The sequence below is a fragment of the Coptis chinensis genome, chromosome 5 (assembly GCF_015680905.1).
Source record: "Coptis chinensis isolate HL-2020 chromosome 5, ASM1568090v1, whole genome shotgun sequence".
Lineage (NCBI taxonomy): Eukaryota > Viridiplantae > Streptophyta > Magnoliopsida > Ranunculales > Ranunculaceae > Coptis > Coptis chinensis.
The window spans coordinates 51867859-52012037 of record NC_141460.1 but is presented as its reverse complement, the minus strand read 5'-3'; the positions used below and the strand labels follow the sequence as shown (position 1 = coordinate 52012037).

General features: G+C 35.6%; 5 protein-coding genes, 3 long non-coding RNA genes and 2 pseudogenes across 12 annotated transcripts; 2 read left to right on the top strand and 8 right to left on the bottom strand.

Annotated features, from left to right (window-relative positions):
* Nucleotides 1-1585: 1585 nt before the first annotated feature.
* LOC147497883 (ubiquitin-like modifier-activating enzyme atg7 pseudogene) lies at nt 1586-3167 on the bottom strand (annotated as a pseudogene). Its single transcript, XR_015196893.1, has 4 exons — nt 3066-3167; nt 2461-2653; nt 1937-2079; nt 1586-1816 (listed from the first exon to the last, which is right to left on the bottom strand). The product of XR_015196893.1 is annotated as a ubiquitin-like modifier-activating enzyme atg7 pseudogene (transcript).
* Nucleotides 3168-5753: 2586 nt separating this feature from the next.
* LOC147497882 (sister chromatid cohesion protein PDS5 homolog B-like) lies at nt 5754-11146 on the top strand. 2 transcript variants are annotated; one of them, XM_086559001.1, is made up of 7 exons: nt 5754-5977; nt 6110-6238; nt 7075-7214; nt 8179-8302; nt 8660-8806; nt 8949-9017; nt 10162-10241. In XM_086559001.1, exons 1-5 carry the CDS (start codon nt 5975-5977, stop codon nt 8708-8710), a joined length of 447 nt encoding a protein of 148 aa, XP_086415127.1. In that variant the 5' UTR covers nt 5754-5974; the 3' UTR covers nt 8711-8806; nt 8949-9017; nt 10162-10241. The 2 variants fall into 2 exon arrangements, with proteins under 2 accessions (XP_086415127.1, XP_086415126.1); XM_086559000.1 differs by lacking the exons at nt 8660-8806; nt 8949-9017; nt 10162-10241 and adding an exon at nt 10400-11146.
* Nucleotides 11147-15349: 4203 nt separating this feature from the next.
* On the bottom strand, nt 15350-16844 carry LOC147497881 (metalloendoproteinase 2-MMP-like). Its single transcript, XM_086560180.1, has one exon. It carries the CDS (start codon nt 16562-16564, stop codon nt 15458-15460), a length of 1107 nt encoding a protein of 368 aa, XP_086416306.1. The 5' UTR covers nt 16565-16844; the 3' UTR covers nt 15350-15457.
* Nucleotides 16845-22534: 5690 nt separating this feature from the next.
* Nucleotides 22535-23114, bottom strand: LOC147497880 (uncharacterized). The gene is made up of 3 exons (XR_015194947.1): nt 22989-23114; nt 22749-22816; nt 22535-22594 (listed from the first exon to the last, which is right to left on the bottom strand). It is a non-coding gene; the product is annotated as an uncharacterized LOC147497880 (long non-coding RNA).
* Nucleotides 23115-43587: 20473 nt separating this feature from the next.
* On the bottom strand, nt 43588-44631 carry LOC147497879 (manganese-dependent ADP-ribose/CDP-alcohol diphosphatase-like; annotated as a pseudogene).
* A 3047-nt stretch (nt 44632-47678) lies between these two features.
* On the top strand, nt 47679-52313 carry LOC147497878 (uncharacterized). The gene is made up of 4 exons (XR_015195300.1): nt 47679-47974; nt 48077-48201; nt 50596-50651; nt 51927-52313. It is a non-coding gene; the product is annotated as an uncharacterized LOC147497878 (long non-coding RNA).
* Nucleotides 52314-54237: 1924 nt separating this feature from the next.
* LOC147497877 (uncharacterized) lies at nt 54238-55173 on the bottom strand. The gene is made up of 2 exons (XR_015194159.1): nt 54913-55173; nt 54238-54711 (listed from the first exon to the last, which is right to left on the bottom strand). It is a non-coding gene; the product is annotated as an uncharacterized LOC147497877 (long non-coding RNA).
* A 2631-nt stretch (nt 55174-57804) lies between these two features.
* LOC147497876 (sulfatase and phosphatidylinositolglycan class N domain-containing protein) lies at nt 57805-92755 on the bottom strand. 3 transcript variants are annotated; one of them, XM_086560178.1, is made up of 18 exons: nt 92351-92751; nt 92041-92235; nt 91803-91958; nt 90240-90533; nt 84268-84485; nt 84072-84146; nt 82945-83011; nt 79397-79695; nt 78127-78360; nt 77822-78009; nt 77433-77574; nt 77223-77331; nt 68087-68189; nt 67791-67974; nt 64497-64595; nt 64331-64389; nt 58972-59077; nt 57805-58335 (listed from the first exon to the last, which is right to left on the bottom strand). In XM_086560178.1, exons 1-18 carry the CDS (start codon nt 92568-92570, stop codon nt 58171-58173), a joined length of 2913 nt encoding a protein of 970 aa, XP_086416304.1. In that variant the 5' UTR covers nt 92571-92751; the 3' UTR covers nt 57805-58170. The 3 variants fall into 3 exon arrangements, 2 of the variants coding, with proteins under 2 accessions (XP_086416304.1, XP_086416305.1); XM_086560179.1 differs by having other exon boundaries at nt 91803-91915; nt 92042-92235; nt 92351-92491; XR_015195299.1 differs by lacking the exons at nt 57805-58335; nt 58972-59077; nt 64331-64389; nt 64497-64595; nt 67791-67974 and having other exon boundaries at nt 77099-77331; nt 92351-92755.
* A 12256-nt stretch (nt 92756-105011) lies between these two features.
* Nucleotides 105012-109337, bottom strand: LOC147497875 (uncharacterized protein ycf23-like). The gene is made up of 5 exons (XM_086563038.1): nt 109152-109337; nt 107213-107301; nt 107057-107165; nt 106241-106363; nt 105012-106155 (listed from the first exon to the last, which is right to left on the bottom strand). The coding sequence occupies exons 1-5, from the start codon at nt 109335-109337 to the stop codon at nt 106063-106065; spliced, it is 600 nt and encodes a 199-aa protein (XP_086419164.1). The 3' UTR covers nt 105012-106062.
* A 12342-nt stretch (nt 109338-121679) lies between these two features.
* Nucleotides 121680-128473, bottom strand: LOC147497874 (notchless protein homolog). Its single transcript, XM_086560177.1, is given in 13 exon segments — nt 121680-121980; nt 122034-122090; nt 122293-122347; nt 122426-122568; nt 123006-123143; nt 123889-123999; nt 124394-124457; nt 125796-125995; nt 126158-126285; nt 127692-127817; nt 127898-127987; nt 128077-128158; nt 128240-128473. Coding segments are annotated over 13 exon segments (1446 nt in total). The 5' UTR covers nt 128408-128473; the 3' UTR covers nt 121680-121896.
* Between the last annotated feature and the right edge of the window lie 15706 nt (nt 128474-144179).

Here is a 144179-nt window from a genome sequence, read left to right as displayed (position 1 = left end):
TGGCGGAGCCAGGGGGGTCTAGGATACGCCCTAGCTCACCCTGAACTTTGGGGATAAAAAAAAGTACTATATAGAAGAAAAAAAATGATTTTGTTACCCACCACTCTGTTACTGATCATTAACAAAAACTAAAAAGGAAACCTTCTCCCTATATGAAAAGAACTATAAAATAATTTAGGAAAAGAAATGGATGAGAAATAAGAAAGATTGAAAGAGGAGAGAATAGGGGAAGAAAGAAAGAAGGCGAGAGGATTAATGGAGAAGAATATGAACAAAGAGTTCACAGGCTTTTCTGTAATTTTCCATTGTTTTTTTTCTCTCTACTTTATTAGTTTTGTCTGTTTCTGAAAAATTCTTAGCTGGTTTCCAATTTCACCTTATTTTGGCAACACATAAAGGCAACACATAAAGGGACCCCCGCGTGGGTTATTGTCTTATTTTGGCAACTCCTCATTAACATCTCCATATTTATTACTAGGGTATGCCCGTGCCTACGGCCCGCGAGGCGTGGATGTGCCTACAGCGCTACCTCAACGCTCCACGTGCCTTACGGTTAGTCTACAATCTGGGTTCCTGACGGTCAATCTACAATCTGGGTTCTTTCGTAGCATGCTCTTGATCATACGTTTCCTGCAAAGTGAACGTGATTCCCTCTTAATTGTAAATTTTCTAAAAAATACATTTAAGATACAAAGTCTGAAGACATGTTTCTGACAATGACTGTCAATTACCCTCATTTTATTCTGACGTTCATTTTCCGAAGCATCCACAGCAAACATTCCCCATCTATATATGGCAACATATCCCTATAATCTGTAGAAACTCTGGGGAAAGATTCAATTGCATCTATGAGTCGGTGGTGGTGGTAAGAGAATAAGTTGCATTCGCTGCTCTATCACCATTCAATTGCATCTATGAGCCGGTGGTGGTATTTGGTGAGAGAATAAGTTGCATTACGCTATACATGGCCGGTAAAACATGAGCAATAAAAGGAAAAAAGTTGCTCCATGAGAAAAGCACATACTTTAGCGACACGAGAAATAAAATACCAAATGAGTATACACTCAATATTAAAGCTAAAGACTTAGGTTTTAAACTCAAGTTGAGCCCATAAAGAAAGATTTTTCGGATCTAGCCCCTCTAAAGACCATAAATTCATTGTCTTCTTTTCGTTAAATCCTTGTAAAACCCGAAACAAGTCTAATGACTCAACTACGATCATAGTAGTGGGACATAGATCTAATGAAGCAAAAGACAAAGTAATTATTCCACATAGTTACTCCACCGAGGTAGGCACATAGAACAGCTTCTTTGAATAGAAATTAGTTTGTAGGGCCAATGTCTTTGAGAGTTGAGATCTGCTCTTACGCCATCGAAGACATGGCGGTCACCACCAGATCTTTTCCTTCAAAGATGCGTTTAAAACAACTCAAAAGTTGCACCCTCTCCACTGACCTTTGTTAAGCTAGAGTTCGTCATTAGTTACAAGCGGTGACGGGGACTCGGCCTAGTACTCGAGAATAAACCATTTCTCATCGAGGAACCAATACCAATTAACAAAAAGAACAGATCTAAACATTTATATTTACCAGTACTCAGATATATAAAATTTAATTCTCGGTACCTCTTCTAGATTGAAGTAGATTGAAGCTGGCCTCAAATCAATCAAGGTTGCTAGAGGATCAACCTTCAGAGCAGGTAACGCAAACCGGTAGTTGAAGCTCGACTTTTTCAAATCAGCAAGAGAAATTAGAAGGAACCTTGAAAGTAAAGAACTATCCTCCACAGCTCTACCAGAACGGATGTCCTCCCAAATCTGAAAATCAGTGAATGTTGGTAAGACTTAAGAAGACGTACTATAGACGTAAGAATTTCTAAACATGTGGCTCGCCAAACAATCACTGTTATTTTGATTACAAGGAAACTTGAAAAATACCTTATTTGCTTCTGAATTCAACAAACTCTGTTTATCAAGGGCACGGAAGCTCTCCAATGTATTTGGATTGTAAAGGACACCTGGGACATGACATCGATTTCTGTTGCCGTGGACTATTGGTGCTTCTAATGATGATTGTTCACCTAACTCAGGCAATAAATTTAAGTTTAAACTTCAAATCGATCAACATCAGCAAATGTATCAACTTCAAAGTATCTCAAAAACTCTGAATGCGTCCATTTTAATTAGATTGATTGATAGTATGAGATCTTACTTAATTCCAGAAAGAAATGAACATTGAAGAACCTTTAGCAACACTGGTTTGAAAGGCAGTAAAGCTAGATCAGTATCGACTTCTTGTTGCAAGTTGCATATAAAAATTTAACAGTGTTGACAATTGAAGTCATAGGATTTTATAATGTATAAAGAAAATAACTACATCTAAAAGAAAAACGGAAAAGCTTCTACAGAACTTCATTAGACCAGGGCCACGACATTGAGAATTTGGGAAAGACAACACATACCATCTTGAAACGATAGCACACATGCGATGACGATATTATATATTAAACTCAAGACTGTTGAAACTCCAAGATAGATTCTCATAGCTGACAAATGGGGAATCCCAAATGCAAACAGAGCGCAAACAAATCCAGCCATCACAATGAAATACGGGAGCTTTAAGGCATGATCATCTGAGTACAGTACATACACAGCCTGCATTTCACAAGAATAAGGAAACCCTACTGTCATCCACAAACAACCATATGCGTATTCATTGATTTGCTTAGATAGGTTTTATGTGGAAATTAAAATATGACAGAGATAGAAACTATGAAAACACAAATTTACTGAGACAAACACTTCAGGAGCAACTGAAAGTAATGGCTGTATTAGAATGAAAAGCATCTTCTGAATTGGGAAATCGATCATCCCTTTTTGGGACTTCTTGTTCGTTTCCATTGCTTATACCCTTTATGTTACCTTTGCTTGGTTCTCCAGTATCCTTTGACTTTAGTAACAGCATGCATCCAAAGGCCGAAACAGTTTAAGAATGTCTACTTAAATATATTGCATCTAAATATTGATAGCTATGAATATCAACCTTGAATAATATAAGGTAAAGTACCTTTGGGAGAAAAACACAACGTTTTAGCTGGAAATTGAGGAAACCGGTGGTGTTTGCAGCTTAATGCAACGGGTAGCATCAACTCGTGAACCACGGGATTAAGAAATCTTGATTGTCTCCACATAGTTCTTCCACAATTGAGGTAATCATCTAAACTCTCATGTAAGTTTTCAAACCTTTGATGTTTAACTCAAGTTCATAAAAGTCTTCCAACTTTGAGGAGGCTTCGACTCTTGTCCACACTTTGAACACCTATGGAAGGGTAAGAAAGGCAACTAATCATTATTTGATTTACAACAACATCCCAGGGAGAGAGAGCTACAAATGATAGTCAAGCGAGATATCATTACCTGTGAGTGCAAGCATATATAAAAAAAAAAAAAAATCTTACAAAATGTTAAAAAGTATAAGGATGCAAAAGCGAGTGTGTTTACAATACACCATAACTAAAATAAAACCACCATAATCAAAAAGACCATCACTCCGGAAAAAAAAAAGCAAGCCAAGATGCGGCAATAATTCATAAGAAGTTGTATCTAGGTTTGGTGTCTAACTGAAACTTTTTTGACCAACATATAATTGCTGAACCCTTTACTTCAAATTTGCATGTAAATAGCAAAAGCAAAGACTAATGCTTAAATTTTCAACTGCTGAAAAATTATAAAACATTTGCACTTTTCAACAGATGACCATCATAGATCATTAATTCTAGTTGGACAGAGAAAATGTTTCCAGGGAGCCTATACCACACAACGTCAATTCTAGCAGAAAATACAAAATAGTTTATCTATTCTTATCTATCTCGTTCGTGATGATGAAGGACCGAGAGTATACCCGCAATGCGGCTTTGAAAGACATCGTTTTCTGGTCGGTAAAGCGATGATGAAGGACCGAGAAAAGATGTGCGGGGCACTTGAGCCATCAGATTGTACATTGGGAAGAAGCTTTCCATGTGCCAAAGATGAAGGTAGGAGCCTACCTCCAGTGTGGTCGTACCTACTACTTACATCGTTAAGCTTTCCCGCCTAAATTATCTTTTGGATAAACTTTGGGATCAATATTATTTGAAGCAAATGGCAGGTAAGATTTGCTGAGCGCCCCATTTTCCATTGAAGATTTAGCTTTGGAAGTTGATGCAGGTGATTGAAGAGATTGTGGAAGACATCTCTTCAGATATTGCTGAGATGAAAATTTTCCAAAAATATTGCCAGATATGTCTTTGTGGTGAGAGCTGACACTCCCATCAACATCCTCAACATGATTTGAGTGCCATTCCACTGAAGAAGATGCTCTTTGAGGCAATTGGTGATTTCGCGATGATCCAATGTAACCTGCGCATTCACGCAACAACATAATACTTGAGTAAGCCATTACAATGAAATATGAAGCAGTTTTGTGAATCCAAAATGTTGATACTCTACCATTTGACTGGGTGCTCGCAGTAGATGCCCACGATGGAAGCTTCACGGGAATTCTAGTAACAAAGAGATTCCATTGCTAAGGATGTTCCATTTTCCACACAAACTTCTATTTCACTTTCACTATCTGAGGATAATATATCTATAGGACCAGGATGTGCCATTAAACTTGAACAAACTTAGAATGTTGTCTCAATCTGCATCAAACAAAAATGACATAAATCATTAACAGGTTCTTGCAAGCAAATACGAACGTGTCCCTATGAAGTCTCTTGAAACAATCCTCGCAAGAATTTGCAACATTTTCTTGAGTCAAACCAGAGTAGCATATACGACATGGGTCCTAGAGTGGCGGGCCGCAGATCTGAGAAGAGAAGAAAGAGAATCAAACCTAAAAGTTTTTACCCTATATTATAGAAGAAAATGATATTGTGGAACTGTACCTAAAGTTAGAGAATAGCACACCACTTAGGATAGCTTGAAACAGCCATGTCACAACTTAGAAAAGACAATGGTAACCACTGGATGGAGGCCCTGCGGGCCCCACACCATTGTGTTTTATTATATATATTTTCATCCTAATTGAGAAATATGGCTAACTTTTGGATCTTTGGAAATTGATAAATTTAACTAATTTTTGGATCTTTCTGTACCCATACCTTTCGGGGTTAATTGAGTATATCAAATAAAAATAAGAAGAGATTTAAATACAAAATTAGAAAGATGGATTTAATACACAATACTTTTTTTGAAAAACAAAAAACAAGGATATGATGCAGAGACCGCCAGAATAACAAGCTCTCTAATTTCTCAACCTTTATTTTTTTTCATATTATTTTTGTATTCATGTTCATATCTTAGATGTGGTATACATAGATCCAACTAGTTAATCATGATGCATGTCATCCGGCGACTCTAAACTGATATATATAGTAGTTGTGTGTCTAGGAATTGTAGCATTCATTGGCTCACACTACACCATACTAGGATATTTGCAACACTCACCTTTTTGGCTTTGCAATGGTTATTTAGCGTTAGTAAGTTACCAACGCTATATAAGTGTTAGTAATGTTGTAAAGCGTTACTTTATTTTGGTGAATTTCTTGAATTAATTGCTAACGCTTTAAAATCATTTGAGAAGTGTTACAAATCCAAAAAACCAAAACAACATCGAAATTTCAAAAAGAGAAAACCTCGGTATGTCAAAATAGAAAACCTCTCTTTCTCTCTCACAGCCGCTAGGTTAGGGTTTTCTTATCTTTGTTGGTGACCCTTGTTCCTCTTTCTCTCCTTCAACCCCTCGTCCTCTTCCCCATATGATATCTTGTTATAGGATACCTTGAGTCTTCAGTGAGGAGTTATACCTAAAGGCTTGTATTACCAAAAACAAAGGCCGGGGTGGTTGCTATGAATTTTCTGTGGAGTTTTGGAAGTATATTTTTTCCCTTAACGGTTTATGAACTCGTTAGCTATGAATTTCTCTGATTCTAAATGGTATTTCTCTGTGATTTTAGGATCTCATTATAGATGTTATATGATCTCAAAATGTAATTGTACCATGTTGTGCGTTCTTCTTTCCATTTGGATTTGCTTTAATAATCAATTCCACTTCTTGTACTTCTCCAGGAGGCACTTTTAAATGGGGTACACAATAAACATCCACTTTTCGAGTTCCTGAGAATACTTTCCATAAAATGCTCGTTCAACATATTTGGGTCAGAGCACTTGGAGGCATCATCAGTCAATCTACTTATGGTAAACAACCTTCTCAATTCAAACATATCCCTCTACCTGTTGCTACCCCTCTCTCCTGGTGGCTTGTGCTGGTCTTCTTCCCGCTTCTCATCTTGGGCTCCCGATGTGTGTGGTGAATTAATTTGTTGTTATGTGTAGAATGAGTTGAATTTCCACCTTATTCATTCCCCTCAACAAAATATAGTCCAATTTGAATGTTCAAATCCATTAGATGGTTAGTTAATTGTGAAAATGTGCAGGACGAACTCCTTAACTTGTTTTACTACTTTTCGTCAGTCTAAAAGTATTGGAATGACTCCTTTATTGTCAGGGTGATCAGTCATTCTGAATAATTGTCTTAGAAGCATCAAGAATAGTGAACGTTTGTGACCATCGACATTGAAGTTGGCCTTTAAGTCGTTGGTTTGTGGTATGAAACATTGTAAGTCTCTTTCCTCGTGGATGTGTGCATATATATTGGCCTGGGATTTGTAGGATAATAAAAGCTTGGCTAATGAAGTCTATTATATTAATCGGGCCTAGATGTGAATAGTTGAGATTGATTCTTGTTTAAAAAAAAAAGAAAAAATAATAATTCTTGTTTGGGTGTAGTTACTTCATGTAATTCTTGATCTTATCATCCATCATAACCTTGAGGGTCTGTATGCTTCTGTTAACATCTTCATGCGTTTATCTTGCCTTCTATACTAATGTTAAACCATTTGTCATTATTTAATTTTTTCTTTTAGTATGATACTTTGATTTATGTTATTTTGATTTACTTTTTATATTCAAATATGCATTGGTAGAAGATAGTCGTTACTAACTATGAATCTTCCATTAATTACTTGAGCTAGAATGTTGTAAGCGTTTGTCCTTCCTTACTGAGAGGATCTGAAGATCAATTAGGGATGCTGTTGTCTGAGGAGGAACACCCATTTTTTGATAAGCTGCTTCAGATATTAGTGAAGGCAAGCCGAAAAGCAATTGAACTCAGGCAAGTTTGTTTCCAAGAATGAAATATTTGTTATGCTTGATGTCTTCTTTTCTTCCAATTTAAATCCTTTTAGATGCGCTAGCAAGAAAGTTTACTCTAATGCAGTTTGAGGTACAATTTGACAAGTGGAAAAGTAACAAAGAAAAATAGATTAAGAAATGAGCCATTTCCTTTTATAAGGGCAAAGGCGGGGTTTGAGTCCCCTTTTAATTAACTTTGTATAGTCATTGCATGCGTGAAACTGGGACCTGACTTTGTTAGAGCATTGTGAGTGACCGTTAATAGTATCAATTAGAATATTTCTGACCATTAAGGACACAGAACAGCTGATTAAACTATTATAAATAAAATAGGTACACGAGTTGAATGTATACGGGTAACCAGCTTGCTAACTGGTGTATAGGAAGTGGCTCTGTAGCAATCTCTGAGGCTCACGTACTTCATACATGATTTTCAAAAGCAACAATCTTGTGATAGCATATTCTTTTCATTGACTTACCTGTATGCAGATAAAACAATGACATTGCCAAACCTATTTATTATAAAACGAAATGTCTTTTCATCTAATGGTAATATACTAATATGTCTCTTCATCTAAAAGTTATCCTCATTTAACTGACTTAATTACTTATCCTAAATTTATTGTTTATATGTGGTTTACTTTAAAATGATCCAGGAATTTAGGTTGTCTAATGCTTGACTGAAGATATTAGCTAAGTTTAGTGAAAATGGTGAGATGCAATTAATGTGCCAACACCAATTTAGGCGTGGCTAAAGATTTGAGTTGTTTTATAGATATACTTAAATCAAAGCTTATTTTACAATTAAAATTGGTTGAAGTGTTTCTTGAGTCACTTATGATTCTACTCGAGATAGTGATTGACTTCTTTTTACCTACAATTTCCTTCATGTTTAAGTTTTACAATATCAGTACCAGCTTTAACTCTTTGATATTTGTCTTTAGTGCTATTTATCCTTTCCTGGAGAGGGCATGCTTGGAGGGAACTCGTTTGCAGTCAAAGTATGCCATTTCTGCTATTTCTGCATTTGGTGGTGCTTCTGGTCAAGCTTTCTCGAGTTTATATAAGGTATTCTTTAGCTTTGGGTTATAAAGAAAGTTGATATTGAGAATGAGATGTTTGATAGTTTATTATGTTAAAACTTCATTCTAGCAAAGCTGAATTTATTGTGAAGGTACAAAATACTTCGTTTATGTTAATATTGTTCTTTGTTGGATACTTCGTTAAATTGTTAATACTTCGTTTAGATGTTATAGTGTTCCTTGAGTTTTGAAAAGCTAGTTACTCGGAAAGTTTCTTAGTTTTTGGCATGTAATACTGTTCTTGATGGTAAGTTGGGATGAAAAGGGGTAAATGACCTCTCTAAAACCCTTGCTTACCTACCCAAAAAAAAATGTTATTTACAGTTGATTTTCCTCATTTCAGAAACTGGTTGATTCTCTTCGTGCTAGGAGAAATATCTCTACAGTGTTGTAGTCTCTGGGCTGTATTGCACAGTGTTCTGTGTTAATATTTGAATCCCGGGAAAAAAAGATTAAACGTATCATTCAAACAATTTTTCATGAAACAGATGTAAGTTATTCTTTTCATTTTTCTTAATTTCTCAGTAATTTGTCAGTCGTGATGGATATTTTTCTGAAAGTATATTTTTTCTTTTCATTTTATAGGCTTTCATAAACTTAATGGGTCCATATATGAACTTTTCCTTGTTTAGGTGCAATTGTCAAATGATCACCCTGTATTAGATTTGGATCCTGGTTGCAGCAATTCTTGCAGACTCAAGGTTAGTATGGGAAGAGGAATTATGCAATTAAGTTATTACTTATTAGCTTCTAATTTAGGACTTCTACTTTTATTGGGAACATTGGTACCTAATATGTACCTCTTGAGTACTTTCATGTAGTAACTGTTCATGTTATTTGATTCATTTGCTTCCATTTTTCTCTGTTATATTATGTAACTTATAGTATGTATGAAATTACACATGAAGCATATTTAGTTATTTACCTGAAGGACTAACATTATTGAATTTGGGCATTTAACTCGAAACTAATTGGCATTTGACTCAAAAAACACTGTGGCATGGACATCTCCTAAGCGACTATTTTATTGGAAAGGATAGCTATCAAGGAAAGTATTCATTTTGTAAGGTCATATAGTCTTTTAAGATTTCTCCCCTTGAGGCAAGCAGTAGGGGCACAAGCCTCCAGTCTTATATAGGGTTTGGTAGTTCGCAGACTTAACTGCACTTTACACGTATGGTGTGCCTCCTTTTGGCTTTATTGCCTGTGGAAATATTTCTCTGCACTTGTGATGTGGGATTTCGTGCACCATCATCCCTTAAATGAAGCTCCTATCTAAAATGGTAAAATGAGATAACGACTTTATAAACAAGACATGCATATTCTATGTTGACATGTTGTGTAGGGTGTTCTGCATAGTGAAACGGGTTGTGTCTTCACATAACAAAGTATCTTTTGGCATGCTTTCAGAAAAAAGATATTACTTAGGCATACCTAATTGCCTAAGTATCTTTTGGCACGGTTCGTGGGTACCCTCATTGTTTATATATATTACGGAGCAATGGATCACATGACCCTCATTGTTCTTTATGACCCGCTATACTAACTCTACAAGGACGCGTGGCTCGACCACGTGTCAATGTCTTCACAATTTATCATTATTTATTGACTTTTTAGGTTTGGTTTTCCCTATTGGTGGACTACTCGGTATTTGAGTTTGCATTGTGCTTAAGAAATATAAAACCGGTTAGACAAATCTTTCGTACAACTCTTTCTTACCTTTTTTTATCACACTTACCAAAAAACTCGGGTACTCGATTTAAATGCAATTTCTTCTCTGATTTGGAAAATACAAAAATATTGGTCATCCAATTGTTCCCAGGTCAGCTAATGGTGTTGTTCTAGGTGGCTCTTGCTCATGGGATTGTGATTGGGGGAGGTGCATCTCTAATGGTTCCAATGAAATTCTCGGTTGTCACAGAAAACCGTGAGTTTTTCGAGTTTCGCTTTACAATCATATAGATCCAATTCGAGTTCTTTTACATTGCTTGCATCAGTGATGCTTGTGCGCTGATTGTTTGTTTTTTATTTTGTTGTTTTGGAGGCTATTCACAAAGTTAGAGATTACATTTTCCATGTGTAGGTTTTTTCAATGCCAGAAGCCAGTATTGGGTTCCACACTAACTGCAGTTTTTCCTACATACTTTCTCACCTTCCGGGGCATATGGGTAAGAATGAAATTATTTACCCATGGCATATTTGCAACGCTTAAAAAGCGTTGCGAAAATTATTAGCATTGGTTTTTTGCCGTTGCAAATAGCCTGTTATGGTGTAGTGTCATCACCCTGGAACAAAATCCTAGCTCCGCCACTGTTTGCTTCCTCTGCATTCCCTGCTTCAAATTTCCTAATGGCTGCCCCTCTCAGAGCACCTTCCCCATCCCATGCTAGATCCCCAGTTGTAGCACATCTAGATTCCCTGAACTAAGCATCATCAAAATGTATTACAATGGTATCATGCTCAATCAATGGAAATATGTTATTATATGACACATAATTATTCAAAAGTGGAGTTTGTATGTTATTAGAATCTCCAACTCCCTGGTTGTCACTGAACGCTTTAAGGCATCTATTCCAAATGGCATAAGCTCTCCTTATCAAGTTTTCTCTATTAATGACTTTGCCTTCAAGTTTAGCCTTGTTCATCATATCCCATATCTTCTACAAGATGAAGAAAGCAAGAACTCCCTTTTCTGCAATGACGGGGTTCTCATCCCTGCTCCACTCTAATAGGAGATCCAGCCAATCTCTAATGGTGTTCTCAGCCATGTATTCTATTTGATCCAAACTAGATGGTTTTTGTCCATTCACACTAGCTTAAAGAAAATATGGATAGGATTCTCTTGATCAGTCTACCAGAAGGGACATGTGTATTCCCTTTTTAAATTACTTCTCTTAAGAACATCCCATGTAGGGAGAATATGCATACACATCTTCCAGAGAAGAAGTACCTTGATTGCAGGATGGTATAAGAGTTTTCCATATGTTCTTTATAGACCCTGGATTAAAGGAGGAATTGAATGGCACTCCTGCCATAAATCTCTTTTCAGCAATTGATAAGCAGACTTTATAGATAGGATCCCATTTCTGGTTCCTACTCATCTAACTTTATCATCTCTAGCATGTTGTGTTAGTAGGCCGGTCTGATAACAACTTGCTTTATCATAGAACCTATAGCATATGGGAATAGATGATCAATTATATTAGAATCCCACCCACTGTTGTCAGCTAACACCAGACCCACCACCCTTAAGTTCTCAAGATCATGTATGTCAGGTACAATAGGAGCATTATTCAGAAGGATCCAAGGTTGGCTCATCACACTTACCTTTTCCCCCTTCCCAATACTCTAAATTATACCAGATTTGATGTAGTTGGCTATTCTATGAGCACCCTTTCCATAACCAAGAAGCATAAAGTGGTGGATCTTCTTTGATATCAAACAAGTTTTTTCCATAGGTTGCCAAAAAACGTTTTGGCCCAAATAGAAGAAGTATCAGTGAGAGCTTTCCAAGACAGCTTGGCTAACATGACCTTGTTATTCATGTCACCAACTTTTTTAAAGCCTAAACCACCCAAGGCTTCCATATGTTATCCCACACAATGGTGTATATGGATGTTTTTGCTATCATCTGTGTCATGCCACCAAAAATTCCTACATGCCTTATCAATCTTCTCACATGTAGAATTTGGAAGAATATAGGTAGACATTGCAAAGAGACGTGTGCCTTAAACCACAACTTGAATGAGAATAGTCCTACCAGCTTGTGATAATTAAGACTTTGGTTCTCCAACCTTTGATTTTTGCATGGACTTTATCCACTAGATAATCAAAATCCTCACTTTTTTTTTAGATAATACAATGGGTACACCTAGATACTTATCTTTCTTTTAAAATAATTTCATTTTCCAAAATCTTTTTATGCCTATTATATACATTCTTACTACAAAAAATACTAGACTTATCATAGTATGTTAATATTTGGGTTAGTTGGACTTACCCCCCCGGTTGCAAGATCCAACGGCTACGAGATGAAGTTTTTTTTTTTTTCCAGATGAAGACACATGACCATTGTATCTTACAAATGGGGTGGGGGGTGTAACTAACCCATCATCTTTTGTCTAGAGGCATCACAATAATTTGCTAAAATATTCTTGAGCTTTCCAATTTATTTATCAAGATTAGCTTTAGTGAACAAAATAAGATCATCAGCATATAAGAGATGAGTAATAGATGGTGCATTTCTTCTAATCTTTATACCATAACTATCACCATTGTATTCGATCAGCATTGTCAATCATTATAGAGAGAGTTTCATAAACAAGAATAAATAAATATGGGGGTATGGGGAGAGAGGATCTCTCTGTCTAAGGCCCCTTTCAGGAGTGATCTTATCAAGAGGGGAGCCATTAAGAAGAGCTTTGAAAGAAACAATGGATAAACATTGGGAGATGAGGATCAGAGTCTCTATTTTTCACTAAAACCAAGTTTGTTAAAAATATTATCTATAGAGGACAATTCTACTCTATCGTCATAAGATTTAGCCATATCCATCTTAAGAGCTACAAAACCATTATTTGTTCTCATATGTTTCATATTATGGGAAATCTCACAAGCCATACCAATATTATCCCCTATACTACTACATTTTTATGAAAGCTCCTTAGAAAGGAGACACAATCTTCTTTATGTTAATTTTTAGTCTATTAGCTAAAAGCTTAGATATAATCTATAACATACGTTACACAAGCCAATGGGCCTATACTTAGACATGTGATCAGGATTAGATATTTTAGGGATTAAAGCTATAAAAGTTTCATTTATACTAGAATTCATATAACCATGAATAAAACAATTCCTGACACAATCAATAATACTAGGACCTATAACATCCCAATTAACATTGTTGATAATAAAAAAAAAAAAAAAAATACCTTGGAACCATCAGGTCTAAGGGGAGAGCTTTTTAACTACATGCCAAACATCTTCCCCAGAGCGACAAGTAGTGAGAATATCATTTTATCTATCAGTAATACAATGATTAAAAATATTAAGGATATTATCATTTTTAATAGGATTATCATATTTAGAGATATTATCAAAATAATCATTAATAGTTTGTCCAACCACTTTTCTCCCCTCATTCCATGTACCCTCATTATCTTTTATTTTTTAAATATTATTTCTCCGTCTTCTATACACAGTTGATAATGGAAAAAAAAAAATTAATTCCCCTGTCTAATCCAATGTTGACTGGATTTTTGTTTCCAGAAAATTCCTTCTTTTTCATACCAGTCAAAAAACCGTATTTTTAAAACCTTTGCTTTTTCATGCTTTTTGGGATTAAAATGTTGTTGTAAGTGTAGGGGTGCAAACGGATAGGTTCGGATGTGGATATGCCTGTATCCGAATCCGAATCCGAAAATTTATACCGATATCCGAATCCGAATCCGACGGATAGTGAAAAATTTATCCAAATCCAATTTCGGATATCTGAAATGGATATCGGATAATAACCGATCCGAAAATTAAAATTAATTAAAATTTTATTTGCTTTAAATAATTCATTTTACCACTATAAAAACTAATATAAATATATATATTTGTTATTTATTATTATTATTTTGTTATTATAGTTTTATATTATTAGTTTATGATTTTATATAATATTTTATACAATAAAAAATGAATAAATTAATTATATATAATAACTATTAATTTTTTAAATCGGATCGGATATTATCGGATGCGGATATATAAAGATATCGAATCCGTATCCAAAACCATTAGGACATAAAACAATATCCGAATCGAATCGAATCGAATCGAAATTTTCAGATAATATCCAATTTTTCGAATACGAATTCGAATCGGATTCGAATATTTGGATATCCACTTGCACCCCTATGTAAGTGTAAGGAATTTATATTTTCTTTCCTTCCCCTAAATATGGTCATTATAGGAAATCCAATATTTTAGGATATATGCTAAATATTGGTTTCTATCTTGCACAAGATTGTGCAATATCCTCTGCCTTGATGTACGGCTGAAATTAAGGAAATCCTAATTGGTAGAATCGGTCCTCTCTCCACCTATAAGTAAAAGCTTTTGTTCATCACAAAAAATTAACTTCACAAAATTCAACACATTAAGATTTGTAGGCAAGGAGAGAGAAACAGATCTATTTTCTGGCGATTAAAGCATTCAATCAATAACAACATCGGACAGCAGGATCAACAAGCTCTCTACATCAGGATGTCTGGAGGTAACATTTAAATTGTTTTTGATCAATCCTACATGTGATTATTATGTAGTTCACGATCTTAGGATTCATGTTAAGAAATATCTAATAGTAAGACTCTGTCAAGATCCTTTTGTATTTTTTTAATATTATAAAAAATGTTTCCAAATAAACACTTTTTTGTTCCATTTTTTCAAACTTTTCTCTATATTTTTAAGTTTGTGAGTAACATTCCAGTCAGGAAAATCATAAGTCACAACATTCCAAGCACTATCACATATCATAAAACCTAAAGGGTCTATAATTATGTAACACTATTATTACAAGTTTAATATATGTAGGGTTATCATTGGAAGAAAAAAAATGGTTGTTATCTCACTTTCCATATTGTTTGTTGGTCACGTACATGCGGCACTCACACTGTAAGGCTAGAACAACAATGAAGAGTTGGTGCGTGGCTGTGAAATCATAATCAATCCAACAATACAATGACAGCGATGGCTACTAACCTTCTCAATGAGTTATAGGATTCTGGTTCAAATTTATGATCGTATCAATGTGTTTTGGTAATTAATTTTATGTTCATATCAATTGAGGGTAGTTGTGCATCCCAAAAAAATTAAAATTAGGATGTATTAAAATATTAATTAATAACTAAAAAAGGAGATACCAAAAGGAGTAAAAAAAAGAAAAACAAATTGAGGTTAGTTGAAATACTTTGTCAACCATTTGACAAATTCGATCCGTTAAGACCGAATTTGCACCAAATTCAAAGCTAATAAAGTTGTGTACTTGGCAAAAAAATGTGTATACATTTTCTAAATCATAATATACAAACTCTATAAATCATCTGAAAATTAAAAAAACAATAAACAATAAAAGAACAGTTTCAGTATTTATCTACAACACCAATAATAGACCTCCAATAAAAAAACCCAAAACCCAACAAACTCCCAGAACAGAAGAACGGACCCCACCATCATTTGTATCTCTCTCCTGATTCGATGGAGAAGCGTTAGAACCGTTAAAATTGGGATTGCTGCCATACAGAGTCTGTATACCCACCACGTCATCATTCGCTAGCTCAATTTTCTTAATACCAGTTGAAATAGTGGGAAACATGATTGCCTCTTGAACTGACGAGTGCCCTAAACCAAGCAAATGCCCGATCTCATGCACCGCAACTGATTCTAAATCAATAGCACCATTCGATCCAGAAGTCGACACGTCACCATCCGCGACCCAACTTTCCGCTCCGTCTAAATGTAACCGTCCATCAGGCGGCGAAAATGCATGTGCCAATGTACCTAATACCCCATCGAACGGCTCTCCATCACCATGATTACCGGCAAAAAATCCAATCGTGATATCAGCTCTATTGTAATTTTGTGTCTCGTTAAAAGTCAATGGTGTTACTTTTGACCATTTAGCAAAAGCACGAGCAAAAATAGCTTTGACTGAATCCGTTAGCTGATTTTCAGGCTCGAAAGCGTATGTCAAGTCTTGATTCCAACTCGGCCATCTCGGCCGATTTGGAAAAAATGAAAAATGCGCGACTGAGTGAAGATTCACCGAATTCGCATTTTTCATTTCAGTACCAGACTTCATGGTACTGGTACCATTTATAATATCCGCAACACCACATCTAGGCTGTACAATTTGTTGAAGAGTAGAGCTATCGAGGATGCCTGTTCCGTTGAGATTGAAATTCAGTTGGTATGTTTTGAGTGCCAATTCGAGTGAGTCGTCAAAGTCATCAGTGAAGTTATTGATGGAGTCTGGTATGTAACCAAATTGGTGAAAATATTTCTTGATTTTAGCTAGACCATCAACTTTATCACCTATTTGACAACCTGATAAGTTTTTGAAAGAATCCCAAGAAGTAGGAAAAGTGATGTTTGGGAGATTAGTGATATTTGGGAAGAAAGAAGGGAAAGAAGATGTTGGGGTTGGGATAGAGAAGAGAAGGAGAAGAAGCAGTGGAGAAATGAAGAAGTGGGTGTTCATGGTTCTGATTGTTTATTGTGGAGAAATGAAGAAGTTGGGTGGGATGTCAAGGATTTAAGAGATTGGTATTTGATTGATTTTTCTTGGTTTGACCGAAATGAGTTAATAAGGAATTTCTTGGAAGCCGGCAGGTGTAGTTTAATACTCGAAGAAGTGTTAAAAGGATCAATCAACCACATGTGTTGACCTTTTGTACTTGTCTTCACAACTTCTGGAAACAAAACCACAAGTATTGTGAAAAATTCGTAGAATTCATCTGGTTCAAGTATTTTAGTTGTTAACCAACTTTTCTTTATGTTTGTTAGCTAACCACGTACATGCGTAGTCAGTTGACACATAGTGTAGATGATCTTTCGTGTATGACCAATTCATTTGTGAAAACAGTATATGAATTATGAACTAAATTTGGCCAAATCAGAGGAATCTAAAGAACTTGTTTTTCATTTCGGTCACTTTCATAAGAGTCTCGGGGCAAGAAATAATTTTTTTCAGAAATTTGGAATCGCTGGGATGAACAACTAATCAAAGGAATACTCCTTACCAAACAAAAAAAACTAATCAAAAGAATACCCAAGATCAATAAAAATATCACATCTGATAAGTATTTGGGTGACCCTTTGTTGCTTTCAACAAGATTGCCAAGAAATCACAACATGGGTTCTCCAAAGAACGGAAGGTTGGCGAGCAAAATTTCTCTAGCACGCAGCCAAGAAAGAGTGAACACGTTCTTATTTTGAAATATCTATGTTCCAGATGACAAAAATAATTATTAAAAAAATAAGGGTTAACTAGTATTACCTCCCACTAGATGACCCAATTAGGATTTCCCCCCCACTAGATGAGAAATTAGGGTCTCCCCCCTAAATACACACAAAAAAAAAGTCAAAGTGGGTTGACCGAAATTTTTTTGTGTGTATTTGTATTTCCCATCTAGTGGGAAAAAATCCTAATTAGTTCATCCCAAAAATACTAGTTCACCCAAAAAATAAAATCAACACTTTCTTATTTAAACAAAGAAATCAGTTTTTAGAGTATCTTTAGGAGAGACAATATCTTAGCATCAAACACCAAATTTTCAATAATTTAGTGTTTTTCCATCTTCAAGAGAGATACATGTTGATGAAAACAACAAAAAAACACAAAATCGGCGAAAATTTAGTATTTGCTTTGGTGCTGTATCAAATCTCTCTCGCGGCTTTAGATAAACCACGCGGTTTTGCGAACACTTTGTGGGCTTCGGTGTTAGTTTGGGCCCCTGTATCGTAGTGTTTCGAACACCAAATTTTGATGTGTCACGGTTTACCGAAAACCGTACGGTTTACGGCTTGGGCTTGGTCTCTTAGCGGTTTTGCGAAAGCCGTGTGTGGTGTTTCGACCCCTACCTACGTGGCAAACATCCATTAGTAGGGGTCTCTATTTTATTCATTTAATCGACAGGGCTAAAGCCCAATTTGCAATACCTGTGGATCATATGCGGGCGAATTAACTCTCATGTGTCTAAAACCTGAACCTTAGCCACATGGCTTGCCACTAATGTACCTTGATTTATGTCCAGATTCATTTCTTATCAAAGAGATAATTATCAGTTGAGAGTTATAGTCTATCACAATTACTTGAGCTACAAGGACTCTCTACTCTACCTATATAAATACCAAACTTTTTTTCATAAGGAACTACGTGGAAACTTGATCCCTAAAGAATAGATCTTGGAGTGCGTGGCGACCATTATCTTGGTTGGGTTTCATCTCCCCCAACATCAAATTCCTCTATTTCTTAGTGCGTTCTTTACCATTGCTCTCGTTGTGTTGAAGCAGTTTATTGCCGAAACATAATTGGCGCCGTCTGTGGGTTTTTTGAATCCATTATCACGTAAAACAATCAAGATGGTAAGCACAAGAAGCAGACCGAATAGACAACATATTCCTCCTGCCAATAGGAATCGCAACCCCTCGAAATTCAAGTCGGGCAATGCAAGAACCGTTGAACAATCGAGTTGCTCCTAGTGGTAGGATCAATTCTCAACATCCAACTGCAGCAGCACCGCTGCCGCCACTACCACAAACGGCGATACAAACGCCTCCGAAAGAAGGCATCACGGAAGAAAGTATAAGGAAAACCTTCATCGGTGGACCGAGGCGATAGGGGAAGGTCGACCCTCAGATTTGAGGAAAATCACCATCCTAGAGCGGGTTCAACCGGATAGGGAAAGAAATCCGCGGAAGAAAGTATAAGGAAAACCTTCATCCTATTTGGACCGACTCGACAGGGAAGGCCGACCTCGCAGATTTGAGAAAACTGTCATCCCGCATGTGTCCGACCGGTGAGGGGAAAGAAGGCGTCCACGTAAGAAAATATAAGGAATACCAATATCCCAAATGAGACCGACGACGGGGAAGGCCGACCTCGTTGACACGAGGAAAATCGTCATCCTAGGCGAGTCCGATCCAATAAGGAAGGAAGGTGTCGCGAGAATCAACTAGAGGGAAGACCACAATCCCGGACAAACTACCGACCTAGATAGGGTTGGTTACACGCGAAAGAAAAAAGACAATCTCTAGTCGGACTGAGCGTGTGTATCGCCTAAAATCTCTAACTCTTGTAAGAGGTAATGGCATTGTCATCTTCCACATAGGCTCGGTAGGGGGCATGTCAATGCGTTTTAAATCTTCGAATAAAATGGATTTCACCCCACTTAACACGAAGTCCCTTTGATGTAACTTCCCACTCATCGTAAAGTTCATCTGAACCTTAACGAACCTTAACGAAGCTTGTCCGATTCATCCGTATCTGTTGCCACGAATTTTCGAACTGGTGGATGCCACTTCGGGCTTCCAACGCCTATCTTTCATGGATGCTTCTTCAGGGTACTACCAGATCTCTTTGAATGTGGATGAGCAAGAGTTTATCGCCTTCATTACCGACCAAGGCATTTTCTGCTACACTGTTATGCCTTTTGGTCTGAAAAATACCGGTGCAACCTACCAAAAGCTTGTCAATACAATTTTTTCCGATCTGCTGGGGATAATAATGGAGGCTTATATCGATGATATAGTCATTAAATCGAAGCTTACTGGTGATCATCTTTCCGATCTTCAACTTGTTTTTGATAGGCTTAACAAGTATAACATGAGACTCAATCCCGCCAAATGTTCTTTTTGGCCTCTCTTCCGAAAATTTCTGGGATACCTCATGACTCGTAGAGGTATTGAGGCTAATCGATTAGATATCTTGCCGTTATTGATATGTCATCACCAAAAATAAGAAGGAAATTTAACGACTGGTGGTCGGCTTACCCATTTCTTCATAGATTTATTTCTAAATATTCCGATCGTTGTCATCCCTTCTTCCGGACTTTTAAAGGGGCGCAACTTAGAGCGTTGATTGTGAGATGGCATTGCAACAACTGGAGAAATACTTGGTCGGGCCCTCCTCTATATTGACAAGTCCTTCAACGGGTCAACCTAGTGACATATACCGGCAGCTACAACTCAAATTTGTTAGTCTTTGTTCTTTTCATTGATGATGGTAGACCCGTCTTTTTATCATGAAGACTTTAACCGCCGAAGTCTCGTTATTCAAAGATGGAAAAATTGCACTTGCATTGGTTCATGTCGCTCGCCGATTGAAACCATACTTCCAGGGGAGGTTGGTCAGAATTATACTGAAAATCCCTTACGCAAGATCTTTCGTAATGCACAGGAATCAAGTAGATTAGTCGAATGGGAAAGTTATCTTAGTGCATATAGCATTGTCTTTGAAAGTCGTACTACTGAAAAAGGACATGCTCTGGCTTCTTTGATAGCTGATTTTCCGATTGATGATTCTCCTATTGACGATTCCTTGCGCTAGGAAGAATCTATGGAAGACATTCTGCCGCCAATAACTGGGGGCGATGAAGACCAACATGAAAACGCAATTCTTAATCCCATTGACCTATGGATTGTTTACTCAGATGGCTCTCATAGTAAATCTGGGTCTAGAATTGGATGCATTTTTTGTTAAACCCAGTAGAGAAAAGATTGGGAAATCTATGCGACTTGGCTTCGCCGCTTCAAATAACGAAGCCGAGTATGAGGCTGCCATTTGTGCCTTGAGAACAGCTTTGACACTGGGGGCGTGAAAGCTCCAGTTATACACGGATTCTCGCCTTGTTGCCAATAAGTTTTACTGCCGAAACATTCCGCTTACTCTTTTCTTATTCCAAGTTTTCCTTGATTTTTCTTCTCTTCTTTGCCATGTAAACTTTGTTCGCATGACAAAGATGGGGCGGTGTTTCGACCCCCACCTACGTGGCAAACATCCATTAGTAGGGGTCTCTATTTTATTCATTTAATCAACAGGGCTAAAGTCCAATTTGCAATACCATGGATCAATGTACAGGCCCATTAACTCATGTGTCTAAGGTTGAACCTTAGCCACATGGCTTGCCACTAATGTACATTGATTTATGTCCAGATTCATTTCTTATCAAAAAGATAATTATTAGTTGAGAGTTATAGTCTATCACAATTACTTGAGCTACAAGGACTCTCTACTCTACCTATATAAATACCAAATTGTTTTTCATAAGGAACTACGTGGAGACTTGATCTCTAAAGAATAGATCTTGGGTACCTAGGCAGCCATTATCTTGGTTCAGTTTCATCTCCCCCAACATCAAATTCCTCTGTTTCTTAGTGCGTTCTTTACCATTGCTCTCGTTGTGTTAAAGCAGTTTATTGCCGATACATGTGGTTTGGTATCGAATATTTGATGTTTCTCCTCAAATTATTTGGTGTTGATTTGGTTTGGTTCAAATATTTTGTATTTTTCTGTTATCTCTCCTAAAGATGCTTATACCAAATTTTTACTTATTTCCCCAATGATACAGAATTTAGGATCAGCACTGCCATTCGCATGAACAATACTATACAAAACCACGATCAACAACGACGGTGCAATTTGATTTAGCGTCTGGTCCATGCTTTTCCTTATTTCTTTCCACAACGACGACTACAACCGCGCCAAGACTCATCACAAGTGTCCCTCATCACTGCAGCTATTTGACAATTAACACAATTACTAAATTCAGTAACATTTAATTTAATTTACTTATAAGAGAGCTAAGGAGCTGAGTAAGGTACTCAAGCTCCTTTTTATAAGAGATTATGGTCCATGAAGGTATCGTATAAGCTTCGTTTCTTCATTTGGCAAGGTACTCAAGCTGTTATTCCAACTGCTGATTTTTTGGCCTCAAAAAATTTCCTGGTTGACCCTATCTGCTATCTTTGTGCTCAACATGATGAGTCACTTTTCCATTTATTTGCTGACTGTCCGTTTACTCGAGCAGTGTGGTATGGCGCCAATTTATCTCAAGTCATTAATTCAGCTCAAAGACTCCACTTTAAGTCCTGGCTGTTACATATCTACCTGTATGTAAACCATAACAATGAGGCGGAGTATCTGCAAACACTTTTCACCTCGATTATGTGGTTCATCTAGGGCTACAGACGGATAGTTTCGGATTCAGATATGCCTACATCCGAATCCGAATCCAAAATTTATTACTCACATCCGAATCTGAATCCAAATCCGACCGGATGTGTAAAATAATGTCCGAATCCGATATCCGATATCCGATTCGGATATCGGATAATATCCGATCCGATCACTAAACATGGGCTTTCATGATTTCGTGATGGGCTTTCGTGATTTCATGGACCTTATCACCTGGTACAGTCCAAATCTTGTTCTAAATTAACCTGTTAAAAGCTATGGCAGTACCTTATTCATCAAAATCAACCTGTTAAACACTAAATTAACATTAACATAGCAGTTCATCAGTTCATGCTTCATTAACCTGTTAAACAAACTTCAAGTCTTCAACAGTTCAACCTCTTAATTAAGAAAATACCCTCATAACCTATTACAAACATAAAAATCTATTACAAACTAGAGATCATCTCTATTACATAAACATATAAATCTGGCCCATGCCCATACAACACTTTTCGCATCCAAAACGGTTCCAATCAATTAACACATTAACACCTGCATAGAGGTAAAATCACAACCAACTCATTTAGAGATTATATTTGAAAATAAATAATTAAATACTTCACGAAAACATAAAGAAACATATGTATCACTAATTACTTAAAAAAGTAGACAAGATATAAATTAACCTTACTAGTCTTATTCTTACCTTGTTTCATAGTGTCGAGACTAAAAGTTGTTCTATCACAAGTCAAGCATCCAAGCCAACAATCGGTACTAATGCATAAATGAATCAAGATATAAAGAAAGTTAGACATGATGTAATTCTTGAATATATATATATATATATATATATATATATATATATATATATATATATATATATATATATATATATATATATATATATATATATATTCTTAAATAAAGTTCAAGAGAAGGAAGTTACCATTAAGTTTAGGCAACCAATCCTTCAAACATACCAACGCCTCCACAGAATCAACACCCAATGATGAACGAGAGTCGGTAATTATTCTACCACCGGAACTAAATGCATATTCTGAAGCAACACTTTCGACCACGGTGAACTGCTAGAAGGTCACATGCCATCCTTGCTAATATAGGAAACTTCGGACCATTGTTTTTCCACCAAACCAATATGTCACAACCTTTCCCATTAGCATCAAATGGGAATAAATCTTCTTCTATATACTTCTCCAACTCTATTTTCGGAACTTTTGAACTTTCTGAACGTTGTTTCGTGAAATTTTGGAAACCTTCATCCATCTTAGAACTCCCTTGATCGCCAAAAAATGAATTCAGCAAACTAGAAGATGATCTGACATCAACCATAGAAGAATCGGACATTGCATACATGGTGTACAACTCATTCAAAGAATTTTTCACATCTTCTTCTTGTGTAGACTCCTTACCATAAATCATAGTAAAGGCATACTCAATAAACTCCATCTTATAACAAGGCTCAAGTATAACACAAAAACTCATCAATAAATTACATTCACTCCAATATTTATCAAATTTTTCTTTCATAGCCTTTGCCATATCACGGATATAATAAAAGTCAGAGTCTAACCACTCAAGAATATCATGATGAGTATCACAAACATATTTAAAATGCAAATTTGCAGTTGGGTATTGGACGCCGGAGAAATGAAGTGTAGCATCATTGAAAACTTTCAAACACTCACAAATTTTAGTTCCCATTTCCCACTCTTCAAGAGAAGGTAAATGCTTATAGTCGGAAGCTAACTCTGCCAAACGCTCAAAGGCTCTACGCACTCGGATGGCACTACAGAGCATGTCATAAGTAGAGTTCTATCTTGTAGGAACATCCTTAGAAACCTCTTTCCTAGTTAACCTTGTCTGAGCTAATGCATTCAAAAACTTTTCATGCCTACTCTGAGAATTCTTGCCATACCTAGCACTCTCTCGAATCTTAACAATAAAAGTAGCAATCACATTCAATCCATCTTGCACAATAAGATTTAAAATATGGGCACTACATCTTATATGAAACAAACTACCATCAAGACATAAAACCCCTTTCCTCTTAAGCCAATCCTTGAGCTCCACTACCATAGTATTATTGTTAGAAGCATTATCAACGGTTATAGCAAATAACTTTCTATCAACATTCCATGCCAACGCTTGAGCCTTAATAACCTCACTAAGAACAACATCACTATGTGGCGTAGGAACAGTAAGATAAGCAATGATTTTTTTCGCAACACCCACTCATCATCAATATAATGACAAGTAACACAACAATAACCAATATTTTGATAGTCGAGGGGGTCCACATATCAGTTGTAAAACTAACTTTTGATGGCAACTTATCAAAAAATCTTGTAACTTCAGTTCTTGACTCATTGTAAAGTTGCATGACATCCTCTCGAGCAGTGGTTCTTGAGACCCATTTGAACATAGGACAAATACCATTTATGAAAACTCTAAAGTATTCATGCCCAGCCATAAGAAAAAGGGTAATCATGCTTAGCAACCATGCGTGCAAAGTCAAGTCTACTTATGCGTGGGTCATATTTCCAACTTGCTAATTTTGGAGCTTCATTTGCGCTAAATGAATTACACAAAAGCTTTTGACTGAAGTAGAGCGTTTCTTTATCTTGCAAGCTTTCAAATGATTTCTCAAATCGTAGTACCCAACTTACTACTAGGATCAAAACTCTTTTTGCAATGTTTACAATAAGCTTTAGAGGTTCCATCTCCTAATTTTTAATTTCAAACTCTAGCCACACTTTTGAGCGTTTACCTTTCAATGGATCAAAGACTTTCAGCAGGAGTTGTTTCTTCATCCGACAATATACTAGCGGCAGATGATCGGCATCAATAGGTGTAGGCTCGTTGATAGGTATGACTCACACTATCACTAGGTGAAGGGAGTGATGCAAAGATCGCTTGGGGTTGGGGTAGCCATTTCCACCTAGATAATACAATAAATAGAGTCAATATTAAAGGCGGTGATCGATGCATGACAACACTTCTAGATTCTTCAAAATTCAAAAATTCAAAAAATTCAAAAAATTCTTCAAATGGTTTAACTGTTATACGTTTGTTATTACACATTTGCAGAGAGAAAAGAAAATTTTGCAAGATTTGAATGGCGTGTATGTGTTTAATGTTGCAGAAAGAGAGGATCTTGACAAGCCGACAAAAACGAAAGGAAGAGACTTCATGTTCAAAGAAGGCTTCTCCTATAGTTCGTTGAAATTTCAATTCCACATCCTCTAAACAATTAACTCAGAGTTGAGTTTATGGTTTCGATAGTAGACCATGTTTGAAAATACAAATACACATAGGAAGTAGTCGTAGTCAGTAAAAATCAAGATTTCATAACTAATTACATAAGAGATAGTCAGACAACACAACAACTGAATGGTGACAAACTGACAAAGGGACGAAAACTATATTAAAGAGTTTATTAAAGAGTTTGATTCGATAGAGGGTTAGAGTAGGGTCAGTAGATAACAAACTGGTGGTTCTCTGATTTAAGGGAGCAGTTTTACTGATGTTTTTATCTATAGATCTAGAAGATGTGTTTGGGACGACAAGTAGCAAATGCATCTATAGTTCTATACACGAGTGTAGTAAAGACACAGACGATTTGAGAATTTGACATACCTTTGCGTGTTGAAGAGTGGTGGTGCTTTGAGGAAGAAGAAGAGGAGCGGTGGTGCGTTGAGAATTTGAGGGGATTTTGAGATTTGAGAATTTGAGTGGTGGTTGCGGGTTGCGGCGCTGAGAATTGAGAATTGAGAGAAAGAAAAAAAAACCCTAAACTAAATTAAATTTGTATTTATATTTTATAGTTTTAATATAATAATATATTTATATTAATTAAATCGGATTCGGATATTATCCGACGGATAGTACCAGTATCCGTATCCGTATCCGAAATCTGTTCGGATGTGAAAATTTATCCGAATCCGAATCCGATATCCGAAAATTTCAGATAATATCCTATTTTTCAAATACGAATCGGATTCAGATATTCGGCTATCCATCTGCACCCCTAAGTTCATCTGGCTAGAGAGAAACAAATATCGTTTCCAGCCAACGGCAACACCACCCAACCCTTCTGATCTAATCCAAAAAGCAATAAAGTTTACAACTGAGCTTATCAGAATGCATTCAACTGCCACCACAGATGCGCCGGCGGTATCAACTATTGCTATTTCTTGGCAATCACCACCTCCGCCGTACCTAAAATTCAATGTGGATGGATCGTCTTATGGTAATCCAGGCCCCTCTGGAGCAGGAGGTGTATTACGGAATACTGATGGTGCTTTCCTACTAGGGTTCGCCACACCAATATCTAGATGATCAACTTTACTAGCTGAAATGACCGCCTTGAGAACCGGTTTATATTTAGCTCATAAGCTAAACATGACAAATGTGATATTTGAGACTGACTCGCAATATCTGTATAACTGCATTGTGAGGATTTCTCACCAACAAATCTCTTGGGAGATTCAATCAGTTATCACAGACATCAAGAAGATACTAGCAGCAAACACAAGTTTTCAACTTAGCTGGAGCTATAGAGAGAGCAATTTTGTGGCTGACAAGTTTGCAAAATTTGGGTCAGATCAGGCGGCTAATCATAATTGGTGGTTAAACCCCACTCCCATTCGGCAGCAACTACCTGTAGAGCTGTCTCAGCTTTCACTTGGAGATACCTCGTTATGGTGCAATATAGCACCTATTTTTGTGTCTGCTTTACTATTTAATGACAAAACTGCTGTATGTACATATAGAGACATAAGATAAATAAACTGCAGTTACCAAAAAAGCTGAGTAAGGAGCTCGAAAAGGCAGAATATTATTTTGCTCCTGATTAGTGGAATAAAACCTTTTAAAACATTGATTCAAATGGAAAGAAAGTCGGAAAAAGAAATCTAAATAGGTTGGATATTGAGATTCAGATAAAGCCAAATTTAAACATATAGGTGGCACAATGCTAACATTGTGATTAAGGCCTCCTATTCTGCAATGACCATTAATACCTGCCATTGTGATCAAGCCTAAAAGTGCAATCACCACAAATATATAGGACACAAACCTAGGACTGGAATACGGGACAATGTGTGTGGCATACAGAAGTTGTCCGTCTCCTCTCCGTGGATAAAATAAATTGGGTGCCCTTGAAAAAATGTTCACTCTAGAATCAAATAACTTGGTGATGTTTTCTGGATTAATTTTTTCTATCCATTAGCATTGCTTTTGTAAGTCGACAGTACCTAGTGTTAGTTCTAGAGTTCTAGCAATACGTAAGAAAGTTTAATTTTATCTTGTTTAAAGAAATTACCTGACAATATTTCAACGTCTTATTGTTTTAATTTTCGACAGGGTATAGTAAATTTAGCTCTTTTGTGTGATTTTTTGCTCCCAGCGGGATTTGCTCCAAGAGTTCCAAGGGAAACAGGAACCAACCAAATGTCCACTGAAAAGGGGTCAACAGTTATCAAATTTCCACCTTAATATATGTTTCCTGATTTATCCCCAACCTTAAAAAAATAAAAAATAAATAAAAAAACTTAACCAGTTACAAAATCTAGTTTTTGGTCTTAATTGTTGGAAAAAAAAAAAAAAAAAGAAGTCTTGAACTAGTGACACTTCTTTCAAACTAAAAAGATAAAAAAAAATCTTTAGCTAATAATGGGAAGAACTCCTATATATTTTGAGCATGTCTTCATTGCAATGTGTCGTATGGTCTTGCTTGAGTAATATGGGCCTTTGGATCAAGATTTTTTGTCATTAAATACACACGCACCCCTTGGTATGAGTGGCGAGATGTAATGGTACCATACCATACATCTCGCGCACCATAGATTTAGCCATATATTTTACAATGAGATTTTTTTAATTCTTTTTTTTTTTTTATTTCTATTTTTAGTGGGGGCAAATCAGGAAGTTTGTTCTAAAGAAGGAGTTTGATAACTGTCAGTCTCTTTTTAGTGGACACGGGGCTGGTTCCTGTTTCGCTTGGAGCTCTTGGAGCAAATCCCGCTGGGAAGAAAAAAATCACTCTTTACTGAAGAGCTTATTGGTAATATAGTTTAAACCACACGGTGGAGGAAATAAGTAAATCAGGCTTTTCCAAATGAGGTATTTATTCATAATGCCAAATCAAGCCCATATTTCATATTTTGGCTCGAAGTAAAGGCATACATTTTTTAAATCTCAGCAAATCATCTTTATTTGATTCCATGAATGATAAAAAGGAATTTCTTAAAATTAACCAAAAGAGGAATGAATCTTTTATTTCAATCCAAAAATGAATATTGCATTCATCAAGATCTAACAGATAGTATACACCAATATATAACATGCCTCACTCCCTATTTAAATTCCACAAGAACTACAAAGATAATACCGATCTGTTTAGAATGGCCAAGTTCACTACCATCTTTTCCTTCTTTCTAGTGTTCCTTGTGGTCTTCTCAGGTCAGTTTTAATTTCTAATCACTATTTTCAAATTTGTAAATTTTTTCATAAGCCATCTCTTAGAGAAATGCAAGCAAACAACCTCACTAAACAGTTGCAAGCGCTCGAGTCTGCGTCTCATGTTAATTACGAATGACGTGCATATTATTATTTCACGTTTTGAGATTTTTTTTCTTCTTCTCCAAATTGGCCATCGAGGCGTATAGGTGGATTTGCCATCGGCTATGCCATACTGGCGCAAAATGTAGCTAATCTAGTTTACAGTACACTGACACTCGCAGGAGGCCCTAAGATCGAGTCTCTTAGGAACCTTTAATTAGAGATCGTGGTTTGACCAGACGGGAAAGTGTTCCTGGACCTACTGTTATGAGCTAAGAAATCTTGTTTTGCCTAAACAAAATTTCATATATACAAAAGTATAATATTATATATCTTTCAAAGAGCTTAGGAAATTTGTCCTATGTTTATAAACCATGAATTGACCATATTTCCCTTTTGCTTATGTTAAACAACAGCTTCGAAGATAGTGAATGCGAAAACGTGCTTAGATGCCTCGGATGGCTGTCCAGATGACCAGGTTTGTTTGGTCAGATGCGCTTCACGTCATGGAGATTATAAGATTAAAGCATATTGCTACAGGCCCCCTGGAGCTCAATACCTATCGACTTGTAGATGCGAATACCCATGTTAATCTTCTACTCAGTAAATTAATTGAGTAAATCAATAAGATTTTTCGGTTAGTATTTTAAGATATACCTATCTACCCAAGTAAGATTTCACCAAAGAACTTTTAGTTTGCGTGCCTGATTTTAAGAACTGGTCAAATCGGGATGGTCATTGTAGTTGTAAAAGATTCAATGTTAATCCATTTAGCAAGCTAAATCTGAAGCCCGTGACAATTGATTTCAATTTTTCTACCATGTCACTTTTGCTAATAGTTTGTTTTTTTAAATAAAAATTCAATCTGAAAGGTAAGACGAGCTAGGTGATTTCTCCATCTGAGTCAAAATAAATATGTTTTCGAACCTTCTCCTTAAAATTCAAGGTGGATGCTTCGGCGCGAATCTCAGCAATCACTTGTTCTGATTCTACATATTGATCATTTTTAACTAAAATAAAACTTTTTGCTAGAATATTCACATTATGTATAACTAGTAAACGGGTACGTGCGTTGCACGTTCTAAGAAAGGAAATTGGGGTGGAGAAAATCAAAGGAATGAACGCATGTAAATTAGAATAATAACATATTACATTTGTTTGAATGGATATATTATGTAATATGTTTTAAATTAATACAGGTCGAGGTCTGACAAAAAACTTCAATAAGAAAAGAACACTTCAATACGCTAGTTGTGTTCTTTGTCTGATTCGATTTTTGCTGCTCTGCCATGGTGCGAATAAATATATTCGAAGAGGTATTTAACCGCCTGTAATTTAGTCAATAATAGTGCATATGCCACAAACTAATTTACCAAAAAATAGGTATTATATTGATGAAGTTAATCTTTGTGCTGCTGGTTGTGTAATTATCTTGTCGATCAGCATTTATATGTGATTGAGGAACATTGTTGGATTCATATGAGTATACTATCTGTAAGATATAAGAATATTATATCATGGTGTGCAACATAATTGTTATTCTACACTGAAGAATAAAATATCTCAAAAAAAAAATGGAAGAAGAATAACCTTTATTTTTATCATTGTCTTCAGAATGATCTAGCGAATTCATCAGCTCTTTTTTTTTTCGTTTTAAATATTTTGGTCGGTTTAAATAAGTAGGTAGCTTGGACAGAGAAAGAAATTGTAGCTAGCTAACAAAAGCAATTTATTTATTTAGAAATGATCACATTGAGAAACAATTAGAAAAAATACATTGGACACTGTAAATATTTGTTCTATACATAAATTTATTAAGGCGGATATAATGTGGAGTGAATTGAATATGTAAATAAGCAGGTAGCTTGGACAGAGAAAGAAGTTGTAGCTAGCTAACAAATGCCTTTTTTTTAAAAAAAAAATATTTATTTATTTATTTATTTTTGTATATTTAGAAATGATCACATTGAGAAACAATTAAAAAAAATACATTGGACACTATTGATAGTTGTTCTATATAGCTATTAAGTCGGATATAATATGTGGAGTGAATTGAATGTGTAAGTAAAAGCTTTCTGGAAGATTTCTATGTGGGAAGATTACCATTTAAAACTTTCAATATATTGTGGATCTCATTTCATGTTTATGGAGATTGAATAATTCAAATGACGGAGTGGTGATTTTTTCAAATCATCTGTATGGAGGCGAAAAAAAAAATTATGGATGCTAGTCACATCGTTGAATTATATCTGTTTCACCCTGTCGTTAGCTAGTCTCATAATCCTTTGATCAATTCTTGCATTGGTTCCCTATTCTGAAAATGCTATTATCACCCAACTCCACATGTGGTACTTTGACAGAGTGCATAATGAAGGAGTTAAGACTCACAAAGTAATAATAAAAATATCAAAGACGACATAGAAAAGTCGTGAGATACAATGAAGAATCTCCACTTGACCAAGAAAAAAGAAAAGGGAGAAGACAAAAAAAAGGACAAAAAAGTAAACAAATAAAGGAAGAGTTATTATGACAATAATAGGGTCACCCGAATTGTGTCAAACCTTGGAAAAAGATGTTTATATAACGGTAACCATTATTCAAAATTGATTGGTGCCAAAACTGTTGATAAATGACTGTCTACGATAATGACAACATGATTTAGGAAGAAATCATTGAACACCTTCTGTAAAAAAAAATCGATATCCAAACAACACCTACCCAAACTCTGGAAAACAATAAAAGTGCAGTATATGCTCAGTCGTAATTCCACGTAACGGAAAATTAGGAAGAGAGTGCAATTATACCATCAAAATGCACTGAAAAATGAGTAAATCATCAACACCCCAAATCATTGAACACCTTCTGTAAAAAAAAAATCGATATCGAGACAACACCCAAACTCTGGAAAACAATAAAAGTGCAGTATGCGCTCATTTTTTCCCTTTTTAATTTGGAAAATAGGTCGAAACGGTGTGTCTGTTTGGCAAGGCAGTTTTCATTTTAGAAAGTAAAACCCAGTAGAATAGTCGTTTAGACATATGATTCTATCTACCACATTGCATTTTACAACCAAATGTGTCTTCAACCTCTGCTGTGCAAGTGCACTATTTGATTACTCCAATGGATAGATAACATGACTAAAAAATTATCCAAGTAATATTGTTACGCACGACACCTGGCTTTTTTTTTTCCACATAAACATCCAAATATAGTTCAATCTCAACTTTGAAATGACAGCGAATTGGTATCATAGATCCATGTTCGAAAGCATATCTAGTTTTCTAAAAACTAAGTATTGGTTTGTTTCAAAATCCATCTGTTTCCACTTCTCATTGCACATAAATTACACCAAGGCAAAATAGACGGACTTCACAAAATCACCACTGCAAGAATAATATAATTGACTTAGGAATATTCTAATCATATAGAAAATCAGAAGGATGTCAATGGAATATCATATAGAAAATTAAATCGGTCCAACAATTTTCATTTTAGAAAGTCTTCCTAATCCACATTATGCCTGCAACATTTTAGAGTGATAAAATATGACATTTCATTAAGATAATAAAGTCATCTGATTCAGTGAAGCCTTACATTCAAACAATCTTTAGGAATAAAAATCACACGCAATACCCCTTAAGACAGCAGCAACAGGAAAACTCATCACTTGCATCAAAGTCATGCGGAATAAACTGCTCAAACAATGCAACTTTGCTCACATGTTTCTTCCCACGAGTCTTGTTACCTTTCATCCCTTCATTTAATTGAGGTTGAAAATCAAGTGTGTGATCTTGACCAAGGAAGTATGTAGAACATTAGCAAAGCGATCATGATCCAGGAGGGACATTGCGGCTTCTCTGAACCCTCTCTCACCAACCCTTACAGACCACTTCAACCCGACTGACCAAGAGTTTTTCCAACTGATTTGAGAACCTGATTTTAGAGTGAGAGAGGAATCAAGAACCTTTTTAATCAAGAATAAAGTAGTTAATGAACAAAAATTAGTAAATGAAGAAAGAGACTACTATCGAGAGTTACAAAAAAGGCAATAAAGAAAGCAAGATGTAGCCAAACTTAAAATCCAAAAAAATATATATATCCTTGCATCAACAAAATGAATAGCTTTTTAGCAATATCCACTACACCAGAATCAGCGAAAAAGGACGCACTCTTAGGACTATTTTCCCCGTCTCTAATAAAGAACAAGCAATACCGTCTTAAATCTTTTTTTCCTGTCGTATTGGTTTCTTGAGTTGGCAAAATGACTTCGCTTATTGTCCCAGATTAAGGACGAGACAAGGCGTCTGTTAACTTTTCACAAACCGTCGTAGTTGGTTTCCCCCTTGTTTTTTCACAAGACCGCCCAATATTTGCACTAAACCCAAGCCTAAAATGCAATAATAAGAGCTTTATCTCTCTAGCTCTCTCTGTCTCAAGGGCAATAACTAGAGCCATCTCTTTGGAGCTTTGGTAACCCCCTCTCCCTTTCTCTTTCAACAAGTTTCAATTTTGTTTAATGTCGTAATTTTTGAACCCCCAATTTCCGATATGGGGTTTAACAATTGTTTTTCTTTTTAATAATTTGCTCAATTTCTTATGTTTCTTCATTATTTAAAATGCAGAAACCAATCTCTTTGTTATAATATTTAGTTGATTATTATTTATTTTCTGGGTGGATTGAATTGTGTGTGGTTTTGTAAGTATATGTACTACCTACTTCTTTACGCAAATGAACCCTATTTTTTCCATAAAATTAATAATGGATGAAACAAGCTTACAAGTAGATTTTTTTTTTCCTGGTTGCAAAGTTTGAAACTTTTTTTTTTTTTTTTTCCAAATAAGCTAGGGTTAGGCTGACCCCCACCTGTATTAATCTAACTTTTCCTTACATATATAGTACCACTCTCATCCTCGTTTACAATGTTCTGTACAACAAAATCCAGAGGATAAGCAAAATGTCTGATGAAAATTCAGCATTTTCATCACTTCTATGTAAACTAGCAAAATAATCAGCTACCCTATTCACTTCTCGAAAAGCATGTGAGAAAGATATGAAACTGAATCTTTCCTTCTTCCTTTCAATAGCCGCTATAACATCTCGACAATACCAGGGAGGTTCCTCAATTTTGTTGATTGCATTGACGGCTCTTAATAGAATCCGCTTCTACTTCTACCTCTAAGAATCCTTCTATCAGACATCGATCCAGACATACCTCTATAGCTTTTAGTTCTTGGAATATAACTGATGCCATACCACCACTTCCACTAAATGCAGCCATAACCCTGCCTTCATTATTTCTAATCACTCCTCCATGTCCCGGTCCATGGCTATTCAAGGCTCCATCAGTGTTTGCTTTCAATCTCATACCGATCGGAGGAACCCATGTGCAGTGCGTTTGCATCTGTTGCTTGAATTCACTGGTAATACCAATTCTAAGCAACAACCCTCTTCCCCTTGCACTCTCTCTGAGCTCCGGTCGAAGCACCTGAAGATAATTTCTCAAATCTCTAACCATCTTGTTAAAAACTAACTCCGGAGGTTTTCCATCATGTCGAAAGAGTCTTGAATTCCGTTCCTTCCATATATAATCCACCGATGCACATATGAACACCTTATATATCTCTCCCACCTCAACATTTTTACATTGTCGGATAATCGAAACCCATTCCCTATTCGCATTGGAGGCATCAGTGTGAATACCTAGTAGCTGTTTCACCCTTTCAAAGAAATTTCTTGAGTATTGACACTCAAAAAATAAATGCGCTGAGTATTCCCTGCTATCGTTACATAAGCAGCACATCGACCTGTTAAGGATCCTCTTATGCACTAACCTGTCCTGTGTTGGTATACTATTAGAAAACAGCTGCCAAGTGGAAAAGGAATGGCGTGACAGAACCCATTTTCCCCATACCATACTGCACCAAGGTTTCCTCTCTCTTGCTCTGGACAAAGCTTCATAAGCACTCTTGGAATTAAATTTGCCACTATGATGAGGAGTCCAGACAATGTAGTCTTTTTCCAGGTGCGAGCTGATTTGCACTTCAGTGATTTCCTTCCTCAAACTTGCCGCCTGCAGATTTTGGACTTTTGAATTCCATGTACCATCGGATATAAGGATACTTACTGTAGCATTCAGTGGATAATCCCATGCCTCTCTTGCTTCTGCGTCTTCGATCAAAGGAGATCTCGAACACCAAATATCATGCCATAAAAGAGTGTCTTCCCCATTCGCAATCTCATACCTGATAAACTTTTTGGCTTCAGTCCTCGTCTCCAAGATGTTTCTCCACGTCCATGAGCAGTCTTTTGGGATACTCATGGACCAGAAAAATTTCTCTTTAATGTGCTGCTGCCATGTTTGAAACTTTGTTGAAGCTAAAAAACCAATTTCATTGGGTCATGGTGACCCTTCTGTGTTTGCATGGTTTAGAACTAGTGAAGTTGCTGAAGATGCCATTGTTGAGGCTCTGAAATCTGCGAAGTTTAATTCTTATTCTCCTACTGTTGATCTACTTCCTGCTAGAAGGTAAAGATATGATTTTTATGTTAGTTTTGTTACTATTTAATATGTTTTTGAGTATTTGAAGTGATGTATGGATTTGAGACTGTTATATTGGGCGTAAAAGTAATGAATGGTTGAATTTTCCATGAATTGAGAATATGCATAATGTGAAACTCTTTGATGTACTGATACTGAAATAAGGGGTGGAATGTTGATTGTGATATATTGGATGAAGATTAAATTAGTGTAATCTCACCTCATGGGGTAAATCATGTGATATGAGAAGAATGTTATTAGTAGAACATAAATGCAATATCACTACACCAAAATTTAAGAATTAGGACACACTTGGGACTATATAACCCGTCTCAAATTAGGAACATTAGCTACCATCTTAAATTGTTTGACCCCGTCGTAGTTGAGTTTTAGGTTGATTTGGGTTGACTAAAGGACACAAGCTTTCGTCCCAAATTAGAGACGAGACATTTTGTGCTCTTCCAGTTTTGGTGACCGTCGTAGATGATTTTCAGAGAGAAGGTGATTGCCCTTGTCTTTTGCCCGCCCAATATTTCACTAATAATTGATTACCCCGCCCAATATTTCTTCCTTTCTTTCACTAACCCTAACCCTAGTATAAGAAGAAAGTGAGGCTTTTGTGGGAGGGCTTTGACGGTAAATCTTTGGTGGTACTGGTTTGACAGTACGTATGCTTCAAATCTCTCTCAAAATCGACAAGAGTCGGTACATCTCTCTCTCCCCCTCAAGTTTTGGTAACCCACTCTCTCCCTCTCTCCCTCTCTCTCTTTCATCAATTTTCGTTTTTTTTAAGTGCCTCAATTGTTGAACCTCAGTTTTCAATCTAGGGTTGTGCTTTTTTTTTAATTGGCTCAATTTCTTAAATTTTTGGATTTATTGTGTTTTTAACATTGTCTAGGGTTTCTTCATTCCACTCCTTAAAATGTAAAAGCTTATGTTTTTTGTTGTAGTATTTTGATGTGATTGTACTGTTGGCATGATTTTATTATCCGACCTAATTAAAATTGTCATGAGTTTTGTAAGAATAATAATTGAATGTTAAAGATACTTTTCTTAGATATCGAAACCGATAATACAAGCTTGCGAGCTGATTTGCTTTTTAGTGGTCTTTATATAATATAGAAATTTGCATTGCACTTTTAGTTCTCAGTTTCACTTTGAAGGAATAAGTGGTCGTGTTGTTAGACTGCCCAGATTTAATGCATGAAGTCCGAAGCTTTCTTTGTTCAAATTTAAAATGTGTGTTTTGGTATCTAAAACATGGTGGGGCTTTTAAAAATTCCAAAATTCCAAAATCTCAATTGTGAAAATTTATGGTTTCTGTGCATTTTTTTTTTTTTTTTATAAGTAAACTTTATTAGAATGGGGTGCAAAAGCACATCAAGTACAACTAGTGAGCGAGTACCTCAATTGTATAAGTATGACTACGTAGAAAGAAAACAAAAGAACAAAGAAATAACTCCCTATTACAAGAGTCTCCCACCCTCGTGGTCCCCTAATGACCTTAGTCCGATCTAAAAGCAAATCTCTTAAGTGGAAGTTTTTTTGGCTATATTTGGAATATTTTGATAAAATAGAGATGACATTATTTGTACAAATGGTTATCTACTAATCATTTGTTAATTGATTTGCAGGTTCATGTGGGTATGATACAAATAAGGTATATAACTTCTTTCTTCATAGTAATGGTATATTTTCTTTAACTTCCTCATATCTTATCTTTGTTAACTTCAATATGTAAAATGGTATTAATATAATTCATCCTGTCTTCATAACTTCATCATTATTACATTTGATCTATTACAATTTATTAATTTAACCTTCACCGGTCAAAAAAAATAACTTCATCATTATATTTTTTGGATTCGGATCGATGGACTACCACTACCATAATATTTATAGTTAACTTAAAATGTTGGCGCTGCTATTTTGAGGCTCTGTTATATAGCATTCAGGATTCTTAATTCTTTGTTTCTTTCAATTTGATATTTAACCGTGTAATTTTCTTTGGTGAGTATCTCTAGGTCTTTCATTGGTTCCGTGATGAGTTAGGCCGGCTGACTTTACCAACTAAGCTAGCTGCCATTTTGGCTGACTATTGAGTTCATGCGTTAGAAAAACATGATTGTTATAGATGTTGTTTCTAGGAAACATTTCCTTGTCCTCTGTTGTAAGGGAAAGCTTCTCATCTTGTGGTTTTCCTTTTTGTTGTTCCAGAAAACCAGGGGGTATGCAAGTTAAAAACATTCAAATCTATTAAGACAGTATCAACTTCTTTCTTCTGGTGTCGCTATAACTCCTTATAACAAGCACAGTGTTATGTAGATGTACCTTACTAAGATTCTAGTTTTGATAGATTAGTTGCTATCTATAACTCCTTACTAGCTGGGTTGTTGTTGCTGCCGTTGGTGCCTGCTGCTGCTGGTGTCGCTGCTGCTGCCATGGACCTGCTGGTGCTTGTTGCTACTGGGTGTTGTTGTTGCGGTGCCGGTTTGGCCGCTCTTGGCGGTCATTCGCTGCTGCCATGGTCCTGGCTGATTGATGCTTGCTTGTCTGCCTCTTGGTATCTTTGGTATGGCTTCCATGGACTATGCAGGACAACACCATTAATTTGGATCTTCGCCAGGTGCCATTTATGCGTGCCGTTATAAGCCTCCGGATGCAGCATGAAAGAGGCCCTTGAAGCTACCAAAGTTCTCATTGAAGACTGTCGGCTTAGAGGGATTGTGCATTTAAGCCTCGGGGTATATATAATACTAGATTATTGATTTCTTAAAATCTTGATTTTTGCTATTGAATATGGTCTGCCTGGTATTAATGCATATCTAAAACTAGACTTATTTTTATTCTTGAAGTTGTGTACCCAAAATCCCTCGGGTACATTATTTGTGTTAGCACCCTAACGGTGCATTTGATGCATATTTACGATTTTTTTCTTATCGAAGTTGTTTGATGAATATTACTTTGAAATTACCATATAAACTAAGATTTGTCCATGCAGTACCATTTCTTTGACCAGTCTTATATGTCTTAAAGATGATTAAACATGATTAAACATTATATGTCTTAAGATGATTAAACATTATGTCTTAAGCTCTTGAATTGTTGTTGTAACATCCCCAATTTTTATCACATGGTTATTTATTTTAAATGGTTAGGAAATAATCTAGAAATAAATAGATTGAAATATATTTATACTTTATAGCTAACATTGTGGGGGAGAAGGAGAAGAAGAGTGAGGTAAGAAGAAGCTAGGAGAGAAACGCTTGTGAGTGAGCCTTGCTTAGGACCGAGGATATCGTTGTCACTCGTGAAGAACAACTCCTCATTTGATTCTTATTGCCTGAAACTAGTGAGTACTTAGTAATTTGTTTATATTAACTATGTGTATGATTTATTTTTATCTTATGATGCTTTTCTATTCGTCATAACATATATGTGTAGGAAGATGAATTGATAATATAGTATGTAAGCAGTAGTTTTCTTGGTTTAGTTTTCTGGGGTCGGTTCAGAAGAGTCCTGAAAAATCATGCTTGGGAATGAGGTCTCGGGGCTTGAATAAGATTTTTAGATCTGCAAGTCTTCTTTCCAATACAGTTGGATTCACCTCATTTCAATATCTACACAGTAAGTTAAGACTGTTTTAATACAGAGAGGTCCGTCAGGATTTTTCTGACCAAGTTCTGTGTTTGGTCGCGTTCTGTGAATTTTCTGTTAAGAACCTGCTTTCATGGTCTAAACGTTAGTTGTAGGTAATTTAATTATGTTTCAAACCCAATTTACCTTGTACTAATCCAAGTTATACAAAGTTACGACAGTTTTAGTGAAGAAAGGTCAATCAGGATTTTTCCTGATAACCTTCGGTTTACAATCAGGTCAAGTGAATTTCTGAGTAGGAATTAGGTTTTTGGGTATGAACAAACATTGTAGAGATTGGAGTGTAGTTTCTAACCCCTTTGGATTTGTGTCAATCCAACTTATATAGAGAAAGTTAGGACTGTTTTAGTAGAGTGTGGTTAAACATGGTTTTAATCTTGGTTATTATAAATATACTTAACCGATTGATTGATGAGTATTTTCCTATATAATACAATGTCTGTTTGATTATTATTTTAAATTGTGGCTGAAATTCATATTCTTGACATAATGATATTTGCTTAGAATGCATGATCGTAAGCTTGATTATTATATGTTGAGATTTGCTTGAAATATCGTATTGTTATTGATTTGAAACTTTGTTACGTGGATAAGGACAAAAATGAAAGGTGTATACATAGTCTGATTAGGTTATAACTACCAGAACTCCTTGATGTTTATTTTACCCCTCCGAAAGGAAACTAAATGCCTTAGTGCCGATGTCCTGAGGAGTAGGGCCTTCCACTTCTGAAAGGTAATGAACTAAGTGCCTTTGTGGCGTTGCCCAGAAGAAGTGGAAGTTTATTGTTAGCCCTTGTGTGGCAGATTGATTATATTTTCTCCGTCTTTATTAGAAACGTTGAGGTGTGCACTTGTTAGCCAATTGAGGCTCTTTTTGGACTCACATAGTCTGGGTTTCCGTGCAACCATATTCAAGGCTGATGTCCCACTAGAATATGGCTAACGGAGTAGTTCCCATTATATGAGGGAGGCGTACGGGCATTGTACGATCGGCACATGGGTAAGATAAGAACAGAACTGCACTACTTTGTAGTAAGTCAGCTAAGCCAGGGTCTAAAGCTAAGTCGATCCCGGAATATAAAATCTTACTTTGTTTCCTCGGGCTTTTCAGATCAGAATTAGTTCGCATCCTATTTTCGATAAGTCAGACTAGAGTTAAGTTCGAAACTTAACTATATGAGGTTTCGCTTACTTCAGAAAGAACGCGTAAGAAGCCTACTTTCCTGGCAGAAGACAACTGACTTTTCTAAGGAATTGCCTATCCAATACAAAGGAATCTATAGTATAAAAGAGGATGAGAGCCAATAAAGTTCAAAGCTTAAGTGGTGATGTATAGCTTTCCGTCACCAGCAATTTAATGCAATGATCGGTGAGCAAAACCCCGAAGGGGACGTGCTAATGTTCCTTTGCCACTAACAATAGGATTGACATGACCAGATCGAGTGATTGAGTAGGTTCACTTCTTGAACCTCGATAAAATATTTCTTAACTTCACTTTTTAAAATTAAATTTTATGTTTAGTTGGCGCATGAGTAGTATGCATATATCAGTTTTAACTTTGAGATTACCGTATGCTATAATCCATTTTCATCTTTTGTGGCAGTTTTTCCTTGGAGATTACCGTCCCCTTATCCAAGATACACATGGAAATGTTCTGGATCAGGTTAGCTTCCTGTCCATTATAGTTAGTGAACTCGATTGATTTTATCTTCTCTGTTTGTACTTAGTACTACCCCAATGCTTGATCTGTGTTTTATGCAAAAGGTTATGCGTGAAAGATGCCAGAAATTGTAATTTTTTTTTGACCTCCTCTAGTATTAATTTGACTGACAATAAACCAATTAACAGAAAAGACAAGCAACAAAGAAGGAAATGAAGTTGTCCTTACAAGCTTGTTGATATATATTGAGACATTCAAGATAACAATCTTGTTCCAATTTGCCTCACCTCTCAATGCCGTACTTGATCACATTATAATGTTATATTGTTGATCCATTCTTGAAGCGTGTCCTTACATCTATTGGAAAATGCGACATGTGTCCGAAATCTGATCTGAGTGTTATATAATAAAATGTCATAATAGAAGTATTATTACGTCAGTCTCGATAGAAGATATAGAAAATACTTTCTGCATGTATTGTCGGAATCTCGTTCTTCAAATTTCTATGTCTAGAATCTATGAAAATTGAAGCCTGTAAGACAGGTCTCGCTAATCGCAATCTTTGGTACTAATAAACGAAAATAGTCATTTATATGTACACTCATTCACATGTGGTGGATATGTATCAATTACCAATTAAGTCATTTAGAGAAATATTATCAATTCGTATGTTGTACTTGCATGGACGAATATGAGCTTGTCGTAAATAGGTTTAGTATGTTCCGTTCAGTACTCAGTTGTCCTCGTATGCTATACAAAGAGGAAGTAAAATTCCAATTTTAGCAACCCTATTTCAGAATAACTTTTTTAAATATTTGTAATGGTCGGTAAAGTTTTATGCAAGTCAAGAAATCCCAAATCACCGAAGTTGTATGTCCGGTTCAGAAATGCTTCACGCAGACCGGGGGGTCAAGGGCAAAATGCATCAAACGAGGCTGAAGTTCCATTTTCCAAGGCGAGAGGGTTGAACCACATTATCTTAGCTCGTCTATTTTCTATGGAGCTCAAGGCGTCTATTCTAATCAATCAACTGCTTTCGGTCATCTGTACCCAGCTCAAAGCGTGGAGTATATATATAACATTGATATGTTTATGCGAACGCGTCACTAAGTAATTTAACTAACTTCGAGAGGGGAGGGTTGCCACGGAGACCATCTGGGATCATAGGCATTGGCTCAAGCGGTGAAGGGTTCTTGATTGATAAGATGATAAAACAAGCCTAAAAATGATTAGCCCTATAATGAATGAGCTCAAGCAGCTGGTTCCTTTTAATTCCAGCCTTGCATGAAAGACAATCCATCGGGCTTTTTGTGTTCGGGTTCATTCCGTGACATAGAGGAGAAGTTTCATATAGATCATTCTTTGTAATTGCAAGGAGAATAACTCTTCATTAAATAGGTATATTCTAATATTCATTATTCTGTGGTTCACCAGTACAAGAAAGATGGTGAAAATGATGATCCTTATGGAAGTGCCTCGAGAGGAAATTGGCGGCAAGGTATTATATACATATTGTAGACGATGATAAAATAGCATTATCTTCACCAAAAGTTTGACTTGGGAAGAATATTCTAACATAATGAAGCCTTTGATTTCTCTTTCGACAGGATCCCTGTATTACTAAGTCTTGTATACCAATCCTTTTGGACTATAGGATCAGATAATAAGGTATTTTAATTATCTTAAAGCAATTTCTAGCTCTAGCTCTCTTTTTTCCCTTCAAATGCCATACCGTTTTGACTTTTCATGCATACGCTACTTTTACTTTATTCCTTCCTGTTGAACAAGGATATGATCTGAAGTTTTCATGTACCACTTTCAACGAAGTTAAGAACTGAACAATCCATATCCAAGTTATGCATATGGCTAATAAAAACATTTCCTATGGTTTGTAGATTGATAAGCGTAGAGGCGATAAGGGAGGATTTTCGTCTCTGCAGCTGGGTTAAAGTAGAATAGCTTCAACGATATGAGCATATCCAATAGTGGAGGTGGTTTTCCATTATGTTCTTATTATGGCTTGTGTACTTTAAAAGCCTAGTTATTTATTGGCAATCAACCACTTTCGAAAACATTGTAAATTTTGGAAAACCAATTTATAATATATCAATTTTTGAAATGTGTTGTTTTAGTATGTTGTTTGTGTAATTGATTTTATGATCCGAGAATGAGAATTAGGTAGTATTTAGTATCGATGTCAAGGAAATATAGGTTCTACCAAAAAGCATTAATTATTAAAAAACATTAATTTAAACAAATCTGACGGGGCATAGTGTGGTTAAATGACTTCCCAACAACAATATATCACGGAAATGTGTGTCCTAAAACTTAGGACGCAAATTTACGACAGGTAGGTACGTTTTAGATTTGAAAATATATAGTGCCCGTAGAAAGGAGATTTGCGACGGTTTTGAATGTCCTAAAATTAACGACGGCATTAAATGTCTCACACCCGTCGCATTTCTAATTCAAGTTACCACACGTTTTCCCGTCGTTAATATTAACGATAGGGCTATTCGCGACGAACTCTGGGACACCATTTCCCGTCGTAAATCTCGATTTAGGACGGCAATTACCGTCGTTTTTTGCCTTTTCTGGTGTAGTGATCACCGAAGCATGTGGGAAACTCAAGAAGATGTTAACATTGACCCTAAACTCCACAACAATGCGATAGCAACAATAATTCTCATCAAGATAGAATGAGCAGATAGTATTGGTAATTTGGCATGCTAAAACTATGTTAACTTATCTTACTGGACACCAAGATGCTAAGGAAAAAAAACATGTATATAGAAATCTGTAAGATATGATCGCTTGCTTAAAATGTGTTAGTAGTGTAGAATTATTCTAACACGAAACCCTGTGTTTTGGGATCAAGAACTAAAGAAAAACATATTACCAATTACTAACAGTCCTTACTAATTGAATACCATTTTAGTACTTGCCATTCTATCAGTACCAAAAAGTGATATCTGTCAGGGTAGGCATCTATGTAACCGAGCGCATCTGAGCCTAGTGGACACTCTAAAGCAACTTCAAGGATCCGATGGTGAACACCATGGGAATCAATTGAGTGCCCACCCTTGTACCAAGATGCTAATAAAAAACTATGTGAACTTATCTTACTGGACACCAAGATGTTAAGAAAAAAAAACATGTATATAGAAATCTGTAAGATACGATCACTTGCTTAAAATGTGTTAGTAGTGTAGAATTATTCTAACACGAAACCTTGTGTTGTGGGATCAAGAACTAAAGAAAAGCATATTACCAATTACTAACAGTCCTTACGAATTGAAGACCATTTCAGTACTTGCCATTCTATCAGTATCAAAAAGCGATAATCTGTTAGGGTAGGCATCTATGTAACTGAACACGTCCGAGCTTGGTGGACACTCTAAAGTAGTTTCAAGAACCCGATGGTGAACACCATGGGAATTAATTGAGTGCCCACACTTGTGATCATGGTCTGTTATGCAAGCCTTCACTCATTTTATATCTGTGTATGACCTCATCATAATTACAACATAGTGCTTCATAGCCTGCTGCTCCAAGATCTAGAGCCATATGGCAGCATACCACCACCTTTTCTTCATGTTTGGTTGAAACTTGAAGGATCTTATCAAGCCATTCCAGCTGTTCCTTCCCAATTGCTCCATTGAACATCAAAAACCTTCTCTCCACTCCCACCATTCCCACTGGGCTGTTCTTCTCAAAATTTGGATTCTTTTCCTGCAGAATCTTCAGGGCTTCCATTGTCTTTGGACAGTCATGAGACCAACCGATGGCACTGATGTCATAACCATCAAGAACCACAAATCTGTAATCCGGTGTTGGGAAAAGTCATAGTAGGCCTGATCATTAGCAGTTGGCATCTTAAGCATAGGTAGCAGATCCTTTCGAGGGAGATTGTAAAGGCAGTGGTTGCCAATCATATGGTAGACGGGGCAATAAGATGTCTCAAATTGCTTAACAACTTTTTGCACAACATTTAGAGACTCTGGTTTAGGGCAGAAACCATCAACTATGTCTCCAACATTTATTGCAAATTTAAGATTTTCGTGGTCATTCCATTTTTTTACTACCCTTTGCAAAACCTGAATGTTGTGCCTGTAAAAGCGAGGAAAAAGTGACGTACATATCCCATCCATCATCCATTACCCAATTGTATAGTTTTAGGATAGAAGATGGGCACAAAAGTACTAACATCAAATTAAAGATCAAGGACTATGAAGAGGCTTACAACTGTAGTTACATTCTTTTCAGAGGATAGTTTCAAAGAGAAGAGCAACTAATTGTAATTCCAAGATGAATACCTCTTCTGCAGCGGTGTTCTTTTGTTTCCCTGAAGTATTTCCTTTTTTGTCCAATCGACATGTATCCAGCAGGATAAACATTTACATTCACTACAATATACACTTTCCCCATTTTAGATATTATAACAGTAGAAATGCCCATTCTCTTTTCATGCAGTTTAACTTTTCCTTCCCGATTAAATTTCACTGAAGTCATAAGGAACACAAACAACAATATGAAATAGGTGTTCCTATAAAGCATGTATCAATATGCTTAAACCAAATAAGCTGAATAGGTAGGATGTTCATTGCAACAATCATAGTATGAAACATAAATATTAATAGATTACTATTATAACACCTCAAACCTAAAGACATTGTAAACGAAAAATAAAACCTTCTTGTACACATGCAGGATAAGAAGATAGCAATAATCATTACACACACTGCCAAAGATATGTGCAAACCCAAGTCAAATGACTTGGCTTGAAGTGGACATCATCCATTTTATACATGCAATAGTGATGCGGTTAAATCTATATACTTTGTTTGGATTGTACATTGGACCCTAGAAAAAATTTCTAAACATAATATTCCATTCACTTCTCAATTACCATTACTGAATATAAACGTAATCGGCGAAAACTTAGGAGACACTTTCATGGATATATCAAGTGGTCATTTCTTCCATCACTTGAACAAACATATATGAACAAACTGCATAGACTTTGTTTAAATGTTGACGGCCAGAATATCATTTGTTGGGCATCGAACAAAAAGGAAAATTGAGAACTGCAATGACAAAATTTGAGGCTAAGCAAATTTCTACTTGAATGATATTTTTTCATGGTGTACAATAAAGGTAGAATGATTACAATTATTGATCAAGGGTATGGATGCTTAGACACAGGTAAATTAAAATGAAATGTTATATCTAAACCACATAAGCATTTTGAGAAACGCATAGTCATATGTTGTCATTCATCACATCCTATGGAAATCAAACATTAAGATGGAGCAAGAGGGGTGCATGAAGAATTAGTACATATGAAATCATAACTCATTTTTTGCAATGGATACAAATGAAGTCCCTTCGGCATTAATGGTTCAAATCACGCATGAAAATAAAATAGAGGACGACAACGTACAATAAACTGTTTAAGATTAAATTCAAACTGAAAGTAAAAGTGAAATTAGGAAATAGGAACCTAACCTCTTCCATTGCGGTTGCAGAGGTAATGGAGAGTATGCAGGGGGAGAGACTAATTAGAGGGAGAAGTAGTTAGGGATTAGAAGATCGATGATTTACTTTTCTTTGTAAAATCTGGAAACGGTGTTGAAACGGTGCCAAGAATTTAGTGTGGTTTCCTACAAATTGGAAATAGAGAATTGTATCGAAGAGTTTTATTTACTCACTTGCATTTATAACGAAGCAAAGAATGCCACCGGAATAATCGACTTGTTTTAGAATTTTTCTGATCGATTGGTCATCTTCATAGAAAATAGCGATCTGCTTCCACAGAAGAAAGAAAGTAAATATAAGAAAAAGATTTGTCATCATGCACCTAGAGAAATACAAATGAATCGCCATCTACACCACCGATATTTACTTTGAAATGGTTTGAATTATTCGCGAGAAGAGGAGCGAAGCTATTTTTGAAGAAGAAGAAAACTTGTTCTGTGATTACCTGCAAATGAAAATCAGAGAATTGAATGTGGTTTTGCTACAAAAAAGATTGAAAACATTCAGAATCGTGATCTTACCGGTGGGAAGTCTCCTGTGCAGAAGAACAGATTTACAGAAAGAGAAAAATGGAGAGGGAAAAAGAAGCCACTCCCAATAGCATGATTCGTTGGTTGCATTTGAACTTTCGAACTTATCGGGTTTTAATTGGAAATATTAGGAACAAAGAAGACAAACGAACGGTTTTTTTATTTTTTTATTGTGAAACCGTGAAACGGTGTCTCTGTCTCTGTTTTCTGAATACGTTGAGTTTTAATGTTTTATAGTCCTAGGAAATTATGTAAATTACCGATTTACCCATTCCGTGGAGAGCAAAAAGAAAGTGGTTGTTCCGGTACCCTTGGGATAAAAAACTTTGGTGTAAAACCGGGAATACGGGAACTAATTGGAAAATCCCTTATTCGTATTATATATAAGATATCTTGACCCTCAATAGTTACATATCTATTATAATAAAACAAATAGATAGATAAAGAGTGGTGCGGATCGTCTAGGGATCTGAGTTAGGTGGGGAGCAAATGTGCGGTAAGGATCACTTTGAATGGATTAAATTTCACAAATTAAATGCATGGATATTATTGTTCTCAAACGCCTTTGAGTGTGAATGAAATTCAAGTTTTGTAATTAAGAAAACATTTTGTGACTCTTAATATGGCTTTAACATAAATAAGTTTTGAAACACGTTTAAGGGGCATGGAATTAAAGTTATATATATACAGGAATTAGTGGTTGTGTGACTCTTATTTATGTCCTTTGTACATAATTAAAGGTTGGGTTAATTCTTCGCTCAAGTGATCTAGGAAGTGTTAAACCCGAGGGTTCGACATGAAGCTTCTCATTTTTTTTAGCTTTTAATTTTTTTTTTTCAATTACAAAGGAGATTTATAGCGTTGGCCTATGTTTGCCTTAGCCAAGCCAGGCCACTACACCAAGGCAGATCTTACCTTTTAATCCAAGCTAATTTCATAAAAGTCCACACTCAACATACAATAATAGCCCACATCAGTGATGCCCGGCCCAGACTCTTGAAAAAGCATCATAAAAGTATCCATCTTTGGATCCTATCCATCTTTGGATCCTACGGCCCAGACTTTGAGGAGTCTCCAACCGTCCAACAGTTCAAACATCTATAAAAATAAATTAAAAATAAAACCCAGTCGTTGTTCTCTATCAAAATCGTTTAAAACGCTAAAATTCTTATTTATTAAGCTAATTAATTAAAAAGTTATAATACGGGAAGAGTTTAAAGGGTATCTGATTAGTAGTTAGAGCACAACTGATTGTATCCTTCCGTTACTCCGATTTTCCTCTCCCATTCAGTAGAGTTAAAGCAGCAGTGACAGCATGCAGGATTAAGTAACGTATTTGATTAGTAATTATTCATTCGCTTCTCTCAACTCTTTCCATATAAAACCCCAACTCGCAAAGCTCTATCTACCAATTTTTGGCGTGAAGGTAATTGTTCTGTTCTTATTAGTCGTTATTTCTTACCAATTTCTTCCAAATTAGTAATTATTAAATTTCTACCGATTGTAATGTTCTTATTTTGTTTTCTAGAGTATGTCATGCAGATACATGTAAACGTCTGCAACTTCTCATACGCGACTCACTCTCCCCAGTGGACTCAGAGTCCTTTTTCTACAAGACTACAAACTAATCTCCTCTTCCTTCCACCTCTTCAGGTATCTTCGGACCCTTTTGATTTATTTTTCATTTTTTATTTTCTATGAAGCTTTTGTAGCTATTGTATATATGAAGGTTTGATTATATTTTTGTTATCTGTTTTGCCTCTCTTAGGAAATAAAATATTATCTCCTTTTTCGAAATGTTTTTCTCCAGTCTATCTATTCATTTATTTCTATCTGGAACTCTCAATTTCTCAAAATTTTCTCTCTTTTTGCAAGGTGTCTCGCTATCCTTTCGACACTCACATTTACAGGAAGTTTTTTTCGTTTTTTTTTTTTAGTTCCTTCATTTTTCTAATTTAATTTTGTGTTTCCACTTTCCACTTCAATTTGAAAAAACATGGTACAATTCATTTAGAGAGGAAGAAAAAAGATTACCGGACTTTTTTTGGATTGGTAAAAGGTAGACCATCAAATGCATTAGTGGACATAAATGGCATCAAATCCGTCAATAACCGACCCATATTTTGATGCAAATAGTGTTATTTAATGGGATATATCGTAGCTAAGACTGAAAGGAAACAATTTTATTCTCTCCCTAGCACGTTACACCAATGTTGAGGGTAAGCAGCCAGAGCCCACATTTATTAGTAATCCACATTTGGCTAACACACATTAAACCTAGATTTCCAAAGTTTAGCTTGAGCATTTGCACACCCTCCATCCATAACTTATGTGACTGGGAATCTCATTTGTACTTTTGTTTTGTATATATGTTCCTTTTCAGTGAATAGTGAATTTATTGGGTAATTGGCTATAACAATACAATAGTTACTGAAAAGTAATAATTGACCACATCGAGTTTAGTGATTTTGTTCTAACTGGTAACCTTGGACTTCATTTGTTATGAGTCTAGAATATCTTGATAGTTTTGACCTCCATTTTGGTCCAGAAAGTATCCGATCCCATTCAAATTTCGGTTGAAAATGAAAGCTAGAAAAACATCAGGCGGTCCTTCCTACAAATGGCAAAAAAGATCTTATTAGTTTTAAAACATGTATCTAGGAACCCAGATAAATGTTGATTGGCCATATGTTATGAATTCCAATTAAGGTAATTAAATATGTAGCAATACATTTTGACTATTTAGGAGTTTATGAGTGGCTCAGTTTGGGTTAAGGTGTTTGTGAGATATGTTAAGTGCTGCTACCGATAGCTATAATGGTAACCAAAACCATTTGTAAATGCCAACACATAGTGATCATGGTTTTAATGGTAGTTTCAAAAAGTTCACCATTTTTTTTTATTCTAAAATGTTTTCCTCTTCTAATCTTAGCATCACAGTATTCATATCTTTCCAATCTTGGGGATTCAAGATTCGAGATTGGTCATTGGACATCCTGCGTGTGTTATTTGTTTTCTTCACTACACTACCAAAAAAATTCTGCACTTTAGTAAAAAGAGTCGTGGTTTGTTGTTTGAATGTGGCTACTGAAGCTTTTTAATGTGGGTAGTCGAATCTTGAGATGCTAAGTTATAAACCTTCTATGTTTGTTGTTTGATTTTTCCCTTTCCTTTTACTCATTGTTTAGTTTTCAGATTTTTGGCATCTCTACCACTCAAGACTCTTTATGGTTATTACTATGTATAACGATGTTTAGATAGTTGCTCTTCACTTATTACTAATTCATAAGGAGACAGAATTGTCGTCTCACCAAAAAATTTAGGCGCATGTTAACTTCAGGTGGCTGGAGTATCTAGCTTAAAGCACATATTATTGCATAGCTTTGTGAATGACTTGATCACACATGTATTAGTTTGACAGGTTGCACATACTTAGTATGATATAATAAAACAAGTTTTGCATAGATCAATCTTCAATCTTAGCCTATCTTATATATACTTGGATCTTTGAAAACACCCAATTTCATTCGTTCACTTGGTTTTACCAATTACATGGATATATAGACTACAATCACAGTTGTAAGAGTGAAATATAGTATGAATAGTGGGGTTTTGGTGACTAAATATAGACTACACGAACACTAAACATAGATATATAAACTACACGAAAAGTGACTAAATGTTTGGTTTTTTTGTGGCAACACAATCTACCAAATTTTCAAGTTTTGCCTCTTAACGCAAGATATCATAGTATGATATTCAAGTTGCTCTTTCGACGCTGTGAATCTCCCATCCATCTAATGATGGGTTGAATTGTAGTTTGACTAGCAATTTACGTGTTTGGTCTAAATTAAAGAACCTTTTTAGTACATAAAGAATATAACCAGTGCAGCCCTGTATAAGACAATATAATTTGAATTTGTTGTGAAATGATTTTGCTGGACAAAACTGATAAAGTATGTACGTGATAACTACTATGTATTTCTGTAGGAAACTTTCTTTGGATTTCCTAGAAACTAAATAACTATGATGCTTTGATTCTCTCAGGTCCTTATCTATTTTCAAGTGGGGGAGAGAGTTCATAATTCATCTGTTCTAATAAGGTACTTCCACATATTGCATGTCATGTAAACTTCAACCCATAACTTCAAAACCATGTTTACTTTATAATTGGAGAATCTTATGATGTGGGATATACTTGGCAGTGATTGTATGTGATGTATAGTCTGTTTGCCATGTCTCAAAGCTATTGAATTTTGAATTTGATGATCTTAGGTAGACAGACATATCACCTGGATATATATATGCATCTATTTACACCATAAAATTTCTACAACCAAAATGGTAGGACAACATGCTTCCTAATTGTTCCTTTGTAATAGCAAGTAATTAACTTATAAAATCAAGTTGAGGGATTGGTTTATTAACTATTTGTTGAAGATGACTGGATAAAGGCAATGAAACACCTTAATTCACATCAGTGTAAAGAATCCCAAGATGCAACATTCTTTGTTCGGATTTTTTTTTTTTTTGTCTAAATGATTTTAACTATTGCGGTATGATTTTAACTTAACAATTTTGAAAGCGCAGAATCTTCTCATTGCAAGTCCAACAAATGTAATTATTTTAGGAGTTTTATAGCTCCCTAATGTAAAAAAAAATGTCTAGAAAATAGTTGTCAAGGAATTTCTGAGTGTCGATCATTTCATTTTGGACTATTGGCGAATCTTTTTATCATTTTCTCTACTTTAAATTTCACTTTTTTTTATTTATTTATTTTTTTGTTGGGAATTCATTCTTCTATAATATATTATGTTTGTATGTTACAAGCGTGGCGCTTATAGGTTATCACACACACATTCTCTCTCTCTATCTATATATCTCTTTAAAAAAACCTAAACCTTAAATATCTCATTTGGTATATTTGATTAGAAAGATGCAACAAAGAAAAAAACAATTCCCCTACACCAAGTGCCCATTGAGTTCCGGCGAGCTGTTCGATTAGAAAATAATGACTTTTTTTCTGTTAATTTCAATGTGAGTGTACGAAATGTTAGATGTATCTGATCGGGTGGTTATTATTTTGACACTAACTTTTATTTTTTTGAAATATCAACTCATCAGTAGAGTTGGTGTAATTATAAAACTTACTATGTTAACAATTATTATTATTATTATTGGAATTTTTGTTGTGTGTATATGTGCATGTGTTTGTTTGAAGTAGATATGGCTTTCAATCTGTAAGCTCTGGTATATGGGTTTAAACAATTACCCTCTTTTCTGATCCGTTGATTAAATTGCTCACTTCGTAGCACAAATTTGTTATGAGGTGGCTTAGTGGTGTTGTTTTAAAAAAAATTAATGTGTCAATTATCCAGGTTAGTTGCAGGAACAATGAGTCAATGACAAGAACACCACTTACATGGCTGAATGTTTATAAATCTTGGAAAGCAAAGATGTGTTGATTGGACTGCTCAATTAAACAAAGATGGGATGAATGCAAGGAGCTGCACTATTGTCTTAAGGAGGGAAGCAGACTTTTTGTAGACAACCAGACAGCTAGGCATGCAATTAGGTAACACATCAGGATATGGATATCGAAATGGGAGTTCCCACGAGGAAACTATCTAAGAATTGACATAAGTGCATGTATTTCACTATTTACTTTATTATAATTCTTTCAATTCACTTTTATTGCGAGTGCCTTCTGACAGTTGTAGTTAAATTAATTGCGATAATATATGACTCTCTTCTCCATTGCAAAATATTCAATTTGTATATCAAGTGGTATGTGCTAGAAAGCAAGTGTCATTCTAAGTGTGAAAGTTAACCATGGCAAAAGCTTTTCAAGGATATTCGTGGAGAAGGCTCATCCACAATAAACAACAGTACGGAAGTATGTCACATAGGTTACATATTTTAAAATACAGAGTGTGTACCAAGATTAATGTCACAAACAACATATAAGTCTCTTATGAGAAATTGTGTCGTAGGCATAGATAATACCTAGTAAATCTATATAACATAGAATATCCATGACGTGTACGTGTTAGATAAACCAAATCTTCATTGAATTTTATTTTTTCATTATCAGGCTCGTACATGCTTGGCAATACGGCTGGTGAATACTCCACCCGTATGAAAAGTTCTTAATGTTAGTTGAGTCCCGAGCTCCCCAATAGATTGGCCCGCAATAATACCGACAGCTTCTCCCAATTCAACCAGGTCGCCATGAGTGGAACTCCGACCATAACATAATCGTAGGGCAGGAGTTACCGATTATCTAGTTTGTGAAATTGTGAATTTAATATTTTCACATTACTTAAACAAATAAAGCTAGGGTCGCTTTCCGTTGTCCCTTTGTGTTCCTCATTTCATGTGCGCACAAAAACTGATAATTTGTGAGTGACATGTTATTAGCTCTAAGAGCATCTCTATGCGGTGGTACATACTCTTCATATTTGAAGAAAAAGTTTGAAGAAGTTGGTCGCAAATTTCGACCAACTCTAGGTGTTCGAAATTCGATAAGCAAAGGTCAACCCCGCGACAATTGGAGTGTCGCCCAATTACAATTCCAAAACAACCCACGCGACATTAGGAGTGGCGCACAACCATTCCAAAAGGTAAAAAAAAACACCCCACGCGACATTAGGAGTGGCGCGCGACAGTACTACTGGCGCGTGGTGCTGGTCAAAGTAAAAAAAAAAAAGTGGGGCGACATTTGCAATGGCGGGCGACATTACCAATGTTGCTCCGCATCCAAATTGCCAAATTTGCGAACAAGAATACGAACAAGCAGGTGATGCGACCGGATTTGCTACCACCTAGAGATGAATTCCGAGATATTCCGAACTTTTCATTCAAATATGAATAAAAATGCATGGTATACTACCACCTAGAGATGCTCTAAGGGAATCCCCTCCATTCCTTCTTCAAGTTATTAGCTCTAAGGGAATCTCCATTCCATCTTCAAAGAATCAAGTCATCACACGTCAACAAAAGCATTATCCAAAAGAAAAGCAAATAGAAGAACAGGAAGGGTTTCTTTAGTCTAGAACACGAAGAACACTTTAACCACACAGTGGAGGAAATAAGACAATCAGGCTTTTCCAAATGTGGCAGATCTTATTGAAGTCCTGCAAAAAATATACGGTGATAGTGGATGCTAAGACCTGCGTTGTTCAAATGTTTAAGTCATGGAAATTATAACATTAAAGCATATTGCTACAGACCGCCTGGAGCTCAATATCCATCGACTTATAGATGTGAGTACCCAGGTTGATCTTCTACTCCATAAATTTGTAAACCATGGTTCATATTTTAAGACATGATTCATCTATTAAAGTAGGATTTGGTCATGGAACTTTTAGGTTGCATGCATGGTTTTAAGACCTAGTCCAGCTGAATCGGGATGGTTGCTGCGGCAGTAGTGAACGGTTTGGTGTCAAACCGTTGAGCAAAATCTGATTTTCGCTGTAGTAAGTTGAATCAATTGATGGAATTCTAACTCCATTGCTTGTTTGCCCTGATAGCAAAGGATTGAGGTCCTGAGGACCTGCGGGCTGTTCAAATGGGCAAGTTTAACAAATAAACAACGGCAAACATCCAAACAAACACTAGTAAGGGTGTATAATGGATTCCATAACGTAGTTTCTTTGCAAGCCTGCTGACTGTCCAAGCCAATTCAAATTTCAAAATAACCACTCTCATCAATTGCATTTTGCATCAGAACAGACTAACAATGTCACAAAGCTACAGTCACAAGTATTTCTAGATCATACAACAAAATTTGGCTCAATCCCTAATTCTAGTAATATTTTACAGGCAGAGCCGCAGACAACTAACTATAAGGCATCAAAAATCAACAATGAGAATCTGAATTACATCTAAAGGGTCATTTCATAACGCACAGATGACTCTGCTGTGGAGTTACAGAAGAATCAACAATGAGAAGCCAACTGTTCATCTAAAATCGACAATCAATCCTAGTTCAGTGGCCTACATTGCTTTCAGAGAGGATGACCGACGTGATACAATTTGTATATCTTTTGTATATATATTTGTAAGGGCAAACAGCAACAACATGAATACAACTTGGGCACTCACGATTCCAAAATGGCTGATGGTGTTACCTATTTCCATCCAGCTTCCTGTATTTTGGACCTGTCAAACACAAATAAATAATTAATTGAAACTTTTGCCTGCTTGGAATCCTAATTAAGCACTGTCAAGGCATATGTAACACTGATTCATGGAACCGTAGTGATTGAAGGACAGACTCAACAATTTAGATTTTTCAAGACAGGGACTTTAAACATGATAATGAAGTGGTATGACAAGAGAAATCTTCTTTCTGGGATTTACATTTTGCAAAGCAAGGGAAACTGACTCTACTGACTCTAGCGTAATTTGGAATATGAACTGCATCAAGGCAGAAAGAGCAATAGTCAACTGAGTATTTATAAGAGGTAGACAAAGATATGTTCCATCAAATAAGTCCGTCTCCTCTCCGTGGATAAAATAAATTGGGTGCCCTTGAAAAAATGTTCACTCTAGAACCAAATAAGTTGGTGATGTTTCCTGGATTAATTCTTTCTATCCATTAGCATTGCTTTTGTAAGTCGACAGTACCTAGTGTTACTTCTAGACTTCTAGCAATACGTAAGACAGTTTAATTTTATCTTGTTTAAAGAAATTACCTGATAATATTTCAACGTCTTATTGTTTTAATTTTCGACAGGGTATAGTAAATTTAGCTCTTTACTGAAGAGCTTATTGGTAATATAGTTTAAACCACACGGTGGAGGAAATAAGTAAATCAGGCTTTTCCAAATGAGGTATTTATTCATAATGCCAAATCAAGCCCATATTTCATATTTTGGCTCTAAGTAAAGGCATACATTTTTTAAATCTCAGCAAATCATCTTTATTTGATTCCATAAATGATAAAAAGGAATTTCTTAAAATTAACCAAAAGAGGAATGAATCTTTTATTTCAATCCAAAAATGAATATTGCATTCATCAAGATCTAACAGATAGTATACACCAATATATAACATATATGCCTCACTCCCTATTTAAATTCCACAAGAACTACAAAGATAATACCGATCTGTTTAGAATGGCCAAGTTCTCTACCATCTTTTCCTTCTTTCTAGTGTTCCTTGTGGTCTTCTCAGGTCAGTTTTAATTTCTAATCACTATTTTCAAATTTGTAAATTTTTTCATAAGCCATCTCTTAGAGAAATGCAAGCAAACAACCTCACTAAACAGTTGCAAGCGCTCGAGTCTGCGTCTCATGTTAATTACGAATGACGTGCATATTATTATTTCACGTTTTGAGATTTTTTTTTTCTTCTCCAAATTGGCCATCGAGGCGTATAGGTGATTTGCCACCATACTGGCGCAAAATGTAGCTAATCTAGTTTACAGTACACTGACACTCGCAGGAGGCCCTAAGATCGAGTCTCTTAGGAACCTTTAATTAGAGATCGTGGTTTTACCAGACGGGAAAGTGTTCGTGGACCTACTGTTATGAGCTAAGAAATCTTGTTTTGCCTAAACAAAATTTCATATATACAAAAGTATAATATTATATATCTTTCAAAGAGCTTAGGAAATTTGTCCTATGTTTATAAACCATGAATTGACCACATTTCCCTTTTGCATATCAAACAACAGCTTCGAAGATAGTGAATGCGGAAAGGTGCTTAGAAGCCACGGATGGCTGTCCAGATGACCAGGTTTGTCGGGTCAGATGCGGTTCACGTCATGGATATTATAAGATTAAAGCATATTGCTACAGGCCCCCTGGAGCTCAATACTTATCGACTTGTAGATGCGAATACCCATGTTAATCTTCTACTCGGTAAATTAAATGAGTAAATCAATAAGATTTTTCGGTTAGTATTTTAAGATATCTACCTATCTACCAAAGTAAGATTTCACCAAGGAACTTTTAGTTTGCGTGCCTGATTTTAAGAACTGGTCGAATCGGGATGGTCATTGTAGTTGTAAAAGATTCAAAGTTAATCCATTTAGCAAGTTAAATCCCAAGCCCGTGGCAATTGATTTCAATTTTTCTACCATGTCAATTTTGCCATCGTTTTTTAATTTTGGGAAAAAGGCAATTGTTTCAATTTCTTTGGCAAAGCTAATGTGAAAGGTAAGACAAGCTAGGTGATCCCTCTTTACTCTATCGTAGTGCAGGTGTTACCGATTATCTAGTTTGTGCTGACCCCATCGACATAAATCCTAGTTATGCGACTAATTAAAGGTGCCTAATATATCTTCTTATTCCAAGTGCCAGGTAAATTATTACACTATCATGGTGACAAGGTATGCGGAAAAAGTAAAAACATTTCTATTTTAAAATTTCACATACTTAACTAGTCAAGGGTCGCTTTTGTGTTCCTCATTTCATGTGCTTACCTAACAAGCCTTAGGACTTCATGCAAATTTAAATTTAAATTAGTTACTATAGAAAACTGATAATTTGTGAGTGACACGTTATTAGCTCTAAGGGAATCCCCTCCATTCCATCTTCAAAGAATCAAGTCATCACTCGTCAACAAAAGCATTATCCAAAAGAAAAGCAAATAGAAGAACAGGAAGGATTTCTTTAGTCTAGAACACGAAGAACACTTTAACCACACAGTGGAGGAAATAAGGCAACCAGGCTTTTCCAAATGTGGCAGATCTTATTGAAGTCCTGCAAAAAATATACGGTGATAGTGGATGCTAAGACGGTAAGACCTGCTTACAAGTCTAGGATGACCGTGGAAGTGCCCAGGCCTGTGTTGTTCAAATGTTGAAGTCATGGAAATTATAACATTAAAGCATATTGCTACAAACCGCCTGGAGCTCAATATCCATCGACTTATAGATGTGAGTACCCAGGTTGATCTTCTACTCCATAAATTTGTACACCAATAAGATTATGGTTCATACTTTAAGACGTCATTCATCTATTAAAGTAGGATTTGGTCATGGAACTTTTAGGTTGCATGCATGGCATTAAGACCTAGTCCAGCTGAATCGGGATGGTTGCTGTGGCAGTAGTGAACGATTTGGTGTCAAACCGTTGAGCAAAATCTGATTTTCGCTGTAGTAAGTCGAATCAATTGATGGAATTCTAACTCCATTACTTGTTTGCCCTGATAGCAAAGTATTGAGGTCTTGAGGACCTGCGGGCTGTTCCAATGGGCAAGTTTAACAAATAAACAACGGCAAACATCCAAACAAACACTAGTAAGGGTGTATAATGGATTTCATAACATAGTTTCTTCCTGACTGTCCAAGCCAATTCAAATTTCAAAATAACCACTCTCATCAATTGCATTTTGCATCAGAACAGACTAACAATGTCACAAAGCTACAGTCACATGTATTTCTAGATCATACAACAAAATTTGGCTCAGTCCCTAATTCTAGTACTATTTTACAGGCAGAGCCGCAGACAACTAACTATAAGGAATCAAAAATCAACAATGAGAATCTGAATTACATCTAAAAGGTCATTTCATGACGCACAGACGACTCTGATGTGGAGTTACAGAAGAATCAATAATGAGAAGCCAACTGTTCATCTAAAATCAACAATCAATCCTAGTTCGGTGGGCCTACATTGCTTTCAGAGAGGATGACCGACGTGATACAATTTGTATATCTTTTGTATATATATTTGTAAGGGCAAACAGCAACAACACGAATACAACTTGGGCACTCACGATTCCAAAATGGCTGATGGTGTTACCTATTTCCATCCAGCTTCCTGTATTTCGGACCTGTCAAACACAAATAAATAATTAATTGAAACTTCTGTCTGCTTGGAATCCTAAGCACTGTCAAGGCATATGTAACACTGATTCATGGAACCGTGGTGATTGAAGGACAGACTCAACAATTTAGATTTTTCAAGTCAGGGACTTTAAACATGATAATGAAGTGGTATGACAAGAGAAACCTTCTTTCTGGGATTTACATTTTGCAAAGCAAGGGAAACTGACTCTACTGACTCTAGTGTAATTTGGAATATGAACTGCATCAAGGCAGAAAAAGAAATAGTCAACTGAGTATTTATAAGAGGTAGACAAAGATATGTCCCATCAACACAATCAGTCAATATGTCATTGCATGATAAACAATAGCCTCCGCAATAGCAAGAATCCCACAAACACTAGGTTTTTGTAATAAACTTGTTCCTTAGCATATAGACTTTCAATATAGCGCAATTTGCAGAATGAAAAATTTGTTCATTGGCATATAAACTTTTCATCTTTAAAGTCACTGGCATAGTTAGCTTTGGAACCAAGAAACATAAAATATGCTAAAGCTTTCTTAAAAGAGTTAAATGTACAATAACAGTACAAAACTTTAAGGTGAATCAGAGTAGTTTCATCTGCAGAGGAAAGTAAGCATACCAAGAAGAAGAAATGGATGGTCATTACATCTGAACAAAGTATAACAAGGAAATAACAACCCAGTCGAGAAATCTGAATCAGCTTGGTAACTGCACTAAACACGCATCTGCATTCCAATCCAGAACAATGAGAGTGAATCAACTAGAATATGGTGAAAGAGAGGAAGCTAGCTAAAACAAAAAGATAACATTGCCGAAAAAGATATATGTTATTAAGTAGAACGAATATTACAGAAATTATTTGATGTAAATCGTCAACAAGCAAACAACAATAATAAACACCAATAAATTTCTGTGAAACAAACACCTAAAACTACGGTTTATACCTTCTAGCAGAAGAAATAATTCTAAAAGAATAGTATTCAATATTCAACTAAAGAACACTGAAGGCTGACATGCCTTTAAATAAGAAAATTCTATCTTTTATTCTAACCCTATTCCTAAATCTAATTGTAGAAATAGGTACTCTAACGAACTATTACTAAATCAATACAATAAGCATCATATCTATGGTCTATGAAGCACCGATACGTCCCTAAGGGTGAAGTATCCGTGTCCGGTACGTGTCCGACACGGATACGCCCCGATATGCGTCCGATACGTGTCGGATACGTGATTTGGAGTATCCGATTTTATAATTAATTTTTTAATTTCCGACACGCGGGGGACAGTAATCTCACACATACAAGAAATTTTTTTGGAACTTCAACAAAAAAAAACAAGTGAAATAAAATCCAAGTTAAGAAGAGATGCAAGAGAAGAAAGATGAAGTGAATCCAAGTTATACATGTAAGTTGTTGCTTAATGTGTTTGAATTGGTCATTTTATGAAATAGAATTGCCATTTTAATTTGAATTTGGTGAAAAATGTTCGATTATATATATATATATATTATTCAAACACGTCCACGACGTATCCGTGTCCTATATTTTTGAAAAATGATGTGTCCGCGTATCCGTGTCGCGTATCGGTATCCGTGCTTCCTAGTCTATGGTCCCGATCGGTTTTTTTTTTTTTTTTTTTTTTTGATAATTGAATTTTATTAACATAAAGGATCAATTACATACCTACATATACTTACCACACAAACCAACAGTCTTGATGTACTATGGTGACAAAGAGGATCACCCTTAGCACAACCATGACAGAAACAAAGAGCTACACCAACTAGAAGAATACTCCAACCTGAAGGATAACACTCCACCAGTTACAAAGCACTATTTATGATCCCCTGCCAGTTAAGCACCAAGTCCCTGAACCTGTAGTCTTTCCTTTCTAGTGTTGCCGAGGACCAATACCATAAGAAAGCCTTCACTTCCACACAAGCTCTTTCAGCCGTAGTACACTTGTTTCTGAAGACTATTGTTTCTTGATTTTCACAATACCCAAATCACTGCGTACGGAGTCATTCTCCATACCTTAGCAGCGAAACCAACTCCTCTGAGCTTAGGCCATGCCACTAGCCATTTTTCCAAAGAATCGACCCGAGCTATCCGAGGAAATGCAATGCATACCGGCTGCATCATAAGCGTCCACAATTCTAGCACAAAAGAGCAAATGAAAAAAAGGTGAAAAATATTCTCGTGAAAGGTTTGACACATAGAGCATATAGGGGAGATGTCCATTCCTCTACGAATAAGGGAGTTTGCTGTTAAAGTTCGTCCATGCACTGCTACCCAAAAGAAGAACTTGACTTTAAGTGGAATGGGGACTATCCAGACCAACTTTGTGGGGAAGCTTGTACTGCCGTGAGCATTGCCAGTATTACTTCCCGTCAAGGCGTCATAGAAGGAACTAACAGAGAAAACACTATTATTAGTCAAACGCCAACACCACAAGTCCCATTGATATGTTAAGACAATGTTGCCTAACATAGCAGTAAATTCTGTATATTGTTGCATTTCTCAGTCATTGCTAGCTCTCCTAAGATGAAGATTCCAAGAGATACTAGTCAAATCCATACTGCCAAACTCACTGACCATGCCGTTCTTCAAACTTGAAGCCTAAAAAATGAAAGGAAACTTCACTCATAGTGGTTCAGCACCAAATCCCTGGGTCCAACCAAATCCGAATGCTATTACCATTCCCCAAGACAAAGGATATGCTGTTTCAAAAGTCAGGGAGAGCTGCGAGAATTCCTTTCCAGAGACATACACCATGTGTGTGTAACCTGGTTAGGCCATCCACCATACCTACTAACTCCGTATTTCGCAACAATCACCCTCTTCCATAAAGGATCAACCTCATTTCCATATCTCCACGACCAACGTCCCAAAAGAGCTTTGTTCATTGTCACAAGGTTGTGGTAACCAAGACCACCACTCTCCTTGGGTGTGCATACTGTCTTCCACTTCACTAAATGGTACTTCCTTTTAACTTCTGTGGAACCCCAAAGAAAATCTCTAACCCTTCTTTCGATTCCCTCAGCCACACTAACCGGGATCGTAAGCAAGGGCATGTAGTAAACTGGCAAATTAGCTAACACACTTTGCATAAGAATCAATCTCGCACCTTTAGAAAGAAGTTTCCTCTGCCACCCACCTATTCTTCTTTGAACGGTTTCTATCACGGGATCCCATATCTTCTTATTCTTGTACGATGCACCGAGAGGTAAACCCAAATATCGACAAGGCAGAGTACCAATACCACATCCCATAATTCGAGCCAACTCTTCCAGGTTATCAGCCTTACCCACTTCATATAAATTGGTCTTCGTCATATTAGCCTTGAGGCCTGACAACGCCTCAAAAATCAGAAGTACCGCTTTGACAACCAAAAGTTGAGACACTGAAGCATCTATCATAAACAGAGTATCGTCGGCAAACTGTAGAATGCCCACCTCCGGACCAGTAGGAGCTGGTTTAAAGTCTTTCATATATCCCCGGTCCATAGCTTTTAAGGCTAAACGGGTGAGAGCCTCCATCACAATATTGAACAAGAACGGAGATATTGGGTCTCCTTGCCTCAAACCCCGCTGGCTTCTAAAGTACCCTGAAGGCGAACCTTCAATGAGCACAGAAAAAGAGGCCGAAGAGATGCTCAATCTGATCCACCCTCGGAATTTATCACCAAACCCCATCCTTTTCATCAAGTAATCGAGAAAATCCCAGTTAACACAATCGTATGCTTTGGTTATATCCACCTTCAATAATATGCCACACTCCTTCATTCTAAGACGGGCGTTGATACACTCATTGGCAACAAGAGGACCATCCAATATCTGTCTACCACCAATGAATGCACTTTGCACACACGACACAATTGTCGGTAAAACTGCCTTAATCCGTGTAGGCAAAACTTTGGAGATTACCTTATACATACCACCGACCAAGCTAATTGGTCTATAGTCACCAACAGATAATGCACCCTCTTTTTAGGGATTAAAGTAATGAAAGTTGAGTTGTTTCTTCTAGCCATAGACGTAAGCTCCTGAAATTCAGTTACAACAGCTATAAAATCTACCCGAAATGTTTGCCAACACTTCCGAAATATGGTCATTTGGAAACCGTCTGGCCCTGGAGCTCTCTCCCCACCCAATTCATTAAATGCAGACAATATCTCAGTTTCATCAATTGGGACTTCAATACCCGCTAATTGCTCTTCAGAAACTTAGCTAAATTCCATTCCATCCATCTCGGGCCTCACTAGCGGATCTTCTGAATAAAGCGCTTCATAGAACTCAACTATATGATCTCGAATGGCTGTTTCATCGCTAACTTCATCATTCCCAATAACTAAACGGTTTATACTGTTAACTCTTCTTCTCGCGTTAGCACACTTATGAAAATAGCTAGTATTATCTTCACCTTCTTTAAACGACCAAATTCTAGACTTCTGCCTCCAGCATATTTCATTCTTCCTCATGAGACTTCTCAGCTCACTCCGAAGACAAGCCTTGTACACTTCTTCATCTAGTGATAGTGTAGATGTTTCCTCTTTTTTGTCAAGCTCATCAATCTCTTGAGATTTAGATTTGATAAGCAAGTCCACCCTGCCGAAGACTTCTTTGTTCCACACCCTCAATTTTTTCTATAGTTCTTTTATCTTGCACCACCACACAAAGCTTGGAGGACCCTCAAAAGCAAAAGAAGACCACCACTCATCAATCAAATACATTAAATTCTCATCTTCGAACCACATAAGCTCGAAACGAAACGGTAAAGGTCCTCTTGTCGACTGACTGCAATCCAACAATATAACCCGGTGCAATCCAACAGTATAACCCGGTGGTCAGACATATATTTAGGATATGCAGTTTCCTTAGCTTGAGGAAATTGTTCATCCCATTCCACTGAAGCAAGGAACCTATCTATCCTACTCAAACTTCGCCTATCTGCCCATGTATACAAGGCCCCATTTAAAGGATAATCGACCAAGCAGTTCCTAGAAACAAAATCATCAAACTTACGCATAAATTTCGTAAGTCTACTCCCACCACTTCTTTTTCATGACTAAACTGTATAATATTAAAGTCACTAGAGAAATCATTTAAACTAAATAAAAGGAAGCGAAAGTGTCCAACAAACATGAGTTGGAGAAGAGTGAGAGTGAGAAGTTGAAGAAGAAAAAGTGTGCAAGGTAAAATTCTCTTAATCTTCAATCTTTCCAAAGTATGACTCTCTTCTTAAAAAGTCCCAAAGACTTTCCTTTGCAATAATATCTAGATGAGAGTTGACACTGAATTAGCTTAGAAGATTTTTCAAATTGCTGGGATCTACCAATGAGATCTTTAAATTAGAGCATAAATATTCAAAACACATTCACACACACACTACTTACATACATAAGAGAGAAGTTTGTTTTTTCTAGTAACAATCAAAGACGAGATAACAGAGAAAAATTTATCTAGATAGGAACAACAATTACAGTAATAAGACACATAATTATTCCACATTGAAATGAATGGCATAAACAAGAGGAGTCACTTTGCTTGAAGCAACTCTTGCCCATCTTCCTAACTATTACCTCCCTCTTTCTGCAATACCCTAGGATGTGGTGGATCGAATTGAATTTGGTGTTCAGAAGGTCTGTTTGGGGTTGTAGTGAGGAAAAGAAGAGGATTCATTGGGTGAGATGGGATAGAGGTAGGCATGGTTTGGACAATCTTCTATTTATCTTTCTTTTTATTTTTTTATTTCTTTATTTTGGGTAAGCAGTAGGATTGATTCTTGGCATATTGCTAAGAGGAGCCTGCTACACAGATTGTAATCCATATTTTTCTATAAAAAAAACAAGTAGGCAGAAGAGATGAGATGTTTGTTCACTCTTGCAATATGCCAAGATGAGGACATGCCTAAACAATATTCCTATAAGAAATATAGTAGTGATCATTATAAAACGCAAATGTGCTTTGTACTTACATGACAAGCATGAATGGGATGAACAACTTGAAAACAAGTAAGGCTGCCATCAGAAACGGCTGCAATTAAGAATGGAGCAAATCAGCTTTAGTACCAGGTCACCAGCAGGAAAACAGAGAGCTGAGTGCTAGAAACTAAATCTTGTAGGAATCTATGTTTAGCTTACACTGAAGACTGTGATGAAGCGGTAGACAGATGATATCTCAAAGCTTGCGATACTAGCAAAGTTACCCGTACCGAAAAATGCAACATTGAACAACACCATCTACAAAGAAAAATCTCCATTTCAACTTTCGAAAAATAAGAAAGCTCAGTAAAACCAGCATTCGCAGGCACTACAGGAATTCAGAACATATGGCTCGGGGGTCTCTTAAGAAAATGTAATGAAACAACTTCTCCTTAGGTCAGTCCAACAATTATATCCATTCTATGCTCCATAGATTAAAATATACATCTGTTCTTTTTCATATAAAATATTCAAGAAAATCTAAGCATGTCATTTATGTTTAACTTTCAACAGACTTATTGTTGTGCTAAGTGGTTCCAAGATGTCCTGATTTGTTTTATTTTCCTTTATTTATTTATTTTTTGTTTTTTTTTTCTTTCCACTAGACTGGTAATCAATGCTGGTGGGTATGTATAACCCACGTCTGTGGTAACAAATCCCTTGAACTTAACCAGTATACACGAGGCGTTAAGTACACCTAAGGCACACCACCCTCATCGCGCGTTAGACACAAGGTGGAGGTGCTTATTACTGAAGTGTGGCGCACGCTAATATAACATGACATGAATAATTATAGAATTTTCGATAGCTAAACAGTGAAATCAAATTTATAAAACCAAAAACATGTCAACCATTGAACAATTTCACCTCATAAACTAATGAGGTTGTATAAGAGATGCAAATTCATTAATGGCACTAAGGTTTTCTATAAATAACATGGCAAAAGAGACTTGCATGAAAGTAAAAAAACACCATTAATAAACTAATTGTCTTGCAAACTGCAACAAAAAAGTGCATGCTCAAACAACTAAGTAGATCAGACTCAATGTCAAACAAGTTCCATGGTGTCACGTACTTGTCAACAGTCTATACCCACCATCAAATGGCTAAGTAACATGGACACTTCATATTCTTAAAAAAACAAGTGTGTCAAACACAGACTCATGGATACGTTGCTCATACGATTTTTAACTAGGATTTGTTCTATACCGTAAAAGACTAAGATGATAATCTATAAACAAAGTTACATCCCACAGCTGTAAACTTGAAATATATTTTCTGATAATAGGGGCACTCCCATTTTAACCAATCTGATCCCAATTATTAATAAAAACAAAATGTTTATAAAAAAAATCGATCAACTCCATGATATGCCACTTTCATAGTTATTTATCTGAGGTCTTGAGCACAAGAATTAATTGTGCGACACTATAGTGGTAATAGTTTTCTTTTTCTTTTTTCAGTTAGATGTGTCCCTGTGTCCTACTTCATACAGGCTGTAGTGTCCAACAATCTGTATCCATGTCAGACAACGACACGCGTATTCGTGTCAATGTGATTTACTCAAATGGTATATCATGCTCTTTCTTTTGTCATCGATGAAATTCAGTTTTTATCAACTAATATGATAAGCTGCTTCTTCATCATCCTCATGCAACTTATATTTTGCAGCATCATTATCAACATATTATCCAGTGGTCAACTAATTGGACTCTTCAACAAATTCCGTGAGTCTAAACTATCAATAACATAGAGATCTACCAATGTCCGGTAATCTATCATGTAAGGAAGCAACAATCCAGAGGTTCGGATTGATTCTTCCATCTCTACTAGATTGATGCCCCATATGTTTGAGAAGCTCTCATGGAGATACTTTTGGCATCCAATTCAATCAGAATTTTACTTCACTTATGCCAATGGTACATATCACGGTGATAATTAGACACCTAGAATACTTTGTGCATTTGAAAGGCAGAGATGTTCTCAAAAATTCACATAGGGATAATGGATGAGATTCTAATGGCAAGGCTGTAATTAATAGAAAAGGCAAGTTTAATGGTCAAACATCATACTTTACTTTTCCCTTTTAACCCTTTGTAATTAATGGAAAAAGCAAGGTTAAAACCTTGCCTCTAGATAAATCGTCCAGGAAACAAGAACCTTTTTCTTTCCTGTTACTGCCAAACTACTCTTATTTGGGAACATCTTGGAGCAACTCCAATTGGGCAAGAAGTAATTACACCTCCACAGAGGCTCCAGATAGGTTCCAATGTGCCATTAGAATTTTACAACTCTCACTACACACTAATGTGCTATGATGCACAGATACTCCTAAAATGTCATTGCACCCGTGTCGGTCGGGTACGATACCAATACAGGTACCGGATACTTCTAGGATACTTGTCCCTCAACCAAAAAAACAAAGAATCCCAATAAATTTAGAGAGAGAGGCTGGCGGAGGAGATTTAGCAAAATTCTTTCACTTGAATGACCAAAATTTCCAAATTTCTCTTCTTTCTCGAAAGAGACTGAACTTCTCTAAATGGATTCTAGTTGGAATCCCTGAAATAGACTTGACCCAATAGTTATGCACTTATGCTCAATTGAAAATGTAATCTGTTTCTTGAGGTTTCAAGTTGGGTTGACTTTGACATGTGTTATAATAGTTTTTCACATGTTTCTGACTTACTTTACTCAAAGAACTACTAAGAGAATTTTTAGAATACACTTCTATTTAAAAATATTCCTAATAATTAGCCGTACCCATAGGCCGTACCCGTATCCTAATATTTTAGAAAAGTCGTATCGTACCCTGTATTGGTGTCGCCGTATCAATACCCGTACCCGTATCCATGCATCATAGCTAATGTGGATGTCACTCCAAGTGACGCCTGAGTTTAGAAATCACAAATCGTCAAGGGCGTCACTTGGAGTGATGTCCAGAGTTATTTTAAACTTGCGTATCACTCCAAGTGACGCCCGAGCCTTTTGCCAACTTGTATCCGAGATGAGAACTCCACACTCCGTTTAGAAGTTAATAGCTATTACCTACGGTTTACATCCCCTATTGGAAGGGATTTTTGAGATTGGAGGTGTAAACTTTACATCTTATACTGCTTACACCCCCCATTGGAGATGCCCTTATACAATTTATCAACTCTTTGACTTGACTAAGATATACACCACTGTGTTAACCGTCAACAGAACCTACTCAAACATGTCTAGGAATACTGTAAATAACTTAGTTTTCAAATTTGTGCATATAACACCATATAGACACTGAGTTTCAATCTTAGCATCTACAATTGCATGACGCTGCTCAACAAAAACTTTATGAAGAATGGTAGTTGAGGCTTGTTTTTGAAACAAGAACAATATTGTGAAGTGGAATTTGCAAGAAAGAACATGCTCTATAGAATTTAAACTAATAATCGCTAGAGGAGCACTACTTACAAAGATTAATGGAATTCTCATATCAGACAACTGCAGGCATCTTTCATCATGGTTGAGAATAATTTTATCCTTGACGTTAACACAACTAGAATCTCTTTTTGCTCGATTGAAATAGATTGCACATTCAAACAATATCCATGCCATAAGTACAAGAGCAAGAGCACCATAGAATACAGCCTCATATCTGCAAAACATGGCATAATATAGACAGTTATATTTGACATGCAGAATTTCCATAGTAAAACAAAGCATTGAATGAATATAACCAATGTCAATCAGTCTAGGAAGAAGAATACCCAATTGATAGGAGCAAGAAAGGAGGGGCAAAACCAAGAAAAATAGAGGTCAGTCGAGACATGAGGCCAGTTGGAGAAAACAATGGGAGAACCATCGAAAAACCTGTTAAAAGATAAAACGAAAAAAAGAAAATAACTCCAGTCAAGATCAGACATGTACACGTCAATTGAATATGAAATTATGACGACTCAAAAAAATGAATCCTAAATGGGAAAATGAAAAGAGAACCTTTTGCAAATTTTTCCCTAAATTTTTGTTCATACCTTTTTATTTTTTTTGGGTGTGTTCCAATTTCTACAAAAAACAAATCATGTGTATGGTTTTCCTGAGCCTGGCCACCAGATCAGCTGGCAAAACCCTTTAAGGTTCCAAGAAAATTACAGTTTGTGCTCATACATGGGTGGGCCAGGGCACTATCCTATATATGCCGAAGTTTGGAGGTATAATGGATTGACATAAAGTTTGATGCTTCTTCAGATAGGTTTCTTTGAATTTATAATAGTGATAGTAAAGATTACAATGTTTTTGGGTCCAAGTAGCAAAAGAGCAACTCGACCAATTTCACTCCCCCAATACCCCTTACAAGAGCTCACTCATCTCACTATCCCATCCCAATTTCACATAAAATCAACAAATCTTACACCCGTAAACAATGATGTAGCACATGCTCAATCGAATAGAAGCTCTTTGATACCCTACTAGGTTATGCATCACCTTCTCCTTTTGTTCAAATATCCTCATGTTTCTTTCTTTCCATAGTGTCCACACAATAACATTCCAAAGGTGATCCGCTAACCCTTTCCCATTGTTAGAGAGTGGACCATACTCTTCCCAAGGCCCTCTTAATATTAGATGGTGGTGCTCAAGTAACTGTGAAATATGCAAAGAATAGTGCCCAAATCCCAAAAGTGAAGGGACAATTAAGAAGAAGGTGGTACACATCTTCCTCCACTACCTTGCAATACGCACACACATTGTTGATATTCATAACCCTCCTGTTCAAATTGTTAATGGTTTGAATCCTATCCAGAAAAGCACCCCAACAAAAGAAAGCAACTTAATGTGGGATGACATTCGCCTCAAACACACCATCACGCCATACTCCTTCGCCAAAACAATGTAAAACGATTTCACAATACACACATTTTTGTCATCCCACACCCATAATCTCTAATCAGCTTCTCCATAGTTTCTACCCAATTCATAAATTGCAAGCAGGAGTTGTTTATATCTTTCAATTTTCCAATCATTGAGTCTTCTTCTAAGTAACACGTTCCATTCCACATTATTTTACACCCTTTTCAATGTAGTTTGAAAGGTAAGTTTTCTTTTTAAAACAACTCCGTAGATTCCACCAAATCGTTCTTTAAGCGAGGTCTCCCCACCCAAATGTCCTCCCAAAAAGAAATGGACTTGCCTGTACCACGAGGAAAAGTAATCATTCTAGCAAAAGTATCCCAAATAGGTTTTTAGGTTCCTTAATCAACCATTTCCCCATACTTGTTCGCCACCACTTTTCTCCACAAATGATGCTCTTTTTCTCCATATCTCCAAAACAGAAGCAACTTCAAATCAATAACACCAATGAATAAAATTGATAAACACCCAAAAACTAGGGTTTCAAAGGGAAAACGAATTTTCTTAATTCAATCTCTTAATTAAACAATCCAAAAACAACCAACCTAAAAATGAAAGCCTAGATGCTTTTATATAATAAACCTTGTTCCTAATTCTATTTAGAGTCCTAATAGGAAACTACTACTAACATAACAAATAAAAATAAAAACTAACTAAACCAAATACTATTAATTTCATGCCCATGCATCAGACTCCCCGGCTTAAAAGCAAACTCGTCCTCGAGTTTAAGAAGAAGAAAAGACAGAGCGTTGTCGCAATCCTTGAACAATAGATGTAGGAGGAAGTGGAGTCAATACAATCTCTTGGTCCTGAAAAATGAAAGAATAGGTACTGGCAACGCCATCATATGTTGTGTCCCGGTCATATTGCCATGGTCACCCTAATAATAGATAGCAAACAGTAGTCATAGGAATCACAGTGCACCAAACTTCATGTTTGTAAAGGGACCCAATGGAAAAAGGAACCAAGCAATGACGAGTAAGCTCAATTTCACTACCCTTGCTCAAGCCTTGTATTTTGTATGGTTCTGGAAGCGGTTCAGTCTTCAATTGGAGCTTATCAACCATTTCTTGCGAGACAAGATTATCACTGGAACCACTATCAATAATGACATTGCAAAGTTTGGCTCCTGCAATACAACGAGTTTCAAAAATAGCAAAACGACGCCAAAAAGATTTTTCAGTAGAAGAAGTAACCAAGGATCGACGGACCATCAAAGCAAGAGCACCAAAATCAGGAGGTGTAACAACAACAGGCTGAGTCATACTATGCGGCAACTGTGTAGCACCCATCTCACTATGATCATCATGGACTAACGCCACTCTTTAACTATGGACAATCACTTTTCTTATGTCCAACTCTGCCGCCCTCAAAACATGTAGCCTCAAAAGTGCTTCTAGGAACAGAAATTGGATGTGGTGTAGCTATAGAAACAAAAGATTTATGCAATTCTTCAGCCTTAAGAGCATATTTGATAGCGTCAGACATATCAAAAATATCTTTAAATGCCAAATCTTTCTGTATTGATTGGTTCAAACCATTCAAATATCTTCCTAGCTTCTGTTCCATAGTCTCGGATAAATCAGCCCTGGTGGCCAATAAAGAAATACCTCAGTATACTCAGTCACAACCTTAAGCTTATGTTTTAAATTTTGGAGGCACATGGATAAATCTCTCACATAATCATGAGGTATAAATTCTCTTTGCAACTCTCGGCGCATCTTATCCTAAGTGGTAATTTTTCTGTAACCCAATTTGGCACAAGTCAACTACAGCTCATCCCACCAAACAAGTGCATAGCCCGTTAATTTAGTCGCAACTAATTTAACACACTTAGGATCCACCAAATTTTTATAATAAAAAACCTTTTCAATCTTATTTAACCAGTCAACAAAAGCACCACGCTGTAATTTTCCATCAAATTCAGGCATGTCTAATTTAATATCACCCATCTAATTCTTCTCTAAAATGCGCAATAAACGACTAATATCAAAATTACATGCATTATGGTGCACATTTTGTTGATGCCCACGCCTTTGATTGCGACCATTGTGGTTATTGCGCCGTGGTGGAGAAGGACTAGATGGAGAATCTGAAGGGTCTGGAGGATCAAAAGCTGGTGCTAACTGACGGGCTTTCGGCAATGTCGGAGGGGCTAAGGGGGGTGGCGAATCATCTCAAGGGAATGGGGTGCACCCTGGGCAGCAGTAACAACTTTCTTGCGGGCAGGCCTAGTATTTTCTTGGACTGGAATATAATTTGCAGCCCTAAAAGTATCATGTGGTCTTCCATGGGCCTACACATTAGAAGCCCAAGTGGCATTAGTTTGCCCAGCCCATGAATTAGGCAAATATGATCGTCTCCTTGCTTGATCGAAATTCTACTAGAGAAGAGGAGCATGAGAAACAAAAGCAGCAACAGGTCTTTGACCACGACCAAGGCCTAACGGATTTCTACGATTTCTTCTGCCATTTGCATCGAGATCTGTATCATAATAAATTTCTTGAGCAAAATCATTATGCTGAAAAGTTTGATCAACATGGGAAACTCGAATTCTGCAATTGCTTATGCGATCTTGGCTCGGGAAGGCTAAATTAGCACGAGGAAATTGACCCGATCGGTGGGATGCATCGCTTTCAATGGAAGATGGATGTGAAAAAATTTTGCGCGAGGGTGCATGACTGTGGCGTCGATTCGATCGAGTATTTTGGGGTTCAACAACTAACTCCACTTTAGAACAAGAAACCAGAATGGTGGGAATCTTGGGGTCACTTCCACCCGCTGTCTGTCCACAACTTCAATGGTTTGTTTGGGTTGATAGTCAGGTACGAGCTGCATCAAAATCTCTTTTATTTCGCACAAATCAGTCGAATTCGCTTGCAATTCTTTCTCAACACGAACCAATCTTGTATTCATTGCTAGTGGTCGTCCGCGTCCTCTTCGTTGAGTGTCCATGACGAGCAAATCAGGAAAAAACCTAAAAATCTAATACCAATTTGATGTATACGAAGGCGGAAGCAACTTCAATCAATAACACCAATGAATAAAATTGTTAAACACCCAAAAACTAGGGTTTCAAAGGGAAAACGAATTTTCTTAATTCAATCTCTTAATTAAACAATCCAAAAACAACCAACATAACAAATGAAGGCCTAGATGCCTTTATATAATAAACATTGTTCCTAATTCTATTTAGAGTCCTAATAGGAAACTACTACTAACATAACAAATAAAAATAAAAACTAACTAAACCAAATATTATTAATTCCATGCCCATGCATCACTTTTACTCATTCGCCTCAAGCACACCATCATGTCATACTCCTTCGCCAAAACAATGTAAAAGGATTTCACAATACACACATTTTTGTCATCCCACACCCATAATCTCTAATCAGCTTCTCCATAGTTTCTACCCAATTCATAAATTACAAGCAGGAGTTGTTTATATCTCTCAATATTCCAATCATTGAGTCTTCTTCTAAGTAACACGTTCCATTCCACATTATTTTACATCCTTTTCAATGTAGCTCGAAAGATAAGTTTTCTTTTTAAAGCAACTCTGTAGATTCCACCAAATCGTTCTTTAAGCGAGGTCTCCCCACCCAAATGTTCTCCCAAAAAGAAATGGACTTGCCTGTACCACGAAGAAAAGTAATCCTTCTAGCAAAAGTATCCCAAACAGGTTTTTAGGTTCCTTAATCAACTATTTCCCCATACTTGTTTGCTACCACTTTTCTCCACAAATGATGCTCTTTTTCTCCATATCTCCAAAGCCTCTTGCCCAAGAAAGCTAGATTCGTTAGCATAACATGTTTACAACCCAAGCCACCCTCTGCCACCCTCTTCTTTATTAGAAAGTCACACTCTATCCCACTTAAGTCAATTTTCGACTTATCTTCTTCACTACCCCATAACAATAGTCTCCCCTGAATAAATTTTCCAAATGTTTCACCACACCCAAAGGAACTAAGTAGAGTGAACGATAGCATTTAGGAATAGTATAGAGACTGGACTTAATCAAAGTCAATCATCCCCCTTAAGAAAGACACTTATGTTTGTTAACTATTGATAATCTTCGAAAGTTTTTCTTTCTTCTTTTGTAGTAGGTTCCGAGTTGTGGCACTAATTGTACGATCTTATATGTTTTTTAGTTTTCTTTTTTGTTACTTGTAGTTGTTGAATATCTCATCTTTCTTGTAACTATTTTTCCATTATCAATATATATCCTAATTCTATCACTTTGCTTCAAATACCTCTAAATTTTCCTTGCTCCCAAACGCAAACCCAAAGATGTAGTAGGAAAAGATTCAACACGACAATCCAACACATTAAAAAATCTACCCAACGTTATCCACAACACCAACACAATATATAATAGACTTCTTTCGATACATACTTTAATGAAGAAGCAGCTAGAGCAGTGTGAAGAGGGAGGAAGGAAGGATCACAGCAGCTACTTACAAGGTAATGAATGAAAAATCTCAAAAAGAATCAGAGTAAGGACCCATGCTTGCAAGCAAAGGAAGGAGCCATATATGTCAGACTGGAAGGAGACAACCAGGGAGTCATTCTGAAACAACCAGGAGAAGCAGACTGGAGAATGAGTGTTCAGTTGCTGAACTAATGTGCTTTCTTTTATTTTAATCAGTTTCCTAAAGGCTGTAGTGATTGGACTCTTAGGCACATTTTAGGCACATGATCATGTCATGCGATCTGCACCTAGTTGGGTTGTTTTTTTATATGAACTAAGATCAGCGGAAGAACAATTTTGTAGCAATTCACTCACTAAAATAATTTTTTAATAAAAATCACTCGTGAATTATTAATCTTTCAAAATAATCTGAATAACAACTAAACCAAGAAACTAAAGGAGGCACAATATCTAAACAGTATAAAAAATCTGGGGTGCGAACAACAGTAGATTCTGTTTCTGTCACGGTGGCAGAAGTGTAATTTCGTAATTTGTTTTGTTTTTATTTGTCAAACGTGTCGCGTCAGTGGGCCCCTGTGTCAGTAGAAAAGCTTACCCATGGCAATTTCAAATTATTAATATCATCAATTGCAAGGGCAAAGTTGTAAGTCTCTTTTAAAAAAAAAGTTTGTCAACCTATGGGCTCAACTCCACTCAACATTAAAAAACGTGGCTTTGCCACGTGCACAAAGCTAGTCTATTACTCTATTTATACTAAAACCTAACTTCCTCAATGCTAACTTGTGAATGGGCAGGACTTGGGTGCCTAAAACATAAAATTAATAATAATATTAAACTACCATCGCACTCTATGTGTGTGACACATCATTCCCCCAAGTTTGGAAGAGCTCGACCATGAGCTAAAAGTCTTGTAGTCATTATAGAACTCAGGATCAATCTATTGAAACACACCCTCATAAATCCAACTGTCAGAATGGGCTTGCTCTTCCACTTAACCATATACTGGATACTATCTTTGCCATCAACAACTATAGTTTCGGATTCCTTAACACCTTCAATGCGAACAGTGCCACTAGTTGGAGAATGTGGTGGAAGAGGCAAAAGAGGAATATAATCCCCTACATAAGGAATGAGATCTGTTGTATTAAAATCTAGGGAGAAAGTATACTCCGATGGTAGTATAGTATTTTTATTATTAATATGTTTTAGGCAATGTTGGCCCACGTCCAGCCCATGCGGTCTAGGTTAGGTTTAGGTTTTGGTATGAAATATAAATAGAAAATGCACCTCCATTAGTTTCTTGGTTCAGTTATTATTCCGATGATTTTGAAAGGTTTATTAATTCACGAGTGATTTTTATTAAAGAATTGTTTTATCGAGTAAATTGCTACAAGATTGTTCTTCTGCCGATCTTAGTTCACATCAAATTGTATTCAAAACTAGCAATTTTGGCAAAAAAAAATTCTCTTTTTTATACAAGATTCAATTTTCATACAAAAATGTCCAAAATTTCTTCTCTTTCAGACATTTGTATTTCAGACATTTGTAGTAAAATGTGAACTTTGACTCAATTACTAGTAAAAGGCGTTTCAAACCCTAAACAAGAAACTCTCCACCTTATTTCCCAAACCGAATCCGACAATGGAAGAGGTCATGATGATGTCGTAAGCAACGAAGTGTCCTAGTATTGTATTCACAGATCCACAAAAAAATAAAGGGGGCAGCACCCAAACTAAGGTACACCATAGCAAGGGAGACCAGGTTAGTATAGTCAAATATGAGAGGGCTTAATACTCCCCCTAACAACATCTATTACCCATTTTTCACATGAGTTACGTGGCAACGCCACAATTTTTAAAACTTGTGTCAATTCAGAAGCTTTGTAACATTATTATTGATAGGGGTTTTAGTGATAATATTGTTTTACAGAGAGATGGTTGAAAAATTAAAGCTACCTACTTTTGTTTTAGCAAGAGCTTTCAATATTCAGTGGTACCCTACCTACAAAGACACCAACTATGCTTGAGGCTTTACTGAATATTGAAAGTTTTTGCTAAAGGAATCGTAAGTAGCTTTAATATTTCAACCATCTCTATAGAAACAAGATTATCACTAGACCCCTATCAATAATAACTTATGAAGTTTCTGAACTGACACATAAGGGTTCTAAAAATATTGTGGCCCTAACACGTAACCCACATTTCATAAAAAAAAAATGGGTAATAAGTGTTGTTAGAGTATTCAGCCCTCTCATATTTGACTGTACTAACCTGGTCGTCCTTGCTATGGTATACTTCGGTTAGGGTGTTGCCCCCTTTAATTTTTGTTTATGTGGAATGGTGGACGCAATACTGGGAGTCTGGGACACTTCGTTGCTTACGATATCACCATGACCTCCTCTATTGTCGGATTCAGTTTGGAAAATAAGGTGGAGAGTTTCTTGTTTAGGATTTAAAACCACTGTGCTAGTAATTAAATCAAAGTTGATATCTCGCTACAAATCTATGAAAGAGAAGAAATTTCGGACAATGTGTTGTAATAAAATTTGAATTTTGTATGGAAAAGAGAAAAAAATATTGCCAAAATCACTGGCTCTGAATACCACTTCATGTGAACTAAGATCGGCGGAAGACCAATCTTGTAGCAAATCACTCCATTAAAATAATTATTTAATAAAAATCACTCGTGAATTAATAATCTTCCAAAATAATATGAATAACTTAACCAAGAAAGTAATGGAGGCGCAATATTTATTTCTACTAAAACCTAACCTTCTCAATTCTAATCAAAGCCACATGGGCTGCACTTAGGCCAACATAGCCTAAAACATACAAATACCAAGCTACCATTGCACTGTGTGCATGACACATCATTTTTGCTTCTGATTGTAGAGTCTACAATATTTAGGTATAGATTGTTTGTTATTGGGGAAACAAAAAGGCCTAGTAGTAAGCTGTTCATATTCTCCACAATGCAAAAGCATGCATACACTCGCACAATTCTCACGTTGTTTCGACAAATTAATCAAAGTTCAACAATATCTTCAAAGTTGCTGTAAGGAATCTAGTCAAAATGGATTCGAGAATGATCATGAATTCATGACTATATAGTGCCCATTAACAAGAACTATCTAGAAAATTAATTGATTTCCAATTGTAGTAGGTAAACAGACAAGTAACCAGTTCATTGAAAATTCACAAGAACAAATAGGAAACATGGGACTTTGAATCCTGGTACTTCTACATTATAGATGACAATGATCATGACTATCTAGTGACCAATTGACCATTAACCAACAATCACCTAGTAAATCAATTGATTGCAACTTTGTGAAAGGTAGCAAGACATGCAACAAGATCACTGAAAACTCACAAGAACAAATGGATAAGAAAAAAGGGATATAATCTTGAATCCTGGTACTCTAAATTAACGATGTTACCTAATTTGATATTTTACCACCCAAGAAATAGAGTCGTATGACGATGATCACATGCAACCACAAACAGGAAGAAGGCAAAGATCTCAAACTTCACTACAAGATAAGTGAGTGGTCGAGGAAATACCAGCTATCCCCCAGTTTATCAATTGGTGCAGTACAAGAAGTTCTTGGTTCTGAGTTCTGTGAGAGGTAGACAACCACACCATGGCTGATGATAGCCCAACCAGGAGAGTCTACATTTTCAAATAGAAACAAAAGGATGTCACTATAGAGCAGTTAAAAAAGAATGCTATTTTAGCAGTTCAGAAATACAGATACGTCCTTTACGGCTTACCTGCACGTAAAAGAGCATTGGAGAAGTAGGCTGTTGTTTATCACATTTCAAAACACTCAGAAAAAATGTACTCCCTTGGATGTTTGACTCAAACCACCTGGCAGCTATTCCCATCAAGACTATCATAGCACCACTTGCAATTCTACAAGACAAATACTCAGTTACTATGCATACATCGTGACCATGAGAACAATAACCATACCCAGTAACAAGCTTGTTAGCGTACGATCCCCTGTCCAAACCCAATTATGATTTTACATCAAAAATGTACCGTGCTTAAGCCAATGCCCAATGACCTTGAGAATTTAATTCTCCAACAATTTCTAGCCAGGTTATGCATATTTAGCAAGAGGACAACTTAAAAAGAAACCTCGAAAGGATTCACTTACACTAATAAATTGTTATCAGGAATTTCTGCCGGCATGAGAGTGAAGAGAGATAAAATCCAACATGAGACCCATACAAAGATTGGCGCCATGGACCTCCGAGGAACAGAGTAAAAAATATAAAAGCCAGCAACTAATCCCGCAATCAGGAAACATAATGTGTAAAGCTTTCTTTCAGTAAAACTATATACCTGCACAATGTCATAACAAAAACTCAAAATTGAGGTACAACTCCAGATCTTCAGTCATTAACAAACGATGGTCAACGGAACGAATCAAATAGCTTGTTAGATATTCATATTGCATACCAGGAATTCGAGAATGAGTATGGACACGGCACAAGTGGCTAACAGCTTCACAACAAACTCAAACTTGCTGCCAGATAAGGTTGTCCACACAGCTTTTAGAAATGGATATTCACTAAATATTTGTGTCCAGAGAAATACGGTCACCGCAGTGTATACATGATAAAGGGGGGGTGAATGCTCCAGAAACAATAATATAGAAACAAGACCGATCAAAGTAACTCCACAGAGATACACCTGCAATGGACAAGGAAAATTATAAGTGGTGCACGTAAAAGCAAAGAGAAGAAAAAAATAGATAGAAACCAAAGGATCCCGTATAAACAAAGTGAAAAATGTGCAAACACCAAAAAGAGATTAAAGTGACACACATAGGTGGTAAGTAGTCTCTAGTCTGATAACCAGTTTCTTTGGTTCATGTCCAGGGCTAGCTGGTGATATATCACTACCACAAACAGTTATCTGTAAGTGGATATATATCTAAAACAGGAATATTTAAACCTTCTTCGAGCAGGAATCTGAAGCACTTCTAGAATATACAGATAGAACACCTTAGATCTTTAAATCATAAAAATATCACAAAGAACACAATCAACTGTGTACTGGAGCCAAAAGTTTCACTCAACATAGGGATAAACTTGGAACACACAATCAAAAAATTAGTTTTCTTCTAAGTTACACTGAAAGAGATTGGTAAAACAACCTTCTCCCTGAAAGTTAAGAAGATGGAAATAAATGTTACTCTCCATTGAATTATTTATTTAAAACCTCTTTGGGGAGTACCCTTTTTCGCTATAAAGATGATGAGTATAACACTCCAACTTTTGCAGCAGCAACCAAGTGTTCGCCTATTATGGTTCCTTTGCTTGACAAATAATCTTGAGGCTTCCTTATGTCATCACATTATGGTTCATTATGCATGGTTACAGAACTCTACTACAAGACAGACTCTAATCATGTCATCACATTACCAAGAAGATTTATTATAGTAACAGCCGTACAACAAAGTCTCAGTGAAAAGTCAACAAACTAGTTCTGAAGGAACTAGGAACATGAGCATTAGATGATCCACCTGCATGAGCAAATTTACTCGTTCTGTAATCATTACTGGTCATCAACGATATGTAAATACGAAGCAAGCCAGTAAAGAGTAAACATAAAATTAAGTGTACTTTGTAGTAGTTGATTACCAACATGCTACAAAAGCTGGATATATATTTAATAATTTAATAAGACAATGGATCTTTACAATCACTTATCCTCATAAAAGCACCTGATTTGTCTTCGTATAAGTATTTCCTGTAAAAGAGGTATAAGATTGCAGAACATGGAGAACAAGATAGGTCATCCAACCGATGTATCCAAGAGTAACTATTGTCATCAGCATCAACCAATCATAGGTTTGAAAATAATGAAGCCCGTCCATTGACAGCTGTCTGAGTGTATGAGATAACTCCGTTGCGGCTTTATATTCTCCATTAGATATTAGATCCTCAATTTGCTTTAAAAAGGTGTAATAATTCGCCAATGGTCTGAATGTCTTGAAACGTAGGGAATTGGTGCGTTTTATTTCTACTTTTGTCAAGGCAACAAAATGAGAATAATAAGTTGATGCATGGGCATGGAATACTTAGTACTTGGTTTATTTAATTAGTTCTATTTAATTATGTTAGTAGTAGTTTCCTATTAGGACTCTAAATAGAATTAAGAACAAGGTTTATTATATAAAGGCATCTAGGCCTTCATTGTTAGGTTGGTTGTTTTGGATTGTTTAATCAAGAGATTGAATTAAGGAAATTTGTTTTCCCTTTTAAACCCTAGTTTTTGGGTGTTTGTCAATTTTATTCATTGGTGTTATTGATTCGAAGTTGCTTCCGCCTTCGTATACATCAAATTGGTATCAGATTTTTAGGTTTTTTCCTAGTTTGCTCGTCATGGACACTCAACAAAGAGGACGCGGACGACCACCAGCAGTAAATACACGACTAAACCGTGTAGAAGAACTACAAGGTAGCAAGATGGAATTGCGAGAGATTAAGGAGATGTTGTCGAAACTCGTACCTAATTATCGACGTACCGCAACTGTTGAAGAGCAACTCGTGCCAAGGGATGAAGACGATGCCCCTAGTGATCACAGTTTGCATAGTTCCAGTTCCGATGTCGATGTACGCGACCCTCCAGCACCTCGCCAATGTAGCCACGCACCTTCTAGACCACATTCACCCACAGTTTCTAGCGATACGGAACATCGTATTGCTCAATGGGTGGCTGCTGCAGACCCCACAATCGCAGCATATCAAACCCACCATCTCCAATTTGTGGAATTCAAACTCCCTACCACACCCACGGAGTTAGAGAGAGAAATCACAGCACTTACAGCAACAAAAATCTTGATTTTAAAGGAGAAGATCTAAGAATTCGCCACCGCCAAGTTCCGAATTTGGTTCCTCCAAATCAAGTTGGCAACCACCACCATCAACGCAATCAAGGAGGTTGCCAAGAAAATCAGCAAGCTTACCTCACAGATCAAGCTTTTGCTCCCCTGGCAGATCGTCTTCCACAGCCAGTTCGTCGGGGAAGAAGACCTCTTCCTTCTATGTCTGTTCGTGAGATTGAAACCACAAATTGGGCTTCTACTGACCAAGCCCAATATGCTACTAGCACTGGACCAGGTTCTAATTTTGCACCTAATTTCCAACTATGGGCTTATCTAGACCAGGCCCAAGGCCGAGCACAACATGCTTTCAGGCCCATTCCTAATGGTCACGCCCACCAGAATTTTAGACGCCACCAGGGTGCTACCATAGCCCGTGGTCGACGAGCTTCACCACCAAGTTCTCCACGACGAAATCGACGACAGCCCCACCGCATTGCTCCTGATTTTGATCCACCTGATCCTTCAGACTTCTCATCTAGTCCATCACCACCTCGTCGCAATGGGAGAAATCGGAGAAATCCAAGGCATCGAAATTTTCAGCACCCCCCAGGTAATTTTGATATTAATCGTTTATAGCGCATTTTAGAGAAGAATCATATGGGTGACATTAAATTGGATGTGCTTGAATTTGATGGAAAATTACAGCCTGATGCTTTTGTTGACTGGTTAAATAAGATTGAAAAGGTTTTTTATTATAAAAATTTGGAGGATCCTAAGTGTGTTAAATTAGTTGCGACTAAATTAACGGGCTATGCACTTGTTTGGTGGGATGAACTTCAATTGACTCGTGCTAAATTGGGTTACAATAAAATTACCACTTGGGATAAGATGCGCCGAGAGCTGAAAAGAGAATTTATTCCTCATGATTATGAGAGGGATTTATTTATGCGCCTCCAAAATTTAAAACAAAAGCTTACGAGTGTGACTGAGTATACCGAGGTGTTTCTTTTATTGGCCACCAGGGCTGATTTATCTGAGACTATGGCACAGAAGGTAGGAAGATATTTGAATGGTTTGAACCAATCAATACAGAAAGATTTGGCATTTAAAGATATTTTTGATATGTCTGATGTTATCAAATATGCTCTTAAAGCTGAAGCATTGCATAAATCTTCTGTTTCTATTGCTACACCACATCCAGTTTCTGTTCCTAGAAGCACTTTTGAGGCTACATATTTTTAGTGCATCAAAGTTAGACATAAGAAAAGTGATTGTCCACAGTTAAAGAGAGCGGCGTTAGTCCATGATGATCATAGTGAGATGGGTGCTACACAATTGCCACATAGTATGACTCGATCGTGGGTTGTTACACCTCCTGATTCTGGTGTTCCTGCTTTGATGATCCGTCGATCCTTGGTTACATCTTCTACTGATGAACCTTCATGGCGTCGTTTTGCCATTTTTGAAACTCGTATTGTTGGAGGCAAACTTTGCAATGTAATTATTGATAGTGGTTCTAGTGATAATCTTGTCTCACAAGAAATGGTTGATAACCTCCAATTGAAGACTGAACCACTTCCAGAACCATACAAAATACAAGGTTTGAGCAAGGGTAGTGCAATTGAGGTTACTCGTCGTTGCTTGGTTCCTTTCTCCATTGGCTCCCTTTACAAAGATGAAGTTTGGTGCACTGTGATTCCTATGACTACTTGTTTGCCATCTATTATTGGGGGCGACCATGGCAATATGACGGAGATACAACTTATGATGATGGCCGCCAAAGACCTATTCTTTCATTTTTCAGGGCCAACAGGTTGTATTGTCTCCACTTCCTCCTACATCTACTGTTCAAAGTCTGCCACAACGTTCTCTCTTTTCTTCCTTCCTAAACTCGAGGACAAGTTTGCTCTTAAGCCGGGGAGTCTGATGCATGGGCATGGAATACTTAGTACTTGGCTTATTTAATTAATTCTATTTAGTTAGTTTCTATTTTTATTTATTATGTTCGTAGTAGTTTCCTATTAGGACTCTAAATAGAATTAGGAACAAGGTTTATTATATAAAGGCATCTAGGCCTTCATTGTTAGGTTGGTTGTTTTGGATTGTTTAATCAAGAGATTGAATTAAGGAAATTCGTTTTCCCTTTCAAACCCTAGTTTTTGGGTGTTTGTCAATTTTATTCATTGATGTTATTGATTCGAAGTTGCTTCCGCCTTCGTATACATCATAAGTCCTGCCCATTTTTTGCACCTCTTCCACACAGAAAACAGGAGTTCAAAAGAATAATTGATCAAGCACCAAAACACATAGACAGGAAGAAACACGCACACAGACACACACACACAGAGAAGATACAGCAGTAAGAGTTCATGTTTAAAGAATCATTAGAGGACAATAAAACAATCTTCCGCATGTAAAATATTTACTGTATGCTACAAGGATACGTGATTTGCGGAGGAACTGACTGAGAACTTGCTTTGTATTAGCCACTACAGCTTCAACTTCTTCAGCCTGGATAAACAAAGGATAACTTCATTTTAGCACGCAGCAATGATTCTGTTTTTACCACTAAGGCACTCTTTTGTATAAAGGAGGGAACTTTAGCAACCACACATTTATACTGCTAAGAACAATGGCAGGTAAATCACAAGCACTGAGAATGAAACTCACTGGACTTATCTGCAATTTAGTAGTGTGACAGACCGATACACGAAGGTCAAAGATAATACATTAAAGTATAATTGCATCATCCAATCTCAATATGAGATCTTTGAACCTACTACCCCTTACAATAGAAATGGTTGAATGCATTTAAAGTGTAATGTAAAAAATTTACATGGAAATATCACCTTCTTAAGTTTCAAAATGGTTTGATTCATTTGAAGCTTTTGTGGCTAGGTAGGGGACTGTTGTTCTCGCACATGGGTTGAAGGGATGATGTTTGGATTTTGTTTGTTTCATTTGTTTTCTCGTTGCTCTCTTGTATCAGTTGCCTTTCTCATCCTACTGTGCAATATGAATCAATTTCCCATTCACATTTTCGTCTTCTCACCATTTAGATGAGTGTAGCCAATCCTCTTGAGGGCAATAAAAAGGAAGCAAAAGGCTACCATCTCATCTCATGGGATAATGTCTATATGCTGCTAAAGTTAGGGGGAGCTTGTATTAGGCGGTTGAAAGAGATTAATATCTCTCTGCGGCAAACGGATGTGGCATACTTTGGAAAAATGTCAATGTAGATATATAACTCACTTTGACTGTTGGGTTGTTGTGTGACCATTGTAAACAGCAGTCTGCTCCATGTGTCTAAATTTTCCAAAAGACTTGTTCATGTTTAGGATTTATCTAAAGGCTGTGATTCACTTTTTGAAACACTTTTTCCACAAGGTTAAACACATTCAAATGGGCAGCGTTTTTGCAAGGATAGATAATGAGAACAAGCATGTGACATTAAGTGCATCATATTTAGATGTTTCATAATATCCCTCTTAATATATACATATCCTACTTAAATCAAGAAGCTTTAAAATCAGAAATTGTAACCAGTTTAAATGGGAGATAAAAAGCTAACCTCACTTAGATTGATGTAACCAAGAGGCAAATTTCCAACTGAGTTGACAGGGCATGGTAAACCAAGAAGAGCAGACTGCCAAAAGATCACAGTAATATCAGAACTTAATAGCATTATAACAATGAGTAAAAATTGAGTAGTTTCACAATTAAGGTTAACAAGAGAATTACAAGAAAGACTCTTAAGAATGTACAACCATTAGAGGAGCTATATCAGCTTGATTAACATCCACCCTTTCAGTGGTGCTGAGTCCCCAATCCTTAGGTGTAGGCATATCATGCATATGCTCATCAACAAAACGAAATCCATCATTAGAGTGACTACTGTGCAACACCCTTTTAGGATACTGAACACCTGCTCCCCAAGCTACGAGTGGAGTGTCAGTGTTGGCAGGATGTCCATCTCCATGACTACCTATGAGCAAGACCATAATTAAATCTCTATCATGATGCATATCGAGTTGGCAGATTAAAAAGAGAATAACATAACAAAAAGCATTATTTGTAAGACTTTTTTATTTGCTTAAGAATAATTGTATTAAATAGCAAAGGAATATACAGTATACATATGTGAGTGCCTTGGGTAGTACACTCCAACACTGAAATAACAAAAAAAATTCTAATGGTAATGTCATAAGCAAACCATCATGATTACATCAAGAGAACCTCTAGTAATTAATGCCTATCTTTTCAACTGAGGTGAGAAATGATAGTCTGTGATTCCATCAACGAGAGTCGCCTTTGGGTAGCGTAGCTCGTCTCTTTGCACATTTGTCTGCCCCAAAGTTCACTTCTTTGCACATTATTCATAAGACACATTCATGTTACTAAAAATTTCAAAATGAGAACAGGATGAGTGAATTCTGACAATATGAAACTAGTTTGTTTTGCCTTTTATCATTAAAAAGTGGACTATTTATAAACACCCTTGTACCCATAAAGAAACTAGGATGAGATGGAAAATATCCTACAAAAACATATCAGGACATGGAAAATACAAGAGAAAGCCAACAAAAACAGAAAGGCTACAGAAGACCCTTAAGAGGTACAGACTGCAGAACCACATAGTGCCCATCAAAGTATCGCAGCTGAAAACAAGTTGCCAAAAGATGTATCTTCCCTCAACCCAGATTTTTTTTATCAGAGGAATATGAGGCCTTTGATTGAAATTATCATCTCCTTCACTAAGGAATGCACTCTTTTCAACCAAGCTGCCAAATCCCATTTCACCTACCCGAGGTCAACGTAAACAAAAACAGAACAACACCAAATTTTCCAAGAAAGCAGACAACGGATGAGAGCGACTCAAACTCCCCATAGGGCAGAAGTTCAGTCAGTTTCCTCAACCTACTAAGGTTATCCATCGTAAAGTTCTTAATTAGGGAAGCACACCAAGTAAAAAAAAAGACCTGAAAAGGGACCTTGGACCTCCAGACAACTAGCAAAAATGTCAGGGATAGGTATGTGTCGTTAAGATAGAGAGGTAGGAGGAAAAGGTATTGTAAAACGGCCATAACAAACAGTATTTTGTTCACAGTTCAAAGCTCATCAGGTTGACACATTAGATAGTATGTGGCAGCTTCTTAGGCCATGTACTACCAATAATGACGTAGTGCAAATTTTTCAAATATAGAAAGTTTCAAAATCGAGCCCTAATAAACCGAGGTATAAATAAATTGATTCGCATATGCGCTACTTTTCCAGTGCCTGACAAACCAAAAATTCACTAATACATGGATAACTATTAAAGAAATGTTTTTCAGACATTTTCCTCCACTGATCTCAAAAGACACTTGTAATAAACTAGTAGGAAAAGATACGGATTTTCATAAGAAACAACATAAAAAAAAAAAGAGAGAGATTGGGAGTCAGAATTGTTGGCATGGCTTTCTTCCACCTGAACACAATAACTCACAAGCAATCCCTTGAAAACATTTCTTTCCTTGTCGAAGAGAGAGACGGGTAAAAAAGCTGGAAAAACATCTTAAGACACACTTCAAACAAAGAGCAGGAATGGTTTTTAGAAGGAACCATTTCCCATTGGTGCCTACCATTCAAAACTTGAAATAAACAGGAGGGTCACAATTTTATTTTTTCCATTAATTACATATTAAATGAGGTTTTGCCATAGGTAGATTGCGAAGTTAAGGCCTCAAAAGTGCATACTTACATGCATATTTATGACTTTCCAAAACACTACTATCATTTTATATCACTTTACCATATTTCCATAGTGTCCTATGAAATTTTTCAGTGAAGATATCTCCAGCTCTCAAGAGACTGAAAGATTTGTCAAAATTGAATATAAACCTTGTTGCATTATCTTCCACGATAATTGTAAGTGTTAAACGTAATGGCTTGATTAACCCGTATTCCATTAAGAGACAAATGAGAAGAAGATTATTTACAGAAAGCTAAAACTTTAGAGACTACATTGTGAACAGCTTGTAGAGAAACAGAAGAATAATACTTGTTGACTTGAAACCCTGACAAAAATACCTTTATAGGCTTCAATAGAAACCCTAGAAATATTCCTATACTATTACCCCTGTCAAGGACGGACCCAGTGTATTGGCAGGGTATTCACTTGAATACTCTCAAGTCTGCCAAAAAAAAAAGTACTAGTCTTAGTATTTAAGTTGGGCCCAATAGTCGACAAGTCATTTTGGATCATGGACATTTTAACATAGGCCCATGTGTCTACAGTCCACAGTTTAATCCAATGTCCAACGAGTCCATTGCTCACTTGCTCTTCAATTCGTCTCTATTCAGTAGCTTGACTACGCCCTCGGCCCTCCCCAATCTTTCTTGATTTCTTAATCTCTATTCAGCATCATTTTGTTGCCTTTTGGAATCATCTGCTTTTTGAGGTACTTTGTAGTTAATTATTCTTTTTTTTTGGAAACCAAGAAGTTATTCTTTCATTATTCAATGGTTTCTTTGCTTTGTTTTTTTCTCAATTGTGGATTTGTGTCCTTCTTGGATTTAGTTTTCTTGTGTTACTAATTTACTATGTATCATTTCGTTAAAGCCTAGAGTTTTTAACTTCTATATATAATTTCAGTGTCAAGTTGGACTTCAGTTATTTAGTTTAGTATTGTTTTTTTTTTGCCATAGTATCCTTATTATTTATATTGTCATTTGTCAATGTCTCTGTTGCTTAGTATAAAATTACGATAATTTGGGTTTTTCTAATGATCTGAAAATAAGAAATTGACTTCATGTTTTAATCAGTAATATTGTAATGGAGAAGTACTTCACAAGGTTATTTGTGCCGACTGTGCCTATTGAGTCTTCTACATTCGAGAAAGGTGGCTCCAGTCAGGTGCACCCTAGTCTCAAAAGAAGTCATGTATAAGTTGAGCTTACTCAATCTCTTTCTACATTGAATGTTGTTGATGCTGATCAAGTGGACCTAGTATGAAACAAGGACATGTAGATGTCGATTTAGATGCTCTTTTTGCATACCCGACTTATGGACTCCAATTTCATATTACCATCCTAGTGCTCAAGACTCCATTCGAAGAGATCCATGTCAGCCACACAAACATGACTTTCCCCAAACAGATGTGAATGGTTATGCAAGACGCTTTAGGAAGGAATGGTTTGATGAGTCTGTTGATTGGTTGGAGTATAGTGTAGAAAAAGATGCAGCATTTTGTCTACATTGTTATCTCTTCTGGAATCATGTACGAGGTGGTGATAACACGTTTATGTGCGAAGGATTTACCACTTGGAATATAAAGAAGAAGTTGCGAACCCATATCGGTGGACCGAATAGTGCTCACAACCAAGCGTATAGAAAGAGCCAAGATCTGCTTAATCAAAACCAACACAGAAACATTCTTTTAGAAGAAGACATCACAAGATCGGATAAATTACCGAATCCATTTAGATGCGGTACTTGATTGCATACGCTATCTCCTTCGACAAGGATTGGCTTTTCGTGGTCGTAATGAATCAGATAGGTCATTTAATAAGGGAAACTTTCTTGAACTTTTGAAGTTCGTGGCGGATCACAATGAAATTATTTGTAGTGTTGTTCTTGCCAATGCTCCTAGTAACAATAAGTTGATTTCACCAATGATTCAGAAGCACCTTGTCAGTTATGGAAGATGGATCGAATGCAAAACAAATGGGAGAAGCATTTGCCTTAATAGATTTCATGCAATCTTTTGACTTCATCTTAAACTTACATTTGATGAAAAGTATACTTGGAATCACCAACAACTTGTCGAAAGTATTGCAAAGAAAAGATCAAGATATAGTTAATGCTACGACTCTTGTCAAAGTAACTAAAAGTCGATTGCAAACTATGAGGGAAAATGGATGGGATGCTATTTTTGTAGAAGTTTCTGCCTTTTGTTCCAAAAATAGTGTCATAGTTCCTCACATGGAGGATAATTATGTAGCACGTGGTACATCTCAACGTCGGGTTGAAGAAATGACAAATTTGCATCATTATCATGTTGAGTTGTTTACTAAAATAATGGATTGGCAGATTCGAGAGTTGGATGACCATTTTGATGAGGTAAACACCGAATTGCTTCTTTGTCTTTCATGCTTAAATTCTAGTCATTCATTCTCCACTTTTGACAAGTCCAAATTAATCCGTCTTGGTGAGTTCTATCCTACCAACTTTTGTGCAACAAGTCTTATGATGCTTGACAATGAGTTAGAAAATTATATCATTGATGTCCACACTAGCAAAGATTTTTTTAGAGTTGGAGAGAATTGGCGATCTTGCAAAGAAGATGGTTGACACAAAAAGGAACATTGTTTATCTACTAGTGTATTCGCTTCTTACTCTAGCTCTTATTTTGCAGTTGCAACTGCTACTGTTGAAAGAGCTTTTTCAGTTATGCATATTATCAAAGACCGTTTACACAATCGAATGGGAGATATGTGGCTAAATGATTGTATGGTGACATTCATTGAAAAAGACGTTTTTGCTAAAGTCAGGGATGAAGCAATAATGCAACACTTTCAGAAAATGACAAAATGCCAAGGGTTGTTGTGAAAGATCATTAAGTGGTCGTGGTGCTTAGGAAGATGTTTTGCTTATTTTGTATATGAGAAGGATTTGTTTTGAGAAGTTGATGTATTTATGTGTTTGTATGTGTACACAAAACTTGTGTGTTTTTGAACCTTCTAATTTTGGTGTCCTTGGTTTTTTCTATCAATGAAGTTCAATTTTATGAAATTTTTCGTTACTTGGTTTTATTTACGTGTTTTTTTAAAAAAAATCAAGTAAAGAAAAATTTTGGTCACTGATTTACTGGCTTGAATACCCTCACTGAAAGTCTTGGGTCCGACCCTAACCCCTGTGGTCCACAACATTGCTAATGGTTCCAATTACATTTTCTAACACTAAACTAAGATGATAACATCAGTGAAATTATATCTTCCTCCATATACTTACAATTGTTGTTCTCCAGCTTTATCTTTTAATACTATCTTACGAGTAAAACGCAATATAATAATTACAACAACCAAAAAATTAAGCAGGCAAAAACCACCTACTAGAAGAACACTCTTATCTCAAGATGCTAGTAGACAAATGTTTTGTTTGATGGATAGGTCCTGTTCTCGACATGACATAACCTGCCACTTTTTCATCAATATAACCTATGCCAATACTCCAAGGAAAATGACCTCCTACCACAAAGTATGATGAGCAGATCCATCATCAGGCATCACCCAAAAAAAGTAAAAAAGAGCACATGAAGTCAATCAGCCACATTTTCTCTCCTGCTATTGGCAGTCAAAAGTTTATGCGTACATTTGTTCTCGAAGTAATCTTTACTTATAACAAATATATCTTCATATTTTATTTTTTACTTTTCTTTTTATTTCTAGTTGAGTCATTGGTTAAAAACTTAAAATATAATTAAGATGATCAAAAACCAATTCTTACAGGTTGTGCTTTTCTTTTTTCCATTGATAAGACGCCTATTATTGTTGGCCAGTTGGACGGCCTCGCCATAGTCGTCCTTACAAATAAATGACAGCAATTGAGTATATTATCCAAGATTTGAAAATTAATTATAACTGTGATAAAGTCCATATCCAGTTTCTTGTAAGGAATTTAATGGGACCCCCCCCCCAACTCGCACACACACACAAATAATAAAAAAATAAAATAAAGAAACTTCGAGAAATAACATACCTTTGTCACTCATTCCATGATCAGCAGTGAAAACATAAGCTGTTTGATTGTCCTTGAAATAATTTTCAACAAGATTATACACCCTTTCAGCGATACCGTCCACAACCTTTACATTGTTGAGATAGATGGACGAATAAGGACGATGTGCATGACCATTTGAGTCGCAACCAAGTAGGTGCAGAAATATGACCAAATTATCTTGTAGAAGCAAATCTTTCAATTTAGGATCGTCGTTGGACCTATTCAGAAGGCTCTGGAATTGATCAAAGGACCACTCATCAAGAAAGGATGCATCTGCATTACAACTTTTCAAACTGTAAAACATCGAAGAAGGTATTAGCATAGCATTGAAAAGCCAAAAAGCTAAAGCAAATGCTATATCTATCATGCAAGGCTTTTATGAGTGTTTCAATTATCAAGAGCAGAAAGAAGCAAGCAAAGATGACTACAGAATAAAATATTTTGTATTCATTTATACAGAGACCTGAAAACCATTTTCTGTTCATAAAAAATTTTAATTACCCCATACTAGAGTGCTATATGCCATTCAAAACAAACGCTGTCCTTTGAAGTTTAGAATCGTACTATATGTTATAGACATGGCTCTCTTTGAAGCATTGAGTTAATAACCTATCCAAAAAATCAAGATGAACAGGGAGGGTATATTCGATGAAACCAACTTAAAAGCATTCATATTGTTAGAGTTCTAAGAAGACATCTCCCAAGTCATCTTTTTCTCCCGAGGACATCTCCGGAAAGACTTATTCTAAACTCTTATTTCTCATATATATATTGAAGTGATACAAGGCCGAAACTAATAAGGCCGTATCCTCTTTTTACCCTTTCTTCTCCAAACTTCCTCTCCACTCTCCACTAACAACAATACAATTTTACTCATATTATAAAAAAAAATGGAAATATTGCATAGTTATTGTACATTAAACAGAAAATGCACATTTATTTCTTCCTTCTTTTTAGCAACTAGGATCTGTACTTTTCATAAGAATCATAAGAAAGAATAATAGAACGAAATAAGACATAGGAAGGATCTCACTGTCACTAGGTAATAAATCCAACATTTTGCAGAAGGATCAGATTAGACCCTTATATGAAGGCAACAGCAAAAACATTGACAATCACAATATGTACATGAAACTGCAAACAAGTCCACACTCCATACAGACCAATAATTATATTATTTTGGAACATTAAAATAGTTCATTAATAGATCAATTGGCCATGTGGTCAGGAGCTGCATGACCTACAAGAAGTATCCCTCTTCCCAGTTACAAACCCTTAATATAATACAAGCGTACCAAATTAGAAGCCTAGGTAGGCCAGAAGGGGTCCAATAATAAAATTATTCGGACAAAAGTTAGAAACCCAAGTACTCAGTGTACCTACTGTACTTAGACCAAGTTCATTGACACATTAAAATCTTTTCTAGTCAGCTAACTTAAGACTTCTTCAATATACAATGAATGCCAATATATACAAAATCCACTCATCAACTAGTAAACATAAACATCATATATCATATACAATAAATTTAGAACACCAAACCTGTGGCAAAGTCTTCATATTCATGCGGATAAGTATTCCAAGTACTATGCGGCAATGCACCACAAAAAATCGGAATAATATCAGGACTACCAAAAGCAAATGTATGCCTACTCCGATTAAAAACCGAATCAAATTCAACTGGATTCGCTTTCCACCCTACAAAAAAAACACACAAAACATATCTTCACTACACTGACTACCCTAAACACAAAAAGCCCCAAAACAGTACAACCCAAACCTTTAGTAACTGCACTAGGATCCTCATAAAAGCCAGCAATAATAGCAACATGACCAGGTCTAGATTCAGTAGGAGGTCTAGCATGAGAAACACCCCAGCGTCCTTTATCTTTAATCACACTTCTAAGAAATGGGGCTCTATATTTTCCATCAGAAGAAGCAGGTTCAAAAAACTTATCAGCACGTAATCCATCAGCTGAAAACCATAAAAAAAAAATCACTCACTAAGGCATTTATTCAAAAAGTTAGTAAATAAAATGGTGTGAGTTAATAAACTAATAAAAAATAAAAAAATATATATATATATATACCAATAAGTAGAACAAGACGTTTAGCTGGTGGTTTAAAACGTGGTGGAACAGGTTCCATGCCATGTACAATTGGGGTTTTGAAATAAATGTCGAAAATGCTTAGCATGTATACTGCGTGGAGTATTATTCCTAGTATTACTAGAAACTTCTCTCTTGTTTTTAACCATGTCTTTCTCTTTGGGTTTCTTCTTCCTAAGATCCCATCTGTTTTTTTTCCCATGCTTTTTTTTTTTTTTTTTAGAGTTTGGTTCTGGTTTTTATAGGTTTGAGGAGTGATGGGTGTCGATTTGGATTGGAAACTTGTATCTCGATACACAAATCAATGGTAGAGGACCCACCCACGTGACACGCTGTTTTTTTAAATACGATTTTAGTCAATTGAGAAGTGAGGATGTCGGAGCAGATGGGTTTAATCTCCCTTGTACTTAATTGGAAGCGAAAAAATATATAAAATCTTCCTACTATTTAAAACATAACATCAAAGTTAAAACAGACCAAAATACATTATCAATCTTTATTTATAATTTCGGCTTAAAGACAAACTGGGCTGATGTCATTCTATGAAAATTTGTATTTACATATGACAATATAAAATTACAAAGTCTTCTTAACCTATTAAAATTAAAATTTTCATATGAAATATTTTTTCATAGGAAAATTTAAATTTATATTCTGCCTGGTGTCGTCATAAAATTTTCAATCCCAAAAATTACTATGTAAATTTAAGTTTTCATAGCTCCAATGACTATATAATATAGTTTTACATATTACTATGTAAAATACATTTACATATATTCTGTCAGATGTCGGAAAATTTTCAATCCCAAAAGTTACTATGTAAATTTAAGTTTTTATAGCTCCAATAACTATGCAAATATAGTTTTACATATATATATGACTATGTAAAAATACATTTACATATAGTCGGAAAATTTTCAATCCCAAATGGGTAAAAAAAGAAATAAGATAAAGTGAGAAATAAAAATAAACCAGATTTTATCTCTTTTTTGGAAAACAGGAAAGTTATTTAACAAGACCTAAATAATAAGGAGGTTATGTGATATGGGTCGATGGGAGGGAGTTTATACTCAACCAAGTTAGAACCAAGGGGCTGAGCCTCATTTCTTGGAAAATAATGAGTACATTGGTTGTGTTTTGTTAGAGCCCGGCTATTCCAGGGATATCTTCATAGTGACGAGTTACTAAAACCGTTAGATTGCCACAGATCAGAACAGCTGGCATATCTATATCTTAATATTAAATATCCCACAAATAATATTTTTCGAGCTCTATTAAAATTCTAGATCATCTCCTATTACCTTTCCTATTTATTAGACACATATGATTAAAACGGGAATCAATTTCCTATTAAAACATAAATTCCTCCTCTATTAAAAAAAAAGAAATTCTAACACTTCTAATTAAAACGGAATTTTTTTTCCTATTAAAACGGAAATTTCTTCTCTATTGAAAAGGAAAAATATAGTATATCTAATTAAAACGAAAATCATTCTCCTATTAAAACGTAAATCATATTTCTAAATTAAGTCAACTATTAAAACGGGGTTAAAAAATGGGCTTATAAAACTTAATTAAAACAATTTGTTAGAAAAGGGTGATCTTGGACATACCCAACAAAACACTCCCGTACCCCCATAACTAACATAAATTTTTGTCATACCCCAATAACTGTCTAAATCTAATAATATATCCCAAATAAATTTGGGGTATTTCCAATAGGGGCAGAGGATTAAAAAAAATGAAAACAAAAACTAACACAAGTATGTTTTGGTACCCGTTTTTCCATTTTTGTTAGGGAAAGTTTCTTTACGCCCATCTTCTTCCCCCGCTCTATCTTTAAAAAAAAAAAAAAAAAAAAAAAAACACTTTCGAGCCTTGCAAACACAGTGGCTATAGCAACAAACTATACTTTTATGTCGAAAGAACTTCAGTGGCTATAACTCGGAATGAATTGGCTTTGGAGAAAGGTATTCCTGAATCAGAAATTACTAGGACTAAATCATATATGTTTATTCACAAACCAAAGAAAATGACTCCGCATAGCCAAGAATGAGTGGTTAGTTTGTTATACTGTTTTAAATTTCTATTGTACATAGTTAATTCAAAGCAAATGAATCAATATCTCCTCTTCTTTATTTCTTCCTGCTGCCCATGGTTTCAACACTTGGATTCGATTTAGTCAAATCTTTTCTGCCGTTTGTTCATATGAATTAATCATTGCTCAATTTCAAGTTATCTTTAAGTTTTACGATATTAGACAGCTTTTAAGGTGTTATTGAGGATTTGAGGATACTTGTTTAGATGAAAAATGTGCACATCTTTTGCAAGATGGTCCAAAAAGGTGGAGTTTTAACAATGACATGGAAAATCCAAGTACAGAGTACATTGGAAGTTGTGACGAGCCTGCTTTTATGGCGTAGGTTGTTAGGATATACCCTCTTGCAACTTGAATATGTATTTTCTTATATAGACCGCGTTGGAAAAAGAGCTGATGACATTGAGAAACTTTATTGATAGACATCAAAGCAAGATACTGGTGGTATGAATTGATTCTTGAACAATCTCTGTTTTCAATTTTATTTACTATGAGAAATCAACACTGTTGACTTGCTACTAATAAAAAGAGTGAGGGACTTTGTATGTGAATCATTGTATCACCTCACTGATCGACTCCTCATTTTCAAGCTAGATCAACTTGAGGTTAAATGGATCGAGTTGCAGCACCACTAACTAGATTGTAAATTTTCTTGTCAGGGAACATCATTTGTATATTATGGTAGAAAATGAATTCATAGGCTTGATGTCTTCTTCAGTCTTCAGTATGATTATGGATTTTCTTGTCGAAAAGCAGCCATAGCATCATGCATATAAATTGGTCATTTGGTCCCTCACTCAACATCATGCATGATGAGGTTTATATATCATAACGATCTTTTCCATCTCCTATAGTCTTGGCTTAATTGTCTTTTGCCTGCCTTGCCCTCGCAGTTAGGTAGTATTAATAGCGCTTAAAAATATCATGTCGTCTGTATATACTATAAATCCTTCTGGAGGGGATGTTTGAGTTACTTTTGTTTTTTAGGTGCATAAGTGCATTATAGACCTGACAGATTGAGCAAGCCGTCAGGTGTTGGAGAACTCAGTGAGGCATGCATTACAATCTTTAGGGAAGCAGTCTCTAGGCATTGCAGTGCCATCTTGACACTGCCCCACCTCTCAACCAAAGGGGGCGTTCATGAAAGGCCATAGATCATACACAAACATTCATACAATGATAAAAGTTGTCCTCCCAGAATCGACTATATAATAATATCATAGAGCCGTGAGCAAGCAAAACCCAAAGAAGACATCTTAGTTTCTTTTGCAGTTTTTATTTATTCTTTCCATTTTGATGGTCTCTCTGGGTTCAAAACATTTATACTCCCCAGCCATTCTCCTTCAGTTTTGTTTATCTTGTCCATAGATTGGGCTCATTATTGTATACGACATTTCTCATTGAGAAGATGTACAATTATAATGGCTGTAGTTGTGTGTCTGTATTTACGAGAGATAGAGGATGGCTAGTAGAAGAGATTGTAAATATAAGATATATACACCAAATATTGAAGCCGTGAGGTGGCTGGTATGGGGTACCGCATTGGTTGGGTTAGTCAGGGGCATAGTACAAAATATCAGGATATGGGTATTTATCGATATTTAATTTTTTGATATGTATCGTGGATATATCCCTTTCTTTGGGGATATTTGACATTATTTTACATGAAAATATCGTGGATATATCCAAAATATCGACAAATATCGTGGATATTGTGGATATTTCTTGATATATCATGATACATTATTTATATTTATTTGAAATATAATGGTAAATATTAAATAAATTTGTTATATACACAAAATATCTACAATTATCTCCAAATATCACAAAATATCCCCAAATATCGTCGAAATATCACCGATATTTGCAGTCGTATATATCTCTGAACATATCGTGATATTTATATATCTTTTTCTGAAATCTGAATAGATATCTCCAAATATCGCGATATATCGGAATATTTTGTACTATGGTCAGGGAAGATAACCATATTAATATTGTTGCTTCAGCTTTACAGTTCCATTAATAAAATTCTCAGTTTTTCCCACTTGGTAATGTGCTCCCTTGTGCATTTATTTAAAGTTCAATATGTTGAGTTTTCATCTGCCTTAAAAAGCTCTGGGATTTCCAGTTGTTGTTGTAATAAGGAGTTTGCAGTGGTGTCTAAATGTTGGAGGTTTTTAGGCAAGTGATGTATAAGTTTGTGGAGATGATATTCTGATATCTTACAAAGTGTTTGGAAGTATTTGATTGTTTTTCAGTTAGTGTAATGGAGGGTATGACTTTTGCCAAGTATTGTTGGTTGAAGCATGTTGGAAATAAGGCTGGATAAACACCCACCAGGATAAGGATAAACCACCAAGATAAGGATAATCACCAGGTATTAGGATGAGTGTAGGACTCTATCCTATCTGATATTAGATGAGGTGGGAGAGCTCTATAAATAGACCCCCCACCCCTCACATATTGATCATCCCAACAAAGAAAAGCTCTCTCTCCTTTAATGGTGGCCTCCAACATTTTCTAAAGAATAAGCTAGTAATTTGTGGAGATTCCATAGGTGGTAACCTCCCTAGCCATTGTCGGTTCTTGGTTCGTGAACAAAGGTTGCTTCCCATTCGTGGTTGGAACTTGACTCCAGCTAAGTTGAGAAGAAGAAGATCTTGAGTGTGCCAAGAACATCATCTTCTCCTGTAGATCAAAGCTTGTAACTTCAAATTGAAAGTTGTGACCAAGGTACGATCTTCTGTTTCCGCTGCGCTATTTTAAGCATGTGATATAGTGTAATTATACATATCGTAAGAATCATGCATGAGATATCGGTAAAAACCCTACATTGGCATCGAGCCAAGTTTTCCATGGTTTGCATGCTTTTGTTTGTAGTTTTGATCTTGTGATCTATATTTTTTTTGGAAAACTGTTTTTTTTCAAAATCTTTTAATTAATTTTTAAATAATTAGGTTGTTTAAAATTAATTAAAAATTGCTTAATTTTTTTTGCAAAATAAATTATTTATGGGAAATAATTTGGCTATTTTAGTGGAAATTTTTTTTAGGAAATTTTTTTTCCTTTAATTTTTTTATTTTTCCACGATTAAAAATTGACATTAGGATGTTTATTTTTACCATGCAGTAATTATTTAAATATGGATTTTTACTATTGCATGTAAATAAAATTGTATGTTTTCTATCAACGGTCATATGAAAACTAAGGCACAATGCCTAAGTCGCATAGGCCCGAGACTTGTAGGAAAATTGAACCAGATCTTGGGAGACGGGCTTCCAAGAAACGCATGACCGCAAAGCAAAGCAATATAGGAGAGTTTTTAAAACAGATCGTCTTGAAATCGATAAGATAAAGACAGAGCCACCATCACCGAGAATATACACCAAAGAGCCCCAGTCCTATTCAGGATAGGAATGAGGCTCGGCCACTTAAATCTCTCCTACATCGATTATGGGACGATGCTGAGGAACCAAATCCATATGATGTGTTATCAGGGTTTATATTCCCACCTCACAGGGAAACAGAGGAAGTGGCTAGTAATTTTCAAATAGCTGATAGTGACTGTGAGGATGAGGATGACTCCCCTGGGCACCCAGGACATTTCTATGTTCATGGTTGACTGGCTCTTTTTAGTTCCACATTGTTTTTGTGTAGAAACAATTTTATTAAATGGAAATTTAAGTAGTAGATTTTTTGCATATTCTATGCTATTGATAGTCAAATGCATTGATTTTATTTAATGACTAGAATCATGCTAGTAGATTATCATGATCATCTCATATGTGAAAATGTGGATTACTTAGATTTATTAAGATAAGAGATAATTCTTATTCGTAGTATCTTATTTTTGGAATTCAAACTTGATAGAATGGCACTCGATGGAAAATCCCCGTTTACGATGCTACCTGAAAAGGACTTGTTAAACGATAAGAATTACTTAACTTTGGTCTAGGAAAGTTAGGCTAATTTCGCAGATAGGAAGGTCATTGACGTAATAACCGAGATAGTAGCGTAACCTTCGCGGAAGGAATAACACAAGCCGCTTATCTCGCCGCACTTAGGAAGTACAATGAGTATACAAGCGAGACAATGTTGCTCTAATTGCCATACTTGGCACCATGAGGAATGACTTCATGATGAAAAGATGATGGCCTTGGATCGGCTAAAGAGCTATGAGAAGCGAAAAAGGCGGACCTTGGGGGTAGGACTATTATTGCACGGTGAGGAGGCTACAAATGAACTTTGACAAATTTATCAAGTCTGCCCCATACTTCTATGACACAACATTTGCGATGATGAGGAACATGGTTCTTTGAAGTTAGCCCAAGCAGACAGTCATGTCAAATGAACAACAAATTCAAGCCGTCATTAGGTATTTACCTAAAACTTGGGAACAATTTCATCTTATCTTAACGCATGACGACAGTATCACAAACTTTTTGCACAGGTACAGAGGAAATGTGAGCTTGAGGAACAAAGGCTTCTCAATGAAAAGCCCGTTGTTCAAACCTGAAGCAAATGTTGTCAACTCCAAAAAGAGGAAGGCTCCTTGGAACAAGAAAAGTGGAAAATGGAAAGGCAAGGAAAAAGGCCAAGCCTAACCCACAAGCAAAAGAAACCTAGGAAGTCGATAGACATGACTAGTGTTGAATGCTTCCATTGTCATCGGATGGGACACTATGCTAGGGCATGTCCTTCTCCGAGGTAAGTTTTACTTTAAGTAATCGTCCATGTGATGATAAGTATTGTCATCTTTCGATTCGATTCATCACAATATTGGATTGTAGATTCATCGGTGATGCACCACATAAGCCGGGATAGGTCCCTGTTTGAAGATCTCCGAAACTTCCACAAGGAACTTCGGAGAGTCCACATGGGAAACCAAAGTGTAGCCGATGTTTTGAGCACGCATTACACTTGTAGGTTGGATTTTTGCGAGTGGGAGATCCATCCTTATTGAAGAAGTACTATTTGTACCCTCAATTAGGAGAAATCTTTTATCGGTTTTGAAATTACTTCAAGAATCCTATGTGTTTAATTTTTCCCAGAACTCGCTTGAGATATCTTTAAATAACAGTTTGATAGGTCATGCTTATTTAATGAATTCTTTTATGACATTACACTTAACACAAATTGAAGTTTTTATGTCTAAAATGGTTGGTTGCCAATTGTGGCATGCTAGACTATGACATATTGGACACAGTAGGATAGACCGCTTAGCAAGGGGAGGGTTGTTAGGTAACTTAACCTCTGTTAAAATGGAAACCTGTGAAAGTTGTATTGCTGGAAAAGCCACTAAGAAATCTTTTGGGAAAGCCCAAAGGGCAACTTATCCTTTACAACTTATTCACTTTGACATTTGTGGACCAATGAATGTAACAGCAATTAAGGCATGGGGCTTTGTATTTTATTACCTTCACAGATGACTATACACGTTATGGGACCGTATACTTGATGTCTCACAAATAAGATGCCTTGGACTGTTTTAAAAAGTACAAGAACCTTGTTGAGAATCACCTTGATAGGACAATAAAGGCCTTAAGAACTGACTGCGGACGTGAGTATCTTTCTGATGAGTTTAAGGAACTCTGTGAAAATAAGGGTATAGCTAGGACAAACTAACTATTCCTTATACCCCCGTGAGAATGGTGTCTCGAGAGAAGGAATAGAACCCTGCTGGAAATGGTTAGATCTATGATGGCTCAGACTAACTTGCCCATCTCATTTTGGGGTGATGCATTGTTAACGGCTGCGCACATACCTAACCTAGTTCCTTCAAAATCTGTTGACAAAACACCCTATGAACTATGGACTGGTAGACAACCCGTTTTGAACTACCTTAGACCATGGGGGTGTGCAGCCTTTGTCACTTCTCAAAATCGAGAATTTGGGAAGTTGAGTGCTCCTGGAAAGAAGTGTGTCTTTATAAGATACAGTGAGACTTCTAAGGGGTATGTCTTCCTAGGGGAGGATACTCAAGGGCATGTTACAGAAATAGAAGCATGTAACGTCAGATTCTTAGAGGATCAATACCCAATGAGGGGTGAGGTTGATAAGGATATACAACTTTACGAAGTTGACAACCTTATAACTGCTGATGAACAAGGCGAAGATGAAACTTTCATCAACCCTGATTCCAGTGACAATGACATTGGTCAACTGATTGATCAATCCCAACCTCGTAAGAGTGTTAGAGGCCATATCCCCAAACGTCGGTTTGAGATTGAAGGGGAGATAAATATGACCAATGCACTAACAGAAATATTTGATGAACCTAAAACGTTCAAGGAGGCTATTTCTGGGTCCAATACAAGTAAGTGGATGGAAGCTATGAAGGAAGAATTGGAGTCGATGAAGAAAAACAAAGTATGGGACTTAGTTGATCTACCTCAAAGCGGGGAGATCTATTAGGAACAGTGGGTTCTCAAGATCAAGAAAAATACTGAGGAAGGGAACATAGACAAATTCAAAGCCCGGGCTTGTTGCAAAAGGTTACACCCAAAAAGAAGGAATAGACTATGAGGACACCTTCTCACCAGTAGTGAGATTTGCCTCCATACGTCTCCTCTTGTCAATGGTTGCCCACTTAGATTTAGAACTTTACCAGATGGATATCAAAACTGCTTTTCTCAATGGAGAATTGCAAGAGGAAATCTATATGGATCAACCCACTGGTTTTTCAATCAAGGGTCAGGAACACAAAGTGTGTAAACTGAACAGATCCATATATGGTTTAAAATAGGCCTCTAGACAGTGGAATCTGAGATTCCATGAAGCTATGCTTCAAGACAAATTCGAAATGGTAAATGAGGACCATTACATATATGCCAAGACATCTAAAAATGGTTTTGTGATTCTATCTCTATATGTGGATGACATTTTGTTAGTAGGTAACAATAAGGCATTGATAAATTCCACTAAGGAGTGGTTGTCATTAAACTTCGAAATGAAGGACATGGGTGAAGCTAGTTATGTCTTAGGAGTTAAAATAACTCGGGATCGGCCCAAACGCTTGTTATCTTTATCCAAGAAGATTTTGGAAAGATTCAACATGACTGATTGCAAGCAAGTGGATCTCCCAGTAAATCTAGGAGAGTCTTTGAGTTCTAAAATGTCTCCCAAGAATCCTACTGAAACTCAGGCTATGAAAAATGTATCATACTCAAGCGCAGTCGGAAGCCTTATGTATGCAATGTTGTGTACAAGGCCAGACATCTGCTATGCAGTTGGGTTAGTATCAAGGTTCCAAACAAATCCTGGGGTCGCACATTGGAAGGCTGTCAAGAAGATAATGAGTTATCTTAAAGGCACCGTGGACTACTCACTTGTCTACCAAGGGAAAGATCTTAAGCTGATTGGGTACTCCGATGCCGACTGGGCTGGAGACCTTGATGAAAGGAAGTCAACTTCAGGATATACCTACATAATAAATGAATGGAGGTGCTATATCCTGGAGCAGCAAGAAGCAAACTTCCATAGCACTTTCAACTATGGAAGCTAAGTATATTGCATGCTGCTCTGCCACACAGGAGGCTGTGTGGCTCAAACAATTCATCAAACACTTGTCAGTGTTCTCAAGAGCTGCTGAACCAGTTCACATCTGGACTGACAACATGGCTGCTCTTGCATATGCTAAAGATCCAAAGTACCATGGAATAACTAAGCATATAAAGTTAAAGTACCACTACGTACGACAAATAATACTGAAGAAGAAAGTGGTTCTACAACATATATCCACTGATCAGATGGTTACGGATCCACTGACCAAACCTATTCCAAAGGAACTCTTTCTTGCACATGTAAAAATGCTTGGGTTAAAGAGGATGTGATTATGCTAAGAACACTTTGATGGTTTAATGAATAAACGTGCATTCTTTCCATATCGATTGCATTCTCATTATACTGTTTATCATCTCATATGTATGTCAGTAGGGTTGACTGGTTCACTCACATGAACAGTCACTTCCATTTTAAACAGTAGGAGTTTAGCTTGACAAGTCACTAAACCTTATGGGAAGGGTGTACCTAGTGCCGAGTCAAGCCCCTTCTTATAATTAGATAAGAAGAAACAAGCTTCATAGAGAAGATTCTGTCTAAACTTACAAACGATTGTTGCCAAGTGGGAGCAAAGTATCCTTGGAATTGTCATTAGGGATGACAACACTTGCATGGTATGAGTGGACATACAGATATCTATTGTTGAGTAAACAAATTAGATATTCTTGCCATGACATGTTTTCACACAACATGTGTATAGTTGACCACCTGAAAGCAAGAAAATAAATATCCCTAAAAAATTCTTGCTATATGAGCTCTATTGATATGTTTTTTGTTTAAGACATATCGAATGGTACCCTCCTTGAACTTTTGACCTTGTCAAGAAATAAGAGGACTACTCGTAACTTTGGTTTGCTCCCCACAAGCTCTTACTAAAAGATTGATTGGATGTATACTGGGAAGTTGGTAGAACTCTGACGACAATGACTTGCGTGCAAAGGGTAAAAGAACTGAAGGTTTATCACACAATCACTGGGATTCTACCTGCCCAGGACAATTGATGATAATTGTGAATCATGTGATACATTTTTTGATTTTATGGTGTGGACTCATAGGGATGAGTGATATTTGTTAAAGTGATAAAACAAACAGATCTTGGGGTATACACACACTCTCCGGATATTAGGTTTCCGGATATTAGGTTTTCGGATTCGTCTTCTTTAAGATCACTTTCATGGTAGATCACTATGTCGTGTTTTTCATTGCGACTTGCTACTTCACAGATATCATGATACGTATGCTAGGGTCACACAAACCATTTGCCGTGTGAGACACACAAATGGTTGAGCAGTCTACTTAAATGCTTTTCTTAGAAACCTTCTTCGCCGTTGTGGGCGAGTGGGAGATGTTGGAAATAAGGCTAGATAAACGCCCACCAGGATAAGGATAAACCACCAAGATAAGGATAACCTGGTTAGGATGAGTGTAGGATTCTATCCTATCTGATATTAGATTAGTATAGGACTCTATCCTATCTGATATTAGATGAGTATAGGACTTTATTCTATCCAATATTGAGGAGGTGAGAGAGCTCTATAAATAGATCCCCCACCCCTCACATATTGATCATCCCAACAAAGAAAAACTCTCTTTTCTTTAATGGTGGCCTCCAACATTTTCTAAAGAAGAAGATAGTAATTTGTGGAGATTCCATAGGTGGTAACCTCCCTAGCCATTGTCGGTTCTTGGTTCGTGAACAAAGGTTGCTTCCCGTTCGTGGTTGGAACTTGACTCCAGCTAAGTTGAGAAGAAGAAGATCTTGAGTGTGCCAAGAACATCATCTTCTCCTGTAGATCAAAGCTTGAAACTTCAAATTGAAAGCTGTGACCAAGGTACGATATTCTGTTTCCACTGCGCTATTTTATGCATGTGATATAGTGTAATTATACATATCGTAGGAATCATGCATGAGATATCGGTAAAAACCCTACAAAGCACTGATTGCCACCTTTAAAAATAGACAATTGGACATGGAGGCCTATGGAAAGATTTTTTTTTTTTTTTTTTTTTTTATGGTTACCGACTTTAGGTCTTAAAGTAAAAGAACATTTAGGGAGATTCCGAGGAACGAAAGCACCACACGGCCACAAGCTGACGAGCCACAACACAAGTAAGAAATTTAAGCAGCACTTATACCGTACTTAATTTCTGATTAGAGTTTAGAGTATCAGAAAAGGGTGTAGCCGTGTAGGCATGCATTTTCCCGTAGTGAGGAGACAGAGAGTCTTAATGAGGCACTTAATTACAAAAGGCAATCACATGCAAGTATTTAAGTGATCAAGATCCATGAAAGTTGCTAATAAAAATTGAAAAGAGATCTTTGAAACTCTAAAATTCAATGACCCTTATTTCAAACAAACAGTAATAAGGCATATCCAATTAGCTCAGGCTCTCAAGTCTGAAGTCTCAACTACGTACATATGTGTGACTGGTGTGAGCCGTTGAGTTGTTCATTCAGTAATTTGCGTCGATCTTCAATCTTCAGCATCGTTCATTTAGAATTTGGGCATGAATGTCATGATCTGGAAGCTAAAGCCCAACTAAATTCTCTGCCAATTTTTTTTATGTAAGCCTACTTCTTAAATCCTTGACATGGATTTGAATCATTTGATGATGAAGATGATTGTAGAAGATGAAGAACAATATTTAGCACTATAATGTTCTTATGTTTTCCTTTTGCTTTCATATATTTGGTTTGGTGTAATATTATGTTTTTACTCATCAATATATAGTGGTAAATTGTTTGGTCAATAAATATTTTGGGTACGCCTAATAAAAAAGAATGGTAATTTAGGAAGCTAAATATGTCTAAAATCATTTTATTTATTTATTTTAAATTTGGGGTACGAGAGTGTTTTGTTGGGTATGTCCAAGATCACTCTTAGAAAATTAAAACGGGTTTTTAAAACTTAATTAAAATGATTTGTTATGAAATTACAATGGGTGATCTTGGACACACCCATAAAAATACTCCCATACCCCATAACCAACATAAATTTTTGCCATACCCCAATAACTACCTAAATCCAATAATATCTCCCATATATTTTTGGAGTATTTTCCATAAGGGCAAAAGGATTAAAAAAAAAAAAACAAAATAACTACACGTCTATTTTGTACCATTTTTTTTAGTGAAAGTTTCTTTTCGTCATTCTTCTTCATTCTTCCTGTATCTTCTACCCAAAGTGGGAAAAAAAAATCCTTTCGAGCCTTGCAAAAGGGAATTGGGTATGTTGTATGAATTGGGCGTAGTCATTTTGGTGAATGGTTGCTTGAAGTGGGCGTTGGTGACACAACTGTAAGTTATTCCTGGTTCAAAGGTTCCAGTTGATGGTAATGTCGTATGGGGTTCAAGTTTTGTTGACGAGAGTATGGTGACTGGTGAATCTTCACCTGTTCTGAAGGAGGCTAACACTCATGTTATTGGAGGCACAATCAATATGCATGGCGCTCTTCATATAAAAGCCACAAGAGTGGTGTAAGGGAGTGATATCCTCCTTCAAGAATATCAGGCGCGTACTCAACATGATGGAAATACATCACTGACTCAGATCGCGTCCCCAAGATAAGAGAACGTTCTAGAACAGTTCGCGCCAGCATGCAAACTAAGCTATAACGTGACTCAGCTTATCTTCTAGAAGCAATCATGAACAGAGATGCACATGTACAAATCACTGCTACCAGCTACTGACCACTGCCGCAAGCTACTCGTCCAGACTAATAATCTACATCATCACAGCAGACCTATAAAGACAGTACTCGCACGCCTCCTTAATCGAGACCCCTCATTTGTGATACACTTTACACGTGGTGGGCGAGGATTCACTCTCAACATCTATAAGTACCCCTCCTATGAACTACGCCAGACCTGATTCTTCTCTCCCTCCTGAATCGAGAGTAAGATACGTAGACAGTTCGCTCCTAAGCCGAACTTGGTCCCAATAATAGCCCTTTCCAGTTCCCATCGAACTGTATTTGTAAAGGAAAGCTGAATCACGCCTTTACAAGTGGGATCTAATACTGTTTTGAGTCAGATAATTTGTCTAGTTGAGGCAGCAATACTTCTGAGTTCTGCAATCATCACAACCACGTCACTGAGCTTGTTCACCGATGAACCCACACCCTGTTTTGTCAACAGAGAAAGACAATCTTAAGAAATTATACTGGGCTAAAACATATTAAAGTGACAAAGTTATGAGGGTTTGTACCACTCCAGCTGCTCTTGCTGCCAAGGCCATAGGCGCTGTAACTGAACTTAGTCCAGACGAACACATAACAGGAATTCTGACGGCCCGTGAAATAGAATAAGCAGCTGCTAGTGTCGGGCATGCCTACAATGGTGTGAACAATTTGTCAATTGCACTGATGACAATTACTGACTTATTAAATTCAAGAAATAGAAAGCACGTATACCCTACACAAACTCAAGAAGATGCAGATCGAACTCAGGCTTGAACTTATGTCATAGATACTACACTCGCTAAAAACTCATGTTTCATATGCTATACAGACGCTATTAAATCAGGGGAACACATCTACAAAAGCCTATTACTTGTTATCATGCAGCCAATGGAGATACTCATTCTTCATAAGTGAAACATTGAGTGATCCAACCTAACTTGCCAAAGGGAACAAAAGAGCCCATACCATTTTAGCAAGCGATTGATCAAGCTTCACAGAAAATATCACAGGAAACTTTATTTTATGAATCATAATATATAAGGTGTTTTGTCCTGCAACTTGGAGCAAATCAGGCATAAAAGTTAGAGTTGTTAAAGTGAAAAATAATGGGACTAAAGGATTTAAAACTTTTGTACTGGGGTGATCAATTACATATGTAGAGCCTACATGTACATGTACATATGAGGGTTTAGCCATTTCCAGGCATTGCCAACTTGCTGAATCATATTGAAATGTTTATCTTCTTATTTTCTCTTCCTCATGGTGGATTGACAGTGTTGATTTGGACCATTGGAGGGTAAATACCTCAGTGTCCCGAATTAGTATCTTATTATATGTAATACCTTTTCAATCAAACCTAGAACACCAGATTTTGAAGGATTCGAACATTTTCCACCTTCAGTTTGTATGATGTTTACGCCTTCCTGTTCAAGCAACTCTGCTAGCTTGACCAATACGGAAACATGATTTTGCTAAAGAGAAAAAGTGATGAAATGACCTGATCTGGGAGGCCTAGCATATGTGGCACTGTAACAGATAAAACAACCGATGGCAGAATCCTCTTTGTTTCCTTGGTCATTTTTAATATCTAGAAACACAATGACAGATAGAGTCATGAAAAGATAACAAAACTAGATGAACATTGACAGATTGATATGTAGACAGTAGGTTCTTCAGAAAGAATCTGAAAGTAACTAAATCATTTAAAAATACAAAGAAAATTTCTAATAGTGTTTGGAGAACTTCAAATGGAAACACGGTACCAGAGTTGAGTAATATAATCTTTTCTTTGTTTTTATTCAAGCTAACTGCAGACCTCGTATGGAGATTTTTAGTTGTATATGAGTTCTCATCCTATTTAGCTTTTGCGTGAGTTCTTTCATTGACGATTCTCATCCCATTTGGTAAGTATTCCAATTCTTCCAATAACAAGAAACTAGAGAGATACCATCAAAGAATTTTAGAATTATAATTACTTAAGCCTACGTGGGAAGCAGTAACTGAAAGGTTTTGTGTGGAACACCAAGCCGTGCATATAATAATAAAAAAAAACTGCAGACCTCGTATGGAGATTTTTCTTCTACAACTGAATCACATAAAGTAAATGATTTGTTTTGGTCAATAAATATCTTGGGTATGTCTAATAAAAAAGAAGAGTAATTTAGGAAGCTAAATGTGTTTAAAATTATTTTATTTATTTATTTTAAAAGTTGGGGTATGGGAGTGTTTTGTTGGGTATGTCCAAGATCACCCATTACAATAGGTTAGCGACTAAAACGAGAATCACGATTTGTTAGAAAATTTCTATATGTATATAATTATGATTGTTGAACATGTTTTCAAAAGAGCCGGTGCATATGCACGGGCCTACTTTCTAGTCTTAATATTAAAACACCCACAAGGGGTATTTTTCAAGCTCTATTAAAATTCCATACCATCTCCTATTAAAACATAAATTTCTCTCTTATTTGAAAATAGAAATCCTTTTTTACAATTTAAATTCCTCTTCTATTATAACGGAAAATATTCTCTTATTAAAACAAATTATAGCATTTTTAATTAAAGCGGGAATCCTTCTCCTATTAAAACAGAATGTCTATCCCAATTGAAAAAACGGATTTTTAAAACTTGATTAAAACTTCATTAAAAATAATTTGTTAGAAAATTAAAACGGGTTAGCGACTAAAATGGTAGTCCCAATTTTCTAAAAAAAATCTAAATGTTTTCCAGAGAGCCGATGCCTATGCACGGGCCTACAAGCTAGTCTTAATATTAAAGCTCCCACAAAAGGTATTTTTCGAACTCTATTAAAATTCCACATCATTGTCTCCTATTAAAACGGGAATTCCTTTCCTATTTATTAGACACTTCTAATTAAAACGGGAATTAATTTTCTATTAAAACAGAAATTCTTCCTCTATTAGAAAAAAGAAATTCTAACACTTCTAATTAAAACGGAAATTTTTTTCCTATTAAAACGGAAATTCCGTCCCTATTAAAAAGAAAAATATAACATATCTAATTAAAACGAAAATCATTTTCTTATTAAAACTGAAATCATATTTCTAAATTAAGTCAACTATTAAAATGGGGTTAAAAAATAGATTTATAACACTTAATTAAAATAATTTGTTATAAAATTAAAATGGGTTTTTAAAACTTAATTAAAACGATTTGTTATGAAATTACAATAGGTTAGCGACTAAAACGGGAATCATGATTTGTTAGAAAATTTCTATATATATATAGTTATGATTGTTGAACATGTTTTCAAAAGAGCCGGTGCGTATGCACAAACGGGCCTACTTTCTAGTAACTAAAAAGTAAATAAAACTTACAGAAAAACACAAGAGAGAAAAATATACATTATTAAAAAAAAAAAAAAAAAAGTGGCGAACAAAAGATAAAAATAATATGGTCGTCTTCTTCACATATCACATCCACGAACTCAGGGACATAAAATGTTTCAAATGCATCGAATATAGTCCGATACAATAGGCAACCGAAACAGGAAGACATGGTTTCAATCTTGGCCGATACAGTAGGCAACCTCAAAGGAAGAACAAGTTCATTAGTACATACTGAAATTTGTGGATTCTGAGAAGGGTGTAGCGTGCCACACATCGCTACCCATAACATTTAAAGTTTTAAACCTCTAATTCTACAAGTAGTGCAATACTGGAGAGAGTTTCAAGAACGAAGATCTATCCGAAAATTGTTCTTATTTTTCGAATCTCACGAGACTTCTCATACTTCTGCCATAAGCATATTCTCATAAAACAAGACTGTTTAGATTCAGACTATATAATTCTCATCCCTCTTCTTATTAAATGGTTCCAATCCTAATGGTTGAGGTTTATACAACCAATGTAAATTAGGGATCTTGGGTACTAGTTGGTAATTGGTGCAGTCATTGACACCCATGAATCGCATGTTTAATCATTCTTGTGGGCTTGTGGCATATGTAATATGTAAGGTCCAAGTTGTAGGGATTGACATTTGAGGACAATGATTTCTTAAGAAAAGAGAAGGTCATGGATTATGGTTACGAAGAAGACGACCCATATTGTTTTTTGTCTTTTGTTCGTCAGTGTTTTTTTAATGTATTTTTCTCTCTTTTTTCCCGCAAGTTTTATTTACTTTTTAGTTCTATGCCAGTTGGTTAGATCTGTTGCAATCTAACGGTCTTCGTAACTCGTCCCTACGAGGATATCCCTGGGATAGCCGGGCTCGTTTTGCTATTGAATATTTATACACAATTTAGTTTGTTTCTACAAACATAACATAATAACTAGCTTTCAAACTCGTCCTACGAACCTAAAAAATATTAGCAACTATACATAGTTGTTATGAGATATGAAAATTATATTAATCACTCATTCAAATTTCTTGCACCACTCTCTATAAAAATGAAGCACTAAACCTTGATAAAACTCATCGACTTTTTTTTTGTTGTTAGATTTAAGAATAGAAGTTTGATTGATGAAGTTTTGTGAGAATGCCCAATGTGGCGAAGATAATATTGAAGCTACTTGAATAGCAAGTCATTTCCAATCATAATAAAATAATTATGATAAACACTACTTAAAATGCAAAACTATATTTGTTGAGATATTTATTCTCACACTACATATAATACAAACATATTTTAGGGTTATTAGTTCAATGCATTTGCATCAAGTTTCTGATTTTCCATTAATTATTTTTTTGAGGTTAGTTCAATGTAGTACGTTGCATCTAGTTTCCAATTTCTCATTAATTATTCTTTGATGTTAGTTCAATGCAGTTGCATTAAGTTTTCGATTTCCCGTTAATTATTATTTGAGGTTAGTTCAGTGCAATTGCATCCACTTTATGATTTCCCGTTAGTTATTCATTAAGGTTAATTCAGTATAGTTGTATCCAATTTTCAATGTTTCGTTAATTAGTCTTTGAGATTAGTTCATTGCATTTGCATCCAGGTTTCAATATCCCGTTAATTACTCTTTGAGATTAGTTCAATACATCTGCATCCAGTTTTTGATTTCCCGTTAATTATTTTTCTAGATTAATTCGATAGTTTACAATTTCTAGTTATTTATGCTTTGAGGTCAGTATGATGCAGTTACATCCGGCTTTCGATTTTCAGTTAACTATTTTTTGATGTTATTTCAATGCATTTGCATCCAATTTCTGATTTCCCGTTAGTTAATATCTGATTTTAGTTTAATGTAGTTGCATACATTTTCTGATTTCCCGTTAATTATTCTTTGAGGTTAGTTCAATGCAGTTGCATCCAATTTCCGATTTTATGTTAATTGTTCTTTGAGGTTAGTTCAATGCATTTGCATCAAGTTTCCGATTTCCTGATAATTAGTTTTTAAGGTTAGTTTAATGCAGTTACATCAAATTTATAATTTTCCGTTAATTATTCATTTAGGTTAGTTCGATCAGTGCAGTTTCATCTATTTTTCAATATTTCGTTAATTAGTCTTTGAGATTAGTTCATTGCATTTGCATTCAGTTTCTGATTTCCCATTAATAACTCTTTAAATTTAGTTTAATACATCTGCATCTAGTTTTTTATTATTTATGTTTTGAGGTTAGTTCGATACAATTACATCCAGTTTCTGATTTCCCGTTAACTATTTTTCGAGGTTATTTTAATGCATTTGCATTTAGTTTCCCATTTCCCACAAATCTATGAGGTTAGTTTAATGTAGTTGCATTCGGTTTTTTATTTTCTGTTAATTATTTTTTGAGTTTAGTTCAATGCATTTGCATCCAGTTTCCGATTTCCCATTAATAATTATTTGAGATTTGTTCGATGTATTTGCATACCGTTTCTGATTTTCCATTAAATATTTTTCAAGAATTTGCATCCAATTCTAATTTTCCGTTAGTTATTCTCTGACATTAGTTTAATACAACTGTATCCAGTTTTCAATTTCTAGTTAATTACTTTTTGAGTTTAGTTTATTACATTTGCATAAAGTTTCTGATTTTCCGTTAATTACTCTTTGAGCTCAGTTGTGTATTTGAATCCAGTTTCCGATTTCTTTTTAATTATCCAATGTAGTGTGTAATACCAACTTCTACTGATCCATCTATAGTGTCCCTGTAAACATGACATAAAAAATAAATTATGCTTGATTTACTATGTGGGATTATCAAAGATTATCCAATTCCTGATTTCCCGTTAATTATTTTTTAAATTATGCATGACTCATTATGTGGAATCTTCAAAGATTATCTATGAACGGTGTTGTTATATTAATTATTCTGAAAAATATTTGCAAATATACAAAACTATTATATATCAATATTATATTGATCACTCATCCAAATTTCTTATAACGTGAAAACCTCATTCTCCATTAAAAAAAAAACTCACTTTTGATAAAACCCTTCAACTTCATTTCGTTATTTAATAATATAAGTTTGATTGAAGTTTTATGAGATTGCTTAATAAGGCGAAGTTCATATATATTGAAGCTACTTGAATAGCAAGGAGTTCCCAATCATACGAAAAGAGATAAGATAAACATAATTTTAAATGCAAAGTTATACTTATTGAGACATTCCCACAACATATAACCCAACTATGTTTTGAGATTAGTTCAATGCATTTGCATATAGTTTATGGTTTTTCGTTATTTATATTTTGAGGTTAGTTCAATGCAGTTGCATCATATTTCCGATTTCCGCGTTATTTATTTTTTGGTTGCATCCAGTTTTCGATTTCTCGTTAATTATTCTTTGCGGTTAGTTTAATACATTTGCATCCAATTTCCAATTTTCTGTTAATTGTTCTTTGAGGTCAGTTTAATGCATTTGCATCCAATTTATGATTTCCTGTTAATTATTATATGAGATTAGTTTAATGCATTTAATTTGCATCCAGTTTCTGATATTTCGTTTATTATTATTTGATAAGGTTGTATTTGCATCTAGCTTTCGATTTTCCGTTAATTATTGTTTGAGGTTAGTTCAATGAATTTGCATCAATTTCCGATTTCCCGTTAATTATTTCTTGAGGTTAGTTCAATGCATTTGCATCTAGTTTATTTTTTGAGATTAGTTTAGTGCGGCTGCATCCGATTTTCGATTTTTCCTTTAATTATTCTTTAAGATTAGTTCAACGCATTTGCATCATGTTTCCAATTTATAATTAATTTTTCTTTGAGGTTAGTTCAATGCAGCTGCATTAGTTTCCGATTTCCCGTTAATTTAATCTTTGAGGGTTAGTTCAATGCATTTGCATCTAGTTTTTTATTTTGCGACAAATATTTTTTGATGTTAGTTTGATGTATTTGCATCCAAGTTTTGATTTTCCGTTAATTATTCTTTGAGGTTAGTTTAATGTAGTTGTATCCATATTCCGATTTTCTATTAATTACTTTTTATGATTAGTTTAATGATTGCATTTGCATCCAGTTTCCGATTTCCAGTTAAATATTATTTGAGGTTAGTTCGATGCATTTGCATTCAATTTTTGGTTTCTATTAATTGTTCTTTGACGTTAGTTTCATTCAGTATTATATATATTTGTCATTATTGCTTTGTCGTTATTTTATTTTATTTTTTCATTTTTTATTATATATTTTATGGTGTTATTTTTTGTATAATTTAATTTTCTACATGTAATTTGTTTTGTTTTGGTATATAATTTATTTAATCCCAATGTCCACTTTAACTATATACATATATATATTACATTATAGTGTTGAAAAATTATAAATTATAAATTTAATTGGAGTATGTTGTAATTATTGTGGCCAGAATTGTGATTTTTGGAATCCAGCCTTAACTATAAATAAATGTTTAAATCCCACAGTGGATGACGCATCAAATCGGAAGGGTTTAGGAAAATCGTTTTCCGTGGAAACTATTGTGTTTAGCAATTTAGTTTTTTGTCTCATATATATATATTTTTTCGTAATTAGCTATATTATTTAGGAAAAGTTGGAGACTCTGTGAAACTCTAGATGAGATTGTGTTTTCATAATTAGCTATAATGTTTAGGAAAAGTTAGAGACTCGATCCGTGAAACTCTAGATAGGATTGTTTCCTTATTTATATTATATATTTTTATAGTTAGTAATAGAGTTTAGAAAAAACTAGAGTCTCTGCGAGTGCTACCTAAAATAGATTGGTGAGGGTGTAGCTATAATATATATCTAAGGAATTGAAATATGTCGTAATTATTATGGCCATAATTGTGATTTTTGGAATCCTTAACTATGAATAAATGTCTAAATCCCACATTTGATAACGCATCAAATTGAAAGGGTTTTAGGAAAATTGTTTTCAGTGGAAACTATTGTTTTTAGTAATTTAATTTTTTGTATCCTATTTTTTTTTTTCTTAATTAGCTATATTGTTTAGGAAAAATTGGAGACTCTGTGAAACTCTAAATGAGATTGTTTTTTTTCCGTAATTAGTTATAGTGTTTAGGAAAAATTAGAGACTCTGTGAAACTCTAGTTGAGATTGTTTTCTTATTTATATCATATTTTTTTATAATTAGTAATAGATTTTAGAAAAAATTGGAGTCTCTGCGATTGCTCCAAAAAATAGATTGATGACGGTATAACTATAATATATATCTAAGGATAAAGACAAATATTTGTTTCCTATTTTATCTCATACTTTTTCTTAATTAGCCATGAAACGTGGACACTCTAGAAACGTTTTCTCAATTGAAGATGGCAGAGCTTTATATATATATATATATAAAGACAATTTTGCTGACTAGACATTCTATAACTATTTACATATAGCCACAATGGATCGCTTAATTTGCAGAAATTGAAGCCTTGGAGATGAAAGACTTTTGGTTAAGATATCAGTTGTTTGATCATCTGTACGTACATACTTCAACAGCAGGAACTTATTGGTAACTAGTTCTCCAATGTAAAATGAAAGTCGTATGGCAGATTATGTTTTAGTTCTTGTACGACAGATTGTTGAATACCAAGTAGGGTTAATGAGTATAACCCCCACTAGAGGAGCCAATTAGGATTTTTTCCTACTAGATGACAGTAGATGGAAATCCTAATTGGCTGGGTTTCTATCTAGTAGGGAGAAATCCCTAATTGGCTCATCTAGAGGGGGTTAGAGCATCTTTAGGTGAGATACTATCCTAGCATCAAACACCAAATTTTCAAATTTGGTGTTTTTTCATTTTTAGGAGAGACACATGTTGATAAAAACATAAAAAAAACATCAAACCAAACACCAAATCGGCCAAAATTTGGTTCCAGCTTTGGTGCTGTATCAAATCTCTCTCGCGGTTTTTTGAACACCGCATGGGCTTGGGCTAGAGTGCGGGCTTCAATCACGCGGTTTTGTGAAAACCGAGCGAGAGATTTGGAAAGAGAAAAAAGAAGAAAGTACATCGTGCAGTTTTTGGAAAACCGCGTGGGCTTTGGCTTTTAAGATGGGTTTCAGTGGCGCGGTTTTGAGAAAGCCGCATGGGCTATATAGCGTAATTTATCCAAAACCGCGTCATTTGATGTCGAATATTTGATGTTTCTCTTGAAGTTGGTTGGTGTTTTTTGGTTTGGTTAAAAAATTTGGTATTTTATTGGTTTCTCTCCTAAAGATGCTTTTATAGTCATTAACCCTACCAAATATAAAGTATAAACTATGTCGGCTCACAGGGCAAACATTTACCAAATATATCCCTATAAAGCAGCCAACTTGTTTCTAGCGGACTTGGCTTACTGATGTAAGAGTAAGGCACCGTTAGCTCTCAAACAATCTAAAATAATTGATCTCTAACCGAGAATTGATAAAAGTCGATTTTTAACCAAGAGTCGATCAAATAAATTAAATATAAACAAGAAATGTATTTTACAAACCTTGAAAAGGCCTTAAATAGGAGTCCTAAACCAAAAATAAAGACTGGCGGTGATCTAAGTTCACCGACTAAATCCTACAAAAAACAGAAAGCTTGACTTTGAAAAGCCCAGAGAGTGTGTGCCCCTGTCAGAAGGCTAATCCAAGGGCGTGCGCGCCTTCAACTAAAATCAACCAAACTATCAGACCACTGAGACACCTGCGCTCCCTCTGAGAGTACAAACCAAGGGCGTGCGCCCCTCTACCCCTCTATTCCCTATCACCTACAAACATATTTGACATTCCTGTGCGGATTGTTATGATCAAGCATTCAAACCCATACTACAGGCTAATAAATTCTACCCACCAGACGACATAAATATTACATAAGAAAAAATTTGCATGGGTACAATACAATAGATAGATAGTGTCACTCAAATATTGCAAATTTTTGTATAGAACTACGTTAACTCAACCAGGTTGTTCCCAAAATTCGCATAAAAAAAAAAAAAACTCATAAAGTTGCAACTTAGCTAAACCTTGTTCTCTCTCTCCTTCAAATAACGCACCCAATTACAGTAGAATTCATAGGTTGTTTTTTCAATTTTGTCCTCGCCAAACACTATTATTACAATCTATGCCATAGTCCATGCCATCCGAAATTTTGACAATTTCATCAGAAATTCCGGATAAATTTTCACACTATTATTACAACTCATGCCACAACCTATGCCGAACTTTACACAATTCAATCTGAAATTTCGACAATTTCATCAAAAATTCCAGACAAAATTTTAGAAATTATTATTATTTTTTTTTATCCACGCAAATTTAACATATTTAGTCTAAACTAGATTTTGGACCCGGGCATACGCCCGGGATCTATTAAATATTTTGTGTGCTGAAAAGGTTTTCACAAAATGTTTTACACAAATTTTTGAATCAGAATATATTTTTATTGAAAATAAACAGAAATAAGTTAATGAGCAGCGATTATGGTGCATAAATACTTGAAAACTAAGGGATCAAATTGAGATAGCCTCTTCAGTTTGTGGTTTATGATATTAATCCATAATTTTCAAATATAATTATCTTAAACTCGATCTAGCTTGTATAATATTTTTTTTAGATTTATGGTGATTTAGCGGCAAATTTTTGAATCAGAATATATTTTTATTGAAAATAAACCGAAATACATTAATGAGCAGTGATAATGGTGCATAAGTACTTGGAAACTAAGAGATCAAATTGAGATAACCTCTTCACTTTGTGGTTTAGGATATTAATCAGTAATTTTCAAATAGAATTATCTTAAACTCGATCTAGCTTGTATAATAGTTTTTTTAGATTTATGGTGATTTAGCGGCAAATTTTCGAATCACAATATATTTTTATTAAAAATAAACCGAAATGCGTTAATGGGCAGTGATTATGGTGCATAAATATTTGGAAACTAAGGGATCAAATTGAAATAGCCACTTCACTTTGTGGTTTAGGATATTAATACGTAATTTTCAAATAGAATTATCTTAAACTCGATCTAGCTTGTATAATAGTTTTATTATATTTATTGTGATTTAGCAGTAAATCATCACCGCTCAGCTTACGTACTAATGTGTACAAATCACTAAAACAGATTGATTGTTTCCATATCCTCAAATAATACACTACTCCCACTTGAACAGATTTGTCATATGAGCGTGTTTTCTTAGCGGGTGCCGTTATATTAAATTATTCTAAAAAAAAATATTAGCAACTATGCATAGCTATGAGATATAAAAATTATATTAATTACTCATTTAAATTTCTTGCACCACTATGCATAGCTCTATAAAAAGGAAGCATCAAACCTTAATAAAACTTACCGACTTATTTTTATTGTTAGGTTTAACAATAGAAGTTTGATTGAAGTTTTGTGAGAATGCCCAATGTGGCGAAGATAATATTGAAGCTACTTGAATAGCAAAACATTCCCAATCACAATAAAATAATTATGATAAACACTACTTAAAATGTAAAACTATATTTGTCGAGACATTTATTCCCCCTACATATAATACAAATATGTTTTAGGGTTATTAGTTCAATGCATTTGCATCAAGTTTCGATTTTTTCATTAATTATTCTTTTGAGGTTAGTTTAATGTAGCACGTTGCATCTAGTTTCCAAATTCTCATTAATTATTCTTTGAGGTTAGTTCAATGCAGTTGCATCAAGTTTCCGATTTCTCGTTAATTATTATTTGAGGTTAGTTCAGTGCAATTGCATCCACTTTATGATTTTCCGTTAGTTATTCATTAAGGTTAATTCAGTAAAGTTGCATCCAATTTTTGATGTTTCGTTAATTAGTATTTGAGATTAGTTCATTGCATTTGCATCCGGTTCCAATCTCCCATTAATTACTCTTTGAGATTAGTTCAATACATTTGCATCGATTCGATTTCCCATTAATTGTTTTTCTAGGTTAGTTCGATAGTTTACAATTTCTATACAGTTTGCATACATATAAGAGTCTGTTTTTATAAACTCACTTTCGTTTTTGGTTCCTAATTACTCATGTGAGAAGGCTAAAAAAACAGACATTTATGCTTTGAGGTCGGTGATGATGCGATTACATCCGACTCGATTTCGGTTAACTATTTTTTTAGGCTATTTCAATGCATTTGCATCCAATTTCTGATTTCTCGTTAATTAATCTCTGATTTTAGTTTAATGCAGTTGCATCCAGTTTTTAGTTTTCCGTTAATTATTCTTTGAGGTTAGTTCAATGCAGTTGCATCTAATTTTCGATTTTGTGTTAATTGTTATTTAAAGTTAGTTCAATGCATTTGCATCAAGTTTCCGATTTCCCGTTAATTATTTTTTAAGGTTAGTTCAATGCAGTTACATCAAATTTATAATATAATTTCCCATTAATTATTCATTTAGATTAGTTCAATGCAGTTTTATCCATTTTTCAATGTTTAATTAATTAGTCTTTGATATTAGTTCATTGCATTTGGATTCAGTTTTCGATTTCTTGTTAATAACTCTTTAAAGTTAGTTCAATGCATCTGCATTTAGTTTCTAATTATTTATGCTTTGAGGTTAGTTCGATGCAATTATATCCAGTTTCTGATTTCCCGTTAATTATTCTTTGAGATTATTTCAATGTATTTGCATTTAGTTTCCGATTTTCCACCAATTATTCTATGAGGTTAGTTCAATGTATTTGCATCCAGTTTCCGATTTTCCATTAATTATTATATGAGGTTTGTTTGATGTATTTGCATACCGTTTCCGATTTTCTGTTAATTATTTTTCAGGGATTTTCATCAAATTTCTAATTTCCCATTAGTTATTATCTGACGTTAGTTTAATGCAATTGCACCCAGTTTCCGATTTTTAATTAATTACTTTTTAAGTTTAGTTTATTGCATTTGCATAAAATTTCCGATTTTCTGTTAATTATTCTTTGAGCTCTATTATGTATTTAAATCCAGTTTCTGATTTCCTTTTAATTATCCAATGTGGTGTGTAATACCAACTTCTACTGATTCATCTGTAATGTCCTTGCAAACATGACATAGAAAGTAAATTATGCTTGATTTACTATGTGGGATCATCGAAGATTATCCAGTTCCTGATTTTCCATTAATTATTATTTTAATTATGCATGACTCACTATGTGGAATATTCAAAGATTATCTATGAACGGGTGTTGTTATATTAATTATTCTGAAAAATATTTGTAAATATGCATAACTATTATATATTAATATTATATTAATCACTCAACCAAATTTCTTATAACATGAAAACCTCCTCACTCTCCATTAAAAAAAATAACTCGATTTGATAAAATCCTTCAACTTCATTTTGTTGTTTAATAATAGAAGTTTGATTGAAGTTTTTGTGAGATTGCCTAATAAGGTGAAGTTCATATAAATTGAAACTACTTGAATAGCAAAGAGTTCCCAATCATACGGAAAGAGATAAGATAAACACCATTTTAAATGCAAAACTATACTTATCGAAATATTACCACAATATAACCCAACTATGTTTTGAGGTTAGTTCAATGTATTTGCATGTAGTTTCGATTTTTTCATTATTTATATTTTGAGGTTAGTTCAATGTAGTTGCATCAATTTCCAATTCCGTTATTTATTTTTTTGAGATCAGTTCAATGTAGTTGCATCCAGTTTCTGATTTTTCGTTAATTATTCTTTTCGATTAGTTCAATACATTTGCATCTAATTTTCAATTTTATGTTAATTGTTCTTTGAGGTCAGTTCAATGCATTTACATCCAGTTTCTAATTTCCCATTAATTATTTTGTGAGATTAGTTTAATGCATTTTCATCTAGTTTCTGATTTCTCGTTTATTATTTGATAAAATTGAATTTGCATCTAGTTTCCGATTTTCGATTTCCAGTTAATTAATTTTTAAGATTAGTTCCACACATTTGCATCATGTTTCTAATTTATAATTAATTTTTCTTCGAGGTTAGTTCAATGCAGTTGCATCCAGTTTCCGATTTCCCATTAATTTAATCTTTGAGGGTTAGCTCAATGCATTTGCATCCAGTTTCCGATTTTCCGACAATTATTTTTTTATGTTAGTTTGATGTATTTGTATCAAAGTTTTGATTTTATGTTAATTATTATTTAAGGTTAGATTAATTTAATACTTGCATTTGCATCCAGGTTTCGATTTTCTGTTAAATATTATTTGAGGTTATAGTTTGATGCATTTGCATCCAGCTTTCGGTTCCCCATTAATTGTTTTTTTACGTTAGTTTCATTCAGTATTATATATTTTTTAAAATATTTGTCATTATTGTTTTGCCGTTATTTTTTTTAAAAAATTTTTCCATTATATATTTTGTGATGTTATTTTTTGTATAATTGTTTTTAACTATGTGGCAGTGTTAAGGATATATTCGAAATAAGTCGGTGCTTATTAAAATTGTATGATTTGTAATAGGAAATTAGTTTCTACAAATCACATATTTTTAGCAATTTTTTTTATTTGATCAAATATATAAGAATTGGAACACTAAAAATATTTGATTCGTAATAGGAAATTACCTTTTATAAATCACCTATTTTTTAGCAATTTTGTTTATCTGATCAAATATGTAAGAAGTTGTAATACACTCTAACTCTCCAAATATAAGAATTAGAAATACACTCAAACTCTTCAAAGAGATTTTATGTACGTGGGATTGTAGGCTATTAGAAAAGATTATCTTTTATATTAGAGTTTCACATAAGAGAAAAAAAAAAAAAAAAAACTAACTCTCATATTAGAGTGCCACATAGGAGAGAGAAAATCTTCTATTAGAGGTCTCTGCTTTAGTATATAGATAGTAGATTAGTAGGTTAGTGCATAGTTAGCAATTCGTAATACGGTAAAAATTCAATATGAAAAATATTCGAATAAAATTTAAGCTTCGATAAGAATTCGTTTTTTCAATTTGAATTAAAAAAAACGGAAACGACAAAAGTTCGGATTCGTAAGTAATTCGAGTATAATACGAAACTAAAAATAAAAAAATACAATAAAATTTAACAACATACTTAGCAAACTTATAGTGACAATACAACTAATTCGCGAATAATTTGCGAATTAATGATTTCTTACCAAATTAATGAATTATTCAGTATCATTGAAAAATACAACCGTTTTTAAACATTTTCCGAATTAAACAAATAATTCGCAAATAATTTGCTGAATTGCTAATTATGGTTAGTAGAACATCCTTACATTTAGAACAACAAATCGGAACAAAAATTTAAATTTTTAACGATCGATTCAAATTTGAATTTTGAAATCGCAGTTTTTTATTAACCCAATTGATTTCGGTTTTGGATAGATAGCATAAAATAAGTGTGAAAAACAACAGTCGTGTGCCAGAATAGGTTTCACGCTCATTGAGCGTGCCCAGAATGCTAGTATAAATAAAGAAAAAAAGATTGAATACTGCTACATCTCCAGGACGATTCCCATTTAATTAGAACCTGAATGCACTGTTAGCTTATTACATTGAAGCTGTCTGAAAAGATCTTCTCCAGAACGGTTCTCTTCACCAAAATTCACGATATGGCTGCCAAAACCCAAATCCGGGTAGTACGGTACACCAACTGTAAACAGTCTATAACTGGAAGTAGCGATCAATTAAATACGAACTTGAGGAAATTTATCACCAATGTACTCTTTTGAGTATACGATACTTCAATATCCTCAGCAATCACCCATTTTACTCAAACACCATGGGATCAAACTAATAGTATGTTTGATAGGAGCATTAGATCTACAATGCAATACAAGCACCACCCATTTGTATGTGCTTTCATATACTGCACTCTCCTTCAAATTAACCCATCCATAATTTCAAAACCTTGTCCCTGCCACCAGAGGCTACCTTCTCACCATCTGGACTCCAATCCACAGCAAAAACCTTATAAAATGAACATAAAGAATACAAATGTCATGGAAGAGAGAGAGAGAGACCTCGTCAGCATGTCCTGGAAGGTCTTGCTTCAACTTTTGTTTATGGATATCCCAAACCTGGATAGTAACTCTTCAAATTAGAGGAAAACCAACAAAACCACCACGACCCAAAAACAAAGAGAATAACAGTTCAATTGGCAAGGGCACTTGTCCAGAACAAGCAGCAGAGTTGATTGCATGGAAGAAGAAGCTTACCTTCCAGGCATTATTGATTCAGACAATGAAATATACCAAGAGAAGAATGAAGGATGGAACTCACCTTCAGAGTAGAGTCCTTGCTCCCACTTAAGAGAAGTCTACTATCAGCAGACCAGCTGAAAAATAGCAAGGAGATGCTAAGTTGAAAAAAGTTAAGAAACAACCACCAAGTGAAACAGGAAATCAGTTCAAACCTTATCTGGTAAACAGGCCCAACATGCCCTCGGAAAGATGCAACAAATTTTCCTGTGACACCACTCCATAATTTGACAGACTTGTCAAATGAAGCACTTGCTATCCATTGCCCATCAGGAGAGAAGTAAACATGATTCACCAGCTGTACATGAACATCAATTACTTTCATAAGAAAACGAAGACCAAATTTCCTTTTGTACAAAAGCTAGATTTCAATTAAAGTAAGTACCGGATATGCAATATCCCCTATTTATATCTATATTTAACTATTTATTTACATCTTATATGTTTGTGTTTGCATGTCAAACACTCAAGGGTGTTATATAATTTGGGGTGTTACAGAATATCCACTAATTGATTATAATTTTTACGAAAACAATTCCAACGGCTCCATTATTTAAGTTTCAACCAATAAAAGCCGTAATCTAAGGTTCAATTGAGGTATAAGAATTGACACTCTTTTTTAGGCTTCATTCATAATAAGGAACAATAACCACATTTAGAAGACGAGAAGAGGCTACTTTTTTTATAAAAAAAAAACAAAAAAACCACTACTTGATGTTGTTAGAAAAAGCTTGCCTGTTGATGACCCGTCATTCGACATTTTGGCTGCTTGCTGACATCAGGTTCCCAAAGGAACATAGTAAAGTCATCAGACCCTGAAACCAGCCTCTCTGGAGCATTTCCTCTCATTTTGTTGTACCTTGCTAGAGCTGCCTGATAACAAACAAATGAATGAACATGGCAGTCAATTAAGAAAAAGACCAGATTATATATAGATTGCGTCCAAATCAATTCACTTAAACAAATAAAAGATACAGTCTAAATACTTAATAATAATGATGCAATTGTGGAGTACTGCAGTTTGCAAAATCAGCAGTGTAATGGTGAAGAAAATCCTACTCAATACAGAACATAACTATGTCCTTGGAAGAGGTAGTGTCGATTGAATCAACAATCACCAAGAAACCACATCTACAAAGGACAGGCAACTTGGCAATTCATTTTGTTTCTTCTAACATTAATTTAAGCAACACGATCATGGTTTTATATATTCAGCAAAATAAATCACGCGCTGACAAAATACACTGATACAATAGGCTCTGACTTCTGATGTTTCTAGTAAAGAAGCAATTTTCTGTTTAGCCAAGAACACAATAGCAGTTTTATTTACTTATTTAATTTTTTCTCTCCTAATTCTGTAATTTTTAGGAAATTCCAGGTCACTTAACAACAGCTTTCTGTGAAATAACTAAATCATCCAACTTATTACCAAATTGCAGAACTTTGACATTTTTTATACCCTATTTTTGTCCACAACCATATGATTATTAATGGAAATAATAAGAACTTAGATACAAATAATACAACCATGCAGAGATGCAAATTACGCAGTTGCAACCAGCAAGCCAAGACCAGAAATCATCATTCTTGCTATAGCAACAAGAGAAAAGACTATTACCTCTTTCATTTCCTGGGGTGAAGAATAATGATTTCCAGTATGATCAAATGCCCCTGTGCGAAGAACATATTCAGTGCTCAATGCAAGAGAGTTGACCCAATGCCCATGCCCCTGGAATAAAAAACAAGAGAGCGTGGAATTGGCGACCAAGGCAATCCAAACACTAGAAAAAGAAGAAATTTAGGAGTTATCAATATTTGACATCTTTAATTTGGCGTGATTTCATAATACCTGTTCATACAAAATATTTATAAAGTTTAGGTGAGAAAACACTGAATATTGATGAACATGTGCTGGGGTTGATCAAAGAGAGTTTGATCACGTGGCAAGTCCGAAAAAGTCAAACAAAGATTTCAGCACAAAATTCAAGCAAAAGGACACAAATATTGGAATCGACGTGAAAGACTCAAAGTAAAAACCTATGCTGCAGTTCACATCTCAGTAGAGGACAGGCAAGGCAAGTTACATAGTAAAAATGGTCGGGAGCGCAAAATAAATGCATTACCTTCAACTCACGTATCAACTTCCCATTCGTAGAGTTCCATACTTTGATGGTACAATCCTGAGAACTGCAATAATATAGACAAATTTCAGTACTAGCCTCTTTTCTGTCAATACTCAGTAATGCACTTGTACAAAGCATTGACAACAAAGTCTTGACTGCAAGCTTGTAGAGTACATACAAACCATATAAAGCCTACATCAAATACTCTTCCCTACTGCTACATGAATTTCTCAACTAAATTTCTTTTTTTAATATAGTTAGAACTGTATTCCTCAGACCTTTATATTTCCCTTTCCCCAGTGAAGGTGGGAATCAAACTCAAAGCAACCCAAGTCTTGACCAGTAGGTCACTGGACACTCTCTCAACCATCAATTGGTTGAGCCTATACATCAAAACCAGCCTATGTGGTGAGTTCTGGGCATTCAAGTCATATTCTAATTCTCCTGAGAAAGGTGGTTTATATTTCATTATCAGCAATGCTCAAATAAAAAGGCAAGAAATCAACACGTTACTTCAGTTGTAGATCCACTGGAAACCAATCTAAAAAAAGTCTAAAAGTTACTGGCAAAGTCGCAATTTTGGCTAATAAGCCATCGCGAATATGGAAAAAATCATTAATCCTTGTGAGCCACATTGGTTCAAGGTACACATAGAATAACGCTCAGACATATAGTATCTTTTATGAGTTATTATTTCAGGATCCACTTTGTTTCCATCATCCTACGATAACAAAAAGGACATCTTGATTTGTCAGAGTTCGCCTCCCCCTGGGGCATGCGGGTTGGGGGAACCCTCACCGCCCCAAATCACAAAAGTGTTTTGCAAATTTGAGGGAAGCACGAATTTGGACCAACCCGGACACAAAGGAATGAGTAAAGACATAATATGATGAAGCCTAAAAAACAACAAGCACTATCATTTCTGAATTACAGGTTGAGATTGGTAACTTAGAGCGGGTAGATCATACCACAGAAAATTTAAAACACCTTAAAACTTTCGAAATTTATCTTGATAACATAGCAAAAATAATTTAGTTATACGATTGAATGACTACACATCAGGGGATCAATATGAAATTTCGTGGGTTGGTTCATGTAAGGGAGTGTTCCATATCTACAAGGTTTTACTTTTTAACATTATACACTTAACCCTCTGCTTAATGATGCCAACCTTACCACTAATTATAAATTATATATTTCCTCATTTAACAATTACAGTCTGTAATCAGTTAACCATTCTCTTACTATCAACAACACAAAAAAAAAGTAAATAAGAAAAGAAAGAAGAAACATAATTCATATGTACGAAACTGATAACATGATATTTGAAACAATAGAATTTCCACTGACAATAAACATTCAGAAAACCAACATTCACATATCTTCAAATGACCATTAATACCTTGAATATATCACCCCATCTCCACCCCATTTCACACAAGTAACTGCGAGTGTGTGGCCAGTAAGACTTATAACACACTTCCTCAATGTAATGTCCCAGATACGTGCATCTCCATCTTTACTAGAAGTTACAAAGCGACGGCATGGAGAATTTAGGTGTACAGGCTCCCACGAAATACCAGTGATCCACTTCTTGTGGCCCTGTGATGTTGGTAGAGGTCCAGTATCAGGATTTTTTTTCTCCTTTAAAAGAAATTCTTATTTGAAAGGATAAAATATATTACTACATAGATATAGAGAGCAAAAATACCTCACTTAACAGATTGATATTGAATACAATAAACTAGCTAATACATAACTTACAACGAATGGGTTTCCTGATGGCTTCCCAGTCTGTGGGTCCCAACTTAGAATCTCTCCAGCTTTGCTTCCACTCACAAGATGCTTACCATCAGGTGACCACGCAATACATAGAACCCAGTTTTTGTGCCCTGAACCAGTTAGAAGAACGTTTAACATCAAAAGACAAAAGTTTTGGACGATTTGTAACATGGTGATAATCCTTGGCCCCTGTGCTATTAAATCGGCGAGTACTCAGCGAGTACTCGGTGAGGAATCGCTACTCGGTACCTAGCCGACCCGACCAACCAATTACTCCCCATAAGTGATTGGGGTCCAAAAATCACCGAGTAATCGGCCGAGTTGTCGATTTATGACGAATCGGAATCGGGCGAGTTACTCACCATAAATCGGTATATAAAAGAAAACCGAGATTTTTCTTTTTTCTAACCGCGAAATCAAGTTAGGGCTTTTCTCCAGCCGCGAAAACAAGCTCCACTTCCAGCCTCTCTCCAATTCCAGCCATGAAAACAAGCTCCAATTCCAGGTACGTTTTTTTTCTTTTTCTCCACTTTCTCCACTTTCTTTTTTTCTTTTTCTCTCTGTCTCTCACTCTCTCAGTCTCTTCTTCTTCTCTACGTTTTTTTTTCCTTCTCTTCTCCTCTCCAGTCTGCCACTCGCCCACTCTCCACTCTCTTCTCCTCTCCACTCTCTTTACAAATGCAAAACGTCGATTTTTTTTCCCCCGATAATCTTCACAAAATATGTTCAGTGAACACTATGTGGTGTATTTTGGTGAACACTATGTGGTGTATTATGATTTTTGAGAACCCACTTGAATACTTGATGACAACTTAATATAAAAAAAATAAAAATAAATGTATGACCCATGTTTTGCATTTGTAATTATGACAAGTTAAAGAAAATAAAATATTGAAAAAATAATGATATTGACTGAAACTTTAGTCGTCAAATAACTATGGACAATGTCAACATTTCTATAGCATATTGATAGCAAAATTTTTGTACCATATTGTATGCCACATTGCCCAGCGTCAATGTACATGCTACATATAAACATAAAAATTAGGACATCTCGAGTAATCCCGATTAATCCCCAACCGAGTAGACCTACTCGCTACTCGCTCCTCCACCGAGTAGCGACCGAGTAGCGGTTTAAAAAATCGCCTGAGTAATCCCGATTAATCCCCGACCGAGTAGACCTACTCGCTACTCGCACCTCCGCCAAGTAGCGACCGAGTAGCGATTTAACTGCCCAGTTGGCCCTTCAATGCTATTATTGTTTCCCACTTTGGCTTTCACTAGCACCGAAATACCAAAAGAAGAAACAAAAAACAAATCTACAATAACTTGAGAATTTTGACTAAACAAATGCAAGCACAGCTTAAACCTACTCTGTGTACAACTTAAATTGCAGATGAGGCCATGGGAATAATAATTAACATTGACTAATCCTTACGAAGTAAAATGTAAAATGTAAATTTATATGCAAGATGGTCCTCACTCATCCACTTTAAGGTAATGGTACATATCTAACCTGTGCAAGTGTACAATGGAGTCTGCGTATTAAGGTCCCATAAGCGGACAGTGGTGTCACCAGAACCACTAGCTAAATGTCGCCCATCAGGGCTAAAGGATACACTTAGTACAGCTTCCGTATGACCTGCAGGGACAAGGATAAGCAAAAGTAGTTTGGAAAGAGGTATTGCCAAAGAACGGAAACTTTATAACAAAAACTGCTACCTGCAATAGTTGAAGAACACCTATTAACTGGACGAATACGAAAAATAGCTTGAGGTTGGTACACGATGCGCAACACCTTTTCCACAGAAACTACAATAAAAAAACAAACAATCCATACTCAATCAATAAAAAAAGGCCAACACCTCCATTTCATTAAAATTTTAAAAATACCCACCCACCTTTGTTTTTCTCTAAATAAGTCCCAAGTTGAACCAGTAGCTCTTTATCCGATATGTAAAACGCTTAAGGCAATTTCTCCTCCTATATGACAATAAACCAAATCAAATAACAGTTTAAAATGATGGAAAAAGGTTAGATATAATTGTTGTTTGGGCTTATCACGTTTTTTAAGAGGTCATTGACAATTTGTTGAAGTTGAAGTGGACCAGCGATTTGAGGAACAGACATAGGTGCACCAAGTGTTGTTCCTTCTGGGTCTGTTAATATACACATCACGTTCACGTTGTTGCCCATGTTTTCTTCGTCGTCGTGCTTTTGTTCTGCTTCCATTTTTTTGATTGAAAGAAAAAAGAAAATGAAAAGTCTTCTGGGGTTTTAGTTTGAAGAAAGGGTCTTAGGGGCTATTTGTTTTTTTGGGTTAAGTTATAAGTTATTATAAAGTGGTTTGATTTTCATTTTAAGTTCTTATTATATAAGCACTTGTAAAAATAGAAAAAACAAAAACATGACATCTTATAGATGGTTATTTGACAAATATAACTTTATTTTACATCACATTTAACTAGAATAGATTAATTTGAAACAAACGTATAGTTTGATTTTCGATTTTAAATCAATTTTGATAATTAGAATATCGATTTTAGGAAGCTACCTTAATTGGCGGTGGTGGTAGTTGTCTTAATAGCACGGTAGTAATGGTGGTAGTAGAAGTGGTGGATGTCTTAATAGCATGGTGGTGGTGGTAGTGATAGTCTTAATAGTATAGTGGTAGTGGAGGTGATGATATTGGTCTTAATAGCACGGTGGTAGTGATGGTAGTGGTAGTAATAGTAGTAGAAGTGGTGGTGGTTTTAATAGCACGGTGGTGGTGGTGATAGTCTTAATAGTACGGTGGTAGTGGTGGTGGAGGTGATGATGGTGGTGGTAGTGATGGTGGTGGTGATGGTGGTGGTAGTGGCGGCAGTAGTGGTGGTGGTAGCCGGTGGTGGCTAGGGCAATGAAGTTATTTAGAGAAGAAGATAATGAAAAGGGAAGAAGAGAGAAATGAGGCTAGGGGTATATAGACGGGGGTGTTTGAGTTATTTTTCAAGTTATAAGACTTATAGAATTGAAATAGATCTAATTTTAGTACTTATAGAATTGGAGCCTCTTATAAGACAATTCTCGTAGAATGCCTCTTATAAGAGACAAAAAACAAACAAAAAAAATGTCCAAAATCACTGAGCCACATTTTATAATAGGTTTAAGAGGCAAAAACAAATGGCCCCTTAGTGTACGGGTTTGGGTCGGATTCGGGTCTTAAAATGAATATCCATTAATCCATATTCAGGTTTGTTACTGACGGACCCCATATTGTGTTGGGCATACCTAAAAAAAAAAACAATTATTACAAGTGTGTCATTGGTCCCAAAAAGTAAAAAAAAAAAAAAACAATTATTACAAGTGTGCTATTGGTCCCAAAAAGTTGAATTCGAAAATCCCAATCTTAAACGACCCGGCTAGGTCGTTCATTGTGCAAACCAAACGGTCTGGTCACACCGTCTGGACTAAGTCCAAAACGATGTGGCCATGTCGTTTGGGATTTGGACTTAGAAAAAAACTTACCGGTGTGGTCACATCGTTTGAACTAAGTCCCAAACGACTTGGCAACACCGTTTGGGACTTAGTCCAAACGATGTGCCCACACCGGTCAAAAGGCCAAAAAACAGAACTTTATATTTTTCAAAGTTCAAATCCCAAACGATGTGGCCATATCGTTGGGGACTTAGTCCAAACGGTGTGGCCATATCATTGGAGACTTAGTCCAAACGGTGTGGCCATATCGTTGGGGATTTTTCTAAGTCCAAATCCCAAATGACATGGCCACATCGTTTTGGACTCAGTCCAGATGGTGTGACCAGACCGTTTGGTGTGCACAACGAACGACCTAGCCGGGTCGTTTAAGTTTGGTGGGGTTTTCGAATTTTTTCATTCATCCACTGTACACATGTATATTCAGCCCTAGTCACGTGCATATTCAGCCCAAGTGTTTAATGTTAGTGTTAGGATATAGTTTTCATGATTTAAGATTTAGGATGGTGGAAGAGAAGAGAAGAGAATAGAAGAGAAGGGCTGGGGAAATTCACGTTGGTTTGGGAAGTGCCCAACACAAAACAACTTTTTAGGACCAATGACGCACTTGTAATAATTGTTTTTTTTTTGGACTTTTTGGGACCAATGACACACTTGTAATAATTGTTTTTTTTTGGGTCTGCCCAACACAATATGGGGTCCGTCAGTAATAGGACCCAATTAGTATTGGACCCCCCCCCGGTACTCTATTCGGGTCTTAAAATTGAATGTTGTGCCAAGAGCCCAAGACTACTACAACATTTTGAGGTAATAGCTACGCTTACTTTACGTCTTGGTGGGTTAGGTATCTATTGTGTTACTGATGTCTCTGCCATATTTTTTTGTTGTCTCTCATTTTCAGACTTATAAGCTTCAAATTAAAACCACATTTTTTGGAGTTGTGGCTCGGTGCCTATGGGTGAGATTCTTGATGATGCTAGCAGTGCATTGTGTCTTTGCCTACCTGATTTTTATTTTAATACTCTGGTTATGAATGTTATATTCCCCTCAAAACCCCAAAGAGTTTTGGCAGAAACTTTCTACGATAAGATTGTTGTTAGTCTTGATAGGGAGTTTGAGTTATCTATTCGTCAGAAAGTGGTCCTTGGCTACTTGCAGTCGAAACATGCAAAAGATTTTCTACTTGCTAGTCTTATAGAGGAACTTTGACTGCGTATGTCTGAAAAAGCACGAAACACGTAATTATTTATATGTCGTTATTTGTGTTACGTATCTTTTGCAAATCTTACTTAGCCTAATATATATTGATTAGTATAGTGGCTAGCAAGGTATCAATCCTACTCTAAATAACTAAGTGATGATAATAGAAATTCCTAATCTAAATTACTCTAACGGATGCAAGTAAAAGATGTGGCTAAGTAATAATTAATATATAGTTGATTTGATTTGAGATTTAAGCTATGCATAAAATAAACTAAATTAAATATATAAATATGAATCAAGAGAGAGAATATCTTGGGAGAGATGAATCCACCAAAATCATATAATTAGTCTAATAGATATACCTATCATGCTTAATATAAATCACCAATAGAAACTCACCATACCTACAAACCTTATGCTCATAACCATGATGATAATATGTGGCTTTCAACGTGCTTTCTATCTTTCCACCAAATACTTCTTCAATCTCCAATGATATCTTCTATCTAACCAAATTGTGCTTTAAGTGGCATTCAATATACAACTCTAGGTGCCATGGAAAATCCACATGTGGCATTAACCATACAACTAATTGAGGTGCCATAAAGAATCCAATCATCACACTAGAACACTAAAAACTAGAAGAAAAGAATCTAGGGTTTGTGGTATTTGGCTCTACACAATCTTGAATTACCCTAAGACCTCCTAACCTCCACAGGAGTGTTAGATCAATAGACGAATAAGAAGAAACTCAATGAGGGATTTAAACTAAAACATGATAGAAGAAGAACTAAACTAAAACATCTGAAAAAAGGCTTCATCTCCCTCCTAAGAGAAGGGAGATTAGCCCCTCATACTATGCTATGAACACAATATGAAAATGAATAATCTTTATAGCTATTAATGGTGAAAAGGTCTGAACTTTCTTCTATCTTAATTCTAGATCTAAGATGCAAACACTAAATTTCCTAGATGATGTAAACCGAGATTTTTTGTGCCTTATATATTGGCTTACATGCTCGATGCGGATAGAGATCCGAATCCTATGTTTATTTGGTGTCAAACTCTCTGTAATCTTTCTAGAAGCAATCCCTGGAAAAGTTAGATTCGATTGGACCGAAGTTGGACGTGGCCCACTTTGCCTGCTGGCTATTTTTCCCCGCAGCCTTTTCGACTTTCGGTTTCCTAATTCTTATGAAAGTCTGACTTCTTTTCCATGTTGATCTCATCTTCCTATGAAGTCAAAATTAAGGCTTTGAGATCAGATTGAAGACTCTTCTAACTCAATTATTATCCTCTTTTAGAGTCCCATTAGGCTTGACACTTATGGAGACAAATATGACATTTTTGCCCTAGGCCTTTAGCTGTAATTCCCAATGACTCCTTTTTTGACTTGTTTGACTTCTTTTCCCTCCATATTTCACATTTAGGTTCTTTGACCTGCAAAAACTCAAATTGCATCATATTAGAATATTTAAATATAAAATGGAGACTAACATACACATAATTGGGGTTATAAATCATTACTTTTGAGCACTTATCACAACTCCCAACTAGCATTTTGCTAGTCTCTTAGCAAATATATGTTATACTAGAGAAGTGTTCAAAGCTAACAATACTAATTAAATAATAAACTAACTTACTTTCGCAGGCATCGCGGTTGCATTTACCATATGCAACAAGGCCTTAAACCTTTAAGTTACCCTTAAAGGACGGGTTATAGCCTCGTGAGGGTTTTCAGTTGATATACCCACAAAATCAATTTTACATATGAACTATGGTGAAATCTAGAGAAAACAACTTTTTCAGTTAAAATGTCTAAATAAAAAAGTTATTACTTATCATACCTATGATCATAAAACATTAGGCTAAGGTTCTATTCATAAAGATAGAAAAGACTGACTAATCATCCTAACTAGAGCTTATTCATTTTAACCATTTTGATTCTTTTCTTTTCCAAGCAAATGAATTTCTACCTCATCTTTGGATTAGTATTTTGACTTCAAATCTCACCATTTCATACACTCACAAGGAAATCTCTCTCAGATAAGTTTTCTATTTTACCTCCATATATGTGGAAATGAGTAAAAAGTAGAACATCCCACATATTTAGGAAAGACGGAAATTTGCAAATATATAAATAAAGTCTCATGGAAAGAATGTCAATCACATTTGAAGTGTCGGGTCCTTCACTTTAGCATCCTCTCACCTATTCTAAACTTCATATCATACTTTAGTAATAAGTCTGGGTATTAAAACAGGGCTTAGGACAGGTTAACAAGAAAAGGGTAAAAAGGATTCAAAAATTTCTGAGAATATACTAAAGACTTTGTGCTTTTGACCTTCTTGGAAATTTTCTTCACTTGTAGACTGCAACACTTGAACTTTATCACTACTTTTGCTCAATTATTTATATTTTTTTTTTTTTTGAGCAAAAGGAATGATTTTCTTCATTTGACTTTGGTAAAATTTCCTTCAAAATCTTCTTCGTTCTAGCTTTCTCTTTAGTTCTTTAGAAATCCTCAGAAATATGGGTAAGGCTAATAATATGGGATATACTCCTTGTCTGGAGTTAGGTTTAAGATGATTGGTTTAAGAATAAAAGGCTTAATATATAAGGCTCAAAAGTGGTTAACATGATAATCCTATTAGGTGGGATAAAGGCTGATTGGTTTACTACTTGACTTATCAGTATGATATTCCGCTTTGAATAGACTACAAGACCTAATGGCTATCTCCCCAGTTGATGCCATCTCGTGATTGACCAAATCAAGAATAAATGAGACTACACAACGAATTTAAGCACAGAAAAATGGTTGAGTCAACTTGGACTCAGATTTACGTAAAGACTCTCCAAGAAATTAAAATTGAAAGGCTCAAGTCTCACAGGTCAAGTCTCTGCACTAATCTTCTAGTTTGGTAGAAGTTTAAGTTGCTCTTTCATTTGAAATTCCTCTAGTGGTGTATTATATGAACTTACTCTAGACTAAGACTTTCATCAGTTAGATCTATTTCTAGTAATAGAAACTTAGTCTAAAAGTCTTACTAATCCTAGTCATGACTTATAATTTCCTATTTCATTAGCCAGTTTAAATGATAAAAATATACTTTTCACCTAGAATCACCATAATTCACATATAAACTTTCCAAATATTGTAATTAAAATATTGCAAAATTTTAATTCTCACCCCCCTAACTAAATTAGGCATTGTCCTCAATGACTAAATAAAATAATTGAAAGCTTACCATAGTTGAAATAACCAGAGAAAAGGAGGGATATTACCTTAAATGCGTGCAAAATTACATCAACTAAAATCTGTAGAATTTATATCCTTAACAAAACAAATAAGAGTGATGATTTATAAGGATCAATAATTACTACAACGACTAAATATTTGTCATGTGCTCAATCTGTAGAGTGATACGTCTCTAAAAAGACAGAGAAAATGTGCTAAAGTGGAATGTAAGAGTCACATGTACAAATGACACGACTGAAAAATAAAAAATAAAAAATAAACAATGAATAATAATAATAATAATAATAATAATAATAATAATAATAATAATAATTTAAATCAATAGTAATAATAATAATTTAAATCAATAGTTTCATTGTTGCACGGAATACAAGATTTGTCTCTGCCTACAAATAAAAGTGATAAAACCATAATAGACAATCAAATACATGAGTGATCAAAAATAGTTTTTAAGAAAATGCGAATCGCTGAATGAGTCCAAATTTTTCTACCAGAAAATCAGTTATGATAATAAACTCGGTTTCATTATCCCATTACAACTCCATTTTCCCAGGCCACTCGCCTTCTCATAATCGATTCGACAATCATAAAAACATCAAACAATATATTTTCAGGACATTTGTCACCCTTAGAATACAAGAGACAGTCCCAACCCCGAGTTTCACATTCTTCTTTAAAAAATCCGTTCATGGCATTGTTATCAAACAACTCTCCATAACAGAGTTCTGCGTGAATCTTTCGTTCGGTCGTCATACTCGACTATTTGCGAACTTATCCTCGAGCTGTCGTAATGCGTATGGTCAAAAGAGAGGGTAAAATAACATAACAACACCACCGGGACAATACTGCAAATAGTTGCTCAGTAAACAAAAAAAAAACGTCCTGTACACAAAAACTTTGTTTCTCCGAAAATTTTCAAGCTTAACTACGGCACCATTCCTTCTTCACAGGTTAATACCCCTAAATACCTTCACGTTTTTCCCATTCTCCTCATTCAACAGCCAACCAATAAAAGAAAAAAAAAATGAAAAACGAATTCAAATCCAGAATTTCAACCACCCATAACTGAAGCTTAGCGGTGATAAGTAGGCATCGCGGTTAATATGGAAATCAGGACGTCCAAATTGGTAATTGACCGACGGTCGATCTTGCCGGTGAGCAAGTGTTGAACGTCTTGGATAGGGCTGGAAGTGTGCGTCTGGTGATGGGTGGAGTTAAATTGTGATGAGGTGGTTGTTATTTGTGATGGATGCTACTGGAAGGGTGCGTCTGGTGATGGATGCGGCTGGAAGTGTGTGTCTGGAAGAAGAAGAAAGAGTGGTGGGTGCGGCTGGAAGAAGAAGAAATCGTTTTTTCTCTTTCTTTGTTGTTGGGCTTTTTTGAGTTTTTAGGCCCAAAATCGATTTCTGAGAGTTTGACTAGGATTGGGATTCGAAACAAAGTGGGATTCTAACTTACTAGAGAGCTAGTCCGTAATAGAGAAGAATTCCACCTTACTAAAGCACAACTTAACATATATATGCATTGCGCATACACTTCAAAGCTCATATCAATTTAATTTTTATTCATAAAAATTAATCACTCACTCCATAAACTATTGATATTTTAAGAAATTAAAAACAACTAATCCCATGACAGTAGAAAATAAAATTAACTTCTATGTAAACTCTTCCAAATACTGTACCATAACGAGTAAAAATAGATTAATTCTCCGTACTCTTGACACTTCAAGCTCATTCCCGAACCTTGTCATTGCTATCAATGTGCTCAAAAATTATCTTCCAAACTTCCTTGTCGGTACAATTTTTGTAAATATCTTCATCACTCTTGACAACAACTTTCTTCCGTATTTGATGTCCAATTTAACCTTATAATCCCAAGCCAAGAGTCTAGAGCGCCTAAGAGTGATGTGTAGTGCATTGACTGTTTCAATTGGGACCCAATCTTTGTAGTGATTCTCTAAGCCTGGACACAAGTGACGTACCATATTGCAAATAAAAACGGGGAGCACTAGCTTATTGGTGTTCCTAAGAAAGACGTATACGATTTGTGTTATCATTCTATAGAATACGTTGTAGAATTCTCCGTTCTCTAAAGCCTTTAGTAAGTGTAGGCTATATTTATCGGTGAAAATAGATTAGGATCACCGAAGATATTGGTAGAGATCCACATCAAAGCTAAAGGCACGGTTTTAGAAAGCAAAGGTGTTTATAGGGATGCGCTTGCGATCTATTACTTTCAAACCTGGTCCTAGTTGCTTCTCGTAGGTGAGAGCCCCATTCTTTGGTTCTTGGTTTAGAAAGTTCCTATTGATTCCTCGACTCATATCCTCCACCAATCCCGCTAGTTTCGCCCTAATCTCTTCATCTTCTACTCCAAACATCCTTGCAATCACTTCGGGGCTTATGCAGAAGTGCATGGTTTTAAGAGATCCTACTAGGTATCCCATAGTACTGAAGTTTTGAAGACAAGAATATAATTCACGAACCATCTGAGGAGAGTAGGTGTCTTCTGGTGTATAAATCAAACCAGCCCAGTTTCTAATTTCTAATTGATTTTCGAAGTAATATCCTAAAGGGCTGTTAAACAAATCTTGGTAGCACTTCTCTGGTATGATCTTGGCATCTGGAGAGAGATTGATTTGGGTGAATTCAACAGTCTAGAATGTACCTAAGTTCATGTAATTCATTGTAGCACATGGTCGGTTTATGATTTGAGAGGTATTTGCGGTGAAAGCGGTGAAATATGGAGAGTATGGGTTGATTTCTTCTGACATGTTTTGGCTATGAGATACAGAACGAAAGAGATGTAGAACATATTGAAATAGTGAACTCAGGAGATGCTACAAAGTATAGCTTTATAGGAGAAGTTTCAGACGTGCTCCACTTCTCTCCTAGTCAGAAACGCAAAGCTACAGCTTCCTGACGCTAGGTAGATTTCTATTCCTTTTTGAACTCGAATTCTATAGACTACCTGACTCTCTCTTCTTTCTCCTTGTACGAACTGGGTTATGTTGGACTATCCTAAGTCCTCTATCATTGTTTGAATTGGATTTGGAGAAAGCTATTCACAGTTGGAAATATAAAAAGCTCAAGAATCATCAACTCACCGAATTCTTTAGCTTTATATTTCAGCACAGGTTCAGGTACGCATCTATTTTATTTTATTTTTGTTCGATTTTCTTGTAATGAGATACTATCTATTTAAACTACTTGGGTTGCCTCCCATAAGCGTTACGTTTAATGTCGCCAGCCGACACGAGGGGAAACTTAAGGTTACCCCCTAACTAAGATTTTTTTTTTTTTTTTTTAGGTAATTTTTTTTTTTTTTTTTGTGGGTCTTTTATAGTCAGATTCCCTAGACTTAAAACTTGTTTGTAATCCAATTTTTGCTCTTTTTATCTTTCTTCTTTTCCATGCGTGGCCTATACATTTTAGTAGAGGGCGAGTCATCTTATTTAAATCTTTGATAAATCTACGATTAAAAGTAGCTTGACATAAAGATGCTCGAATGTCTTCTATTTTTGTATGAGGTTGACCAGTGTCTAGCAATGTATTAATATGATGTATAACACTATCCTTGTTATAATTCATTCCTAATTGTGATACACATGATAAAAATGGATCTTTGTAGTGAGTGTTCCTAAAACTTTTATTAGCTATTGTGTGTACTACACATATATCATCCATCTTTTCCGTATCATCGTCAGGGTTTCTAAATAGTGTAAATATGTTTACATCTACTCTCATATTCCCGAAAGTGATAGACATGTTCCCATTCTTACAATTAATTAAAGCTTCTGCTGTAGCTAAGAATGGTCTACCCAAGATGATAGGAATTTGGTTTCCATTTGTAGGTAAAGTGTCAAGAACTATAAAATCAACGGGGTAATAAAAATCAGAGACCTTGATAATCACATCCTCTATTACTCCTCGTGGAATCTTAATAGATCTATCAGCTAACTGAAGTCTAACATTTGTTGGTTTCAAGTCTTTTAACCCTAGTCGTTTATAAACTAAGTAAGGTAACCAATTCACACTAGCACCTAAATCCAATAATGCTTGATCAGTGTAGTCCTCTCCAATTCTACACGTAACTGTAGGACTACCGGGGTCCTTATGTTTTACTATGGCTTTGTTCTGTAGAAAGGATGAACAACTTTGTGCAATAAAAGCGTCCTTAGGAATATTTGTTTTCTTCTTTACTAGGTCTTTTATAAATTTTGCATATGAAGGTATTTGTTTAATTGCACTTAGAAAAGGAATATTGATATGTAGATTTTTAAAAATATTCATGATCTCATTATATTGTGCTTCCTTTTTGTTATCTTTTAACCTAGAGGGGAATGGTGCGGGTGGAATATTTTTCGGTTACCTGCTCTTTGGTTTTTTTAGTTTCAACTGGTTTTTCCTTATCTTTTGTTATAACAACTTCATCAGAATCAAGTATGTCAACTTTGTTATCTACTTTCTTTCCTGACCTAAGGGTAGATATCGAGTTAACTGCCTCTGTGGGTGCAGATGAGGGGGTGGTTTCAACTTGATAAACATTTCTACCTTTTGGGTTTTGTTCAGGTTGGCTTGGTAGAGTTCCCTTGGGTTTGTCTGCTAGACTAGCTAGTATTTGATTGAATTGTTGGCTCATCTGTTGAGTTATTTGTTGAGCCATAATATCAATTTTTTTGTCAATTCTTTTGAATTCATTCTCGGTTTTGGTGGCTAAAGCTTTCATGGTTTCATCTGCGGTGTTGGGTTGGGTTTGGTAATTAGCCATATGATCTATGGCTAATTCTCTGTTCATGTTTGTTTGTTGTTGTTGTTGTTGTTGTTGTGGGTAATACTGTGGAGAAGGTACTACCGCGCCTCTATTATTCATGTATTGTTGCCTATTGTTCCCTTGATTACCTTGAAAACCATATTGGTTTTGTTGTGGAGGCATATTCTGTCTCCATGAATTGTTTGAGTTATTTCTAAGATCTGGGTTATAGTTGTTGTTATTACTAAAATTATTTTGATAACCCCGCCTTTTGAATGTATTAAAAGCGCAAACATCATCGATTACCTTGAGCAACAAACATAGAGCAAACTGAGGTGTCATGATCTGTAGTAAGGCAATTTTCACAAAATTGATTGACACTCATTGCTTGTTGAGGTTGATTATTCTTTGGAGGGTTTAAAGTGAATGAATCAAATTTCTTGTTTAAGTTTTCGATTCCTGTGGTTAAACTAGCAATGGTACCTTCAAGTTTCTCATTGAGTTCGTTTTTAACCTCATACATACCTGGTTTACTAAAACTCATCCCCCCATCTACTCGTGCCATGTCCTCATGGTCACTACTATTGGCCCAATCCTTAGAACTCAGAAAAGTTTTGCAAAAAGTGTATGCTTCATCGGGGAGTAAGACTAGTAAATCTTCCTCCATTCATTGATTCAATAACTCGACGGTTCATAGGTGAAAGACCTTTTATAAAGTAATGTAACGATATTAAGTATGTCAAAACCATGATGTGGACAAATGAACAAGTAAATCATTAAATCTATCCCATGTTGTATGAAACTCTTCATTAGGTTTTCCTTTGAAGGTTGAAATAGCCAATTGCATGGCTTCAGCTTTTACGTAAAGGGTAATATTGTTTCATAAACTTTTGTGATAGTTGGTCCCAAGTAGTTATAGAATTAGAGGGTAGGGATCTGTACCAACGTAAAGCGGCATCCTCAAAAGTCAATGGGAACAACCTTAATCTAGTCTCTTTGGGGAAAGATGAGGTGCTTTAAAAGTACTTAATATGCTCAAGAATTTACTCAGATGATTATATGGTTCTTCATTTGTTTTGCCATAATATCTTGGCAACATATTAAGAATAGTGGGCTTAATCTCATAGTTATTGTTATTGTTCGGGCATCACTATGCAGCCATTCGGTGGTTGAACTGCGATAGGTTGAAACAAGGTGCTAAGAGTTCTTTGATCAGCCATGGCGGCTAATGGTACTCTCTCTGGTGTATCCTCTAAGTTTACTAGTGGTGTGTGTGTTTCAGAATCAGAATTAGATCCTGAGTTTGATGGTGTGGTCTCCTCCATGCAAAACCAGAATTGGAAGATTGTTACAAGAATTAGCTCTTCTGATTAGACGTTTACGAGGTGAATCACGAAACCAAGTTTTCATGCACTAGATAATAAAGCTATGTAAAATAATCTAATATGCACTTAATTAACTAAATTATATTATCAAACTATATGATGCTAACTATTAATGCTAATTATGAAACCGCTAACAAGGGATTCACGGTGGAAAAGAAGCACTTACTGTTACAGCAAGCAAAACAAGTCCAAAAATTTTGAAATTTTTATAGAATCTACCTGATACGTCCAGAAAGTAGCCTGTAAAATTTCAGAGCAATCGGAGCTTGGTAAGTCCCTCTTCTTTACTGTTCAATCCTGCAGAGTCCAGTGAGAAGTTTTCTGCACACACTGTAAACAATCGATTGAATAAATAAGTAAAAGAGCACTAAAAATCACGAAATTTTTACTGGAGTCTCCTGACGTGTCAGGGATGATCCTGTAAAAAGTTTGGATTATTTAGAATTTTATAGATCCTTCTTCTCGACTGTTCTTCCAGAGACCTTGGTCCTGAAAAGCTGCAGAAACACACTGAAAACAAGCAACTAGTTAAGTGATCAAAACAGGTCAAAAAATATTCAAATTTTTACTGGAAGCTTCTGACGAATTGAGGTTCCTCCTGTAAAAAATTTAGAATTTTTGATATTGTGCAAATGACTCTGCTCGACTGTTTTTACAGATGCTTGTGTCCTGAAAACTGAAAACAGGTTACTATAAAGACGATGTTAGTTACCCAGGTAAGACAAGTACTAAAAATTCGAAAAAATTTCAATAAATTACTGATACTGTACAGATCAACTCTGTTAAATTTCAGAATTTTTTGAAATTTATAAATACATTTTCTGTATTGTTCTTTTATGTTAAACAAACACTAAACTTTATGAACATACTTTTTACTATGAAATCTAATTGAATTATGCTAAATTAATCTAATTATGCTAAATATGCAATTTATACTATATGAATTCCTAAATTAAAGTAATCTAAACTAAATATTCTATCACCTAATCAATTTAGAGCGGGCAGCGGCGCCATTGAAAAAGCACGAAACACGTAATTATTTATATGTCGTTGTTTGTGTTACGTATCTTTTGCAAATCTTACTTAGCCTAATATATATTGATTAGTATAGTGGCTAGCAAAGTATCAATCCTACTCTAAATAACTAAGTGATGATAATAGAAATTCCTAATCTAAATTACTCTAATAGATGCAAGTAAAAGATGTGGCTAAGTAATAATTAATATATAGTTGATTTGATTTGAGATTTAAACTATGCATAAAATAAACTAAATTAAATATATAAATATGAATCAAGAGAGAGAATATCTTGGGAGAGATGAATCCACCAAAATCATAGAATTAGTCTAATAGATCTATCTATCATGCTTAATATAAATCACCAATAGAAACTCACTATACCTACAAACTTTATGCTCATAACCATGATGATAATATGTGGCTTTCAACGTGCTTTCTATCTTTCCACCAAATACTTCTTCAATCTCCAATGATATCTTCTATCTAACCAAATTGTGCTTTAAGTGGCATTCAATATACAACTCTAGGTGCCATGGAAAATCCACATGTGGCATTAACCATACAACTAATTGAGGTGCCATAAAGAATCCAATCATCACACTAGAACACTAAAAACTAGAAGAAAAGAATCTAGGGTTTGTGGTATTTGGCTCTACACAATCTTGAATTACCCTAAGACCTCATAACCTCCACAGGAGCATTAGATCAATGGACGAATAAGAACAAAATCAATGAGGGATTTAAACTAAAACATGATAGAAGAAGAACTAAACTAAAACATAATGAAAAAAGGCTTCATCTCCCTCCAAGAGAAGGGAGATTAGCCCCTCATACTATGCTATGAACACAATATGAAAAGGAATAATCTTTATAGCTATTAATGGTGAAAAGGTCTGAACTTTCTTCTCTCTTAATTCTAGATCTAAGATGCAAACACTAAATTTCCTAGATGATGTAAACTGAGATTTTTGTGCCTTATATATTGGCTTACATGCTCGTCTGGATAGAGATCCGAATCCTATGTTTATTTGGTGTCAAACTCTCTGTAATCTTTCTAGAAGCAATCCTGGAAAAGTTAGATTCGGTTGGACCGAAGTTGGACGTGGCCCACTTTGCCCTGCGGGCTATTTCCCAAGCTGCAGCTTCTGACAGCTTTCAGTTTCCTAATTCTTGTGAAAGTCTGACTTCTTTTCCATGTTGATCTCATCTTCCTATGAAGTTGAAATTAAGGCTTTGAGATCAGATTGAAGACTCTTCTAACTCAATTATTATCCTCTTTTAGAGTCCCATTAGGCTTGGCACTTATGGAGACAAATATGACATTTTTGCCCTAGGCCTTTAGTTGTAATTCCCAATGACTCCTTTTTTGACTTGTTTGACTTCTTTTCCCTCCATATTTCACATTTAGGTTCTTTGACCTGCAAAAACTCAAATTACATTATATTAGAATATTTAAATATAAAATGGAGACTAACATACACATAATTGGTGTTATAAATCATTACTTTTGAGCACTTATCAATGTCATAAGTGGAGTATCGTGTCATTCTTCGGTACCGTCTTATGATTTATATGTACTCTGGTGGGTTGTATTTGCCATGTATGCAAAAAAAAAAAACATACTAGATGCCTTTGGGGACCATATATGCAACTAATTGTAGACATTTTCCCATTTTTAAATACCTACATGATCATATTAGAGATACTTTATGTGATACATTTTGGAGGGCTGAGGTGCAAGCTTAAGTGAAGAAAGAGGCTCCTGTTAACTTTCTCACTGATCCGAATGAGGGCAGATTGACACTTTGCCCTGCTGATGTATTGATTAATTTATAGTTGGTCTGAGGGGAAAATGTATGTGTTGATGTAACTAGAGTCGTCTCTCCATTGGTAGGGCTGGAGAATGGTGATTTTAAGGTAGGAGAAGCAGTGACAGGGAAGATGGAGAAACATGAGGAGGCTTGTAAGGCTAACCAACATTGTTTTATTTTGTTTAGTTTTGACACTTTAGGGTACTTAATTAGCACAACGTAATGACTTCTCAAAAGACTTCAAAAAGTTATGGACAACAACGTAATGACAGTTGGTTCTAACGAGTTTGCTTTTAGAATGATAGGATTTGCTATTCAGAAAGGACTTGCGGCGCAACTTGTTACACGCCTGGTGTAATTATTTGTAAAACTCATTATTATTATTATCAATAAAATTTCCACTTAAAAAAATAAAAATAAAATTGTTGCTTGCCATATATATGTATAACTACTTGATTAATGACTAAGGTTTGTAGGAAGAACATTACTACGGAACGGTTCAGACCTATGAAGGTTCCAAGAAAGAAAAAAGGAAATGATAAATGCTGCTTCTAATGTACTTTGCTGCTTGTAATGTACCATTGCCTGTTTAACTACTAAGGTTCCCGCAGAAGAAGAGTATGGAACGGTCATACTTATGAAGGTTTCCATAAAAGAGGAAATAATACAACTTATTGATAAGTGCTCAAAAAGTGTATTTTAACCATCATTTATATCTCTTGTTTAGCCATCTTATTGGACTAATAGTACTTGTAAGTTATGTTTTATGACTTTACAGGTGAAAAAGAGAGTTTTGCCAAATATTAAAGTTAAAGGGGCAAAAAGAAGCAATTTGGAGCATTAAAGACCACATGGGAGCTCATGGATAATTATGAAAAAGGCCCAAGGTTTTGAAGCTATGAAAAGATAGGACTTGGACCTATTTTAGAGCTTATTTGGAAGCCCAAGGCAAAATGACCCGTTACTTGGACCAAAGCTCGTAAAAGAGGAACAAAAGATGGAGCAAAAGAGGAAAACAGGCTCATGCGTCTAGGACACATGAATTTACATTGTCCCGTGCGTCTAGACTCATGGAATCGACTCAGCAGCTCCACCTCTA

What these genes read in the sequence shown, in the direction of transcription:
- LOC147497876 (XM_086560178.1), bottom strand. Translation starts at nt 92,570, where the DNA reads ATGGGAAAAAAAACAGATGGGATCTTAGGAAGAAGAAACCCAAAGAGA. An exon ending in CTGATATAGCTCCTCTAATG is followed by an intron (nt 84,147 to 84,267) that starts GTTGTACATTCT and finishes ATCTTTTGGCAG; the next exon opens with TCTGCTCTTCTTGGTTTACC. An exon ending in CCATCCATTTCTTCTTCTTG is followed by an intron (nt 58,336 to 58,971) that starts GTATGCTTACTT and finishes TGTGTTTGACAG; the next exon opens with GTCCGAAATACAGGAAGCTG.
- LOC147497882 (XM_086559000.1), top strand. An exon ending in CATCAGTCAATCTACTTATG is followed by an intron (nt 6,239 to 7,074) that starts GTAAACAACCTT and finishes TACTTGAGCTAG; the next exon opens with AATGTTGTAAGCGTTTGTCC. An exon ending in CGAAAAGCAATTGAACTCAG is followed by an intron (nt 7,215 to 8,178) that starts GCAAGTTTGTTT and finishes ATTTGTCTTTAG; the next exon opens with TGCTATTTATCCTTTCCTGG.
- LOC147497875 (XM_086563038.1), bottom strand. Translation starts at nt 109,337, where the DNA reads ATGTGTGGCACGCTACACCCTTCTCAGAATCCACAAATTTCAGTATGT. An exon ending in ATGCTAGGCCTCCCAGATCA is followed by an intron (nt 107,166 to 107,212) that starts GGTCATTTCATC and finishes TGTTTCCGTATT; the next exon opens with GGTCAAGCTAGCAGAGTTGC. An exon ending in CAGCAAGAGCAGCTGGAGTG is followed by an intron (nt 106,156 to 106,240) that starts GTACAAACCCTC and finishes TTGACAAAACAG; the next exon opens with GGTGTGGGTTCATCGGTGAA.
- LOC147497881 (XM_086560180.1), bottom strand. Translation starts at nt 16,564, where the DNA reads ATGAACACCCACTTCTTCATTTCTCCACTGCTTCTTCTCCTTCTCTTC.